We start from the raw sequence: 120,969 nt of genomic DNA, 5'->3' as shown, positions 1-120,969 counted from the left end.
GCAAATCCTCTGGAGCCAGGCTGCCTGGGTTTGAACCCTGATTCTGCCACTTACTAGCTGGGTGATCTCAACCATACTCCTTCCTTAGGCTTTTGGTGCCTCTGTTTCATCATCTGTAAAATGGGGATAATCACAACACCTACCTGAGAGGGTTATTTAAATGCATTCAATATGAGGTAATAGTAAATGTGTAGTGTAATATATGAATATACATAAGGTCCTTAGATTAGTGTGTCTGGCATGGAGCAGGCATCATATAAGTGTTAGCCGTGATTTTTATTATTGGTTTGTAGGACTATATGAGATATGGAGGTGGCTCAGAGAAGGGCGCTTTGTGGGACAGGAGAAGTTTGCTCTTTGGGGAGAAGTGCCACCTGTGGGGAAGGATTCCCCACCCATCCTCATTCTCAAGAGTCCCTGTCCCCTACATCCTTCCTGCCACCTCAGCTGCCCAGTCCTCCCTGCCTGTGACCACACCTCACAACGGGGAATCTCATAGGTGACGTGTCTGAGTTTCTACCCATGTGCTCTCGACTTCACAGGCACCCCCAGGCCCCCCAACTATATCATCCTAGGAATTGCTGCCTGCTTTTTCACATAGGGAATGGACCCTCCTCCCCTGCCAGGGAGAGGTTGCCAGGGAAAGTGGGTTGAGTCTCCCAGACACATTGGCAGGCTGTTGCCCAGTAGAAAGATAAACATCGCTCTGCCAGCCACTGCCCCCAGGGCTCAACGGGTGGCAAACATTTCTCTCCCTCCACCTTGGACTTCGGCAAATGGGAAAACAGAAAAACGGAGCTCACAGTAGGCCTGCCAAGTCACCTGTCCTGGGGGGTCATCTGTGTGTCCAGAGAGCCACTTAGCCATGCCATGGAACAGGGTGACTGTGTGAGCAGCTCAGGACCAAAGGCCACGAGAGTCAGAGTCCACTCACTGTGCCAAAGCAGAAGGTGACTGTCCTCAGCGGCCAGCCTCACCCGCCACACTGTAAGGCACAGACCTCTGACACCTCCTCCCTTAGATTCCCCAAGCATGGGCAGTGGGACTAGCAGTCGGCAGGGGAGAGACCGCCCCGGCTGGGTGGGCATACAGTGGAAACAGGAACACTTTCCCCTGATATATGGGGACAGCAAGAGTCCCGTGAGGCTGAGGTCAGAAGTGTGGCTCAGAAGCAGCCAGTGGGGAGGAGGCAGTTCTGCAGCAGGGACCAAAGGACGTGAGACTCACAAGCCCATGTCAGCTCCAGGCACCCTCACCTGCAGAGTGATGGGCGTCCCTTCCCTCTTCTCCCTGAGTTGGTCCCCTATTCAGTCAGACACATCTTTCCTCCTTCAGGGAGACCAAGATGCTTTCCACCGAGATCCCAGTGTCTGTGCCTAGAGATGGATGGCTAGGGTGGGAGCCGGGCTAAGTGTGAGGGGGTGGGCAGGAGGGAAGGGGGAGACTCAGGGCCTCGGGGGAGTTTTTCCTGTGGGCTGGCTTCACTGCTAGCTCCCACACCCCGCAATATCAATAAAGTTGACGATAATAATTAAGACTATATAATCACCTTGCATATTTATTTATTCCCAAGAAAGAAGCTTCCTTTCCTTGGCCCCCATCATTACCTATTCCATCCTTTTGATAGGTGGTGGCTGTTAATTATGGCTCTAATAAAAATCAAAAATAATAAAAAGTAATAACTGTCCACAGCCCTGGGTGGCAGAGGGGAAGCTGTGCAGGGTGGGGAGGAACAAAAGCACTAAGCAAAGGATGTTACAAAGAACGAAACCCCACATGGTAAATGGTACAAACAGCAAAGTTTCTTTTTTAGAGCCTCCTCACTTCTTCTACAAAGTAGAAGAAGGCTTCCTTCCAGCAGAAGTTCTCCAAGTCTCTGTTTCCCTCTTAGGGCCACTCTCAGCTGGGCATCAGCTGGTCCCTCAGAAGACTGATCCAGCTAAGCCATCCCCTGAGCAAGAAATGCTACTGTACTAGGCTTCTAGTAACTGGGTGACTTTGGGCAAGTTGCTTTTCATCACTGAGCTGATTTCCTAAGTGGTAAAAAGGATTTTTGTAAAGTTTAAGGCCCTGTGAACTACTACTGTTCTTGACTCAGAGGAATAGGCAGCAGACAAGGGTTGGGAGGCTGGAGACCCTGCCCAGAATCCCTCAAATCCCCGTGGCCAGCCTGCCTGGGTGTGTGGGCTCTGGAACCGAATCCCAGAGGGAAGTGAAGCCCTGAAGCCAGGCTTGGGGTGAGTCGGGTGGGGGCGATGAGTGCCTCGGGTTCCCGCTGCCCCACTTCCTCTCCCATTTCCCTCTCGGCCAACTCAGCATCCTTGAGACTCTTTCAGGTCTCCGAGGCCCAGTGATGTAAGAATCAGATTGGCTGGGGTTAAGCCAAGCTTTTTTCCAGTAAGTGCCCGAGCCTAGAGGAAGGACCCCGCCCCTCTCATGCCCTTTCCCATTTTACAGTGGGGAAAAATAAGGCAAGGGGGAAGCACCTTGGGAGAAGCCAATGATTGAGCCGCGAAAACTCTGGAATCCAGATTCCCTTTGTTCTCACCCTTTCCCCGCAATGCCCCGCTTCCTAACCCCTCTCTTTCAGATTACGTGGGCTCATGGACTCGTGGACCCCATCCACGAGCCCGGCGGTGCATCGCCCCTTTAAAGGAGCAGGCCACTCGCCTCCCTGACCTCGCCCCGCCCTCCTTCCGGACTGTACTGCGCCTGCGCCCCGGGCGGGAGACCTGGGGTTGGGCAGAGTTTAGTTTCGTGCAACTTTCAAGTGAGTTGCAAACTCCGCCCCGGAGGCCGGTGCCGGAGGCCAAACGCACCGGGACGGTGAGGACCCGCACCAGCGGAGGCCGCGGCTCGCTACCCCCGGCCCGGGACCAGCAGCCGCGCTGCCCCGAGGGCCGAACGTCTGCTTCCCGGCGGCAGGAAGTGCCCGTCGGCGCCGTAACTGCCCGAGAGCCCGGCGGAGGAGCGCGCCCACCCGCACCCCGCTCCCAAATCGGCTTCCTTCCTGCCCGGGCCTCCTCAACCTGTCTGCTGCTCTCCTCGTTCCTCAAGTTCCCTGCGCTGCGGCGTTAGTGGGCGGCGGAGCCGAGAGCTCAGACTACGGGCTCCGCCCTCGCCACCGAACAGCCCGGACGCCCCTCTGGTTCCCTCCCTCCGCTGACCACCCCAGCCCAGCCCCCCCGCGTGAGCGTCCCCCTGGGCGTCTTCTTGGGGGTCTCCCCCACTCCCCTGAGGCTAGCAGGATGGTGTCCTGGATAATCTGTCGCCTGGTGGTGTGAGTATGGTCCCTCCCAGAACTCCCCTACCCCCGGTGCCAGCCCTGTCCCTGGGATGGAAGCCCAGAACATCTGATGGGACAGGGGACTTTTGGATCTCCATCACACCTGTCCCGCCTAACACTCACCGCAAGGGTTAACGGACCTGCAGGCTGTACCTGGCGTCTCTGGTACCACGTGCTTGCCCCCCCCCCACCAAGTCACCTTGGCTGATGGCGACCCCTCCCACAGCCCCTTGGCAAACACACGGTGTTGTGGCACGTTGTGGGTGAAGAACCCAGGTGTCAGCTGCTCATCGAAGCAGTCACATGACTCACCACCCTGGCCTCAGCCTCTCTACCCTGTCCTACTGGTCACCTGGCTGGAACATCCCTGACTGCAGCCTCACAGTGCCACATCTGGTGGCCCTGGGCCTGATTGCATGCCCATGGGAGGGGGCAGCCTGGTGCTCTCACCAGTCCAGGATCCTGCTTCCCACCCACTTCATTGAATGGCTGTGCACTCACTCCATCCTGCACTCATGGGCCACCGGCACAGGCCTGGACAGGCTTGCGATGTTTGTAAACAGCAGGGTGGGGAGATAGTCCCCAGGGCACTGACTCAGGCACAGGTTGTGCAAGCCAAGCAGGTAAAACAGGGCAGGCACTGCTACCTTGTACCCCAGGTAGCAGGGGGAAGCAGCCACCTGGCAGGATGGGAGTGGAGCACAGTACCCCTTACACACTTCCTCTCCTTTCCGGGATGCTCTTCCAGGCTGGCGTTTGGGATGCTGTATCCAGCTTATGCGTCTTACAAGGCTGTGAAGACCAAGAACATTCGTGAATATGTGAGTGCAGGGGTGGGGAGGAGGGCTTGGCTGAGTCTTAGGGGTGGCAGTACCGTAGATCTTGGCCCCCACAGGACTTGGTAAAGTGGGGAGTGTGTGAGTTGGCCTCCCCCTCCTTCAGGGGCATACTCATGTGGCACATCCACAGTGGTGTGGGGAGGGAGGGAATAGGCCTCCCTGTTCAAGTGGGGGTGATGGAGAGACGGATGTTAGTCTGGGCTCTTGGGATGACTGTGGAGGATCCTGTGGGTGAAACCCCTTGGGGGTGGGCTCAGGAATGAGCAACAGTTCCTCAGAGGCTCCCCTCTAGGACCAGCCAGGCTGCTGGGGGAACACAGCAGGGCAGACTTTCTGGCTTCTCTGGGCTGGACCAGCCAAGGACAGAGGAGAAGGCTTGTCAGGCTCGGCCACTGACCTCTGACCTCCCTGTCCCCCCCAGGTCCGGTGGATGATGTACTGGATTGTCTTTGCGCTCTTCCTGTCGCTGGAAACCTTCACAGACATCTTTATCTCCTGGTATGGGCTTGGGGGTCAGCAGACTGGGGGAATGAGGGGAGGGCCCACCCTCGGCCTGGCTCCCTGCCTCACCCTGCTCCCCCTGCTCTGACAGGTTCCCTTTCTACTATGAGATCAAGATGGCCTTTGTGCTGTGGCTGCTCTCACCCTATACCAAGGGAGCCAGCCTGCTTTACCGCAAGTTTGTGCATCCATCCCTGTCCCGCCATGAGAAGGTACCCCGGAGGGAGGCGGGAAGGAGGCACCGGGGTGGGTGTGAGGGTGTGCACCTGGACACTGGGGCACTGTGGGAGGAGTGTGGCAACCAGTGGCTTTTCTGGAGTCCACAGGGGAGGAGTGATGCTGGCTGTCCCGTCTCAACTCTCCTCCTGCTCTGGGTTCACAGGAGATCGACACGTACATTGTGCAGGCCAAAGAGCGCAGCTACGAGACGGTGCTCAGCTTTGGGAAGCGGGGCCTCAACATGGCCGCCTCGGCCGCTGTGCAGGCTGCCACCAAGGTGCTTTAGACCCCTGGCCCCTTGGCAGCACCCCCCTACCTCCAGTATCTTCTGGGCAATTCCACCTGCCAGGTTGCTGAGGGATAACAGCTGTGCGTGGCAGGGGAGTGGGGGGTGGGAAGACGACAGATGGGCTGTTGGCAGGGGTTGGAGCCGGAAGTCTAGACTTTCCTGGCTCTGACCCTGACTGAGCAGTTCACTCCTCTTCTCTGGGCCTTCGTCACCTGTTGGTGCTGCAACAACAGAGGACCAGGAAGTTGCTGAGTTGCTTTCAGTTCTGAGTCTGGTCCCCCAGCGATTACCCTCAGCTTGGCCCCTGATTTCCCTGGCTGAAGCTCCTCCCTCCCAGGTCATGCAGCGTCTCCCATTCCCTCTCAGAGTCAGGGTGCACTGGCCGGCAGGCTGCGGAGCTTCTCCATGCAGGACCTGCGCGCCATCCCCGACACCTCTGCCACCACCTATCAGGACCCCCTCTACCTGGAGGACCAGGTGCCCCAGCGGAGGCCACCCATCGGTGAGTGGGCACGGGGACCCCGAGCCGGCCTGAGAGCACGGCTTCACCTGAGGCTGGAGGGAGGCCTGGCTCGGCCCTGGGCCTTCAGACTGCATAAATGTCCAGCTTTGCCTCAGCCTGGCCTCTCCACACAGGGTACCGGGCAGGGGGCCTGCAAGACAGTGACACAGAGGATGAGTGTTGGTCAGATACTGAGGTGGCCCCCCAGCCACCAGCCCGGCCCCGAGAGAAGCCTCTGAGCCGCAGCCAGAGCCTGCGTGTCGCCAAGAGGAAGCCACTGGTGCGGGAGGTCAGTGGCAGGGAAGGCGTGAGGGGGGTGGGCTGCCTCGGTGCTTCCAGCCCAGACTTCACACGGTACACCTGCTCTCTCTCCCCCAGGGCACCTCACGCTCCCTGAAGGTCCGGGCGAGGAAGAAGGTCGTGCCCTCGGACATGGACAGCTAGACTCCGCAGACTCTGGCCCAGCCTTACCTTGTGCCCTGCAGGGGACCAGGGGCCGTTTTGAGGGAACCTTTAGCTGTGCGTCTGGCCTGCCTGCCTCAGTGCCTGGCTCTGCCCCTCCCGGCCCCTGCTGCTGGTTAAGAACCAGGGTAGATGGTGCCAGGGGCCACACCCAGGGATGCACCCACCATGTGCCAAAGCATTCTGGGCCCGGGGTCTTATTTATTGCCTTTCTCATCACCTTCACTAGGTGTGGGACCAGAGCTCTCACCTCCCCTGCACATGGACCCAAAAGCCCTTTCCTTCATTCCTGTCCTTCCAAGTACTTGACGGGCCTTTTCCCAGGCCTCGTGTGCGTGTCCTGGTTGTCTGTTTTGTGTTGGTGAATGAGGTCGGGTTTGTGAAAGTTTTGATAAATAAATACATGAAAGTGTTCTGTTTCCGCTGATTTGTATTTCCCCTCCTCACTGTCACTGGGTTTAGGGGACAGGGCTGAAATGATGGACTCCCAGCCAAGCCCCCAGTCTTCTGGGGGAGACAGTGAGGCAAGTGCCATAATGGAAGAGCTCTTAGGGAGCTCTGAGAACACAGACAGGAGGTGGGGGGGAGTTGTCCTGAGTAGGGGTCAGAGTGTGAGAGGACTTCAGTTAGGAGGAGGTGGGGACTGGGCCTTGAAGGGAAGTATGATTGACAGGTGGAGAAGCCAGCAGGAGCCAAGGTGTGGAGGGGATTGGAGAAGCACGTTAGTCCGGTGGAGGAGCAGTTAGAGCTGCACACAGATTAGGCATGGGGAGGCCACCTTCCTACCTGAGCCTGGGGGTGTGAGGTGCAGGAAGCCCCTGGGCACTGACTTGCCTGTAAACACTCAGGTAACCTTGGGGGAGCAGTGCACCTCTGAGGAGCCGCCACGAGAGGGCAGCAGCCGCGAGGGCCTGGGCTGCCCCCAGCCTCCAGGTCAGAGAGGGCGGGGCTTGGGGGCGGCCTGAGCCTTGCCCCACAGGGCCGGCGGCCACGGGCTGGAGGGACCATGCAGAAATCGGGCAGGGCCTCCTCCACCGGCCCTCCCTGCTGCTCGCGGCCACTGGTCCTCGGTCTGCCTCATCCCCGGTGCCTCCTCAGCTGCTCTCCCGAGGCCCACGCTTGGCCAGGGCTGGCCCACCCCCATCCCTGACTCCCCTGGGGCAGCTGCCCGTAGTGCTGTGCCCGCTCCTGCCCCTGGCAGTGGTCGGGCCGCGGTGTCCTGGCATAGCTCCCCTCTCCCACACCACACCTGCTCTTCCTTCCCACTTCTAATGAAGCAAAGAGGGGGTGAGAAGAAGGGAAACAGGGTGGTAACCTTGAGTGGCCTGAGAGTGTGGATTAAGTCTTGGTGTGGGGATTATCCGGGTTTTATTTGGGGGAAGGCACTTAATCTGCCAGGGTGGTTTAGCTCCTCACATTTGATGCTTAAAGGCTTCCTATCATGACATTCTCTTAGATCAAGGGGTTTCCTTATCTTGTTGGATATTCATTCAAAAAAGCTTTTTTTTAACCCCTCCCAGGGGCCAGGGGTAGATGCCATAGGGATGCAGACACTGGCCGTGGCCGGGACCCGGAGAGGGACTGCAAGCAGCAGACTCCTCCAAGCCCCTGACGTATGGTAGTGGAATCCTCATAAAACTCTCATGAAGTAGGTACTGTTGTTAGACTCTCCATTTTGCAAATAAGAAAACAGGCACAGAGAGGGCAAGTCATTTGTCCAGGGTCACATAGCTAGTAAGTAGCAGAATTGGGCTTGGAACCAGGCGGTCTGGCCCCAGAGTCAGTGCACAAGGAAACGCTAGGCAACCCTAAAATAAATTAGCTGTTTCTTGTCTGGGAGGCAAGGAGGAGACTTAACCTGTATCAAACATTTGTTACATGCCTGGCCTGGTGCTGGGCCCTTTCCAAGAGATCATGTCCTGAATCCTTCCAACAATCTTGTGAGGTAAGAGTTAGACCCATTTTACAAACAAAAAACTAAGGCTCAAAGAAGTAAAGGAACTTGTCCAAGACTGTGCTGCTTGGGGGTTAGGGACCCTGTCTGCTGATAAGAGCCTGCTCAGCAGGGCCTTGTTGTAGGTGGGATGGCGGGATCCACACACCTGAACTGAGGGGACAAAATAGAAGAGCATGTGATTAATGAGCGAAATAAAATGAAAATTCTAGAGAAGGCACAGTTGAGGGGAGGCCTGAAGCTGCGGGCTGGTGATGTTTATTTCACTGGGGCTGGAACTTCGCTTGCCCTCATTTCTAGGACCAGTGCTGAGAGGGGGCCACAGGCACCCCTGGGTCCCTTTGCTGAATTAATGATACTTTCTCCAGTTCCATGATCTCCAGCTTAGCCTTCCCACTAACCCAGCTTCCCCATCAGCCTGACCTCGGGCCTCCTGAGCCTGTGGGCACTCGTTCTAGCCTCCACGCCTTTGCTCAGCTGTGCGAACCTCCTGCCCTCCAGTCTTTCTTCCTTGGCCTGTCATGGCCTGTCTTCACTATCTGTTTTCTCCAACCCCCCTGGACTCATCACCCCCTCCTCCAGCTGCTATTGCCCTCCCTGCCCCTCCCAACTGCCTTCCCTGCACCCTTAGTGTATTCCAACTCATCAATCAGATGCCTCACGTCTCTACGTGGCCTGTGCATATTGTCCCCTCTCATCACACTCTTCCTCCCCAACCCCAACTCTATGTCCTATTCCTATTTGCCCTTCAAAACCCTACTTGGATCTCACCTCCCCCAGGGAGCCCTCTGTACCCCACCCCCCACCAGGCCCCCAGCCCAGGAGTTCATTGCTCACCTCTGTTCTTGCACAGACTTCTGTTTTTGCCTCGAGTGCATTGTATTTTCTCTCCCACCGCATTGTGACTTCATGAAGAGTGGGCTTGCATCTTATTCACTTTTGTATCCCAGCCTGAAATAAATGGTGGTTTAAGCAAAGTGAAACGTTTTTGTAGGTGTGTGGCTCTGTGGTGAAGGCCTCCTCTCTCTAAGCCCTATTCTCCGAGTCTTCTGGGTTGAGCGTTACCTCCTCTTGGAAGCCCCAGGGTAGGACTGGGAGGGCCTGATAACCATTTGTTAACCCACACTGCCCAGCACAGGGCCTGACACCCAAGAGACCTCAAAGAACATTGCTTGAAAAAGAACAAATGCACTTAAATGACAATAAGCTCCTCAAGGGCTGGGGTGGCCTTGTGATTTCATCTCTGTGTCCTCATCCTCTTGGTGCTCACCACAGAGCCTTGAAAATGCCAGGGGCTCTATCATATGCCTTTGGTAACAGGCTGGCTGCAGCTCTGTGGGTTCCAAGGCTTTCTGGAGCCAGAGGGGAAGGGGTGAGGGGAATTCCCAGTTCTGGGGCATCTTGGGCCAAGCATCCATGTGATCCTGAGGCTTGGGGCATTGGGTGTTGGCTGGGCTTCCCTGAGAGCCTGCCCTGCCTCTGGGAAAATCACAGAGGGCCCATCCTCTGTCCAGCCCTGCTTCCCTGTGGATGGGGCATCTGGTCTACCCTTTGCCCCCCTGATCTGACCTCCAGATGAGGGCTAGGCTGTGCTCAGGCCTGCTCGGGGCCCTGACCTTCTACTGCTCTCCATCAGCACGCCCACTGCCTCCCCAGGCAGAATCAGAGCAGGGTCTTGGTTCCACCCACTTGCCCGGAACACAGACATGCTAGGCTCCATGCTGGGCCCTGGATAGGGAGGTGCAGTAGCCAAGGCCAGCTACTACTACCCTGAGAACCACACTCGGGTTGGTCCTGGTACCAGTCCGCACTCTGTCCTGGGCCCACTCTGCTGCCCCCCACCTACGCCCTGCCTGCTTCAGAGGGACTCCTCCATTTCTTCCAATTTCCCAGTGCTGATGTCCCCTTCATTCTCTGTCCTCCCCCTTCCCTCCCCCCCACCTTACCACCACCCCTTGGGCTGTCAAGATCGCTCCTCCCTCTCTCTCCTCAAGTCCCCATCATTGTCCCTCTAGGCCCATGGGCCCCCATGCCCTGGTCTCCCCTTCCCCGACTCTGGCACCCATGTGCACAGCACACACCTGGCCCCATCGCTGTGAATTTTTAGCTGTCACTCTGGGCAGTGTAATTAACCTGTTGTTTCAACACAGCCCTGAGTTGGGGAGACCTGGTTGACACTCCCCACCCTTGAGGGGGTTGAGGAGATGAACACTCAGGCTCTTATCCCCTGTCCCTCACCCAAGCTCTCGGTAGGGACAGAAACCGGGTCAGGAGGATGCTCCCTGCTGCTTGGGAAACCCCTGGGGCCAGAGGTGATGCTGGGCACAAAGGTGGTGAGCCTGGGGCAGAATGGAGGTAGCTTTCTCCACCGGGTGGTTAGACGTCAGTGGGGAGGCCGGGGCGGGGGGGTGGGAAGGAGGAAGGGAATTGGGGAGATGCCCACTGAGAAGAGGAATTAGGTCAGGGATGTGGGTGGGTGGGTAGGAGGGTGCATGAGAGGGGAGGGTGGCATCTGCCGGCAGAGCTTCCTCCTGGCTCCCAAAGGATCTCCAGACTTCCTCTCCTTGCCCCCTCCCCCCAGGTCCTGGGAGAATTCTCCCTGGTATTCCCCCTCCCCCCCTGCCCCGCCCCAGGCACTGCCACAAGGGTAGGGGGTGGGGGGGGGGAGGCCAGCCTCAGCTGTCTGAAGGATGGAGGGGCTGGGGAAGTAGGGCTAGGTGCCCAGACGGCCGCGTGTGTGGGAGGGGATGTCCTCAGATGCCCTCCACCCGGCAGTCCCCGCTCTGACGTGGGTGCCCCCCCTCTCCCCGCCTGGATTAGTGGCAGCTTGGCCTGACTCTCCGGGGCTCCTTCCCCCGCCCCCGCCTGCTGCCCTCCCCTGGGCAGGGGGCTGCTCCGCCTGAGGGGCACTGTGTTTGCCCAGGTAAGGGGCTCTGGGGACTGTGCGAGGGCAGCTGGCTGGTGAGTGCTGCTGTACTTGTCAGCATGAGTGTGTATATCAGCATGCGTGCGTGTGTCAGTGCGTGAGGGGTCGCGATGGGGCTGGGGCTGGGCCCACGCGCGTCCGGGGGTGCTAATCAGCTCGCCTTTGTCCACGGGTCTAGCGTATGTCCACGCTTTGTGTGGCTTTCCTTCTGTGTTTATGTCTTTTGTGTGTCTCCTCAGCTCTGCTCTGTCCTCAGGCACAGAAGAGCCGGTTACAAGGACTGTATGGGCCTGTGGCATTGGCTGTGGGAGCAGGATGGGGAGCTGAGGGAGGGTGGAAAGGGGCTCCTTGTCCCCAACTCCCACGATCCCCAGGGCATTTCCAGAGCCTGTCCTGAGAGCCCTGGTCTGGTCCAGGGACGGTGACCTGACAAAATGGACATGGCCGCTAGTTGGGGAGGGGGTGGGGGGCTGCCTGTCCTGCTCCCCTGGGACTTTCCCCATCCCCTTTGGGGATGACAGTGACAGGCCCTCAGGGCCCTGGACATCCCAGGCTCCCACCCTGCCCTGCCCTTCAGCCTCTCCCAGGCCCCAAGCCACAGGAATCTCCCCCAGGACTCTTCTACAAGCTGCTGACTGCTGAGGAGGGAAGCCAGAGGACAAGCTAGGGGGACCACAGGCACACCCCAGCCAACCGGCATCACTGATGAAGGCAGCCTGGGAGCAGGGGGCTGGGGAGCAGGGCCTTGGGAGTCTAGTCTTTGTCAGACCCTCCACAATCACTTCCCCTGGTCCGCTCAGGTCGGGGGAGCTGGGGAAGGAAGGGAGCGTTAGTACTCAGTCATGTAAACAACCCCTAACAGCCTGTCCTACCACAGAACTGGCCTCTGGGGGCAGGAAAAGGGGCCGGGAGAGTCTAAGCTGACACAGCCCAAGTCCTGCCCAGTGACAGTGTCTTCAGAACCCCTCTCCCTGGGACCCCTTCTCTCCTCAACCAGCGAAAGGCTCTCTGCCTTCTCTCTAGTCTCTTGGGAGGATGGCTCCCCAATCTTAGGGCTGTCCTCTCTGGGGTGCGGGTGTGACTGGGACCAGGTTGGAGGCATCCGGAACGCATCCCTTTCCTTCTAGTGGCCAGCTTGAGGGATAGGGGAACTGCCTCTGTCCCAGGCAGGGAGAAGGCAGCTGAGGATGGTCCACAGAGAGGCAGGGGAGTTGAGGGCTGGGAGGTGGGTGCCTGAGGGAAAGGGAAGCGCCCGTTGGGCGTGTGGGTTTCTGTGTGTGTCTGAATCTGTCTGTGTGTGTTTGAATCTGTCTGTTTGTGTCTGCTCTGGAACCACCCCCGCAGAGGAGCCGGGATGCTTCCTCGGGTGGAGGGTGCCCTGCTTTCCCATTTCCTCTCCTACTCTCCGCTCCCTCCCAGGAGCCACTCCCATGGGCTGCTCTCCAGCCCCAGCCTGGAAGCACCAGGAACCCTGGGATGGGACAGACCCCCGAACACCAAGTTGGGGTAGATGGCCAAGATCTTCCAGTCCCACCGCCTCTCTGACATTCGGTGAAACCAAGGACCTAGAATCTAGGTCCCCCCAGAACTGCTAACACAGGACACTTTCTGCCACTGGGCCCTGGGAAGGTGCTGGGGTGGGGGACAGTGAAGAACAGCTTGGCCAGGTGATGACGAGGCAGGGCAGATACAGGCCAGCAGGATGTGCCCATGTGCCAGAGTTGGAGAGGACAAGGCGTGAGTGGTCCAGCAGGCACAGGGCCGGGCTGGCATGGATCAGAAGTGCCCATCACTGACCCGTGAGAACCCCACTGCCCCTGCCAGCTCTGGCACTGCCCCCTCCCAGCCGGCCCCGCCCTAGCACCCCGGGGGGCACCCCGCCTCACCAGGGCCTGGTCTGGCCCCTCCCGCCCTTTGCTCCAATTCCCGGGCTTGGCACCTATGGTGGGGGTGCGCCCGCCTTCCAGGCTCCGGGGCCGGGCCCACGGGAGGGTGGGGCGGCTGGGAAGCTGGCACGCTGCCCCGGGGGAGCCTCTCTCGGCAGGCGCCCGGGTGCCGCGGGGGGGAAGGGGGGTAACAAAGAGCTCATTCTCCCCGTGCGCAGCCGGTGGCATCGCCGGGGCGTTGGCGGAAGCCCCCGGGGCCTGGGAGGGGGCAGGCCCAGGCGGGGCCGCGGAATCACGGGCTCCTGGTTCCCGCAGGGTGCTGGAGGAGGAAACCGGCGGAGCAGCTTCCCCACTCCTCAGTTGCGCGTCTGGCGATGGCGATCAGAGGTCCTGCTGCGCTCTCCGCCGCGCTCTCCCTCCATTAGCCGCGCTGTACTGTGCTGCGCCCTCGCTGGTGCCTCTCTCTTGGGTCCCAGGATCGGGCCCCCTTCCAGGCACGACCCCCTCCCCCGGCCCCTCGGCCTCTCCCCTCACTCTGTCATCTCCGACCCGGGGCGCGCGTTCCCCCCGGCCCGGCTCCCTCTCTCCCTTCGGGGACACCCGCTCCCTAGCCCCGGCCCGGCCCTCCCAGCGGCGCAGCACGGAGTCTCGGCGTCCCATGGCGCAACCTACGGCCTCGGCCCAGAAGCTGGTGCGGCCGATCCGCGCCGTGTGCCGCATCCTGCAGATCCCGGAGTCCGACCCCTCCAACCTGCGGCCCTAGAGCGCCCCCGCGGCCCAGGGGGAAAGAGAGAGCGCGCGCGCTGAACCGAGAGAGCGGGAGAACGGGTGTTCGCCCGCCGGCCGGGAGGCCCCGGAGCCGGCCCATGGGGAGCGAGCGCCCGGCGCCGGCCACGACGACCGCCGCCACCCGCGCTGCGCCCGGCCCGTGAAGCCCAGGTAAACGCCGAAGAGGGGCGCCAAGGGCGCGCCTTCTGGGGAGACTCGTAGAGATTTCTGAGAGTCGAGCCCGTGTCGCCGCACACGGGGAGTGGGTTCCCCGTGCCCCTCTAGACTGGGCCACACCTCTGAAAGTTAGGGTGCACGCGGGGGCTGGACTGTGTCAGAGCGGTGACCCCAGAAAACTGCGCCGTCTGCCACGGCTTTCTTGCTTCCCTCCTCCGGCTTTTGCCTGCCTCCTCCCGGCTTCGCAGGGCCGGCCAAGGGGTCCGTACGGTGAGAGCACGGCCGCCCCGGTGCCACCTGTCATCTTGTCCCTTTCACGCACGTTCAATTTTCCCTCCCTTGGCTCTCTCCGGGGCCCGACCTGCTTTCTCCGCCCCCCCCCCCCCCCCCCCCCCCCGCCCGGCCAGACTGCAGCCACCAGTGGTGGCTGGTGGCCCTGGCACTGCCCAGCCGGGGCAGCTTGGCCCATCCCAGCGGAAGCCCCTCAATCCCCCTCTCCTGAGCTGGCTCCCTCCTTCCTTGGGAGGGGCTGTGCAGACCCCAGCCCACCAGTTGCCCTGGGTCCCTGCCTCAGAAGCCAAAAACTGCAGAGCGCTAAGAAGAGGCAGATTCCGGGCCACCCAGGTGCAGGGAGAGAGCAGCCGGCAACCCTGGCCAGCAGCCCTCCCCAGGGGCTCCAGCCTCCCCAGCCTGTACTTCTGGTTCCTACAGGGCTGGAGTGTGGGGGTGGGCAAGGGGCACCCCCAGAACCACAGATCGCAGCATGGGAAGAGTCCTCTGCCAATTCCCAAGCCCTGTTTTACACAAGGGGACACAGAGGTCCAGAGGAGTGGCGTTACTCACCCAAGGTCACCCAGCCTTCTTGCTTCCTGGTGCCATGCTCTTCCATGGAGCTCAGCTTTGGGTTCCTGCTGTCTTTCCTTCCCCGTGGCTCGAGATTGGGCTCCTGGCTTAGCGAGGCTAGGGCATATCATCCTAGAAATGGCAGCCCCTGCTGAGGGGATCTGGCCCAGGTGGGCTAAGTCCGAGGAATGTGAGGGTCAGAGTAACCTCCCCACACCAGAGCATCTCACCCAGGAGGGATCCTTTGGGCCACCTGTGGGTAGGCAGCATGGTGCCCACCTTTGGGCTGGCCCTTGCCTTACTGGTTGGAGCTGCCTTGGAACTGCCAGGATGGTGCCCACTCTGTGCAGGGTTGTGGGGTTTTAGGGGTACGTGCTCAAGAGCTCAGGCATTGGTGGTTATGCTCCAGGAACCCCTCTGGGAGAGCCCCATGAGGGCAGGAGAGTGATGGAGAGTACGCCTAGCTTCCTGAAGGACACCACAGCCTGGGAGAAGACAGCCCCTGAGAATGGCGTCGTGGGACAGGAGCCAAGCACCCCGCCACAAGAAGGCCTGCACCATGGGGCACTGTGCCTGGGAGAGTCTGTGCCATTCTGGAGGGGTGTCCTGAGCACTCCAGACTCCTGGCTTACTCCCGGTTTCCCCCAGGGCCCCAAGAACACACTCCCTCTGGTAGAGGGTGAGGGCCCCCGGAATGGGGAGAGGAAGGCCAGCTGGCTGGACAGCAAGGAGGGGCTGTGCTGGAAGGAAGCGATGCTTGCCCATCCACTGGCATTCTGCAGGCCAGCGTGCCCACCTCGCTACAGACCCTTGATTCCTGAGCACGGTGGTAGCCATCCCAAGAGTGATCCCATGGCCTTCCAGCCCTTGCACTGCCCCTTCCTTCTGGAGACCAAGATCCTGGAGCGAGCTCCCTTCTGGGTGCCCACCTGCTTGCCACCCTGCCTAGTGTCCAGCCTGCCCCCAGAGCATCCGTATGACTGGCCCCTGGCCCCCCACCCCTGGATGTACACAGGGGCACAGCCCAAAGGGCCCTCTGCCTTCAGCTTAAGCAGCAAGGTGAGTGCTGGAGCCGAGTGGGTACCCAGGATGCAGGCCATGCAAAGTAGCTCAGTGGCCCTCAAGCTGCCCTCCCAGGGCAGCACCACTCTGCCCTTCCATTCTGATGAAAAGTTGAGGCAGCACCCAGGTAGGGGCCTGGACAAATGGCGCCTGTCTGCTCAGAGCTGTCCTAGGCTCCAAAGTGAACCCCAAGCGATTCCTCTCCTAAGCAGCTCCATCTCACAGGGACCCTCTGCCCTCAGGCCGTTCCAGGGATTGACTCACCCATTATCCCCAGGACAAGGCTCTGGGAACTGGGGCCTCATCTCGGAGTGGGGATGTGCAGGCAGCCCCATGGCCTGAGTGTAGGGGATCTCCCCCACCAGTGGTTCCCATCCCCAGGGAGATTTAAAGATATTTAAAACCCAATATGGTACGGGGCATCAAATGATCAGAACAGCCTGGAGGCCCTTTGGCTGTGCCAGGCTTTAACTCCTTAGTAGCTGGATTGAGGGAGATGTGAGAAGTCCTGGAGGAGGAGCTGGGAATAGTCAGAGCAGTGGGAGGAGGCACTCAGGGGACCCAGATTGGTGCCATTTATTGACCAGCATGTGAGTCCTTCAGTATTTTCACAACCCGTGAGGCCACACAGGGGCAAGCCTGCCAGAGTCCGTGCTGCCCATCCTTTGATGCACTGGGAACCAAAGCCACTGCTAGCTTAAACCCTGTCTCCTCCTTTTAGGGCTTTTACCACAAGGATCCAAGCCATCTCAGGCTGGCAAAGGAGCCACTGGCGAATGCAGAGCCTGGGTTGTTGGGCTTAGCCACCGGTGGGCATCTTGCAAGAGCTGTGGAGGTGGAACCTTCTTCACTCCACCAGAGGGACGGAGAGACGGGAGCTAGCAGGCACCAGAGTCTTTGCCCGCGTTTCCTGGGGCATCCAGACACTGTGGCTCAGTCTCCCTGGACCGCTCGTTCCCCAAGCCTGGTTCATACTCTTGGCAACATCTGGGCTGTACCAGGAAGTGGGAGCCTTGGGTACCAGCTGGGACCACCAGCCTCATCCAGGTGCCCCTCTCCCAGTCCCCCTACCACCCAGGTGGGCTGCTGCTCCTCTCACCCACCACCCAGAGACAGGGGCCATGGCCCTTGTGGGGAGTGCCAGGGGGGCCTGGAGGGGGGCACCAGTGGGGCAATTGAGTCCAGCGAGGAAGTGAACAAGCCGCCTGGTGGCATGGCCTGCCCTCCCAGCCACCATACCAAGCTGAAGAAGACGTGGCTCACACGACACTCTGAGCAGTTCGGGTGCCCAGACGACTGCCCTGGGGATGAAGAGAGCCCTACTGTCCAGCTCCGGGCCCTCAAGAGGGCAGGCAGCCCTGACGTCCAGGGAGCAGTGGGTGGCCCAGCCCCCAAGCGCCCACCCGACCCCTTCCCAGGCAGCGTGGGGCAGGGGGCCAGAGGGCGGCAGCAGGTGCCAGACTCATCCATAGGGAACAAGGCGGAGGCCGAGCAGCATGATGACCAGAGAGGTAAGGGGTTAGGCGGGGGGCTCAGGGGCCCTACTTGCAGGGCAGCAGCCAGGGTTGGGGCTTTGATGAGTGGGTCACACCCAGTTGTCAGGTTTCCCACCTGGATCCTGATGGCTCTCTGGGAGCTCCTCAGCAAGTGGCTTCTCTCTCCATTTGTGTAATGCCATGGTTAAGAGCACAGGCTCTGGAGTCAGATTGCCTGTTTCCTGATTTGGCTGATTGGTAGCTGTGTGACCTTGGGCAAGTTCCTTCACCTCTCTGGGCTTCGGTTTCATCATCTGTGAAATGGGGATAAAGATGACACCTGCCTCATAAAGACTGATGCAAAGATTAAATTAGATAAAGGGGTTTGGAGAATTCCTGGCACTCAGTAAGCACTTGATCAACGTTAGCTGTTATGATTATTTGTGCCATGATTCCCTGTTTGGGGAATCCCTCTCCTGCCTCTCCTAAAGGACCTCTTGGGAATGGCTGCTCTCTTGGCCAGCTGGATCCTGGAACCTCAGTTTGGACTCTCCCAGTGTTAGGGCTTTGGGCACATCCTGGTCCCCTCTGCCATGCTGTGCCCTTCATGGAGGGTTCCGGCACTGCCAGTCTCAGCCTCGGTTCTTCAGGATTCCTCAGTTTCTCAGCCTTCTGGACTGCTGGGCCTGGATAAGGATGCTTGATGGCCTCACCCAAGTATTTCTGCACCTGGTGTGGGTCTCTCCACGCCCCACACCCCAGCCCCTAGACCTCTTCCTGGGCAGGGAAGCTGTTGGCCCCTTTGCCTTCTTGAATTACTGCACCTGTGGCCTGTGTTGCAACTCTGCAGCCTTCTCACCTTCCGGCGCCCTCCATCCATGCTGGGATCATCTCCTCACACTGTCACTCAGCCAGGGGTGTCGCTAAGCCCTCGGGGGAGCTATCCAAACTCGGCACTGGCAGGATCTAACAACGGTTGTCCCAACTGTCCCCAAGCCTTGGGCCCGGCACACCTGACCCCTTCTCCTCAGCCTGTCAGTCCCCATCAGGACATTCTCAGGCTCCCTGCTCAGCTGTTTTTTTAAAACCTCCTAGCTGCCTGGTCCACTCTCGGTGGTTCTGAACCTGGCCACATGGGCCAGGGTCAAGGGCTGGGCTGGCTACTCTGTGTGGAGGGGTTAGGATCTCAGGCAGGGAGTGGAGTTTGCAGAAACCCAGAAAGCCCAGACTTCTGACAAGCTCCATTGTCCCTCCAGGACCCCGAGATGGCAGGGCCAGCGTCCAGGACCCAGAGCTTCAGGATATCCCTTGCACCGCTCTCCACACAGGCATCTGTCAGTGCCAAAGCTGTGCCCAGGCCGCTGGAGAGATGGGAAGGCTGGCCTGCTGCTCCCAGCAAGTGTGGAGGTTAGCCCATAGCCCCGGGGTGCCCCCAGCATCCTTCTCTACCGGGCTCCTTTGTCACCTTCTTCTGCCCTGTCTCTAGGTTGCCTCTGGGAGGGGAGCAGCAGCAGGAGGACGACTCGGCAGCCAGCTCCGAGGAGGGCAGAGGGTCTGGCCCTGAGGCCCCGCTCTCCATGGGCCTCGCCAAGCACCTGCTAGGTGGTTTGGGGGACCGGCTGTGCCGCCTGCTGCGGAGGGAGCGGGAGGCCCTGGCCTGGGCTCAGCGGGAAGGTGAGCAGGACCCATTGGGGTGTTCGGGACCCTGAGAGCATCCCATCGCACTGCTGCCATGTGTTTTCACATGGGGCCACGGGACCGGTGGAGGGTAGGGCCTCCTCTTGGCCTTGTTCCCCTTCCTCCCCCACTAATACTGCCATCTCATTTTCCCGCCAGTAGCTCCAGAGAGCTCCTGCCCTGCTTTGTCCTATTCCCGACTATGCTCTTAGTCAACGTGTATTATGCAGTTTCTGGCCTGGGTGAGGAATGTTGGGAAGGTGTAAAACCTGGCCAGCCCCACTCTCTAAGAGCTTTTAGCCTTGTTGGGAAAGTAAGACTGAGTGCCAAGAGTCTGCAAAGCCCTCGGAGGTGGGAGAGCCCCCTGGAAGGCTGTCTGGGGTGGTGCTAATCACTGGTCCTAGGAGACTGGTAGGACTGGTGGAGGGGCAGGGCCACCAAGGGCTCCTGTGGCCCCAGGCTCTTCCTCCTGCTTCCCTTTCACGGCCCCACGAGCGTGGTCTTTGTAAACACACATCTCTGGTCCCGTCACTCCCTGATGTGGGATCATTGGTGGCTCCCTCTGGCCCCAGACAGTTCAGCCCCTTAGCATTTCGTCAGCTGGCCCCCGTCTCCTCCTGGCACTCCTTCACACGCACCCTGGATTCCCGTCACATCATACCACCCATCCTTTCCGGATCATCCAAGCCTGGCCGTACCCTCAGGCCTTGGGACTCGCTGTTCCCTCTGTCTGGAATGGCCTCTCCTCCCTTTCTCCCTGGTGAATGCAACACTTACTCATCCTTTGGGGCTCGCTTGCAGAGCCTCCCCTACCATCTCTGCCCTCCTCCTTCCATCTCATTTTCAGACTCTAGCACCCACCATATAGTACTGATAGGTTTATGAGTCCCTCTCCCCACATAGCAGGTGAGCTCTGAGAGGGGAAGGACCGAGTCCTAATCTGCTCTGAATCCCCAGTACTCAGCACCAGACATGACAAGGGGGGGGTGTTTGTTGAATGAATAAACGAACGTATGCTCGATGACCTGTTGTCTATCTACCAATCAGGGTTGAGTATGAAACCACTTATTAAAAAAAAAAAAAAAAAGAAATCCGCTCCTTTGGGTGAGGGAATGAGTGGCCACCTAAGGGTTCCCTTTTAAAATACCAAGTTCTCTGGAGGAAACTGCACCTGAGTGGTTACCCTACATTTCCATTTCTGATAGCAGTTAGTGCTTGGGAGGGAGGGAAGTAGAAGAGGGAATGTGTCAGAAGTGGTTAGCTTAGTAATTCAGAACCAGGGGAGAAATCCCTGGGGTGTGGCTGGGGCTGCGGCTGCAATGGGAGAAGCTCAGGGCTCCACTGTCCCTGGAAAGAGTTTGCCGGAAGGGGGTGGCGCTGCGGCGTGGTTCTTGAAAGGGGCTGCTGAGTAAGTAGGTGTTGATCTGTCAGGGAGCCTGTCTCCCTGCCTTGGGTAGCCCCTCACTGGAAACTGCTCCCTGCTTCTCCCCATCCCTGCCTGGAGCACCACATGAGACCCTCAAAAGAGCTGGCCTGCTTGAGCCCTCTGACCTCATTCTCTCCCACGTTCAGCAGGCCAGGGGCCAGCCGCCCCGGAGGACAATCCAGGTGTCCCCCGCTGCTGCAGTCATTGCCAACATGGACTCTTCAACACCCACTGGAGATGCCCCCACTGCAGCCATCGGCTGTGTGTTGCCTGCGGCCGCATGGTGGGCACTAGGAAGACAAGGGAGAAAGCAGGTAGGAAAGGCGCTGTGGGCCCAGGGCTGGGAGGGCAGGGTTGGAGGCTTCCGTGGAGCTGCTGTAAGGTTTGTGGCCATTTTTTGGCTGCCTATCCCCAAGAAAGCCTCCCACCACCCCTTGGCCCCAGCCTCAGGCACCACTGTTCAATGCCCCATAGAGGATTTCCCTCTCCCCAAATCAGAGGGCCAAGGCTGTGTCCTTGCCCGCACTTAAAAGAAGTCCAGTGCCTACTTAATGCCTCCCATCTGCTCAGCTTTCACATCTTTAAACCTTACAACACTGTGAAGTCACTGTCATTGCCTCTAAGAGTGTTGCAGCCAGGAATTAGACTCTGGTCTTCTGATTCCAAGTCTTTTTCTTCTCATGATTCTCTGCTTTCTCACCCTTGGCTCAACTCAGCCACCTGAGGGCCTGAAATATCCCAATGTTCCTGTTCCAATAAATGTGGCCAAAAAGAGTTTCAAGGTCAAATAAGTGTCGGAACTCTGTTCTGTGTGACCACCTTGGAATCTTGTGGTACATATCAGCATATTAAGGACTCTGCATTCTTCAAGCAAAGAAATCCATTTCACTGTGTAGCCCACATCACCCAGAAAGCCCATGTTTTATGGATCTTTGAGCTCCCCTGATTTAGAGATCATGTCCTTGAGCTTCTTCCCTGCTGTTAACCTTTTGTTACCTTCCTGACCTGCAGCTTCTCCCACAGGCTCTCAGGAGGCTGGGCACAGTGCCTGCTCGCTGATGCTGACCCAGTTTGTCTCTAGCCAGGGTGAGCTGTCTTGGAGGGGTGGGGAGTGCAGCGGGTGGGGCCCAAGGGAGGCTGGCTTCCTGCCTGGACGTCCCTCTCCCTGATCCCATCCCCTCCTGGTTGGTGAGGCAAAGCTGCACAGGGGCAGCCACCCAGCCTCCACTTACCACCATCTCTCTTCTTCACCCCACAGCTTTCGCAGAGCTAAGCACTGCAATGCACCGGGTCTGGGTCAAGTTTGACATCCGGGGGCACTGCCCTTGCCAAGCTGATGCCCGGGTGTGGGCGCCCGGGAATGGGAGCCAGCAGGTAAGAACCAGGGTAAGAGACAGCGACCAGGAGTACCGGGTGGGCCCCGGGGTGGGGTAGTGTGTTGGCAAATTACTGACTTTGGCAAGGGCCTGGCACTTTTCTATTTATGGGGATGAGGAGGGGCATGGAGGCTGAGTGAAGCCAGGTCACTTCCCCGCCTTCCCTGCAGGGATTAGCATCTGCCCCACCTCCCTCCCCACCCAGCAGAAAGCCTCACTTCTCCCCAGCCCAGAGCTCTGTCCCACTTTGTGCATTTTCTAGCTTAGCACTTGTCACCTCATGCTGCTTGTTGGCATGGCCAACCGATCGCGGGCTCCTTCAGGCAGCGCTCTGGTCCATCTTCTCAGTAGTCCCCACACCTAGCACAGAGCAGGTGTACAATATGCACTTTAAAAAATTTTTATGAAGTTAGTGTTTTTATTGCAAGAGCCACTCATTGAAGAGATATTTTATTGAATGCATTTTATGTGCCAGACGCTGTGCTACATACCTACTGTGGAAAATTTGGAAAAATACAAGTATAGGAGGAAAAAACCCTGACCTTTAATGCCACCATTAACATTTTAACATGTCTGTTCCAGTCATTTTTCCATATATTTATTCATATCTATTTTAGTATACTTTAGGCCTTTTGGTACATAGAATTCCGTAAGCAACTTCTTTCCACCTAACATTATATCATATAACATTTTGCTCTTTGTAAGCATAATTTTAGGACCATACAAGAGTCCATTGTTAATACTTGTGGGTTGAATTGAATTCAGTTGCATTTGCCATTTTTTAAATCTCTGGTTGGGCTGGGGGGTGGTGGATGGGTTTAGCAGAAGCAGCCAACAGAGAAAACTCTCCCAACTCTGCAACTTTCCTGCAACGGGGATTCCAACAGGACCAAGGGCGTCAAAGAGGGTGAGCAGCCCCCGTGCCCCCTCAGACTCTGGAGGAGGGTGGGCGGACGAGAGTTTAAGGCAGGAGGAGAACAGGCAGTGGCAGTTCCCAGGAGAGATTTAGCCATCCCTACTCCCCAGTAAGTTCTATCACTCCCTCAAGTCATTCCAGATAAAACAAAAATCGAAATAGAAATCGAAGACAAGCCTCTAACTCCCTCTGCAACCAGACTCCCTTTTCTGAGCTCCTCTGTTTTAGAGATTCTGGAGCTGCTGTCAGGAGAGGTGTTGGTAGGAGGTGAGTGTATCCAGAGCAGAGTCAGAGAGGGACGAGAGAGTGGATTTGGTCAAGAGATGAGGGAAGAGCACAGCAGTCATTGGAAACTAGAGAGAAAGGCGAGGGACAGAATGGGAAGCCCCTCGCCGTTTCCTTCCCAACAGAGACCCCAGACTCCACAGAGAGTCCGGCCGAGGACCGTGCCGGCCGAGGGCCCCTGCCCTGCCCCTCCCTCTGTGAGCTGCTGGCCTCCACTGCTGTCAAACTCTGCTTGGGGCACGAGCGGATACACATGGCCTTCGCCCCCGTCACCCCGGCTCTGCCCAGCGTGAGCAAGGGCATGGAGGGAGAATGGGGAGCTGGGGGCCCAGGGGCTGGGCCGGCCGGGCCTGCGGGCTTGGGCGCATCCTGAGCCCTCCCGCCCTCCGCCTGTCCCTCCCCACAGGATGACCGCATCACCAACATCTTGGACAGCATCATTGCCCAGGTGGTGGAGCGGAAGATCCAGGAGAAAGCCCTGGGGCCTGGGCTGCGGGCAGGGCCGGGCCTGCGCAAGGGCCTGAGCCTGCCCCTCCCGCCGCCGCCGCGGCCCAGGCCGCCGCTCCCCGGGGCTCTGCTGTGGCTTCGGGAGCCCAGGCCCCAGTGGGGCACCAGCCTCTTCCAGGAGCACTGGAGGCAGGGCCAGGTGAGGCTTGCTCGCCTCTCCCCTCCCTCCTCTTGCCACCTGGCCCACCCCCGAGGTTCCCCCAGCCTTAAGCCCACAGCCCTGGTTGTTTAGAGGGAGTCACAGGGCCTGGGCCCCCATGCTGTCCTGGTTCCCCACACTGACACACCCCAGCCTGGCCATGGTGGCACCCCACCCATTTTCCCTTCTGCCCTCCTCACTTTGCCTGCTCTCCCTCACAGCCTGTGCTGGTGTCAGGGATTCAGAGGATGTTGCAAGGCAACCTTTGGAGGATGGAAGCTCTTGGGGCGCTCGGGGGACAAGTGCAGGCACTGACCCCCCTCAGGCCTCCCCGGCCCACAGGCCTGGACAGCACAGCATTCTGGGAGGGATTCTCCCGGCCTGAGAGTAAGTGTCCTTGGGGTGGGTTTGCTGGGAGCTGGGAGCCTGAGGCCTAGGGTCAGGGTGGCAGTGGACTCCCAGAGTGACCCCGGGCAGGACCCAGGGCAAAAACTGGACTCATTTGTTGCTGCCCCTGGGGCAGGAGCCTCTGGGGCAAGGAATTCCCATCTGGGCCAATGGCCATTCTGTCTCTTCCCCTAGCGCGTCCAAAATCAGATGAAGCCTCTGTCCTCCTGCTGCACAGGGCTCTGGGGGAGGAGGATACCAGCAGGTATGTTACGTGCCAAGGGCCATACCCACCCCCCAGCCCCAGCCTGGCCCCACATCCATTCCTTTCCCTCCTCCCTTGGGCCCTCTCTCCCTGCTGATCCTCGGTGTTCCCATGCTCGCCCTCTGGGAGTTAGCCCAGTTGTGGGGGCACTTTGATGGGGTTTCTGGTGCCTGGGTGGGGCTGCTGGGCATGACCCCCTCCTCCTCTAGACTGGAGAACCTGGCTGCCATCCTGCCACTCCCAGAGTACTGTGCCCACCATGGGAAACTCAACCTGGCTTCCTACCTCCCACCGGGCCCTGCCCTGCATCCACTGGAGCCCCAGCTCTGGGCAGCCTATGGTGAGTGCCAGCCACCAAGCCCACATCACTCCAGTCCCTTCCCCCATACCCTGTCATCTCTGGCCATATATGTGTCTGTGCCAAGGTCCTGGGGCTTCTCTTATTTCATTCCCCAACTGTCCTTTATCCATACAGGTGTGAGTCCACACCATGGACACCTGGGGACCAAGAACCTATCTGTGGAGGTGACTGACCTGGTCAGCATCCTGGTACATGCTGAAGCACCCCAGCCTGCCTGGCACCGGGCACAGAAAGGTGGGTCCTCGGCCAGAGACAAGAGTGGGGACAAACTACAGGTACAAGGTGTGGCTGCCCACCTGGCCCCGCCTGAGCTTCCTTTCTCCCTCAGACTTCCTTTCAGGCCTGGAGGGGGAAGGGCTCTGGTCTCCAGGCAGCCAGGTCTGCACTGTATGGCATGTGTTCCGGGCACAGGACGCCCAGCGCATCCGCCGCTTTCTCCAGATGGTGAGGAGGGAGCCAGGGAGCCCTCCCCTTCCCTGTCTGCAGCCCTTATGCTTCTTGGGGAGGCAGGGAGAGGGCAGGGAGAGGGCGGGGAGGGATGGCTCCTCACCCCAGAAGCTCTTCCTGTCTGCCCAAGTGCCCCCTCTGAATGTGTGCTACCTGAATGCAGACTCGCTCTCCTCCCTGCTCCCCAGCCCACTCCCTCAGGTGAGCTGGGCAGACCTGGCTCACACAGACAGGTACCCAGAAGGCAGCCTGGGAGCCAGAGTTATGTAGTGAGACTCAGAGAAAGAAGTAGGAGAGTCTGACTTTAATGATGAAATGAAAGCAATCCTGTCATTGACTGACCTTCCACCACATGCTGGGCATTGTGTCAGGGGCCTGAGGTACATTATCCTGCTTAATTGTCAAAGCCGCCCCAGTGAGGCAGGTGCTGCTACTTTGCAGTTTTGAAGATGAGAAAACTGAGGCTCAATGGTAGAGCTGGGATCTGAGCCCAGGTCTGTTCTGAGCCCAGGGTCACCACACTGGGCTCCTCCTAGGGTGGGCAGCCTCTCCTTCATGGGCTCTAGGTGGGGGCTGGAAGAAAGGCCAAGGGCAGCGCCATCTGAGGTGCTGTCCTGCAGCTTCCCCTTTCCATTGTCTACACCCTATATGAAGAGACTCCCTGGGGGCGGTGCTCTTTAAGGTGCTGGCAAGGAAGGGGGCCAAGGGTGGGAGCATGATGGGGGAAGGTAGAGGCTGGGCCAGGAGAAGAAGGAAATGGGGGTGGGTAGGTGAGGGTCTGCAGGGGAGGCAACAGGCTCCAGAGGGGCAGGGGAGGTGGGAGATGAATGTTACAGCTAGGGCAGGCCCTGTAGACTTCCAGGGTCCAGCTGAACTCTGATTGTCCTGGAGAAAAGACTTCCACCAAGTGTCCACCCTTCTAAGGTACACACACCCACACACACATGCGCAGATGTCAACATGCTCTCCAACACCACCCTCCCACCCACAGACACACACATTGGTAGGAGCACATTGATGCTGGGACATGCAGAGGGGAGCAGACAGACATACACCTTCACACACAGATGGTCTAGTCCAGCCTGGGTGGGACTGGCCACAGCCTTAGGTGGCCCTGGGAAGTCCTGCGTGGCCCAACCAGGCTGGTTCACAGAGATTGGAGGGGCCCAACGTCACTGGATGGGCCTGGGGAACACTGCTCTGGACCCAGGATAGACTTGAACCTCAGGAGCAAAGGAAGCTTGGCACCTGTCTGGGGTTGCCCAAGGGTCCAACCTGGTTCACCAGCCTCCCCTTCTCCATCCAGTCCAGTCTTATAGCCCCAAGCCCAGGGACAGTGGCTAAGGTCCTAGCTGAAGGGGGTGGATCTGCTGGTGGCCAGTTGGAGCATAATGCTGGCACTCGGCTCTGCAGGTGTGCACTGAGCTCCTCCTTCGCTGGCCTCCACAAGTCCCTGCCTGCTCACGAGGCCCCCCCATACCTGTGCCCGCTCCAAAGGCCTCAGCCTGGACAGGAAAGCCTGTCCACCCACTGAGAAGAGAATTTCTATGTGGCCTTGCCTTTATTGGATCTGAGATCTAAGAAGAATCTGAGGAATGCTTTGGATTGTCTCCCCAGGGACATAGAGCTACCTACTCATCTACAATTTAGTACCCAATTCAGGAAAATTCACAAGGAACCCAGGTTAAGAACTCCTGGCATAGATGAGTTGGGACTATGCAGGGTGTCTTCCTGGGTTTTGGAGAAAGGGGTACCATGGAGAGAGGGAGCAGAAGAGCCAGGGCTGGAGCCACAAAGGCTATTAAAGGTGTCTAGCTCTAGGAAGAGCTGGGATTTAGACACCTCCCATCCAAGCCCTAAAATCCTCATCCTTTCCTCTAAGCTCTTTCCAGCCAAATCTCTATTCTGCCAACCTGAGCTGCTCCAGTCCCTCACCACCTCGGCCCCTTTCTCTTCCACCCCTATGTCCTCTCCTGCCTGTCCTTCAAGACTTGAGCCACTTCAGCTCTTTCCTGCACCCTAGTCCCTGGGAAGGCCATGCTCCCTGGCCTTCTGCTCTTCCTATCCTGCCCCCCTGCTCATGCACGCTTCTCTTCTTCTCTTCTTCTAGGTGGGCCCGGCTGGGGCAGGCACCCTGGAGCCTGGCATCCCAGGCAGCTGCTACCTGGATGCAGGGCTACGGCGGCGCCTGCGGGAGGAGTGGGGCGTGAGCTGCTGGACCGTGCTGCAGGCCCCTGGAGAAGCTGTGCTGGTGCCTGCAGGGGCCCCCCACCAGGTGCTTCCCCAGTGGGTCGGGGGCTCTGGAGAGATCAGATGGGAAGCAGCAAGAACAAACACTGCATCTATATAGCATCCCTGGGCCCCGTGATATCCTTCTTCCTCTCGGTACCCCAAGAGTCAGGGAGGACAGGAAGACATGTCCCCGACTTAGAGAAAAGACAGAGAAGCTCAGTGTCTTCTTGAAGTCATCAGTCAAACTAAGATTCCACTGAGACAGCTGAGTCTGGTCCCAGTCTCCTCAGTGTGCCGACGGGGGCGTGCTCCTTGTCCTCAGATGCCTCCTCTGCCGGTGCCCTCTCTGACATCTAACTGGCCTAGTTTGGGCCAAGCCCTCTGGGGCACTTGGTGCTGTGGTTATCAGGATCTGTGATCCTGAGCCTCTCCTGACCCTCATGCCCATGTCCTCCCTGGCACAGGTGCAGGGCCTGGTAAGCACAGTCAGTGTCACGCAGCGCTTCCTGTCCCCCGAGACCTCTGCCCTTTCTGCTCAGCTCTGCCACCAAGGACCCAATCTGCCCCCTGACCACTGCCTGCTCTATGCCCAGGTGAGTGCAGCACTGGCCAGGATGCTGAGAGTGCCAAGTCCCCCGCGACCTGTTGTCACAGGGCACAGCTCTGTGCAAAGGAGTCAGTCAGCCTGGGCCGAGGAACGGCATTCTTCTTGAGCAGAGAGAGTTCAGATACACTGCCTCTTGTACCCCACGGTGGTGTATCTGAAAACTCCTTGTCCTCTCTCTTTCTCCTAGATGGACTGGGCTGTGTTCCAAGCAGTGAAGGCGGCTGTGGGAACATTACAAGAGGCGAAATAGGGGTTTCCCAGGTGACAGGGAGGTAGGGTTAGGGGTCAGGTAGACCAGATCCTCAGCCTAGGCACAGCATCAGCAGGGAGAGATGTTGGGTGATTGGGGACTTTTGGTCAACCTCACAAGTACCACTCTGAGGGTACCCCGTTTCATGCCCTTACCCCAGGCACTAAAGCCAGCAACCACATGCCACCAAAGCTCACAAATGCCATTCACCTGCTCTGCCCTTCTCATGGTATTGGGCCCACATTGGGGGTGATTGGCTCCCTCCAACCCCACCATCACCCCCCAGCCCAGGAGAAACTCAGCCCTTCCTTGGGGGAACTTGGGAATCACTCTGGCTTAAGTAACACCTCCTTCCTCTGCATCATCACCTACTGCTCCCAATCCCAGAACTCTGCCTGCAGCATCCACATCCTCTGGGCTCCCAGGCAGCCCTTTGCACAGCAGACATTGCTCGCCAAGGAACCACCAAAATTCAGCCTCTTGCCACAAGAGCTGTGAAGCAGCGGGAAGGGACAGTATCAGGGAACTGCCCAGCCTTGGCCGGAGGAAACGTCTGGGGCCATGCCATCCTGCCCGTGCTCCCCCTCCCTCCTCCCCCCTCCTCCCTCCTCGTTCTTTCCATTAAAGTCTGTTGTTCAGTGAATGCTGCCAGTGCACGCTGCTAACGCAGGCCACGTGGTAAGGGGAGGGAGGGGAGCCATGGAGATCTGCTCTGGAGCAGGAACAAGTGAAGTGGGGTAGGCAGTACTGGGGTGACAGGGACCTCAAACCCTCCTGCCTGCTCTTCTTCCTGGGGCCTGGATCCCTGGCACCCACTGAGGACAAGATGGAGCCTTTGGCCCAAAGATGGCTCTTGGTAGCAATAGAAGGCAAAGCAGAGCCCTGGAGCACAACAGCGTCGGCCAGCGGAGATCCTGGTGCCACCACACTCCCACCAACTCCAGGTCTGCCGTGTAGTCTGACTTGGAGACAGGCGTGTGGCCCAGGAGAGCCCTTGCCCAGCCCTTCTGCCTTGGTGCCCTAGACCACAGGCCCAGCTGCCCCAGGACTGAGACTCCCAGCTGAAACAGCTGACTGCCTGTCCCCCCACCTGTCCCCCATGGCCCTGCTGGTGTTACTCTCCCCTGCCACCCCTTCCCTCATATATCTCAAAATGTTCCCACTGTTGTTATACCTAATTGTTTCTGTGGTGGTTCAGGGAATTTTTTTTATTATTAAATAAAATTTTTTATTATAAGTGTAATATACTTTCAGAAAATTTGAAAATAAGAAATAGTCACCTGTAAACCTATCTCCAGCATGTCCAACATGGTCACTGTTAGCATTTTGGGTGTAGTTCCTTCTGGTATTTTCCCCAAGGATCTGTTTTACACATGGTTGAATTGGGGTGTTTTCCTTTTGGTTTCTTTCTTTTAACATTGTAATCGTTTTCTTTGTTGCTACCTAAGCTTCTTATAGTCCATTAAGAGGCTTTGCCACCATTTATATAACAAGCCCATATATATATATATATATATATATATATATATATATATATATATATACAAGCCCATGTATATATATATACACACACACACATACATATTTTTAATTTAGGTTTCTTCATTGTTTGGCAAGTTAGGTTAATTTAATTTTTTTCATGGGATTAAAGAGACAAAGACAAAATAAAGAAAAAAGTAGGGAACGCCTACACTTTGCCAGGCACTGTACTCTTTTGATTTAAATATTATCTCATTTAATCCTTGGTCAATATTTTGAAGTAGATATTATTTATTTCCATGTTAAAGAAAAGGAAACAGGCAGGCTGGGGTTAAGTAAATTACCCCAGAACATGCAGCAATTTAGGGGCAGAACTGGGATTTGAACCAAACCTTCTGACTCATGATACCTCGTTTACATGTTAGTCTCGGCTCTTACTGCAGTTTGAAGATGAGCTCGCCCTCCTCTCTGTCCTTCCAACATTATGCACCTTCCATCTGATCTTCTTCCAGGTAGCACTGAATGACCCCTTCCTACTTATCCTCCACCCTGTTTGGTCATGTCCTGAAGTCACCTCAGAATCCAAGAAGATGTTCTCTGAATTTTTCCCATTCGGGATGGGGCCCGCTGAGTCACTGGGCCTCTTTCCTCACACAGACCTCCCACCCCCCCTTTTCATGGCGGTCACAGCACCCTTGAGGGCATAACTGGTCTGCTTCTTGGAGACAGCAGACGGATCAGTGTTCATTTGTTCTGGAACCGACCTGGGAATGAAGCCAGTCCAGGTGGGGACTGTCCCCGAGCCTCAGCCTGTGGGCACTCGGTGGCACTGTCCCTCATGGAGGCTCGGCTGGCTCAACCCAGGTCCAGACTGCCCTTTGGGCCTCTGCTTATCACAGGCCTCTCTTCACTGTCCACCTTCTGTTTCCAGGCCCCCTTGGTTACCCAAATACCACAGGCATACAACCTTCAAAGCTGGCAGGGAGCTCAGAGGATGTAGATCCAATACCTTCTTTTTCTTCTTATAAAGTAAATTTTTTGAGGCTTTTTATTTTGAAATAATTTTAGATTTACATTAGAGTTGCTGAGATGACATAAAGTTCCTGGTTACCCTTCACCCAGCTTCCCCTAAAGTTAACATCTTACATAACCATGACGCACTGGACAAAAGACGTTAACACGGATACAACATTATTAACTGAGCAAGAGAGTTTCTTGGGATTTCACCAGTTTTCCCACTAACGTCCTTTTCCTACTCCAGGATCCAACGGTGCCTTCTTTTTGCAGCTGGGCTAGAGGGTACAAGTCATTTCTCCAAGGTCACTCAGCAAGCTAGGGGCAGAGGCCAGCCGGAAGGCAGCTGTCCTAGACAGGATGGCCTGGGAGCTCAGCTTGCGGTGCTCCTCCCCTTCCCCTGTGGCTAAGGGACAGGAAGGCGCGGGCCTTGGTAGGCGGCTCAGCCTCGCCCCGCCCCTTCCGCTAGCCGAGGTAGCCTGCCACAGGCCTTTGCGCATGCGCGCCCCCATGCACGTGTCTGTGCGCATGCCTCGGAATGGCTGGCTTGAACTGCTGGCTGCTCCTGTATGGCCAGGCCGACCAGTTCAGGCCATTCTTAACTGTTCCTGCGGCCACCCACACCAGGCAGTTTCCTTCTTCCTGGGAAAGGAGGCCACAGAGCAAACTTTGATGGAGGCCTTTCTTTGTCTCTGGTTTTGCAGGCTCATCCTCACTGGCTGGGTGTCTCTCAGAGACCAGCTGCCTCGGTGTCCGGGTCTTCCTAACCCCCAGCCCCACCCCCAGCGTTCCCCGTTCTCTGCCTCAGTGTCTCCCTTGTCTCAGTCTGACTGTGTGCGCTCTTCCTCCCAGCGCCTGGACAAAAGTCTATTTCATTGTCTCCCTCCAAGGGCTGGGTACAGCTCCTCAACAGGCCTCCCACTTGTGCAGCTCTTCACGGTTCACAAGGGGCTTCTGCGCGTTCCCTTGCCTCACGTACTCCTCACTACAGGAGTAATTAGGCCCTCTGGAGAGAAGAGGAACGCTTTTCCGGGGCGGCGATAATGTGGGGAGCCGCCATTTGTTGCCGTCCTCGCTCCTCCTCCAGGCGGTTAGGCCGTCTGGTATTTATCTCAGGCTGCTCCTGAGGCTTCAGGTCCTTGCCCAGACATGACCTCATTCTCGCTCAGATCATCCCTGGGAGGCAGGACAGCGCCTGGGAGCAACGCTGTCCCTACTTTACAGATGGGAAAACTGAGAGAGAGACACAGCAAATTCGATGACAAGTTGCTCTGCAGTCTTGGGGTCCTGAATCTCAGCTCTGTAAAGTCAGGAGTCTGGTTGGTGAGGATCTTGGATAGGGTTGAGGCTACAGCATTCACCAAATAGCCGGCAGCCTAACACAGGGCCCTGTCTCCTGGGAACTTGCAGTCAGTGTAGGATGTGGGAAGGGCCTCAGGAGGCAGACAGGTGTGGATGGAGTTCCTGAGAGTAAAGTCTAGTCCTTTGGTAGCCCTTGAGGCACATTTCATGAGTTTGGGTCTTAGTTTGGTAGCACAAGGGCCCAGCCTGGTGACCGTACCTCTTTCTGCCTGACGCTCCACAGTCCACAGAGCTCCTCCCATGATATCTCATCTCACCTCCCCATAACCCTGTGAAGCGGCTATGACCTTACTCTACAGAGGAGGAAACAGAGGCCCGTAACAAGCGAGGACGCAGAACAAGCTAGCAAGCAGTGGCCCAGCCTTCTAGCTTCAAGGCCAGTGCTTTGTCCTCTCCACCACAGCCACTCTCACCAAAAAAACAGGAGGGACACAAAGCCAGCAGGAGGGAAAATAGAAAAGGGGGGGCCCTACACTGGGCCGGGCACCTAGACTTTGCTTGCTTCCCAGTTTCATTCCAGCTGGCCCTGCCTTCCTGTCCTGAGAGGAGGTTAAGGGAAGTTCTGCGGAGGAGAGGTCAGGCTGGGAGAGAAGCAGGAGCTTGCCAAAACAGCCCACACCCTGCTCTCAATGTGCCAGCCCCTGCGTGCTCCATGGGAGGGCAACAAACACGAAGGAGCAAGACACCCTGTGGCCTGGCAGGGCCTCAGTCCACAGGGGAGAGGGGTCCAGGACCTAGTAGGAAATATACAGTGGGCAGGGGGCTGAGGACACTGATGAGGGCTTGGCTGGTAGATTCGAGGCCTTCTCTGAGCCCATCTCTGAAATCCCCTCCTTCCATCCTCAGCCCTGCCCCACCTTGTCCCGTCCCAGCGGTGCCTCCTCCCTGCTCTGAGCTCTGTCACACCTCCTGCCCACACCATTCATTTAGCACTTGGCCTATACCCCTGGGATGACTTTTTTTAATGTATATGCCCATCTCTCCAACTAAATTGGAATTTCCTCTAAGGTAGGGGCTTACGCTCCCGTGCCACATTACATTCAATACGGTTTAGTGAAGAAAGTAATCTAGAAAGTGATCTTCTGGGGCAAAGGCATGGTATTTTTAAGGCAATCTGGAAGGTGGGTCCAAGCCGCGGGTCTCCGTGACGTCATCGGGCTTGTGACATCACCGTCGGTGGCTACTGTGGCCTCTCGCCGCCCTGCAGGCAGGATGACGTCGCCCTCAGAACCCGGGCAGACAGGCGCGCACTAAAGGATTTAGCGAGGTCGGCGGCAGGAAACGGCCGCAAACGGAGAGGAGAGCTGCTGGAGAAGCAGCGGCGGCCGCGTGGGGGTTTGTCGCGGCCCCCGCGGGGGCGCCCCGTCCCCTTCCAGGCTGTGCCCGCCGCGGGCCAGCCAATCTGGGCAGGCCGCGGTGACGCGCAGCCTATCAGCGGAGAGGGCTCGCCGGGCTCTTCCGCGTTCGCGAGCGCGCGCGGACCGATGCCTCAGGGGGAGGGGGAGGGGGAGACGCAACCCCACCTGGCTCGGCGCTCCCCCGGCCCACCCCGCCCGGCTCAGCGCGCTCTGCGGGTGGCGGGCGCACAGCCCTCCGGGGACTCGATGGCCTCGGAAAGCCTGGCGGGGGCGCTGGCGGCCGTCCTGGGGGGCCGGGGGCTGCACGTGCAGGGCTGGGACTCGGTGCCGGCCGAGGAGCCGCCGGCGCCGGTGCGGCTGCGGAAGAACGTCTGCTACATCGTGCTTGCGGTGTTCCTCAACGAGCAGGTGAGCGTCCGCGCCGGCCTGTGGGGTCTGGGCCTGCCAGCCCCAGCGCCCGGGCCTCGGAAGCGCGCCTGTCGGCCCAGGTGGGGACAGGAGAGCTTACAGCAACACCCACCGCTGACGTGTGCGGGGCGCTTTCCAGTTTTGCAAAGCACTTTCACTTACACTCGCCTCTGAGCCTGTGCGGTCCCGCCCTGCGATTATCCCTACATACAAAGGAAGAAACTGAGGCCCAGGAGCTTCGTAGAACTTGTTCCTGGTGTGTCAGGCCCTTGAGCGGAGGGCTGTCTTGTTTTTCTCTCTTTGCCAGGAGGCTAGCGCAGTGTCCAGTGGGTACTGGGCTCTCTTAAAAGTCTGTTGAGTGCGTCCAAGAACTCCCCTGGGTTCCCAGGATAGGAATGGCGGAGCCCACGCCCACACTCAGACCTTCTGACCCCTTGTCCAGTGTTCTTTTTGGTGCTGATTCCTGCTCAAGTTCCTGTAATAACAGCTAAAGAAGCTAGAGCCATGGACTGGGTGGGGTTGGTTGGGGGTGGGGGCATGTTTCAAAATGTAGAGGTCAGGGTAAGGACTGGTCATGAGCAGTTTGTAAGCCACATGGGGAGGCGACAGATACACAGTGACAAATACACAGACACGATGACCCTCACTCTGGGGCCTAATCCCCAGCCCCTGGAAACAGCCCTTCCTGAAATGGAAGTCTCTGGATCCAAAAAGGGGCAGATTGCAGACAGGAAACGGCCACACACAAAGCCCAGTCCCCTGGAGAGCTCAACCATTTGAGGGTGTCCCTCATGAAGGGAGAATTGGGGGACGGTGTTTGAGATCTGGTGAGGGAAGGCCTCTGCTTGGGCTGCTGCTTTGTGGTGGGTGGTGAGGATCCTCTCTCCCCCTCAGGATGAGGTGCTCCTGATCCAGGAGGCCAAGAGAGAGTGCCGTGGGTCGTGGTACCTGCCCGCGGGAAGGATGGAGCCAGGGGAGACCATCATAGAGGCGCTGCAGCGGGAGGTGAAGGAGGAGGCCGGGCTGCAGTGTGAGCCTCTGACACTGCTGTCTGTGGAGGAACGAGGCCCCTCCTGGATCCGCTTTGCCTTCCTTGCTCGCCCCACAGGTACGTCCCACCTGGTGCAGTGTGCGTGGGAAGCCACCGTCCACCCCACTCCACCCTGCTTATCCTCCTGTGAGATGAGCCCTCCACAGCCAGCCCTACTCTGGCTGGCACAAGCCTGGCATTGCCAGATTCCAGCCTGAGACCTTGGGGCCTCCTCCCTACCAGAACTGGCACTTCTCTCAACACAGACCCTTTCTTCTACCCTGTCCCCTCAAATCTCCCCTTAGGCGGAACTCTCAAGACTTCTAAGGAGGCAGATGCAGAGTCCCTGCAGGCTGGCTGGTATCCACGAACATCCCTGCCCTCTCCGCTGCGAGCCCATGACATTTTGCACCTGGTGGAGCTAGCCGCCCAGTATGGGCAGCATGCCAGGCACCCTCTTATTCTGCCCCAAGAGCTTCCCTGCAGTCTGGTCTGCCAACGGCTCGTGGTCACCTTTACCAGCGACCAGGCAGTGTGGGTGCTGATGGGTACGGTGGGGGTACCTCACTTGCCCATCACTGCCTGTGGCTTCACGCCCGTGGAGCAGAGGGGTGGCATCAAGATGGCCATCCTGCGGCTGCTGCAGGAGTGTCTGACCCTGCACCATTTGGCAGTGGAGACCAAGGGGCTGCTTGGAGTGCAGCATCTAGGCAAAGACCATACCGATGGCGTTTGCCTAAATGTGCTGGTGACAGTGGCCTTTCGGAACCCAGGTGTCCAAACTGAGCCCCCGAAGGTTCAGGGCGAGAACTTCTTTTGGTGGAAGGTGATGGAGGAAGAGCTACAAAGTCAGCTCTTACAGAGGCTTCAGGAGTCATCTGTCGTCCCAGTCAACAGATAGGAAGGTGCCAAGAGTGGGCAGGAAGCTGGGCATCCCTGTTCTCCAGTTTTGCTGCTCCTCCAACAGAGGCAATAGGTTGGAAATCTGAGATCTTGTTGCACTGGGGTTCTCCTGTATTCCGGGGATTTCCATCTCTCCCTTGCTATGAACAGGACGGTGCCTTTCACCAAGCAAGGAGTCCAGAGCCCACCGGCCTGAGTGCCCTGAGTGCGCTGAAGCTACTCCATCAGGGAGGTGGGAACTTTCTGGCCCAGCGATGGCACAGCCTCATCATTTTCTGTGCCCACCTCAGAAAAGGCCTGCATCCGAATGCTTTCAGGCACTGAGAACATGGATGGGGAACCGGGGGAGGTCCCCCTAGCAAGCGGGTACCTTGCTGAGTAAACAGGTGTTGCTCACCTTCCCTTTGCTGTCTGAATGTCTCCCTGGGCAGGAAGTGAGCAGGAAGGTGGGACTGCAGTTAAGAGAAAGAAGCCACCCAGGCCTTCCCCGGACAGTGTGCAGACGCTATGGGGCCAGCTGGCTGGGTGGCAGGGGGCTGGGACAGGAAGGCCCATGAGAAGGCCTGGGTGAGCCCACGGGGGGCACACTTCCTCTCATGGATGGGAGGGGATGTGAGGGGCGGGGACACCTCCCTTATTAAATGCAACTCTAACCCGGCACAGCGTGAACACAGAACCACCAGAAGCTTCAGGTGGGAGACAACTGGGAAGGCTGTCCCTGCCTCTTTGCTTCCTCCTGGAGCTTCTCGGCCCCGATTCCTTCCCAGTCTCTGGCCAGCCCCCCGCTTGTGCCTCTCCCTTTTTACAACTTCAGCCCAAGCCGGATCAAAACCCTTTCTTCATCTTCTCTTAGCCCAGCTGAATCATAGTAGGATTTTTTGTTTGTTTTTCAAAAGAGCTTCACTAAAATTTAAGGGAAAACCAAAGGGGAAATTAACAAAGAAAATACATTGTGTGCTAGTCATTGTCAACATTATAGATTTCTGATTTTAAGCAGGGAAACCCTTGAAAAGACTTCCCTTCTAGCCCCGAGGGATCAGGATAACCTCAAAGTCCCTTTCCCAGCCCCCTTCCTTGCATCTCTTGGCTGGAGGCCTCCATCTTGTCTTCCTGGTCTCTGGAGCTGTGGCGAGAATCCTGTCTCCTCAGAGGTCAAACATCTTCTAATCTCTTATTCTGTTCCACTTCTCTGAGTCTACACTGAGACCGGTACATGTGCACTTCGAAGGGCAGTAGTAATATTTGCCCCTGTAATTTAGCCTTGTTTTTCAACCCTTGGTACATGTTTGAATCCCTGGGGAGCTTTTAAGAACACCTTGGGCCCCATCCCCAGGGACACTGATTTAACTGTGGAAGGTGGGGCCTGGGCATTGATATTTCCAAAAGCAACCCAGGTGATTCTAACATGCACGTGGTGTAGGGAGCCAGTGAACAGCCCTTTCTCCAAGTTTTCAGCTTTGCCCTACCCTGAGGCCTCCTGTGACCCTCTCAGAGGGTCCTCACCACCCTTACATTTAGGGACAAGGTTTTGAAAATGTCAGGCCCACTACTTACGACTAAAAAAGTCATATGATACACAACATAAACACAGAAAATGAAAATTACACAGATGCTAACAGATGGCTCATTCCCTCCTGCTGTCTTTAACGCTAGCCGGCTCTTCGTTGTAGGTAAGCTGAGTACAAACGGTGTTGCTTGGCCAAGAAAGAGTCTGATTCCTGGCAAGAGCGGAGGAACACCAGATTTGCACTGCCAGAGCCAGTCTCTGTTTACCACCCCACCGCACACTACCCCCCTCCACTCCGATGCTGGAAAAGGATCTTAATTTGTCTTCCTTGGGGAGGAAGATGTGCCCAAATTAGCAGTGGATCCCTGGGTTGGAGAAGACACAAAGGCTGGAGAAGAACAGGTCCGCTGTCCATGCAACCACACCATTTATTGCTGTGCTGTCTCGGGAGACACCAGGCAAATGCCACAGCGCACTGAGGAGGGGGGGGTGGTCTATGACTCCCAGACCCTCCAACATTTTCTGAACCTGAGTCCGGACCCAGTTCACCCACTGAGATCCACTCCCCTGGTCCCATACCAGCACAGACGTGCACAGATGCTCATGTGTGCACACGCATGCACGCTGTTCTTCAGAGCAGCAGCTAAGTCCTCCCCAGCTTGGAGGAATGCGGGAGAGGTAGAGGTCACTGAGTTTCCTCTGCTTTCATGTCACCTCTTGGCAACCTGTGCCTGCCTTCTAGAAGCGGCATGGGAAGGAAAAGGAAGCGAAAGGGGCTCTGGCCTGCTCCTCCTTGCCCAGGAGCAAAGCCAGCAGCTGCAGTCCTGCTGTGAGGTAATGCCTGGCGCCGCCTGTGTGTTCCTGCAGGTCGAGACAGATTCGGGGTGGGTGGGGTGGCAGCCCCAGCCATGGAGGGCAGGCAGGGAGAAAACAACAGAAGTGGCTTCTGGGCCTTGGCCCCTCCCCGCCCGGCCTTGGGGGGCCTGTGGTCAGCTGGACAGAGTGCCCTCATCTGTACGCTGAGCACCCTGGCTCCCCCAGAAGAGTGTTCCGTGGGGAATGCTGGGGGCTGAGCAGACTGCTGAGGACAAGGCCTGGCCTCCCTGGTCTTGGAGCCTCTGCCCAGGTGTGGTGGACCTGCTGAGACGGGTTCAGAAGGCACCAGGGAGAAACCAGCTGGAGCTGGAGCCTGGCACCCAGCTCTTCATCTCCCCAGGTCTCCCCCCGCCCTGGCTGCAGTTGCATCAAGGCTCTCATTAGCAGCTGCCCCCGCCTGGGTGCGGAGCAGTCTTTGGGCATTTGCCACGAGGTGGCTGGGAATTTTGCAACAGTCTCCAGGACAGAGCAGGAAGAGGGGGCTTCACTTGCTCTCCCCTTCACACCCCTTCTCCATGGGTCAGGCCAAGAAGGCAGGGGAAAAAGGCCAAGTCTCAGCAGCTTCCATGATAACCTAATGTGAAAAGAGATGGGATCCCTATATCCCCATCTCTCTGGCCTCGGTTCCTGAACAGCCTCTGGAGCCATCTGCATACTCCCCCTCTTGCCCATGGGATTGAGGAGTCACAGGTCTTGGCTCTGGCCAGTAACGGTCGGTATGGAAGGATGACAGGCACAGAAAACAGGCGAGCCTGGGGTCCAGGTGCTCACCCAGCCCCTCCAAGAAGGCCCCGAGGACGCTGTGCTCCTGGGAAGCCATCTCTTTCCCTGCCTGTGGCATCTGATACCTCTGAGGGCCACTCCCTGAAACCCAGTCTGGTCTGGTCAACAAGCCAAGGTGGCCTTGAGTTCATCTGGGAGCCAAAGCCCAGGTCCCTGCAGAGGCAGAGGTCCCTGGGACATAGACAAGACAGAGCCAAGCCGCTGCCCCCCGGAGAGGACAGTGGTGGCAGAAATGCCAGGCAGGAGACAGCTCTTGGAAAGAGGTGCAGACAGGAGTCTCCCCACCCGTCCTCCTGGCTCAGACATGCCCTTCCGGGGGCGGGGAGAGGCTCAGGTGAGGACCACGTGGGGGAAACTTGACAAAAGCAATGGCAGCCAGTTCCTTGCAGAATTCCTCAAGCACTATCACGCCCTGGAGGAGGGTCTGATGGTCCAGCCTGAGGGTAGACAGCATGGGGTCATGGCTGGGAGGTGAGACTGTGCCCAAATTGACATCCCAATGGCAATCCAGCCAGAGGCCCTCATCTGCTCTCCAGGCCTGGCACCCCCACCCCCCGCCACCCCAGGCATTTCCTTGTACACCCACTTCCGTTGGCTACTTACTGTTCCCCAGGGAGCTGACCCATCAGCTGCTTTCGTACGAGGAGCAGTTTGCCTGGGAACTGGGGTACCCTCTGAATTCTCTGCATCAAGTCCCCAATAACCTAGAGTGGGAACCAGAAAAGACTGAGACGGGGGAGCTGGGGCCACTGAGGCCTTTTGCAGGGTGCCAGGTGCCAGTGACACTCTAGCAAGGTCCCCAGCTTTGTTGTGCCATGGGGGGTGATGTGGGCACTGGTGCTCACTCCTCCAGTCCCCCAACTAGCTGCCTTCTGCCTTTTGGACTCGTCTCCTTTCTTCTAACCTCCACCACCGAGCCCAGGCATCCTTACCCTGACAAGCACAGAGAACAGGCTCCTACAGCCAGGGGCCAGGTTGATGTAGGGATCCAGGAGGTACTCGTGGATATGGGGGTGGGGGAAGAGGGCGAGCCGGGATAGGACTGAGGTCACTTGCAGGTTCAGGCTGTATGGCTGGAGGGAAAACGGTGGACAAAGCCGAAGGTTGGCAGGGGGTGGTGAGCATTTTTGCACTCCCCCAGCAAGGCGCCTGGCCAGTGTGAACGTGTGCGGGGGTGGGAATCTCCCGTGGTGTGTGTGTGTCATGGATTCCCTGGGGCCGAGAGCCAGACATGTTAGGACGAGTGGAGCAGAAGCAAGATGGGGCTTCCTGCCTGGGGAGAGTTGTGGTGGTGGAGGGGCTCTTCAGGAGCCTGAGAACCCCAGAGGAGTTGACCCCCACCATCAGCCCCTGCTCTCCAGGACACTGGTCTGGCATTCTGCTGTGGGCCCTTCCCTGTGGTTGGGGTCCAGTCCTGTTGGCTACCTGATCCAGAATCCGGGACATGCGTTCAAAGAGCATTTGCAGGAAGCGACCCTCAAAGAAGGGCCGTTCGGGCTCGTGGGGATCCAGGGGCGTGGGGCCTGGGGGCCAGCCCCAGGGGGCGACTCGGGAGCTGCACTCTTGGAACTGAAACGGGAGAGAGGGAGAGTTGAGGGACACAGGCTGGAGTCAGGAGGAGCCAGGAGACAAGGAGACAGAGAACATGAGGAAGGCTGGGCTGGGGGCTCCTGGCCAGGCCTGGGAGCCTCTCGGGCAGGAAATGGCAACCAAAGAGGGAGCACATGGAGTTTATCAAAGCAACAGTTCCAAAGGACGAGACCCTCACCAGGCCGTAAGCGTCATGGACGTAGGTGTCATATCCCGTCTCCTCCAGGAAAGCTGATGTCTTGGCTTCTTCAGGAACCAGGCAGAGGAAACTGAGAGACAGAACCCTAGGTGTGGAGTGCTTCCCCGGGCTCATCTTGCTCCCCACTTCTCGAGCTGCCAGGGTAGGTGGGGTCCAGCCCGGAGGGGACATGCCCTGCCGTGTGGCTCCTGAAGGCATGCTCTCTCCCAGGCTGGACCCCATCCAGGCTGTGGCCAATGTCAGAACAAAACTCAAGGGACTCAGATTAGGAAACCCACACCCCACCTGTTGACAATCTCCGTCACTGCCGTTCTGCCGTCGGAGCTGGTGGTGGGAACCGGGGGAGGCTTCGAGGAGGGCTGAAATCCCGAATCGAAGCCATCGGGGAAGTAGGGGTCTTCCTCCAGATCTCTGGGGTGGGGCAGACAAGCGCGGCACCAGTGAAGGACTGAAGGCACGTGAGCCTGCCGAGGGCTGGGGTGGGCTCCTGGCAGCCCCGGGGCCTCCCAGAGGGGCCTGCGTTCACTTACAGGGTGTCCTCATAGCTCTCGGGCTCAGGCGCGCCCCGGGTCACATAAAGGCGGCCCTCGAGGTGGCACAGGACCAGGCTGTGGACAATCTGCTCGTGCGGCTTCTGGAGCAGCTCCTCAAACAGCCGCAGTGTGGCGATGCTGATCTGCAGCCAGCCGGGGGTCAGAGAATGGCCCCTTCCCCACCAGGGCAACGGACGGGCCCGACGCCACCCCAGCTGCTAGGGGTGCCTTGCAAGTCCTCACCCAGACAAGAAAAGTCCTCTAGGGAGGAGTCACCCCACCTGGCCAGAGCTTAGGCAGCAAGTTTTAGGGGAGTGGGTGGGTACTGACCTAGGAACCAGGAAGTCTGGGTGGTCCTGGTTCTGTTCTTAATGTGATATGTGATATTAGCAAGCCACTTGTGTCTCAGTGTCTCAGTTTCCACATATGTAAAATGGGAACATCGCCTCACCTACCTCACAAGAGTGGCTAAGTGTCAAGCAAGTCAAATAAACATAAAAGCAGTTTGCAAAATATAAAATGCCATAATAAGTATACTATCACAAAAAACTACTGTGACAAAAGCAGTTTGGCAGCCAGCCAGTGCAGCTTTTTTGGGGGGGTGGGGTGGGGGGTGGGGCCCATAAAATTCCCTGGGAAAGCTAATGAGAATGGGAAGAAGCTCTCAGAAACTCCTTATGGCGGGGGTGGGAGGGGGCGAGGGGGCAGGTTCTGGAAGGAAAGGAGCGAGTAGAGATGAGGCCCCCCCTCCACCTTACCTCATCAGAAAGGTGGTCGCAGTGCCCAATGAGGAGGGCGCACAGAGGGCGGGATTTGTCCCCGGGGGTTTCGGGCTGCCCATCGGTGCCCAGGAGGAAAGCCACAGCCTCCCGCAGCAGAGCTGGGGAGCGGAGCTGGCGCAGCATGGCCGTCAGCAGGGCGGTGGAGGTCAGCAGGCTCTGCTCAGACCTACGGGGAGAGAGCACTGTAGCCAGGCCTGGGTGCCGGGAGCAGGTGGGGTGGCAGGGGAGGGGCAGGGGGTGAAGGTGTGTAAGTGGCAGAGGTCTCTTCTCTGTCTTCCTTACATCTTCAGCTAATATTTCTGCTCACTTCCCAACCCCAGAGAGGTCCTTAAGTCCAAGCGGGGGGTGGGGGGCTTTGTGAAGCCCAGGTGGCTCCAAGCTCTATGTCCATCATGGGGGCAGGCCCGGCAGGCATTAACCGATGGAGTCTGGAGATGTGACTCTGGCCAAGGAGGCCCTGGCTTCAAGGATAGGAAAGGGCTTGGGAGGACGGGCAGTTTGATCCATGCCATGGCCACGCCCAGGGAACTGGACCTACACTTACACTTGCAGGAGCTGGGGCTGCAGAATCTCCACAAATAATTTCTCAGCCACGGCCTTTGCCAAGGCATCTGCAACAACCTGGACGTCAGAGAGCATGTCTTAAACACGTTTTACATCCATTGATAATTATCTGCTGCAAAATAACTCTGTCCTTACACAGCATCTAATACGATGGGCAAATGCAGGGCTGTGCTAGGCTGCTGAGATCCCACGTTCCCAGGTGTCTACTCTACTTGGTCCTCGAGATGGAGACAGTGCCGTGAGTAACATGGAGCTGGGGACAGCACCTGCCATACAGAGACCCCACCTGTGCCCGCCCCCCCTCACCGTGTGTGCCTCCATGATGAGGTGGTCGCAGTAATCAAACCAGCCTAAGAAGGCAGCCAGGGCCTCCTTGCCAGGGAAGGAAGCCGCATCAGAGGGGGCACTGGGCAGCCTGCAGGGAGAGGAGGGGGGAAAGTCTGGGGAGTGAGAGAGAAGCTGCTAGATATTCAAATATGTCCAGGAAGCAGGGCCCTTTCCCCCTCTCCCTTTCCACCTCTGTAGCTGGGAGTCAGTTCTACGGGGTGTTTTGTGGTCAGAGGCAGCAAAAGTGTTGCCTCCCTTTGAGGCTAAGCAGGCCCTTGGGGATTGGCCAGAATGTGGGGAAGAGGGTGGCCAGCAGGGGCCCCCGTGCCACTAGGGAGTACCCGAGGAACCAGCTACCAGAGAGCGAGGCAGGGCTTCTAGCCAGGGAAGAGGTCTGCCAGGCTTCCCTGGCCAAGGACCTACCTCCAGCTGATGCCCTCTAAAGTGGCGATGTCTGCAGGGTCGAGGAAGGTGGGCAGGGACTGGTACTGCTGGCACAGGTGCTCGGCGAGTGCAAGGCAACAGGGGCTGCTCTGTACCAGGCAGGTGGCAGCCACCTGGGAAGCCATGCTTACCAGGAGCAGCAGGTTCTCCTGGGCCTTCAGGGCCACCCGGCTTTTCTGGGGGATGGAGGTACCACTTCAAGGGCATGCACCTGAACCCCCCCTTAATCACCTCCAAACAAACCACCTGGCTCTGGCCTGTCCCTGTCCCCCACCCACTCCCATCTCTGCAGCTCTCACCTTGCTCTTGCACAGCCCGATCAGGGTGGTGATCAGGTTGCTCTCTCCGCTCCCACCATCGGTCTCAGCAGGCAGCTGGGGGTTCAAGGCTTTGGCCCCACAGGGCTCCCCCTCACATGTGGGAGGACCGACCGAAGCCTTCCTGTGGGAATGGTCCTTGTCCTTGTGGCCGGCTGCCTCTTCAGGAGAGGTGGTGGGTTCTCTGGATGCCTTTTTCCTGCCTATGATCTTTTTACCCTGCAAAGGTTGGATGAGCCAGGCCGTGGTGGAGCCCATGACACGTGACCTCCCACCTTGAGAATGCAGGACATGCTGCTTCCAAGGCCTCGGCATCAAGCTGGAGGGGAAGCTACCTGGGTGCCTCCTGGGTACCTGCTCCCTCCTTCTGCTTCCTCAGAAGGGCCAAAGGGACTTGTCCTTGGGTCCTGGGCCCCCCACTCCCGTTCCCCCTGGAGATGCTCACTTCCAGGATGTAGGTGAGCAGGGCTGGGTCCTGCTGGATCTTGGCACAGAGGACGCTGGTGAACTGCACCTCCTCCTTTTCTGTGAGGGAGCCGGGAACTGTCCCACCAAGTCGGAGAAGTTTCTGGAAGGGAAGCAGGGTAGAAACAGAGGGGAGTAGGCTAGCAGGAAGGAGAGGGGCCCATTTGCCCCAGACCCCCACCTCCAGGCCCCTCTTGGCTTCTTGGCCCCTCACCTGCACAGGCCTGTGGACATTGAGGTAATGCAAGAGGGGGTGTTGCACCTGGGCCAGGACTTTGCTGAAGAACTGGAGCACCTGCTGCCGCATGCCCGGGGGGTACTGGGGGTCGGGGAGCAGAGCGCCTTGTCAGAGAGGGAACTTGCCATTCTGCTGCCTGGAACACGCTTCCCCAGGGAGTCCTGTGGCTCAGGCCCTCCCTTCAGGTCGCTGCTCAGAGGGCAACTTATTCCCAATGCCTTCTTCCCTTCTACAGTATCTGACCTCCCCAGGGCTCCCAATCCCTCTTTCCCACTTAGTTTTCCTCCAAGGCTTTGGTCGTTATTGAACATACTACATGTGGGGTCATTCGATTATTCTGCTTCTCTCCCACTAGGACATAAGCTCCCTGGGAGGAGGAATTTTCGTCTGCTTAATCACTGCTGTGTCCCCAGCATCTGGAACACGGGCTGGCACACACTGGTGTCAGTGCATCTTTGTTGAAGGGATGCTAACTGAGCGGAAGGGGACGTTTCCTCGACCCTGATGACAGTGAGATACACCGAAGAAAATAAACAAGGGCCAGAAGCCTCTGGAAGGTGGTGGGGTGTCCCCTGTGAGACAGCCCCGCTCAGGGTCGGGACTGGGAGGACCATAGGTGACAGAGGCTGGGATCCAGGGCTTTTGTTCCAGGCCCCTGCCAGCAGTGGCCAGGTGCCTCCGGGGCTCCGTCTCTGGCTAGAGGTCCCAGAGGCACTTGGGCCTGGGCTGCGGGCCCTGCCCACCTCGGCCTTGCCCAGCGTGCACAGTGTCTCAAGAATCTTGTGCTGCAGCAGGTACTCCAGGCAGGGCCCAGCTGCGTCGGGGGCCGCCTGCTGCTTCTCCTCGTACACCAGGATGTCCAGCATCTGCTTCAGCCGCCAGGGAATGTCCGTTTTCTTGGCCGGGGTGTTTTCATCTAAACCAAAATCCAGGGAAGGAGGCTGAGTGGGCTGAGGTGGGGCACTCCTGCTTAGGAGCATCACTGTCCCCTACCAGAGCCCATTGGGGAGAAGTTGTGTCTGGGAGACGGAGTCAAGCCTTGGGGGCTCAAGGGGTGGAGGGCGACCAAGAGTCAGGTCCAAACTTAGGGGAAACCAAGTTTGCTTCAAAGGCCGGAGAAAGTGGCTGCTGCTGTATTTAAAAAGAGCTTTTGGACATGGTCCAGGATACAGCCCTTAGGCCGAGAATGTGTGCCTGCCTCTGACACTTTACCAGGGGGATAAGGCAGCACCATTTTCCTCTCCACTTTGGGGCAGGGATGCCTTGTGCCCCTGCAGAAGGATATGTGGGTCACCCCTGCTCCAACAGCTGTTGCTAGGCAGCCTGTCAGCTTTGGGCCTGAGTGAGAAGCCAGGGGCTCAGGAATCTCTATCATATAAATTTGAAGCTGTATTCTAGCAGCTTCCTGAGAGATAATCTCCTGGGACCCATTTATGTCTCTTTTATACCCAAGGAAGGCAATACACTTGTTTTTTACAAGGCAGAAAAATAAAATTTGTGCACCTGCTCCACCCATGCCAATGCCCTAATTATGGGGCCTTCTTTGTCATCCCAAACCAAGAGTCTCAGGAGATACTGTCATGGAGGTGGTTTGATTTTTGCTTTGGCTTTTTGGAATTGGTCTTTGAGCACCCCCTAGCTTTTCTTTAAGGCATAGGATTTTGAGCAAGGCAGCCTGCCTCAGCCACTTCTGCTTGCAGGGATCATTCTGGAAGATAAAGGACTGGATCCAGGCAAAGCCCCAGGAGGCATCTGAGTCGGTTCTAAATTTCTTCCTATTCTGGTGGATCGGGGCTCTCTGTCAAGAGAGGGTTCTTCAGTCTAAAGCAGTGGTTCTCAGTGAGGAGGCATTTTGCTCAACCCCACCCAAGGTGGGGGCAGATTTGGCAATGTCTGGAGACATTTAGGGTTGTCACATCTGGGGAGGAGGGTGTTATTATTGGCATCTAGTGAATAGAGGCCGGGGACACTGCTAAACATCCTACAAACCACAAGACAGTTCCCCACGACAAAGAAATATCTGACTCCAAATGTCAACAGTGGCAAGGTTGAGAACCTCTGGTCTGCAGGAACTCTCAGAGGGCCTCTTGGAGTGTCCACTTTTTAAATTTTGGGGGCTGGCTCAGGGTGGAAATAAAGCCTTTAGGAAAGGTGTAGGCTGGACCCAAACCTATCTGAACTTAGGAGGTAGGGAAGCTAGGAATGCAGGATCAGGTTACTTGGCAACAATCTATATGAATTTCCCCATACCAGCATGTTGACCACAAAGCAATCATGAGTGGTCCCTGGGGCCCAGATGCCCCAAGGCTTTGACCCTTGGGGGTGTCAACTTGGGTAGAAAGACCCAGGCATGTTAAATGCCTTGGTTTTTATTCTTCTGCTACCTCAGTCTCTACCATGGAAATGCCCTCTACATTGGCTCAAGGAAAAGGGGTGTTTGTTGCTCTTCTTTTCATCAGTAAACCTTGGGCACAAGCCCTTGGGGACTGAAGCCTGGACCCTCTACCGAGCTGGAAGCTGGGGGTGAAAGGAGCTCAACCTCTTCAGCTGCCGTGCAGAGCAAGGCCAGCAACTAAACACGGGGCTTCCGGGTGCCGATGGTCTCTTTCCCTGTCTCCATTAGCTCCGCCCCAGCTCTGAACTCCTGGGCAGTGGATGTCACCTTCCCCGGGACACCTGCATCTCTGAGCTGGGTGGAGAAACCCTGCTCACACCTTCCTCCCCACTCCCGCCAGGGGGCTCCAGGCTGGGGAGGACCAGGCCCCACCTGTGCTCTCCAGGTAGTAGTGGGTGATGCCCTTCCAGTGCTCCACAAAGGCCTCCAGCAGGTCGATGGTGGGCTCCCGCTGCAGAGAGAGCAGAGACAGAAGCCGTGGCCATGCGGCCTCTGGGACTCACCAACCAGGAACAGACTGTCCATCTGTAAGTCTGCTGGGCTTCAAGCTCGGGGCTGGGGAGGCAGCACGCTGTTCCACGGTCCTCAAGGGGAAGACAGCACGTTTTCTCCAGGTCACATGCGTGTTATCTCCATATCTGGCCAACAATCTCCTGGCACCTCTCCCCAGATACCCCTTCCTCCTAGAAATGCTGTAGTCTTGCTAAGCATCTTGGTTCAACAGTCCCTGATCTGGAGGAGTAAAGAACTATGGTGGGGAAACAGACACAGCAACAGATCCTTTCAATTCAACAGGGTTATGCTACCACAGAAGTACATGGAGGAATACAGGGGAGTCCCCAAAAGACAAAAACAAAATTAAAATCAGAGAGAAAATATGACAAAGACAAAGCTTTCAGGTCCCTCTCGGTCTGAGAGTCTATGAAAATCTGAGGGTCTATGAAAATAAATACAAGGATGACTAAGACCTAGTCTTCTTCATCAAGAAACTTAGCAGCAAGAAGGAGGAACATGAAATCTTACAGAATAACTAAACTCCAAGAGTGCACTGTGATACCACAGGTGAGGTAGAAAGTGACCTCTTGGAAAAGAGGGGTCACTTCTAACAAGCTGGAGCAGCCTGACTGAGGAGGTGATGCCTGAACTCGAAGAAACTGGGTCAGATTTCAACAATGAGAAGTGAAGAGAAGATAATTCCCGCAGATGGTCTGAGGCAAAGTGTATCTGGGGAAAGGGTGGATTGTTGAGGGTCCGGAGCCTTGAACACCAGGCGGAGAAACCTGGGTTGTGTTTGCAGCCCGTGGGGAGCAGGTTAATCACATCTTCTGAGCCATTTGCTGGGACCAGCCTCTGACAGCTTTCTGTCTGTAGGAGCCAAAGGACAGGGAGAGCTCGGAGAAGGCCGTTCTAGCAGGGAAGAGAGCAATGGCACAGAGTCAGACCTTGAAACACTCCCCTCTTGGCAAGCTGGGCTCTTTTCAAGCTAGGTTTTTGGGGCCCTGACTCCTTCTGAAGTGGCACCTCCCACAGTCATTCCAAAGATTCTCTTCCTAGGGCATCTTATCACGTTCCCTCCCATTCCAGGGGATTCTCCGATTATGTGGTTGAGCAGTGTCTCCCCTACTCCATGAGGACACAGGCTCTGTGTTTTCTATCTCTGCCTGCCCCCGAAGGGTCCTGCACAGAGTAAGTCCTCACTCATATTTACCAAATACCTCAACAAACTCCTCCAGACACTCTTTCCACATTTCTTTGTCTCTTAGAAAGTCCTCTGACCCTTGGCCAGCACTATAATTATAGTTATCTCACAGTTTCTGTCCTGGGGTCTCCTCTAGCCTCAAAAAATCATTTAGTCTCCTAAAGTCTTGAGCTGGGCTTAACCCCCAGAGAATAGTCCAGTAAAAATAGGAGAAACAGCTGAACCCAGTTTAGCCAACACAGGCTGTTAGAGAAAAGAAAGGAAGGAGGACCATCTCTACCTGAATCTGTTACTTGCTATTATAATATTATAACTCCAACCAAAGAAACTGTACCAATCTTTTTTTTTATTTAAGTGTATTTTTAAGAGCCAAAATCAGTGTTACTCTGGTCAGAAGAGGGCAGAAGGGAGCAACTCTTCCTCCGTAATGAAGTCAAGCCACTTGCTGGGGTGGTCCCTTAACCAGGACCTAGCCCCAGGGTAAGACCTAGACCTGAAATGTGGGAGGCAGAGAGGAAAAGAGGGGTTCCTGTCTCTCCCGACGGTCATGCTGCCACACTTCTAAGATATCGTCTAGTGCTGTATTCTGAGGGGCCCCCTATCACCTGCCTAAAAATATCTCCCTTGACCCAGCCAGGATGCCTGAAATTCCTGCACTGGATACTCACTCCTTGGGATCTTTCCTGTCTAGCCCTCCCATGGCGAAACCTTCCCTGAGAGACACAAGTTAGTTTAGCAGATCACTTCCTAAGATGACATCCAGGGGAGCTGTTCTGACTGGGGACAAGGGAGGAGAGGAAGGGAAGATCATTTTGGAAGCTCTCCTGGGTGGGCAGCCCCAAGGCCCTGGACACACGGGAAGGGAAGGGCTGGGCGAAGGCGGAGGAGAGGTGAAGGAGGGGGAGTTGCCCACTTCTCAGGCTGTCCGTTCTCATTCATGATGAACTCTGAGTTTGGAAAGGGGAAGGGGAAACCAGGGAAGAGGAGGTGGAACCCTAGGTTGTTTCTCCTGAGAACATTTGATACACTAATCAGTTAGGGGAAGGGTTATTTATACTGTGAGATAAAAGAATTGTTAACTTTGCAGACAGCTTCTTGGCAGGGTTACCTTAAATAGAGGGCATTCCCCATCCCCACCCCACCCCCACCCCAAACTAATGGGCTTTGATTTTTACAAGCAGCTTTCTACAGTGGCACTTTCATTGTGCTGAAAATGAAGCCAACTGTAGGCCCTCTCCCATCAGCCTTCAGCCACAACAGGAAATGGCAAAAACACAAACTCTGATGGAATGTGAAAAATCAATGTATAAATTGATATATATGCACACACACACTCATATATTCGTCTCCACATGGCCTTCCCAGGCCCCACCATAGGCTCGATTCTCCCTGACTCAGAGTCAGTTGCACCGGTGCAGGGTGAGATGATGATACTGGAAACTGCGTCTGTTCGCGGCAGAGCCCTGTCCCTGGGATGGGCGCCCACCCACCGCTATTTGGCGGACTGTGTATTGACCCCGCCTGGGGTCGGTCAGGGGCTCGCACTTCCCAAGTAGCGGGGAGGAGGCCGGGGAGAGGAAGTCAGGGTCAGGCGCACTCCATCTAGATGAGGCCCTGGAGTTTTCTGGGCGCTCAGAACCGGGGGCAGGGGGGTTTAATTTTTAAGCCCAGGTAACCGGGAAGGGAGGGGCGGGGGAGAAGAAAGGCTTAGAGGCTGGGGGACGGGACTTGGGAGAATTTTGGAAAGAAGCTACTGAGTGACATGGGAGGTCTCTAGAAGAGAAGAGTTTGGAAGTGGGAGACTCGGGGAGCAGGAAGAATAAACAGGAAGCAGTATGGGGAGGATTAGGAACTGGGAGCGATCTGGAGAGGATCCGGGAATAAGGTGCGATTGGGAAAGACGCAACTGGAAGCAGGGAGCGAAGTGCGGGAGGGGCGCGACAGGGGCGAGAGGAGGACGGCGAAGGGGCGCTGCGGCCTGGGTTGGGGGTCCCTGCTCCGAGGCGCGCCCTGCGCCCTGCGCCCGCCGGCTCCTCCCCCGGCTCCGCGCCCGCCCTTCCGGCCTAGGCCCCGGCGCGCCCCGGCCGCCCCGGCCTCACCGCCCCCACGGCCTCCTGCAGCAGCGCCCCGAGCCGGCTCAGCATGATGGCGGCCCGGCCCGGCTCCCGGGCGGCGGCGGCGGCGGGACTCCCGGGTGGAGGGACTCCGGGGTGGAGGACGCGGCCCGCGGCGCGGCGACAGGGAGGCGGGGCCCGGGCCGCCCCGCCCCAGCCGGGCTGGGGGCGTCCGCCTCGCTCCGCGCCTCGCTCCGGTAGCCCGGGGAGGAGGCCGCGCGCCGACGTGGCCGGGCCCGCGGGGAGGGACGGGGGACCCTGGAGCCAGAGGCGCCGGGAAGACCGAGAGGGCGTCCCTGGGGAAGGAGGGTCCAGTCCCGCCGGGCGGGACACGGGCACCTTTGGGAGCCCGGTGGCGGCGAGTGAACGATCCTTGAGAAGGGCGAGTGGGACCGGGGAGGAGATTGTTGTGTTTTTTTTTCTTTGTTTGTTTGTTTATGAGAGTCTAATTCCTCTGTGAATTGTGGGTTTGTGGGTTCTGGCCACCTAAGGCCACTGAGCACTTGAAATGTGCTACTCGGAGTTGCCACAGCAGTAAGTGTAAAATACACGCCAGGTTTTGAAGATTTAGGACAACAACAAGAAAAAAATCTCACCAATAATGTTTCATATTTGATTACGTGTTGAAATGATAATATGTTACATTTCTTGGGTTAGAAACATATCTTGTTGAAATTGATTTCACTTGTTGCTTTTTGCCCTTTCTAAGGGGCTGCTAGAACATTTTAAACTTCCCCTGTGGCTCACATTATGTTTCTACTGGACAGCAGAGAAAATCACAGCTCACCCCCCTTGGCCCTTCCAGCCACACCAAGGAAAGAAAAGGAAAGAAGGTGGGTCTTCTGTGTGGGGACACATCGTGGAAAACTGTGCTCAAGAATTATGCAGGCAGGACTCTCAACAAGAGCAGGAGTTTACTGGACTGTCCAAACTAAAGCAACGACCTTGACCAAGTCTTCTAGCGGCCACTCTTCCAGTTTAAATTTAATTCCACCACTACCCTCTCCACCATCCCAGGAACGGAAAGAGAATCTGAGCACAGGGCTGGTGCCCGCATAAAATGTACTTCTGCTAATCACTGACCACATGCACACCCGAGGGTAAGTCTCTAAGAGTCCCACTAGGGAAGGGGGAGTAGCCCTGTCACAGAACTGTGGGTCCTCGAGCTGCAAGTCTCAGTGGGGCTGAGGCCCAGGAGACAGTGACTTGGCTGGAGTTGGTTGTGTGCTGTGGAGTGGAGCCGAGCTGGGAGGCCAGGGTTCAGCAGAGCCCAGGCTGAACTAGGGTTTGGATCCCAGTTCTCTGCCAGCTGCTTGGGAAAAATAGATGTTTTCAAACAATTCAGCTGCAAAAGGCCCCGGGGTGAGGAGGCCCATGGGAAATGAGAGGAAGCTTTTAAGCCAAAAATATATAAGAATAAAGGGAAGAAATAATCCTGTTTTTGTAGCGGGAAGAATCCTATCTGGAGAGTCAGGAGAACAGAATTCCAGTCCAGCTACATTAATTCAGGAAAGCCACTGGACATCTCTGGGTCTACTTTCTCACAGATAAAGGAAGCAGGCTGGATGGATTCCCCAGCATGTTTCAAGGAACTCTAGGATATAGTGGAAGTGCATCAGGAGTCCATAACCTTTTATTTGACTTAAGTTTTTACAATTTTATTTTAAAAGCTCTTTAAAAGTCCGTGTGCACACTTATTTGTGCTGTGTGCTAGAAGTGTTAAAGATCGCTGATGTATTATTAAATTCTCTGTCCTGTTAGCTCATTTTGGGGACTTTTGAATAAAACCTCTATTCCTGTTAGCTTAAATGAAGAGTATGTCGCTATTGCAGGGTGAGCTGTTTTAAATGAGCAAGCCACTAAGCCTGGCTTCAAGGACAGGGAACTGCCTCCCAACAGGATGAATGTGAAAGAATTCGCACACAGGTTTTTAAACTACTTATCTGTGTGAATCAGGATTTTCTCAATACTGTGCAAGCAAATACAATTATAAATTAGATCCTGTGCCCGATATAAGCACAGAACTATCATATATAACCCCAAATTAAAATTTTTATCAAACAGCTGCTTTGTTCTCAGTGGTCGATTTACATATATATATATAGATAGATAGATATATATGTCTACTAAAAAATCACTGAGCTAAATACTCTCCAAGGTTGTATGTGTTTGTGTGTGTGTGTGCGTGTGTGTTGTGGGGAGGAGGTACTGGGAGACTCGGTAAGGTTTTGTTGTATGGGCAGAGAGCTCCACTTTGTCACTAAATTCTCAACAATTTTAAAACCTTTAAAATTTAGCACCAAATCTGCTCCTGATGGCAAACATTCCCCAATTAACTCTGATCAAACATTGCCTTCGGTATCCCAGGGTGTCCATTGACCTTGACGTTCTCCCCAACAGCCTGGGGGCTCCTAGTGAGCAGGTTGTATGTTGGCCTTGTCACTGCTCTACCCCTAACGCTGGAAACAGGGTAAGCCCTCCAAAATTAGTGAACCCTGACACCGGGTGTGTGTGCAGAGATCCCTCCTCTCTCTTGGTGCCTTCTAATTTGCCCTCTTCCAATTCCCCTTGAGAGGCAACTGTACAAATTGGAAAAATGCTGAGTTGGAAATCAGGAATCTTGAGTATTTGTTTCCATTCTCCACTCATTAGTTGGATGTAACTTCAGGCTTCAGATGATATTTAGCTATTCCACAACTTTCTCCTTTGCAAAAATAATTAAAACGACCTGTCCTGTTAACCTCACCGGGCTTGTTGAACGGCTAAAACTGTTGAAAGAGAATTTCTAAATTTTAACATAACTGTTCACGCTTCAGTGATTCGTATCGACTTTGCTTTTGTTTCAGCCAAAGCAGATAGAAACTCATCCTGGAGACAGGAGACTTACAGCAGGTACCAACTCCAGTCTTGGTGTCACAGTTTGAGCACCCTCCAACTCCCCTGCTTCCTCTAGCCACACTTCTCCTCGTTTGTCCCACATATGTGGTCTGTTCCGCCCCGTAAGGCCGGCCCCCCACACTCACCCACCCCCTCAGTCCTCCTGATCCTCCAGTCAGATCTCAGCCCTCGGCTCCCTTCACCAGGCAGCCATGCCTGCTCCCTCCGGAAGCCTTGCCAAGGCGCCCAAACTCCCACCCTCCTTCCTCGGCCACCACTTGACCTCGCGCCTGCTGTCTGACAACCTGCTCACTGCACGCTCACATGCCTGTTGACCTCTTCGGTGTGTCTGGCCACCCCATGGGACAGTGAGCACCTTGGACCCTGGAGAGTGTGTGAAATCATGTCATACGTTGATGAGCTTGGTGGCCAAGTGAGCACTGAGGCCCTTGGGTGAGGACAGAAGCAGCCTCTCCCCTAGCTGGCTCTCGTACCAGGCTCCTTTCTCAGAGTGGAAGCTCCCCAAGACCCCAGACACGAAGGCGTCCCTCCCCTCTTCTCTCCTGCTTCACGTTGCTGCTGAGAGGGGGTGCACAGGCACTGCCTGGACCAGCCCCTGCTTCTGCGGTGTTCTCTACCCACCCCTGCACCCTTTGTGCTGCCCCCCACTTGACCCTGACTCCCTCGGCTCCCCTCAGCCTGGTATTTCCTGTCCCCCTTCACCCAGGGCTGGGGCTTCATAAAGAACAAATAGATTCGGGGACCCAACACAACCTTTAATTCCAAGCATGTCCCCCTCCCCCAGCATTAGCACACACAGAGTGGAAAGGGATGCCAGGGTCTGGGCAGGACAAAACCCAGGCCTGGGCAAAATAGATATATATATATTTATATAATTATATACACATATGTATTTGTAGAGAAGAAAAGCTCGGAGTGGGACTAAGGTAGGGCAGAGAGTTAGGTGAGGAAAGCAGCTGGGGGGTACCCCAATAAATTACATTCTTCAGAGAGGGTGGTATGGGATGCATGGGTATGGGTGGGGCCTGGTAGCCAGGACACTCAGAAATGTTCCTGTGGCCTGGCCTCCTGGGTTCTCTCCAGTGCCTGGGTTGGTGCTGGAAGACAGAATTCTAGCTGACTTTGCCTGGAGGCTGGTGGTGGGCTGGGGACCTGGTATAGGTAACATCTCCACTCTAAGCCAAGGCTCCTGGGAAAGCCATGGGGCTGGAGCAAGAGGCTTCAGAGCTTGGGGGTCACAAGTAGAGCACAGGGCAAGCTAGAGGGAAGGGCGACTTCCCTGCTGGAGGTCAGAACTCTAGCCTGCTCCTGCTCCAGCCAGGAAAACAGAAGTCCTGGGTACAGGGGAAGCTGTCAAAAGTGAGGCGCAGAGTAGTGCTTGGGCATACACAGGGTTCTGGAGTTCTCCCTGCTTGGCTGCTTCCCACGCCCATCCTCCTACCACCAGGGCAACGGCTTCTATTCATGGTTTAAGACAGTTGACAGGCCTGACTACCAAGTCCCCGCTTTCATGTCTCCTCATCCTCTTCTGGGACTTTATGTGGGGGTGAGGGGCAGGAAGAGGGTACAAACATTGACTCTGTGTGTGTTGGAGTACAGGCTGGGTTTGCCCTGTACAGCAAGAACCACGGAAGAGAGAGGGCGGCCCCCTGGCTATTATGGGGAAGAAAGTCCAGCCCCACAGCCCCCAGTGGCAGTGGACTTGGCCTCCCACTCTACTTGGGGAATGGAGCCAGCCCCCCCACCCCCCACCCCCAAGAGATGACCGCTCCCAGCCCCCAGGGTAAGAGGATGTTTGGGGATCTTGCGACCCCAGCTCCAGAGCCCCAAAGCAGCAGGGTGAGGGGTCAGTCAGAGGGCAGCGGTGATCAGAAGAGAGAGGCCTTTTTCTTGAGTTCATTCCGCTTCCACAGAGCCAGCTTGCTAAACTCTTCAGGAGACATGGAAAAGACTCTTGAGAAGTCCTCGGCTGACAGATGTCTCTGTAAGGGGGTACACAGAGGCCAGCTCAGGGGAAAGAGGCACTGGCGGCTGTGCTGAGTGGCTAAGGGGACACTCAAACAAAGAGGCCCTGGGTCTCTCCCCACCCGGCAGGGGAGCACGCCCCTTCACTAGCCTCCTGGCGCCAGGCCCGGCCTTTCCCTGCATACCTCAAGCCGCATCCGATCCACGCCAGGGGGCAGCTTGGTTCGCCCCTTATTGGTCACCACCAGCATTTCATAGGGATATATCTGGGGGGTTAGGGGAGGGAGGCAATCTTAGGCTCCTGGACTCCCCTTGTCAACGTCACGCCCTCAACTCCCTAGGCCCTCTTATCAACCTGCAGGGACCATTTGGGGCTCATGCCATTTTGCCCTCCGCACTCCCCAGCTAACCTGCTGTTCCTCCCAACATCAACTCCAGCTGGTCCTCTCCGTGCATTCAAGTTCCTTGGCTTCTCCCCCAGCCCCCGCCCACTGTGGATGCTTAGAGCCGTTATTCTACCCCCAGCTTCTTCCCGGCCCACCTCCCCCTGGCTCTGCCCCCTGCCCCTCACCTTCTGCTCCAGCACACAGGGCAGGGAGTTCCCCCGGTCCATCCTCCCCCTCTGGCCCTCTCCGTTCTGGGGAGACCAAAGCCGCAGTGAGCCAGAGCGGGGCAGGGAGACCTTCCCAGCCTTACCCTGGGCTTCTCAGGTCTTCACCAGGCAGCTCCGTGGCCCCACACCACACCCCCTCCCCCAACACTGCCAGTTGTGTGTCCCTGGCTGCTGGTGCTCCATACGATCCCCTCCAGAAGACACTCACCTGGAGGCCTGCAGAGGAGAAGAGTCATTCAGAGGCAGCGCCCAGGTCAGCAAGCCCCCAAACCTTCTACTCGCTTGGCCTCCCAGACCACCAGCTACACAACCCTGCCCACCGCCCGGCCCCAGCCGCCCCAGGAGCCTGCACAAGCCTCTGTCCCCGCTCCCCTGGCATCAGCTCAGTCTGCTTCTCACCTGGGCTTCCAGTCTCACTTCCTGATGGGCTGAAATCCGTGGACTGTAGCTAGAAAGGACATGAAGGGATGTATTCCTCATTGTTCCCCTTCTCTTTGAGGGTCTCTCCATGCCCCCAGGATGCCCAAGAGGCTCAGGCACTCACAGGCACCCCACATGCACACTCCTCCCACACAGTCTGCAATTTCTGGTCCTGGGACCTTACCCGGCTCAGAGTGGTTCTGCCATAGGCAGGGAGAGAAGACGACTTCGATGTTCCTGGGTGCAAGGCTGGAAGAGAGCAAGAGCCCTGGGTTCAGGCCCTTCGGCCCTGGTTGTCACTCTTGAAAGGGCTCCCTCCTGGGCTTTCCCCTGCCAGAGTGGAGTTGGGGGAACCTGTGGGCCCCTGTTGGCTTCCAGCTCCTACCCAGTACCTTCCGCAAGTGACACGGGGCTGGTGGTCTGCATTGCCTATACTGCCTTCCCTCTCCTCTGTAACTAGAAGTGCACCAAATGGACGTGAGTGTTAAACTCTATATGCAGCCAAAGCCAAGGCTGAAGCCAAACATCACCATCATAGAATGAACCTCTGGGATACAAAAATAAACCTAAAATTTAATCAAAATAATTTAGTTACTACAATTTTATTAACAATGATAGTAGTCAAATTTAAATATTTGACATTATAATACAGAAACAATTTTTTCAGCCTTGTCAGCTGCTGGATTGCATCTGCAGTAATACTGTACATTTCATTATTAGACATCACTTTCAGCTTGTACATTTAATCAACTTACTAAACTTTTAAACACTGCAGATTATATATAATTCAAGGAAATTTATTTTCAGTAACATGTTTTCCTAGAAAGAATTTTATACCTAAGGTTTTTAGCTTGGGCAGCTCTCAAAAATCCTTCATCTCCAATTACTAGACATGGCTGGCATTCTATAGCAATCATTTAGACAAATATTTTTGTTTAAATGTTTAGCCTCCGTAGATTCAAAACTATAAGGAACAGTATTAAAACATGTTTACAAAATGTTGCTTGGAGGTTTGACTGGTGAGAACAAAATGTGTTTGGGGACCTCATTTTTTTTCTTAATACTTCTTGTTTTTGTATAGAAAATTATCAGCATTCACAGTCACCATTCATTATTGAAGCACTTCACACTTGTGGTAATAAATACATACACTTTTACTGACTGATACAATTTTACCTACAAAGTATACAAGATGTTCCTTTCACATTACTTCTAGAATGTTTCCTTATGTTTGAAAGTGACTATTCTATCATTACTATTAAATAGAATGACAGCAATGGTGTTTGGTTTATAATTCTGTGATTGCTAAGGCTGATGAGATACAATAGTAACCTATACCATCTCATGATCACTGATCATGAACAAGTTCAGAGAAGCCAGAAAAGATGCTGAGGTAGCCATTTGGCTCTTCAATTTTACAAGGCCAAAAGGAAGTTAAATAGCAGATTCTGGTGGGATACTGAAACTGAATCCAGCCTTCAGAGTGTCTCTATATCTAACTCATCTCCAGACCTTAACTATTTATTCAATTGTCTCTAAAAAGCCTTTTGTAACTATCATTCTGGGAGTTTTTGGTGACCATGTGGGTGGCCTGGCCACGTGTTAACTCAGTTAATACACATTTAATATTAATTCCCAGTTCTTTGAATTCCCCAAATCCAGTGGTCTTCCCCTCCACTCTGCATCAGGCAACCCTTTCAAATAGCCACACTCTGGGGCCTGTCATCCACAACTCTTCACCCCTGAAATTTTAAGCCTGGTAGCCCACTCTGTGAGCAAGCCTCCTCTGTTTGCAGCTTTCCCTCAGCCTCAGGCCCACCATACCTGCTCCCAACCTCGCGGAGAACTCCAGTCTCTTGATCCCACCATTTCCCCCACTATCTTTCTTCCAGACCTACTCAGCTTCCACCCTGTGGCTGGTTATATTAGCCACTTTCACTAGCATCTCAGCAGCTCTGCCTGGCCCCCCGGTCCCTCAGCACCTTCCTTACAAAATCCCAGCTCTGGATCAATTTAGCATCTTCCTTCTGCCCTCAGGCTGCTGAGTAGCAATGGAGATAAAACCCCAAAACCATGTAGATCAGCGTCACCACGACTGTAAGGCTGGGCCCTTTTGTCTTGCACCATAGTCATTGCCATTTCCCTTCAGTAGCTATTCTAGACCTTCGCCAATCTCACCAAGCATCCCCCCATTGATCTCAGCAGACAACCTTAAATTCTAATCTGGCCTGCTCCCAGATCTGACATGGTTTCCCCCATCTCAGAAGGCCAGCCCCCCACACCCCAACGTGCCATCTTTTTCCCCAGCTCCTCTCAACCAACCCTCCAGCTGATCTTTAATGTGAGTGTTCTCCAGAGGACAGCCCTTGGGGCCCCTCCTTTCCCTTCCCTTCCCTTCTCTTTCTGCACCATCTCATTTTTTTCCTCGCAGTTTTACTACTACATTTAAGCTGAAGACTCCATTTGAGCCCTGACTCTCCCCTCGAGCTTCTGACTCAGCCAAATTCAGCTCCCACCCACATGTCCTGTGTGGTACACTTCAAACCCAACGCATCTGAAACTCATCTCTTCATCTGCCCCCAAACCTCCCTCTTCTATTACCCCAGTTCTAGGACTGTCATCACCCAGTCACCCAAGACCAAACCCCAACTCCCCTCTCCTTCACTTCCCACTAAGTCCAATCACTAAGTCCAGTGAATTCTATCGCCTATATATTTCTCAAACCCATTCCTTCTTCTCTGGACCTATGGACATATTTAGCCCTTATTGAGACTATTGTGAAGTGTGGGAGACTGTTTCCAAGGATGGCCCGCAACATTATCTCCCATCCTGCATGCCTTCTGCAATGAGACTGTGCTGTTCCTCTCATCAGAAGTGGAGCTTATTTCCCTTCCCCTTGCATCTGGCTGGCCCGGTGACTTGCCTTGACTAACACAATGTAGTAGCAGGAACACTGTATGGTTTCCGAGGTTGGCCTTTAAGAGGCTGGAGCTTCCATGTTTGAGTCCTTGGATCACTCCCTCTTAGAGCCACCATGCTCTAAGGAAGCACAGGCTAGCACCCCGAACCGTGAGAGGCCCAGCATCAAAGCCCTGGCCCCTTGTCTCTGGCCTCTTGTCCTACACTCCATGGTACACACTCTGCGCTCCCTAATTCCAGGCTCCCGGTGGCTCTCCAGGCTGGCTGAGATGATTTATGTTCTCTGCCTTTGCTCCCACTCGGATCCCAGTGTCCAGATGACCTTCTCCTCACTTCTTTACCTGGCTCATTTTGTCTCATACTCTTCCAGACTTAGTTTAGCCTCCCTTGACCCTGACCCCAGGCCTTGTCACTGTGCTCTCAAAACACCCACTGTGCACCTCTACCACAACACTTGCTACAGTGTCCTTTTTCCCCACTGACTGTAAGCCCCTTGAGGACAAAAACTATATATTTTTGCTCCCTACAGTCCCAGTGTCTAACAGATGCCTAGTGCATGGTAGACAATAATATTTGGTAAATTAAACCATATTTGCTAATTCTGCTTTAGTGGATGCTCTCTCTCACCATTTAATGCTTTTACTTGACTGATGTTCTTGCCCTGTGGAAAGTGTGTGTGCCTCGAGCCAGGGGCCACATCTCACGTGTTTCGTAAGCCCACAGTAACACAGTGCCGGGCTATGATGGACGCACGCTACTGGTGCACAGGTTCTGGCCTGAAGGTCTGGCCAGGTGATGCCAAACCCCTCCATGGCACTCACGGGTTTGGAAGGGTGTCCGGTCAGGCAGGGAGCGGGTTTTCCTCCGGATAGGCAATGACTTTTCCATCTCTTCTTTCAAGATCATCTTTCCCAAGTTGGAAGTAACCTGGGGAGAGAGGAAGAAGGATGGATTAAGACTCATCTCATCTCCTAAAAGTTCATGGTTGGGCATTTTGCAGGCTGCACCCAAGCTTCTAGAGACAGATTTTCCCAACTGACAGATTTTCATGTCGAAAGCCTCTCATTCTTGTCTGCTGCACTACCATGCTGGGCTTGCACACCCTTGAAAGCAAGAGTCAGAGCTTCTCAGTGTAACTCTACCCAGTGGCTTCCACATTGCAGGCCATGATGCCTGAGCACAAGCTGATGCACTGTAAACAGCCTTTCTGTGACTCTAAACACTCTCCTCCCCTTGAAACCAGTAAGCCACTCTCTCCTCCTTCCCATGAACTCCTCAGCCTGCTGAAGCCTGGTCCTGATGGGACCACCCTTTGCTGTGCTTTTGACCCTGATGTCAAATTGTTTCAAGCAGCAGCCTGAAATCCTGGGAAGGAAGGGAGATTTCTCACACATTCCAACAATGATGCTTTTCTGGCATGAACCCATCCAGATTAGCTATGAAACCAGAACTTTTGTCCCCAAGAGGACCCAGGTTGGATAAGGGGTAGTGAGATGCTACCTTACTGAGTTCCTCTTTCTGACGCTCCCTGAGAGCCTTCATCTCCTCTCCGGAGTCATCTTCTTCCTCTTCCTCCTCTTCCTCAGCCCCTCTCCTAGATGCCTTCCGCTTCCTCCATTCTGTCTCTAGCAAACATAGGCAAAAGCACGCATATCAGTCAATCAGTTAGTCGCTCAGCAAGCATTTGTCAAGTGCAGACTTTGTGCACAACACTGGGCTGGACCTTAAAGAAGACACTACAAATTATAAAAGCAAATAAATAAAAGTAATATTTCCTAGCTTTGCAGTGAAGCTGGGTTAGGCAACACATACATATGACTTGAACCCATTGCCAACTGAGGCCTTATCTCATTTATCTTTCTCTTTCCCAGTGCTCCTGTCACAAAGACTGCTATGCAGTTGGAGTTGGATAAATGTCTGTTGAGTGATCAAATAAATGAATAGAAAGTGAATGCCTGCCTAACAAAAAAGGATCCTTATACCATTGGCTTTAAGAATGCAGGGAGGGAAAGATCTCTAGGAGCTGGGTAAGCAATGAAACTGGAGGGTTTCATGAAGACTAAAAAAGAATAAAAGGACACCACAGGGTGAGGGTGGGTTCACAGGGGATTCAACAGGGACCAGGAGGGCAGTCAGTGAGTAAGTATCCTAGAGCCTCCACTTTGCCCCACCTCCCCATAATTCCTCTTACCTACGACAGCCAGTGATGGGGGGCATGGCCAGTAGTCGGTTTCGATCTTGGCCGGCTGGTTGGGGTCAGGAGGTTGAGCCGCCGGGAACTTGGAGGACTCAATGATGAAGTCCTCAATGAGGTGCTTGCTCTGAGGGCTGCCCCCCACAGATTCTGCAAATGGAAGGAGGGCAGAGTCAGTGCACAGGCACCCTGAGGCCAACTATTCTGCCCACCCTCAGCCCCTAAGTCCCTCGCTTCCACTGCCTTCACACCGGTGAGACAGTTGACAGAAAAGCAATGCACAACCAAGAGCACTGGGTAGATATTACATATTGCTATTAATAGTCATTCTCCCATCACCCTCCCAACCCTCCAGCACCCATGGCCACAAGCCCCCCAGCATGTGGTGGGAAGGGGGCTCAGGTAAATCAGGGAAACCCTCACCTTTCTGCTTATAGATGGGTGGCTTCTTGTAAATATTGGAATCTGGGCGAGTGGTCTCTGTGGAAGCAAGAGGGGATGAGAAGGAGGATATGTGGATAGCAGGGGTGGAGGCTGGGAGCTGGGTCCATGAACAGAACGGAGACAAATGGGAGAAAGAAGGAAATCCACTGGCTCCTGCCAAGAGCCAAGATGGAACAGAGGTTCCTGGAATGTCCCTTAAGGGTTGGGACTTTCTGCACTTTTCCGGTTGGGTGAGAATGAAGAAGCAACAGGGTCCACGTCTCTGGGAGCTCTGCTGGGGAAGCTCATGATGGGGTCTAGCCAATTCTGTGAGCACATGCCCCAAAGAGTAGGGGACTGCGAGTAGGGGCTTTGGGTTCCTGAAGGCAAAGATGTGCCCATGCTAACAGGAAAACCTACCAGGATGGTGGAAATGGGGCAGGCTGGTCCGGGGGGTCCCAGTGGTTCTTGGGGTTGAAGCCTGAGAGATGATTCCGGGGGATCGGCTCTCTGCCCACACCTGCAGAGCAAAGGTCTAGTTCACTGCAGCTCCCAGGCCCCCCACCCTACCTCCTCGCCAATCCACGTTTGGACTGCCTCACTTTACTCCACCAATCTCTGTCCTCGCTCTCTAGTAGCCCACATCCCCCAACCCCAGGGCAACATTATGGCAGAGGAAGGGTATCCAGAGACTCAACGTACTGATGGTGCCCAGGGAGAACGGGTTAAATAAGTTCCTGAGTCAGACAGACAGATGGACACAGAGCTGGCCATTGACAGGATGAGTTCTGACCCACATCTTGACCCAGAGAAGTCCTCAGGCCACTGACTCTGCCACCCCATAGACTCTGCTATGTGAGTTCTGTCTGGATGTGTGGGGGGGAGGGGGCTTGGGGCCCCATCAGAGCAGGGCTGGGCAAGTTCCAGTCACGGGGCAGACTCACCTCTGGGGATGGTGGGGGGGATGTGGATTTGGGTGACAGTGAGCGCTGTGAATGGAGAGGAGGCACAAGAGTAGGGTTAAACCCTCATTCCTAGAGCCCCAGAGCGGCTACTTCATCCCCCACCCAACTTCCAACTTCGACACCCTTTCCTGGCCCATTTCTGGGCCATCTCTTCTTCCTCAGATCCTTGACAACTCTCAGTGCTGAACTTCCCTCCTTCCTCCTAGTGCTGTCCTGGACAAAGTCCTGTCTTTCTATAGGAAGCACGAAGAACACACAGATCTTGCAGTAGAGGACCAAAGGCCATGTCCTCAGGGCCTAACAAGCAATGGCAGGGAAAGACCACCAAACACCCAAGGATGAAGTGTGAGCTCCTTGGCCAGGTATTGTCTCCCCACAGTCTGGCCGTGACACTGACCCCTTTCTTGAATACTGTTCATGAAGTACCTGCACATGCATTATCTCAAGCACCCTCACGACCTTGTGAGGTGGGCAGGCAGACCACAAGCTCACCCAGGTCATGCAGCTAGGACTACAGCCTCCAAGTTCAGTGCTCCTGGGCTCTTTCCACAAATTTTCTCTTTCTGCCCACTCCCATTCTGTTCCCTAAGGACCCCTCTCTGTGCTGCCATTCAGACATGGCCTTCTCTTCTCTCCATATCAGAGCTATATTCCAGCCCTGAGCCCATCTCTGCCCCACTCTCCACAAACACTTGGTGGTTGACTGGCACCTAGGTGGTTCTGTGCACAGTTCCTTTACTTGCTTTACTGTGCCTGGCCTCCAGGAAAGAATGCATGAGTGGGATTCAGTCTACCACCCAACGTGGCTGGGGGCGTCCTGGCCAAGGGACCCTCCCGCCCCCTCCTCACCTCTCGGCTTCTGGGCAGTTCCATGTGTTCCAGCAGGGAGTAGGTAAAGTGTGGCTCATAGATCATGAGGTCAGGCCGCTCGATGTCCAGGATGGCCTTGTCCTTGGGGATGGCAGCCAGGTCCTTGTAGCCCAGCACCTGATTGTCCATCTTGGCCTAAAGGGAAATGGCACTAATGGAACGGAAGTGCCAAGGGCCTCACAGAGAAACCTGGCCCTAGGAGGAGACTTAAGATTCATGAAGAAAATGGGCAGCTCTTACAAGTTAATAATCCTATGATTTCAACTTTAAGGGTTTAGATTGTCACCTTAAAAAAATGATAGTCCTTTGCCTGGTACTTGGGTACAAAGAGACAAGGCCCTACCAGTAGATGAGGAACGTGGGGTGCCTTCTCTGGATTTGTGGGTTCTCTCTCCCTTCCAGCAATGTCAGGACCATCAGCCGGGAGGCTCTGAGGGAAGCTGCCCTGAGCCTGGGCGACCCCCACCCGCCCCCTCCTCGCGGACTGAGGGCGCTGGCGGCAGAGAGGGTTACTCACCGCGATGCTGGAGGGGGAGCCAGGAACACTGGAGTCTCGGGAGGAGCTCACGCTCCCAGGGGAGGTAAGTGGTTGCTGGGGAGAGTGAGAAGGCGGGCGAGTGGGTACGTACGTGTGTGCGGGGGTGGGGCGGGGGCTCTTCCGAGGCCTGGAGAGAGGGCGACTGGGGCTGGGGCAGGGGCTGCGGCTGCGGCAGACTTTCCCTCGGCTCGGGGGACCCGGGTTGCTGCGCTGCGCACAACCGCCAGGTGGCACCATCGACGCCCCAGCTGACGCCTCCGCGGGGCATCCGGCCCCCTCACCCCCGGCCCCGAGCGTCCCACCTGCCCCGCGAGGGGGTGCAGCCCCCCGCACCTTCTGCAGCCGTTCCATGCGGCAGGGAGCCCGCTGGTCGGATCACTTGCGAGCCCTGTGCGGAAGGGGAGAGGGCAGGGTCTCAGGCTGTCCTCGGGGCGCTCGGGGCGGCGAAAGCAGACAGGGCGTTACCACCGCGCTGTGGCGTCCTCATGCCTCGGTCGCTCTCCCCGCTGCTGACCGAGTGGGAGTCTGCAGGAGAAAGGGAGAGGAAAGGCCAGAGAGTGCTGTGAGGATCCCGGAGGGCGGGCGCGGGGCAGCCCCTCACCCCCCGAGGGCAGGGCAGAAGGGAACTAGGACAACTAGGACCTTCTTCGGCTCAGGCTTTCCATTCGCTCAGTCCCGGAGAAAGTGTGTGTGTGTGAGTGTGTGTGTGTGCGCGCGCGCGTGTGGCCAGGGAGGCGGGAAAGTGGAGGGGCTGCACTTGTTTTTGAGCCATTGTTTTCTGGCTCAAAAGGAAATGACGGCAGGGACAGCCGGCTTCCCGGGCAGCCCCCACATCCCTGCTTTGTCGCACCTGCCCTGCCCCGGAGGCTGCAGTCCCTGGCGTTGCGCTGGCCCCTCCAGCTCCTCCTCAACCCACTGTCCCTTCCACCACCTCTCCCTGCCACTCGCTTTAACCCAGAGTTAACACGATGTGGAGGACACACAGCGGGAGAAGGCAGGAGGGACCGCTGAAAGGAGCAGCCCTGGAGGGGAGCGGCTGGGAGCTGCTGGCCATCTGCCCCATCTCAGATTCGCCCACAGTTAGTTGGGAAGGGAGAGGAAGGAGGGAGGCCACCTCTCCCTTGTCTATTCCCTGCGGAGCAGCCGTCTCACTTGCAGCCATTTGATCAAACATTCTTTGGGGCTTGGGCCACACCCCAGCTCCCCACAGTCTTCTCTGAATGCCCATGCTGAGCCGGCCCTGTCTGAAGTGCCACTACAACGCACGTCAGCGCCACCTGCTCCAGCGTGCAGCCAGCCGCACGGTGCTCTCCTCTTACTACTAGGGAGTCAGTCTGTTGGCCAGTTAGACTGTGAGTTCCCTGGGGACACAGTCCATGTCTTCTTCCTCTATAACTCCCTTAGCAATGCTCCCATCATCCCTCCACACACACACTCTTCTAACCCACACTCTTCTCATACCCACACTGGACACACAATCATTCAGTGGCGGTGACAGCAGGGCTGCTTTTCCATCTGCTGTCAATAAGTCAGAGGGAAGAGAGCTGACTGCTGGCTTCAGAAGGCACAGGTGGTGGTTAAGAGCATGGGTTTGGGCCCAGTGTGCCTGGGCATGAGACTGACTCTGCTACTCATAAGCTGTGTGACCTTGGGTAAGTTACTTACCTTCTCTGTGCCTCATCTGTAAAATGGAGGATAATAATACCTGTGTCATAGGGTTGCTCTGAGTATTATAAAAGTTATCATATGTAAAGTGCTTAAAAACTATAAATTCTCTGTAAAGAGTTAGCTATTTTTATTTCTAGCTCCCAAAGTTCTAAAGCTAAGCTGGCTTTTCTGCAGCCATTCCTTGCTACAGAGGATCATGAAAGACCAAGGTCACTGGAGTTTCCGATCTTATCACCTCTTGCTGTGTATCAGGCCATTCTCCTGCTTGCTGTCACTTCATTTCTGCCCACTAAACCCTCCCACTCCCTGCACAAGCCGCCCTCACTCCCCTTCCTTGCTTTGGCACCTGCTGTTCCACTATGCTCTGTCCACCTCTCCATCTCTCAGAGCCACCTGCCCTTCAAGGTCCATCTTAAACCCCTCCTCTGGAGGCCTCCCTCCGAGTCTAGTCCTCTCTGATAAATCCCTCTTTGAATTCCAATGGGATTTAAAAGGAGAACTATGTAACGTAGCACTTGATTATATACTGCCTGACACAGGAACATGTTTTTCCCTAACTAGTCTGACTGCTAACTTCTGGAGGGAAAAAAACCACAATAATAATAGATGTGTTTTGAATGCTCATTACATGCTAGGTACTTCGATGCGCTCTTCACAAGGATTATTTTTATTTCATCCCCACAACAACCCTGTAAGTTAGGCCCACTTTACAAATGAGGAAACTGAGGCTCAGAGAAATTAAATACCTTGTCTAGAGTTGTGGAGCTGACAATGCCTGTGTCTTCAGCTCTGGTCTGATTCACAGTGCCTACCCAGTACCAGGCCAAGTGCATAGTGGGCAGGCTAGAATCTGCCAGATTTCTCCAGCCTTTGTTGGAATTATAGAATCTTGGCCTCTCCAAGACAAGACTCTCACCAGCAGAATCACACTGGGTATTTGGTGACCATGGGAAGACCCTATTCCAGAGCATCAGTCTTCTCCTGTCCTCTGCTTAGTGCTCACTTTGTGATGCTTCTAACTAGGATTCTGAGGACCAGAATAAATTCTAGCACATATTCAGAGCTGTTAGCTCCCTCTCACTCCTCTCTGATCCTTACTTTGTTAATAGCCAATGTCAAACTAGGTATATACTTAACTTAGTCCTAAAGGCAAATGCTTATCCATTTATCCATCCATCCATCCATCCATCCATCCATCCATCCATCCAGTCATGCATTGCTTTCTCCATCAATTCAGCAAATACCTTCTGAGCACTTATTGTGCAAGGAATGCAGAGCAATGCTCTGTGAAAAACCCTATGGAGAACAGAAAGATGAGTCAAAGCAGCGGAGCTGTCCCTCCAGAAATAAGGCACACATATAGATAACTCCAATGCAAAGTCCCAGATAAGATAATAGAAGGGGCTATGAGAGGTCACAGGAGAGAGGGATTATGCCCCTTGAGTGCCAGGACTGGAAAACAAAGGTTTCTTGGAGGAGAGAAGGTATTTGAGGTAGGCCCTGAAGGACGCCCAGTTTGAGGACACGTGAATTTTGACAAAGGGGTTCTTGAAAGAGAAAGTACCATGAGTGAAGGTGAGGAAATGAGGAAGCACTGGGTTGCCAGGGAAACAGAAATATGGCTGAACAGTAAAGCTCTTGAGGTTGAGATGTGTTGGGGTAGGAGATTGGGGACAGATTGTGGAGCCAATGAACCCAGACTAGGGGAATTAGATTGTGTTTTGTGGACAACACAGGGGCATAGAAGGCTTAAAAAAATTGTTTTAAGCAAAGAAGTGACCCAATCCAAACAATGCTTCAGGAAAATTCATCTGGCTGTGGCCCGGGGAATGGACTGGACAGGAAGAGGCAGTCCACAGGGAGACCAGCCAGGAAGCTGCAGCAAAAGTTCAGGCAGGGGATTATGACGGTCTAGACTTGGGCAGTGGTGGTGAGGACAGGAAGGGGGCAAGTAGGAGAAGTCTTAGAGGCAGAATGAGCAAAGCAGAACTTGATCTGGAGAACCACCAGAGGAAAGGTCAGGATGCAAGCCCAAGAGACTGGGAGGAGGAGAGTAAACAATGAATTCGTTTTGACAGGTTGAGGTTGAGGTGGGCACAGTGGGTGAGCAGGTGGAGATGTCCAGAAAGAGCTGAAAAAGGAGCTTGGATCAGGACTGGAAGTGGAGATTTGGGAGCCATTTGCCTGGAGGTGATAGGTAGGACACCAGATTGCCAAGGGGAGAAGACGGTCCAAAAGAGAAGCTTGAGAGACACTCAGGGGACTGGAAGAAAGAAGTAGCCAGAGAGAACTCAGTCAGAAAAGAAGAAAAACTGGATGGTCCTGATGGTGGGGTGGGGGTGGGGTGGGACAACAGGGAGTGTATCTAGGGATTCTTTGTATTGTCAGCAAAGTGACTGATACACAGTAAGTGTTTAATAAATATTGGGAGACAGGGAGGGAGGGCGGAAGGGAAGGAAGGACTAAGAAAGTAGATGTCATGGAAGCCAAGAGTCCATTGCCGTAGAGAAGAGAAGTGCCAAAAGAAGTGGAGTCCCTCCAGTTTGGATTTCAGGACATGGTGGCCTCTGAGAGCATTTTCAGAGAAATGGTGATGCCTCATTGGCGGGGATTACAGAGAACAAGGGCATGGCCGGGATGCACGGCAGAGGGAACAGCACCTTCAGGAAGTATGCTGGGAAGAAGAAAGAGGGAGAATAACATTGGAGGAAACAAGACTGAGGGAAGGTTTTTAAGCAAAGGAGAGATGAACATGTTTGTAGGTGGCAGTGAGAGAACAGTAGAGAGGAAGAGTTGAGGCTGCAGGAGTGGGTGGGGTGGGGGAATTTGATGGAGTAAGATCTCAGCAGGGAGAATTGGAGGATTCGCTTTGGAAAGAAAACACATGCTTCCCGGAAGGGAGAGGAAAGGGAAAGAAGTCGGGAAATGTATGGGGGCATTTAGAGGGCCAGTTGGAACAGGGAGCATGGAGTGGTCTAGAGCCTCGGGCTGCGCCTGGGGTACCGTGGGACCCTTCCCCTTGAACACCGGTTGGGGGGGCGGTTATACGGTGGGGCAGTGGCTGTCTCCCAGTGTGGGAACTGCCCAGCCAGGGAAGGAGTTGGAGGTCCAGGGTGGTGAGGGTCTTTGTGAGCCATGTTTCAGGTGCACGTGGTCAGACACTGAGACCCATACTCGTAAAACTGTTCCACAGAAACATGGTCCAAAATAATGGTGCTCATTATAACATCGATAGTGACTTTATAGAATTTCTACCCCACAGCTGGCACCGTGCTAGGCAGTTTACATCTTGTTTCCATTTAATCCTTAAATCCCAACCCCGCAAATTAGCTATTATCTCAATTTTGTAGATGAAGGAACTGAGACTTAAAGCAGGTTAAATGATTTGTGGAGGACTCACTACTATGTTGAATTCCAACCTGGGTCTGTCTGGCTTCCAAATCCATGTTCTTAACCATGATGCCACCCTGGGCAAAACTGTGGTCTGCGTCACTGAGCCCCTGGCCTCCAGTCCCTGCTCTGTCCTCCAGCACCTCCGGACCCACAACCGTCCACACCCCCCGCCAGCCCTGGTGCCGGATCTTGCCCATCACCTCCATCTTTTCCCTCGGCCTGGCACCACGTTCCTCCAGGGGCCTGTTCACAGCCCCCCACCCACCCACCCACACATCTGGGGTGTTAGAGAGCACACTGATAAATTACTTCCATAGAAGTGAGAATGACTGGAATTATGATAATGTGTTGCCCCTCAGGGGGCATTTGCATGTTAATTTGGGGCTAGCCTTAAGGAATGAAGTTTTTACTGCTGACAGTTTTAGGTGAGCAGGAAAAAATTTGGGGGAAGAGGAATGTGTGTGTGTGTGTGTGTGTGTGTGTGTGTATGAGAGAGGGAGGAGCGGGGGGGGGGGGAGGCTTCTTGACTTCTCACATCCCACCGTGCAGGCAACTGCTACTCCACCCACATGCACACACACACACACACACACACACACACACACCCCACGAGCTCATTTCCTCACCTGTCAACACATGCGCTCACTCGGCCTCCTCCAGGGCCGACCCCACTTCCACCCGTGCATGCCCCTCGCCTATGCACGTGCACTCCCTAACTCCCAGCAACCACCGTGCACATGGAGACCAAAAGGGCAGGCTGCAGGCAGGAAGGGAGGGAGGAATGGAAGGAAAGGGAAAGAAGCGCAGAGGAAGGCGAGTCCAGATGGCGGAAGGGACATCTCAGAGGCCCGGGTTCTGGTCCGGTGCCAGCAGGTTCTCATCCTTCCATCTCAGCCCCACCCTCCCCAGCGGGCTCCCCTCACCTTATCTCAGCTGCCAGCCCAGCCCCACCGCACCCCACCGCACCCCACCCACCCTCTCAGCTCCGCAGCAACTAGAGCCTCTCAGCCCCCAGGATGGAGGTGATAAGAGCCGCCCACGGAGAACTCCCCAGTCTGCGCCGCCCATCCCAGCAGGCTCTAGGTCCAGGTAGGGGCTGACCCAGACCACAGCTCCCCAAAGACTTTTAGAAAGGAAGGCTCAGGTGACAGGATCACAACCTCAGACCCTCTAGTCCAGCTTCTATCCTAAGACAACCACGCCTTGCTCGGTGTCATCACTGTGCTAGAGGCTTTTCATACATTCTCCCTAAACTTTGCACAAACCAGCAAGGTGGCAAGGTGGCTGTTATGGTCCTCATTTTAGAGATGAGGAAAACAAGGCTGGGAGGTGGGCTTGCCAGGGCCACCCAAAAGGTTAGGCGCCAAGCTGGAATTCCTACCCGGGCCTGTCCAACATGAAAGACAGTCAATGCTCTTCTCCATGAGCCCCCGAAGATCCCACCCCAATTTGAACTCCCAATTGGAGTCCCCTGTGCTAATCTTATACTGTGGAGCCCCCGGAACCCTGCCTGCTGGGAGCCCAGGGGACTCTGGCTTGCCTTGCGGGCAGGGTCAGGCCAGGCTGGCTGCCAGCTGGTGCAGGCAGTAACAGAATCATGAAATGAGGTGGGCTGGCCAAGTGGGCTGGGGTCAGGGTGGGCAGGGAACCTTGCCCTTCTCATTTTTCTCCAGTGGCATTCACAGTGTGCCTGTTGTGGCCCCTCCCCTTTCTTTCTCCTCTCTTTCTGCTTTCCATTCCCTTTTTCTTTTTTTCATCCTCTTTTCTTCCTCCATCTCTGTTTCCCTTTCACCCTCTCCCCCTCCCGGCCCCAGCCTCGCAGTTTCTGTGGCAACAACTCTGTACCCGAAATAAAGGCAGGATCCAGCTAGGTCACCAGTTCCCAAAACAGCATCCCAGGGTGGGGAGGGGAAGCGCGGGCAGCGCCAGGCCAGCCACAGCAGGGAGGCCTGTGTGTGTGTGTGTGTGTGTGTGTGTGTGTGTGTGTGCAAGTAGTGGGGCAGGGTGGGATGGGTGCCCACGTTGGCCCAAATAAGACATGGGGAGGGCAGGGGAGGGCCCACCAGAAGTGTCCCCCACCCAGGACAGGCCTGAGTTCTAGACATTCACCCCCAGCCTCTTCTAAGGATGGCAAAGCCTGGCTGCTTCCCCTTTTCTCCCTTTCCCCTTCTCCCCACCCCAATTTTTTTTAACCCCTGTTCTATCTGCTAGGGGCAGGGTTGGGGCTCCTCTGATGCCAAGAATAAACGATGCCCTCCCACACCCTGGTAAAGGATCAGGCAGGGGGGTAGGCATCCTTGAGCCCCAGAATTGGGGTCCCAAACTGAGGCTCCACCTGCTCGAGGCTCTGCCCCCACCTGTTCTCTTGATGACAACAGGATTGGGACCACACAAAGAAGCATATACTCATCCTTCATTGCCTTAGGTCTCTCTTTTACACTCGCTTGGACCTCCATCCACTCTCTCTTTACACTCTGAAGAGGCCCCTCTCTATATAGTCCCCCAGCCCCTCACCTTGTCCCTGCCTCTATTTATAGCTGGTCCTGTTGGCAGGTTGTCGTGTTAGTTGGACAAGCTGGACTGATTGTGCTGGGGGAGAGGAAAGGGTCTTACCCCTAAGTTCAGCTTCTGAGGACATCCCCATTCTGGCCTTTGCACACACATGCATGAACTCCAAAAGAGAAATTCCTGCAGACACCCATGGACAGTCACCCACAGGTGGCCTGCCAGACCCAGGTTCCACACCTGCCCACGGAGAGGCCCGGGACTCGGGGAAAAGATTCACGTGTGGCCTCAGGCGCTTCACTCATGTGGGCAGAAAAGCCCCATGCTGAAACACGGTTGCAAAACTCTTGCACACGGATGTGCACGGGGAGACTCTGAAGCCCTGCTTGCAAGATCACACCCCCACTCTCCCAGAGAGGCCCCCCTACAATGACACACAGTCCTTGCAGACACCTACTTGCACCCACCCACCAGTCCTTCCCTTGGCACCCGTTCCCTACGCTCACAGCCACCCTCACCACGTGCTGCACCCCCTCCCCTGGCTGTGCACGTGGATGGCAACACATGGAGAACTCCTGCATTTTCCCATCCCCATCGGGGCCTCCCTGTGTCCCCCATTCCCATAGCTCCACTCCCCTCCTTCTCCTAGACCTGCTCCTGCTCCCCTGACTCTCACACCCTGGCAACACATTCCCCGGGGGAGGGAAACAGCAGATGATGTCTGCCCAGGAAAGGCTGAGGGGGGCACAGCTAGGAAGGGGGAGCCCCAGGACCCGTGGAGGCCTGCATGTCTGCTCAGCCCTTGCCAGCCACCTCAAGCACATAGGTGGGCACTGGGAGAGCGCTGGGTTAGGGCCTGCTGCCGTGCCCTGCCAGCTAGCCTCCTTTCTCACTTGGCCCTCACCCCAGCCTGGCCAGCCACCAGCTGGGAGAGAGTCCCTCAGACCCTTGCCCCTAAGGAGCGAGCTCCAAACCCACCGCATTGGCCTCTAGATGAAGCGTCCAACCTCCAGGGGTATATATGGGGTGGTGGGAGGGGACAGACAAGAGCTTCATTTTCCCATTATTCAGCAAAGTGGGAACAGCTCCCCTTGCTCACCCCGGCCTCCCTGTGGGTGATCCCATCATTTTAATTTAGGGTCGACACAGCTGGGTGGGCAGGGCAGTGTAGCCAGGGAAGGGGACACTGGGGTGGTGCCATAAACCCCTAGGGATCAGGAAACCCTAACCCCTCTTCCCCAAATCAGGAGCTTTGATCTGATCAAACCAGCTAATCCCAGGGTCTAGCCACCCAGCCCATTCTCCCACGGAACAAGGGACCATAACTGACCCCTCTCTAGGGGATCCCTGCTACCACCCGGCCTTACTCCCAGGCAGGTGTTGGGGCCCAAACTGCCCACAAAAGAGAAGAAAAGCAGGGGACCCTGGCACCTACCTCCTCCCAGACAGTGTGGCCCAGACGTTCTGAGGTCCCCAGGCCGGGTGGGGAGAGGCGTCGGCCCGGCTCCCCGGGCTTGTGGCTTTTTCGGCTTTTTCGGGCGAGTCTGGGTAACAGACTCCTCCAGGAGCCCAGCCGTGCTTTCCCAGAGCACAAATAACAGGGGAAAAGCTGGCTTGGGTGGGTGGCTGGGTGGGTGGGAGCTGGTGAAGGAGGGGAGCTGGTCTCCGCTCAACAGTCTGGCCTCCCCTCTGGGCCCCCACCCCCCTCACCCCCACCCTGTTCCTCCCAGAGCCACAGCCGCCGGAGCCCCTGGTGCTGGGGAGTCCGCGTCTGGTGGGCGGGCCGCCGGCTCCCCCCACACCCACTCCCGGCACCCTCCCCACCTCGGGCTGATAGCGTGGCCGGCCAGAGCGGGGTGTGTGTCTGTGCGTGCTCTCCCAGCTCGGCTCTGCAGCAGCTCAATCCATTTCAGACAAGAGGAGCATTAGCCGGCATCATGACGAAGCAGAATCGTCTCGCCCTTTCCCACACACCCCACCCCACCCTGCAACACTCACTGGCGCTCGCACATCCAGCCCCTCAAGCCACCTCTTGCACAGTCAGAGTTCGTTTGGGGTGGTGGGATGGGGGGTTCTACTGATGACCAAGGGGGTGACAATGCCTGGTTTCTCCAAGCACCTGTACCTCTACCCCATTCTGTGCCAACCCCATCACCTAAAACAGGCCTCCAGGGGCCCAGCTGGGCCTGCAGGTCTAAGGGCCTCCCCCAGGTGAGGGTGGGGGCAGAGGGGATAGAATTGGTCATCCCCAGAGTAACCCTCTCCTGGGGAGGGACGCATGGGAGGCTTTGAGAAAGCAGGTCTTCAGGACAAGAGCCTCAGTCTGGCCAGTTCAATAACCTGAATCCCCCAGGAACTGCATTAGGGCACAGCAATGTGAGCCAAAAGAACCCCATTTCTCACAGGGGCGGCTTCATAAAAAGGGAACTTCCAGCCAGGTGATCCCCTTCCAGCACAGAATTTACAGGAATGTGCCTTCCCTATTCCTGGAAAACCTCAACCACCCCAAGACCTTGTCATTAGCCCTTGGGTTCCCTCTGGGCTCGGAGCAGAGCTCCGGCTTCATTTGTGCCCACCTGGGGCTGGCTTAACACGCCTCGACAGCTGACCCGGACCCGGCCCCAGCTGCCTCTCCACCTCGTTCTGCAGACTTGCCTACCTAGGCAGACTCGCCGTTGCCCTGGTAACCGCTGCCCGCAGCAGGTCAGCTGACGTATCAGCTGCTATGGGGAAATCTAGAATCTGGGGAGGGGGCTCAGGTATCTGAATGGAAAATCACAAGGGGGTGTCCTGAGCGGGGGCAGGAGAGAGTGTGCCCCCAGGATCTCCTCCTCAAAGAAGAAGACAGGAGGTGACAGGTAGGGACGGGAAGGGAAGGACAGATCTAGGTTAGTGGAAGACAGAGAAGAGAATACTGTCATCCTGAAGTGTGGGCTCCAGAAGGAAAGGAGAAATGGAGGAAAGCAGGTAGCACTGGGGGCTGGGAAAGGGTAGACAGAATCCAGGTACCACTGGTGGGGGTGGGGTGGGGAGGCGGGAGCTGCGGAAAGGTAGGGAGAAAACCGAAAATCGGGGGGGTGGGGGAAGAAACAGCCATTTCTCTAACCACCAAAGAAAGGCCCCGAGGGCAGTGTGGGAAGGGTGTACCTGTGATGTGACAGGAGGGGGCTACAGCCTTGGAGAGGAGCTAACCTTTTAGGGCCCTGGCTCTTGATCCTTGACGGCCAACCCCGGGCTCAGCGCAGCCTCTCTGCTTTCTGTCCCTTCATCCCCACTCTGATCGCCCTCGAATCAGGGCCGGCCAGAGTGGGAGAGAGGTGAGGCCCCGGCCCCACATCAGCCTGGAACCATCTCCCCACATCCAAGGACCGGCTGATTTTACACCTCTGCAGTTTAGGACACCTGTTTTTTCCCTACTACCTCGTTTCCTCCTCTGCTTCTTACTCCCCCTGCCCCCCAGACCCCACCCAGGAGATTTGTCTTCTGGTGCAAGTGTCCCCAGAGGTAGGGCTGGAACGAGCTGATGCCGGGAAGGGCAGGGGCTGTGGACAGGGGCCCGAATGAGGTGGATCACGAGAAATGGGTAGGAGGGGAGCATCCTCCCGAGGGAAACAGGCATGGAGGAAAGCGGGAGGGGGGATATCAAGGGGAAAGGACCAGGGGCAGGAGGGAAGGTTCTCCGGTACCTTCAAGGGCCTGGGGCGTGGGGCAGGAGCACGGCAGCCTCCTCGGTGACATATACCTCCATCCCTCGGCGCATCTCCTCTCCGCCTCCCGTTGCCAAGACAACCTGCAGCCCGGGCGGCTCAGCCTCAGCGTGGCGGAGGGGAGGGGAGGAGGAGGCAGCAGCCGCTCCTACTACCTCTTGCTCAGTGATGGAGGGAGGAGGCCCGGGTTGGCTTTAGCTTCTCCGTGCTGGGGCGGGGGGTTTGGAGAAAGCTTCAGGAGCTGGGGCTCCCACTGAGCGCCCACCAAGGCTCCCTTTCCCTGCTGCTCCCTCCTTAGGACTCTAGGATTGGCTGCGGGGGTGGCCTCAGGAGAACCCTAATTCAGGACCAGATAGCAGGCTGGCCTTGGAAGGGAAGTTGCCCCATTCCAGAAAAATCCAGGATGGAGTTGGGGAAGGGCGACAGAGAAAACAGGGAAAGGATAAGGAAGTTGGGCAAAAGTAGGCCTTGTGCTGGAGGCCCTGAGGGGTGGTTTTTAGCAGGAAGAGGAGCCACTGGGCACTGTCTGACCCCACTTGACCTCTGCTATGTGCATCCAAGTACCTCCTCCAAGTCCCAAACACTCGCTCATTCCCCTCGACCCAGAGAAGTCAGAGCATAGGGGAGCTTTCCTCTAATCCCATGGGGCCCCACTCCTCCCACACGCAGCCCTCCACTCCATAGGGATCTCCCTCTGCTGGGGTGAGCCACCTGGGCAGGAGCTGTCTTCTGCCCACCCCCGGAACCGGGGGCCCTGCACAGTTAGGGCTCCCTCTGTCGACCCGAGGAGTGGTAGCTGCTAAGGTCATTCCTTGCCCACAGGGATCTCGCTGTGTGTACACATGGGCGGGGGATTCACAGCCAGGCCAAGAGACCCCTCTCTCCCTTGCCACACTCCCACCTCCACCTCATTTCTGTCCGCAACCTGCTGTGCCTCCAGCCTCCCTCCTGGAAAGGCCCCCCACACTTCACCAGCTGAATGGTCCTCCCCCATGGCTCGCCTGCCCTCCCTGCTCAGGCTGGGATGAAAGGGGAGGCAAAATCTTCTACCCAGGACAGGCAGCACAGTGCCAGGCGTCTCTTGGTTCAGGCCCCAGGGAGGGCTGCCTGGGAGACTGCTCCAGGCCACAGCCTGCAGGTAGGAGGCTGCCCGTGGGACTCACATACCTTTCAGCCCAGGAGTCTCCTGAGGCCTTGAGGACTGCACCTGCGTCCAAACCAGGGGGCTTGGGCTCCTGCTCCTCTCAGGCGGGAGGTCCCAGGCCCCAGACACCTGCTTCTTGGCTCCTTTCCCCAGCAAGGTCACTCGTGCCTGGTGTCCTGACTGGACTCTGGCCTTGCCGCCTGCCCCCTCCCCTGGGCAGGTGCAATCGGCTCCTCTGTCCACGTCTCTGTCTCGCTCCAGTGCCCTCCTGGCCCGACCCACGCATCACCCTGCTGGGGAGGGGCACCAGGGACGCTCCCTCGTGCTGTCTAAATATTAACTACTGGAGAGGCCGAGCCAGGGCACCCAGGGAAAGGGAAAGACGACGGGGAGCTGGGCCAGGGGAACTAAAAAGAAGAGTGAGGGCCTCACAGTGAGCCCTCTTCCTGTGAGACTGGGGAGGCCCTCCCACCCCCACCTCTGAGCACTGGACTCTGTATCTCCAGAGCCTCCCCTCCTCCCACCCACCCAGCACACTGCCACCAGACCAACCTGCTCCCCTGTGCGAACCCTTCAGTTAATAAAAAAGATGGACAAGATATTTTTCCATCCCCTCAAATTGGCGATTGCGTTTGGGCACTCCCTTTCTCAAAGTCCTCTCTGTCACGGCACAAAGACCAAATTTTTCATAATTTGACTCCATTCATATCCTACCACTTCTCTAAGCATGTTCTAGTTCTAGCCAAACCAATATACTGCTCACCTTCCACTGAATGCACCTCACATTTTCCTGTCTTTAGGACTTTCTGCTCATGGTCCCCCCCCTCAGTATTTCCCCCTGTGCATCTTCTCTCCCCACTGAAATCCTGCCCATTTTTAAAAATAAAACTTTAATTTTGAAATAGTTTTATGTTTGCTGAAAGGTTGCAAAGATAGTACAGAATTCCCATAGCCCCTTCACCTGTCTTTCATTAATGGTAGCAGAAATCCTGCTCATTGTTAAAGATCATGCAAACCTCAGTCCTTCCCTGAGCCTTCCCCAAGTGCCCAGCCCCCAGCGTCCTCTCTGGCCCCAGAACCCACCAGGCCTCAGCAGAGGAGTGGAGGACATGCCACTGGGGGAGTTGTAGAGGGGAGAGAATTAAACTCGAGTGTTCTCTAGCTGTGTGACCACGGGCTGCTCCACAGCTCTGAGCTCGAGCTTTCCCACATGCCCTGGGAATAATAAGGTGTGACATGAGCATGCCTCGCGGGCTGCCTGGCCCATCTTCAGAACTCAGTACATATTAATTCCCCTATTTCCAATAGCTGTGTCCATCTTTTTTATTAACTGAAGGGTTAGCACAGTGTTTGAACATCGTAGAGAATAAATAAATATTTGTGTTAACTGCTGAGGCCCCCTCCCCACCCAAGTTCATGACAATTACCCCTGATGTTTGCTGACACCTAAGGATGGAGACTGGAGGCAGGACTCTGGCTTTTCATCTGGCACCACTTTGAGGGACTGTAGGGTGTTGTCTTCCTGGTTCTTTACTTCGTTTATTCCCTCAATAAATATTTGCTCTGTGCAATGTACAGCGCTGGGTAGGGGGTGGGGGTGGGGGGCAAAGACAGACCATTTCTAATTCGGAGGCACTTGCTGTCTAGCAGAACTATGACTAAGCTGTGATATGTGCCATGAGGCAAGGACAAGGAAAGGCAGCGCAAGAGCAGTGGCAGTGGCTGCCTCTTACCCTGGGAGAGTGAGTGAACTACAGAGCAGAGGAGAAGGAGATGGCTGGGGTTCTAGATAAGGAAGGGCCTGCCAGGCAGTGGGCTCTTCATGAGCAAAGAAGGGACAGTGTGTTTGTTGGAGGGTGAAGATCCCAGTTTTGCCAGAGGCCTTGAAGGGAAGCTGTAGGGATAGGGCTGGAAAAGGCCCCGGACAGGACTGTATAGTCGCCTGGAAAACCCACACTGAAGAATCTGTCCGTGACAGCAGGACATGGTCAGAGCTGTGGTTTACGGTCGGGTGAGGTAAGCCGAGCAACTGTAAGGTGAGCATGAGGGGGCTGGGGGTCAGGAGGCAGGGAGACTGTTTAGGAGGCTACTGCAGTAATTCAGACATTTCACGTGCGTTCTGGCAAGGGTGCCGAGTTTCAGTTTGTGAGAAAAAGGAGTCACGCGCAAGGAGGTGAGCGGTGAGATGCTGAGACTGCTTAGAGAGCGCCAGCATGAAGAACAAGAAGGGAAGAGAGTGGAAGAATTCTTAGGGGACGTTTCTATGAAGGGATTACAGGGGAGTAGGAGCCAGTGAAGAGGTGAGAGAACAAGGAAAGGACAGCCTCCTCATGTGTAGTAAGGAAAGCATTTCGAGAAGGGAGGTGTCCACAGTGTCAGGTGACGTGAGGCTGAGGAGGCTGATGGCTGAGGTTTTGGTTTGGCAACTGTGAGGTCACCGGCCATTGGTATTGGAGGGACAGGGCTGCCAGTGACATTACGTTGACGTCATTGTGTGGACTAAAAAGTGGGTGGATTTCTCCTCTGGTTCTCCTCTGCCTTATATGGCTGTTTGGAGGGCAGAATGGAGAAGAGGGAGATCAATATGTAGGCTATTCTTATCTTGGTAATCATAACAGGCACAGGAATTGAGCCTTGCTCCTCCTCCACCTTATAACTTCCCCCTGAGGGATTATTAGCAGTGAGCCCCTTGTCTCCACCCCCCATCCTTAGTCTTCTGCACACAGAAGCAACCAGGGTTGCCGGCTGTGGGGCTTCTGAGGAACCTGGGAAAGCCTCTTTCCCACCATATACATATACACGTTAAATCCTTTCCGAAGTTCCACTATTAGAGACTCATTCCTTTGGCTTCTCCTAAGTCACCAGCAGCTCAGAGTGAATGAGATGAACAGCTTTCTCCAGAGTATGAAGAGTGACCCAGAGTGGATGCTGGGTGGAGAGGCACTAAAAGGAGAGTGAGTAGAAGGTTCAGAGAGCCGAGCCCAAGCCCAGAAGCAGGCATCAGACACTCCACAGGCTCAGGGTAGGGTGAGGGCACTCCCTGAGATGGCACAGGCCTTTGAAACCGCTCTCCTCCCTTGCCCTTCCCCATTCGCTGTCCCTCCCTGCCAGGTCTCACCTCAAAAAGCAAGAAAGGAAACAGTGAGGGCTTTCTGGAGCCGGCCCCCAGAGGCCTGTCTGTGCTGGGGAGGTCAGAGAGAGGGAGGGAGGGGCCAGAGAAAGGCAGAGAAGAAAGCGGAGGCAGGACAAAGGGCCCCATCCACCTTTGAAGCTGTCTCTAACCCAAGGGGGGAGAGGTGGGGGTGGGTCAGAGAGCCCGTCTGGGGGGGGGGGCTGGGGGAGGCAGGCTAGAGTTTTAAAGAATGTCTCAAATTCCTGAGGAAATCAGAGAGATTTTAAGAACTCCCCCTCTCCAACACACCTCCTTCCCGTTCTCCTCCCCCAGCTCCCCCAAAGTCCAGTCCTCCACACCTGGGGGGCCCCCAACCTTTTGTCCACAAGTAATTGCTGGGTGTTGCCCCTGCTTTTAAAGTCCCATTGAACTCGCCAGTTATCAGCTGTGGCTCCAGACCACCCTCCCTACACACACCCCAGAAAACTACCCCCAACCAATGCGTCCCACGCTCTTCCCCGGAGATTAAGACTCTCTGAGATGGGGGAGAGTAGAAAAAAAAAAAAAAAAGCAACCTGGTGAATAGCAATTATGACGAGCTGGAAGGAGGGAGAATGTCTGTGCTGGGGCCCGGGGGTCCTCCCTCTTGGCACTATCCCCACCTTCTAAATTGCCCAGGCTTGAGGATGTCAGACCCGGCTCTGGTCCTCACCCAACCCCCACCAACTTGGGCACGGAAAGCTGGCTCGACCCACATCCCATTTTGACTCAACCAGCCCCCTCCACAACATCCCATTCTTATTTTTAGGTCATTCTTGGGAGAAGTGGGGAGAAGGAATGCCTTTCATTCTTTTTCTTCTTTCTCCATAACCCTCCTCCTCAGCGTTCTCTTAAACAAAAGGGAGGAAAGGGGAAACTGAGGCTGGAGGTCCATCGGCAGAAGTGAGGGCCCAGTGAAGGCGTTTCTCTTGAAGAGCAGACTGAGGGTGCTGCTAGGAAGGGCCTCCCACTTAACAAGATTAAATAAGAAGGAAAAAGGCAGTTTTTATGGCCTCTTGGTTCCGCTCCCCAAAAACACACCTGGAAGCTGGTGGGCAAGCCCACCCAGAGCTTCTCGGGGTGGGGGCACCCGCGCCCCCTTCTTCCTTTCCCAGCCCGGCCCCGCCCCCCGGGCGACCCTGGCTAAACCCCCGCGGCCGCCTCCCCTAATTGAGGGGTGCCCTCGGGTGCTGCCCCCCTCCGCCCGCAGCGGGGACCTGAGAGAACAAGAGGACGGGGGCTCGCCCCCCCATCCCCCCTTCCGCTCGTCCGGAGCCCCCTCCCCTCCCCCTCCGACCCTCCTCACCGGAAAAAAGCAATCTGGCGCCCGGCGAGGAGGCTTCCGGCGTCCACAGGCCGCCCGGGCCCCGCTCAGCGCCGAGCCGGGGCCCCTCGCCCGCGCCCCCGGGCCTGGTGCCCCCGGGCTGGGCCGCCCCGCTCCGGCCCCGGCCCCGGCGGTTCGGGCCGGTCGAAGGGTTTTGGTTTTCTGCGCACCAACAGGCAGTACGGGACGCGCGCTGGAAGCCGAGGAAACCGGAGCCCGAGCGCAGGGAGGGGCGCGCCCGCCAGTCCTGGGGGCCTGGGCCCGCCCCGGACCGCCAGGCTCCCTCGGGGCGGAGGTGCGGGGCCTCCCCGGAGCGCCGGGTTCCCCCTGCCACCCCATCCCCTTCCTGCCCTCGAGTTGGGCACTGTCCACCCGCCCCCCTGCGGGAACGTGCGGCTCTGGCAGAGGCTGCCCCCTGCGCCCGGCCCCTCCATCCACCTGCCGGGGCCGCGCCCCGGCCTAGGACGCGCTTATCTTCTAGACTAGCACAAGCGCTTCTCTGTGCCTCTTGGAGAAGCGAGTTTGTTACTAGTTGAGATTTGTGGTTGAACCAACCGCCCCATCCCACCCCCCTTCAGATAACCTGTTTGCAGGAAAATGGTTTTATTCTGGGGCTGGGAGTTGGGGGTGGGGGTGCAGGCCTGGGTAGTGGAATGTGAAGAATGGCAACCCTCTTTTCCCCACCTCTTTCTTTTTTCCTGAAACAGAAACAAAGTTCCTTCCTACAGTCTGGCCAGGAGCAATTTGGGGTCTGGGGGCAGACTGAGGGACATGGGGAGCAGAATCTGAGGCGAGCCAACTCCAGACTGCATCTGCAAGGCCTTGAATTCACTGAGGTTTCCACTTGCTCCTGGGACCCGGGGCTGGGAGGCTGGTGTTTTATCCAGGGTAACACTACAGTTCCTCTCTGGGGGTCTGCCCCACCCCGGGAAGGGTCATGGGTAACTACCCTATGGAGCCAGCCCCTAGATTGTGGCAGTCCTGCCCCTTTCCAGCAGGAGGCTTGGGGACTCGGTGGTCCTCCTCGGAGGATCTGGTTCCCCTCCCTCCACCCCAGCCCCGTCTTTGGATTAGGAAGGGAAAAGGATGGGAAGGCTGGAGAGGGCAGCTGCCCTCTGCCTCCCCGACTACGTGAGGGGCTGGGGCCGCCGAGTGCGCTTCGTCCGGCGGGTTGGGGCTGAGCCCACAAACTCAAACTGCTTCTGCCTCTCGGCGTGGTTGGGGAAGGGCAGCTGGCCCTGGTAGAGGCGCTTGATGAAGTGAGCCTCTCGCTGGTTCTGGCGGCTCCGGGAGGCCTGGCGGGGCCGCCCCTGCCGTGTGAAGGCCATGAACCAGCCCTCGTGCCGGGCGTTCTGGAAGGCCGTGTAGTTGTTCTCCAGCACAATCTCCGTGAACACACAGTCTTTGCTCTTCCCGCTGGGCTGCGAGAGAGAAGGAAGGAGAGGAGAGGAGATTGCCCACCCACCTGCCTGGGTCATCTGCCTCTTTGGCCTAGTTTGTAGGAAGGAGGAGCGAGCAGCAGGAGCTGTGAGCCCAAGGGACCCTACCTGGTGGATGCACCCCCTTGTTACAGACGCAACAGTGGGCAAAGGGGACATGTTTTGCTTGGAACCAGATCTGGAGCTATGCACAGGCTTGTCATTTGAAATTGTGTACCTTGAACAAACTATTTAACCGCTCTGAGCCTCAGTTTCCTGAGAAGTAGCATAAAGACCAGAGGCAGTGATGCTGCCCAGCAGGCACACAGAACATGAGGATGCTCATGCAGCCTGGGCCAGTGGTGCTGCTGGGTGGAGGGAGAGGAGGCAGCAAACAGTCTCTGACAGAAAAAAGGGGGCATATGTTTGCAGAGTGCCAACTACTCGTCAAGAACCTCGCAGCCACGCATTTGATTCTTATAGATGGCCTGGGGGCTCTGCCCATTTTTGCTGATGAGAAGCCTGAGGCTTGCCCAGAATAAGCAAACCAGAGGTTATTTGGTGAGCAAAAGTCAGAATTGGAAGCCAAGATTGACTGATTCCAAAGGAAATGGGATTCTCCCTCCACACAGAGCTGGGCCCACCATTGCAGAATGGTTACACTAGCAGGTGGTCAGCAGGGACCTCACGGGACTGAGGTGGGTGCATGGGGCTTCTTGTCTTGTTTCAGTGCCCAGACTCTCAACCCTGATCAGCCCTTAGGAATGAACACAGGGGCTGCAACATCATGTAGGGGCTGAAGTTTTTACTAATTGATGCTGGGACAATGTCCACTAAGTCAGAGCCAAGGACCCCAGGGAATGTGCCATTTCCCTTGGAGGGAAGGACTCCTTTAAATAGAGAAGTCAGAGAGTGGCTGAGGGGTGGGGTGGGAGTAGAATAAGGGAGAGTCCTGCCTTAGGTTCCTGCCTTCACCCAGATGTGTCAGACTCAGCAGAAGGGAGTGGGGTGCTGTGGGGCCCTGCATGCTCCCACCCTAGTAAGATTTATGCAGTCGTCTATTTTCCTGTCTCCCAGACCTCACCTTCCCGATGAGCTTGCCCCTCTTGTTCATACAGATGTATTTCTTGCTCTCTGCCCCCTTGATGCGCACCCGGCTGCCAAACGTGTCGGTCTCCACTATGAGCTTGGCTGTGATCAGGGGGAGGGGGAGAAAGACTGCCGTCCATCGGGGCTGCCGGCCCACGGGTGTGCCAGGGCTCCCCCGACCAGCTGGACCTCCAAACTTGGGTACGTGGGATGGGGAACGGTCCAGCCCTCAGCCCTCATGCCCAAGGGGACCTCCTCCCCGACACAGGGTTTGTGGATAGACCAGGAGGTCAGGCGGGGCAGGGCCAGGGGCCGGCTCTCACCGAACTTGTTGCCGTCCTCAGCAGTGGCGGAGACGCGGCGCCCGGTGACCTGCACGTGCTTGCCGCTGGTCCGGCTGTAGAGCTGGTACTCTCGGATCTGCCGCCTGCTCAGCTGGTCGGTCATGGCGCCCTGGTCCCTCACGTACTGGTTAAAATTAGGAGACGGGTGATTCTCCCCCTTTGCGGTTACCAAGGGAAAAATAGTGTCAATTTGCTTTGGGTGATGCCACCACTGGTCCAGCCAGGGGAGAAGGGTGAGGAGGCGTGTGGTGGGGGCAGAATGCTTGTCCTGCTGCAGTACAGTGTGCAGGGTGAGGTGGACATGTGGCCAAGGACTGGAGCAGAGGATGGCCATGACCTTTCCAAGCCCCTGGGGAGCCAGTCATGACCCCTTGGCTACATGTCCTGCCCTGGAGCCCAGGCTCAGGGGATGCCTATTGGTAGAGAACAGCCCTGGAGTCAGGACTCTGGGGGCTGGGAGGGACCCTTGAGATTATGGTGTCTAATTCCATGGTCCCTGGAGCAGGCCCACAGGGCCACACAGCTATCTGATGACAGAACCCCGGGCCCTGCCTCTCAGCTCAGTGTTTGTCCCCTTCCCAGGACTCCAGGGCTTTGGCTCCATTAGCGAGGACAGCCAGACTTCTCCTTGCTCCTCCCTACTGGCCTTGAAGGACCCCCTCCTCCCCAGCATGTATGCGCACACACACATTTACACACACACGCACACACACACACACTCCTCAGCAGCTAGTCTGTTAGTGCTTTGAGATAGGGTTGGGGAGAAATCCACTGGGGAGCATTATGGAAGCCTTCTCCCCAGGCTCCTGCAGGGCCCCCATCAGCATTTCTTTCCAGCACTAACGTGGAATCCTGAGCCTCCTGCCCATACTCCTGCTGCCTCTCCCGCTGGGTGCTCAGGGCCCTCAGAGAAGCCAGCCCTCTTCCTCCCTGCTCCAGGGGCCCGGCGGTCGTAGGTGGAGGCAGCGGCCGGGGGTGTTATCAGCAGGGCTGGCAGCGGGAGGCCAGGCTGCCTGCCTGTGCCACAATGTAACAGGGGAGGCTGGCGGCCGTGGGTGGCTTGGCAGGGAGGGGAGAAGAGCTGTTTCCACCCACTTGCTCTACAAAGCCAGGGTAAGTGCCTTCTCCAAGTTGCATCTCTTCTTACCCTCACCCCCACCCCCCAAACTCTTAAGGTGAGTGGGAGAGAAACAGCGTTTGTCTTCGCTCTCAGGGCAGAAACCAGATGACATTGCCCCAGCTGCTTGTGGGCAGTTCTAGAACATAAAATGCCCCTCGTTTTTATTTCTCTCTCCCCCTGGATCCCTTTCCTTGCCCCTGCCCCAAATCCCTAGTTTCAACTTTATCCCAGGCCCCATCCAAATCAGCTAGACCCTTTCAGCATCTGTCAGGGCCCCTTTGCCCTAGAGAGGGGGTGGGAAATGTCACCTTGGAGGAGGGTCGGTGAGGGAGCAGCTCCCTGAGGTTGAACGTGTAACCTGCTCAGGATTAACCCTTCCTACTTGTCACTGTTCATGTCCACCTCGGGCTCCCCCGGAGGCCAGGAGCGTGGCAGGAGACCAGCCTAAGACAGCAGTGTCTGCGGGACTCAGGGCAGCGGTGCCCGCTCGGCATCCCACCCGGGAAACGACCGAGGAGGGCATGTGGGATGGGGGAGCTGCCCGGCCTGCTCCTCACTGGCCTCCCTGCCAGCAGGTGGGGCCTGGCTGGCCCAGGACCCTCGGTGGGCTCTGGCCAGATTCCCCAGCCCCGAGCCTCCTGGCCCAGGTTCAGGCCCTCCGCCCTTCTTGGCCAGCAGCCTCTTTCTGGCTGCCTGTTCCAGGTCAGGAGCAGAGGGGGCCCCCCAAAGCCCCCTCCTCTCCTCGTCCCCCTTCAAGCCCTGCACAAAAGCCGCCCCACGCCCCCCCACAGCCCACAGCCCACAAGTCGCTCTCCCCGCGGGACCTTGCCTGTCCCTTTCATGTTCCCGCTGTGGGGGGACCTCCCCTTCCACCGCCGCAGACAGCTGCTTGTCAGACGGCCCCTCAAGCATGGCTGTGGTCCGGCCTGCCCGCCCCCCCTCGGAGGGGGTGAGGGGGCACTTCAAGGGGGGAAAGGACAGCTTTGCCACCTTCCCCAAGTCTTGAATGGGGCCTCAGCTGGGCCATAAACGCCCCAGCCAGCGGCACCATTGTGCTAATTCCCCTTCCAGAACAGGTTGGGCCCACCCCCAGCCCCCTCCCGGCCAGGCTGGGGGCTTTCTTCTTGCTCTCCCTGGATGTGTGAAGCAAAAGGCCTGGAACGGGGCTAGAGCAAAAGGGGGAAGGAAAAGGGGTGGGGGGAGTTGCCTCTCTCTCTCTCTCCCACCCCCCCACTGCTTCAAAGGCAGCCCCTTTCCCTCTCCCAGAGAAAAGGCATTTACCTTCAAAAAAAGTCCCCACTGGATGTGAAGAGAAACGGGCCTCTGGCCTGGGAAAGCCGAGCAATCTCTCCCCAGCGCGGTTCTGGACCAGTGCATTTTAATAGCTGCACTTTTATGGAGGATCACAAAAAAGGGACCGAGCCTTGCATAGGGGGTGAGGCTTGGGGTGGGAGGTGTGTGTGGGGGGCGGGGGGAGCAGAGAAGGACTGGCTTGGGGTGGGGGGAGTGTAGAGAAACAAACCCTAAATCCTGCCCCAGACAAACATTTTTGGGCTTGACCTCTTTGCCCTGTAGGTAGGGAGTCATCCTACCTTGGCTTGGCATTCTGAACGTGCCTGCCCAATGCACCCCCTCACCCAAAGTCCCCCCGGGGATGTCCATATTGGTGGGAGTGGGATGGTGAGTGGAATGGACAACTTTGTGGAGTTGGTGAGTGGGATGTTGAGTGGAAAGACAAGCCTCACCTGAGCAGTCACCACTACCCTCCTCCAAACATGCCCGGGCTCCGGTCCTCAAACCTGGGCTACCCCATGCCCTAAGCTTTCTGGGGGCACCCGCAGCAGAGGGATGGAGAAGCAGAAACCCCAGGGGAAGTAGAGAGGGAGGACTGCTCAACTGTCTGAGGTAAAAATCTCAGTCCACCCCACACTTGCCACAGCCCCTTTCCCTACTCCCCTTCGGCCCCACTGTCCACTTCACCCCAAAGGCTGACCCCTCTAAACCTCAGAGCCTCCCAGATGTGAGCAGAGGCCAGAACCTGCCTCTGTCTACTCCAAAAGCAGACTGCTCCCCGCCCCCCACTGGGTGGAGTGGGAGAGAAGGGGGAAAGCAAGTGGGGGAGCGCCTGCCTACCTGAGTTTGACAGCAGAGAATCAATAGCTGCAAGCACCTGTGGGGGGGCGGGGGGGAAGCAGACACAGGTGAGTGTGCCCGCTGCCAGCACCGGGTGCGCGCACGCCCACGCCCACACTCCCTGCCCGCCCAGCAGCCCTTGTGGGCAGCCCAGTCCCAGCGAGATTAGGTCTGTCCCAAGGCTGGAAATGGCAACAAAACTCAAGTCAGCAATGCAACACACTTACAGAGTGAGGTTTGGCAGCAGGCGGGTGGCTCCCATCGCTGGAGAGATCTCCCCCCTGCCCCCAAACTCAGGAGCAGATGTGGGCAGTCCCCAGGGGTAGAGTCCCAGAGAAGCCAAGGTCTCTTCTAGCCACAGGTTTTCAGGGGGGAGAGGAGGAGAGAGAGGGGAGGAGGAGAAGGAGAAATGAAAGGGGGGAGGAGGGGGAAAAGGAGGGGAGGAGGGAGTAATTGGGAGAGCTGAGGTGTGAGGTGTCCACCTTCCCATCCAGTGAGACAGCGGCGGGGACGCCGGCGGGGGCTTGCGTGCACTCTTGCCCTCTGGCCGGGCTACCCGAGCCCAGAGGATGGAGCCGCGGGGGCTGTCTGGACACAGAGGCTGGTCCTCGCGGGCTCTCGCATTATTCCTGGCCCTCAGGGACCTGCACTCGGGGGGCCTGGCAGGCAGGAGGAAGAGAGGGCCCTTCCTCCCCTCTGAGGGGCAGCTTCACCCGCCCTCCAGGCTTGGCGCCCCATCTTTCTCCCCAAGAGTGAGCCGCAGGCAGGGATGGAGTCGTGGCTTATGGCTCTGGGGGTGGAAATTCCCAGAAGCAGCCTTAAAAGGAGGAGCCTCCCTCTGGGGGGGCAGGGGTGGGCTTGGCTAGGAGCTGGTGGCCTCCACTGTCTCCCTTGCCCCCCTCTCCTCTGTCTGGCCACCGGGAAAGAGGGGTTAACCTGACCTAACCTGCAGCAAATAGTGGGCGCTACAGATTGGGGGCAAGACGTGGGGAGGAAGGTGAAGCTGGGTGTTGGGGAAGGACCCCCACGGAGACTCAGAGAAGAGTTGGGTGTGCTGGCGCGAGCCATGTTTCCCTGGGGCTCGGCAGTCTCCTCTGAGAAATGGAGACAGCGGTGCCCTCAGAGTGGCTGATGCCCGAAGGAGACAACCACACTCAGCAGACGTCGAAAGGTGTAATATATTCGTGGGCTGAGATCCCGGCCCGCCCGCCAGCGCCCAGGCAGCCGGCTGTCCTGAGAGCTTCTCAGAGCTGGGGGTAGCTCAGGATCTCTCTCCCCTTGTCCCCCAACAGCTGCCTCAGATGAAATGTCCCCCAGGCTCTCCCCATGACCCCCGATTCCCACACTTCTCTGTGCCATGAGGGTTACTACCCTGCTGGGCAGATGAGGAAACTGAGGCACATTGGTAGGTAATCTGCTCACAATCATCTGGCTAGTAAATGGAGTGACCAGGGTTCCAAAATCCATGCTCTGTTTACTCCCCATGAGTGCCTTGGATTGGGTGTCGAGCTTTCCACCATGTCCATGTCCTCCCGGGCCCCGGAACAGCCTTGCAGGGGCTGAAGAAGCTTTACTGGAGTTGCTGGAATAAAGGCCGGAGCCAAGGTCCTGGAAATGGGTGGCCAAGGGGCTTGAAGCTGTTAGCTCCCTATAGGAAGGTGGAGAGTGGTGACCCGAGAAAGGGGCTAGAACTTAGGGGGTGTCTCCATGGGCAGCCCCTGGGTCTGAGGAAGTGGAGTTCACACCTCTGCTCTGGGCACCCCCAGGATGGGAAGGAAAGGGGAAATGCTGGATGTGGGTTTATTTACCTAAAAAGATGACTGGCAGGGTGGAATTCTCACCTCTAGGGCTCCTTCTCACCTTCCTGAGCTAGATCAATCCACAAAGTTGTCTGTCACCCCCCACCCCCTCCCCACCCCCAGTACAGACAAACAGGCACAGGCACCTCCAGGCCCTGTCCAGCCCAGGCACTGGGGTGCTTCCCAGCTCTGCCCTCCCCAAGTGCAAAGGGCCAGGCAGATACCGATGACCAGACTGAGTTGGTTGGGGGGGGGGGTGTGTGTGCGGTGATAGCCTAGGCCCTGGAAAACTGGGGGAGTTCATGGGAATTAAACTCAAGAAATGTCAAAACTGGAACGGATCTTAGAGACTCATCATTGAGTTCAACCTCCTTATTCCACTGGTGAGACCCAGAGAAAACAAATGACTTGTCACTGCAAGGCTAGGACCAGCTATCGGGTGTTCAGACTCCCAGCCCAGTGCTCGCTGTTCTCCAAACCCATTCGGTCCCTCCCACCTCTCTGCTTCTGCTCACCATGCTCCCTCTGCTTCGGCTTCCAGTCCCCAGGTTCTTCCCATCATTTCAAGCCCATTTTAAACTTTGCCTCTTCCAAAGAGACTTCTGTGAATCCACCTCCACCTCTTTGATGTGATTGGTTCTGGCTCTGGCTTTATCATCTGGGAAACCTCGGACCTCATGCCCACATCCGCACTAGCTCTCAGCCACCAGGTAGGGTATTAAAAACTACCTTTCCTGACCTCAATCCTAGGGGGTTAGGGGACCACCAAAGAAGTGAGCAGAGCAGAGACACATGGAGGAGATAGCTCAGGCCTTAGGGTTCCTGGGTGGTGTCGACTGGGAGGTAGGAAAGCAACAGGGAGAGCAGGTAAGGGGAGTCCACCTAGAGCTGCCTGGGCTCGCTGACTGGTGGGCTGGTGGAGTCTCTAAGGCCTCTGAGCCCGAGGACCTTGTTCCCTCCAGTGGGGGAAGAGCCTGCTGTCACTGCCAGCCCCCAGCCCAGCCTGGATCTCCGTGGTAGCAGGTGCCATAGCCCAGCTCCACCTTGGGGCTCGGGCAGGCGCTGGGGCCAGGGGGCTCTGCGGCATGGTTGGGTGGCCTGTTTTATGGGTGACATATCTCCTGCCCCTAGTCTCTCCCCATGCTGTACCTGCAGGCTTTCTGACTCATTTTGCAATTTTGCTCCCAGGGGAGGCCAGCAGTGGCTCCCAGGTGGGAAACAGCATGGAGAGTGTTTGAGGTCTGCACTCTGGATTTTATCCTTCTCCTCGTGCTGGCCCTGGTACTTGGAGGAGGTTTGACTCAGGGCAAGTCCCTTCACTTCTCTGGTCTCAGCTTCCCAATTTATGAAAAGGAAATGATGTCACCACTGATGCTGTCAAAACTACCACAAGTGCCAGCTGAGGTAAGGGACACTCATTGAAAAGTATCAAGTGGCACAAGAATGGGGGAAGGGGTCAGAGACCCTATTATGTGGTTTGTCTTCAGTTTACCTAACCCTTGAATTTCTCCCTTTTCTGGAGGGGTGTGTGTGTGGGAGAGAGAAGGGTAGAGTTCATTAACATTTATCGAGGGGTGGCAGGAGGTGATAAGGCCAGTGAGAAGTGGTCTGGGCTGCTGTGGTTACTCTTCACGGCCTTAGTGCCAAGTTCAACACCCCTCAGCTGGGACTGCTTCACACCTGCTCCTCCTAACAGCCCAGCTGGAACCAAAACAGAGCCCACCTGCAGACCTGCCACTTGTCACCACCTGCTTTGGCCCTCCCCACCCCAGCCCAGCCTTTTCATGTTGAAAAACAGAAGGGCTGGGGGAAGGGCAAAGGGCCATCCTAGCAGTGGGGGCAGACCCCCGTTTCTGGGGTTTATCCCTACTGCCTGCCTTCAGATCAAAATGGAATTATCAATGGTTTTTCTGTCGGTTGCAGATCTGTGGCCGAATCAAAGACCTGAGTCCCTTGGTTGTATGGCTGGAACCATGTTTTGTAAATACCACCTGCCCAACTGAAGACAGACCTGGGCTTAAGTCCTTTGTCACTCTCTGGGTGACCTGAGGTCAGTGGCTTGCTCTCATTTATTAGCAAGCCGGGACCATGCCCACATCTGTCTCCCAAGGTGTAGAAAATGAACAGCAAGAACACTATCCCTGCCTTTCTCTACCTCCTCTGTCTATGGCATCAAGAGAAGCTAAAGATGAATGGGAAGCCCAAAGCTTGGTTGCAACCTTCCCATGCAGGTGCTCAAAGGCCTCCTGCCTCCTGAGACCCATACCTGGGGGACATAGGGTTTATGGAAAGAGGACCAGCCCCCCATTAGCCCACTCCAGGCCTGGCCAGTGGGGATGCTGGGGCGGGGCGGGGGAAAGCCAGCAAGTATAACCCCGGGCAACCCTGGTTCCAGAGCTGCCTCTGCAGGCCTGGGAGAGGGCAGGAGGCCAGAGTTATGCATGGGTTTTGGCTCAACCCCAACACTTGACTAAGTTCAACTCCTACTCCTGTTCAATGGGCATGTGGGGCTGAGCTCCTCTGTAAAGCCTGTTTTGTCTATTCCACCTGGAAGGGCTTCCTTGAAGGTTTAGGCCTCTGGCCTCCTGCCTAACACTGATCTCTCTGCAAATGTGAATGTCTGTCGAGCAAGAGCTCATCCCTAAGAATGTAAGCCTGGGAGCGCAGGCGCTAGTGCTGTGCCTCCGAAGGTTCAAAAGATCCTCTGTGCATCTTCCGTGACCAGGACGAGGGGAGATGTCCTTCAGGCTGGCTCCCTAGGGCTCAGGCCTTCCTGGTAGGGCAGCACCTGTGTCCACACACTCTGTACCTGTAAAGCTGGGTCCCGCCAGAAGGGGTGGGTCAGGAGGACCCAGCATCCTTAGTTCCCTCCCTCAGGCCAGGTCCTGCTACATAGCTCAGCAGAGGGTAGAAAGCTGAAGATGGGCACGGGGCTAAGATGCTTGGTTCCTCCTTCAAAGCTGTGGGCTGGGGGTGCCAGGAGAAGAGAGGAAGATAAAAGGGCAGAGCAGGACACACTTGGGGGCTGGTTGGGACCCAGCAGCTTCGGGTTGGGGTTGGGTGGGGGATGGGCTTGGGGTTGGGGGCAGATCCAGGGAGTGCTGGTGCACAGCTGCCCTCTGCTGGGCAGATGGGCTCACTGCATCTGGCAAGGAGGGCAGCTCCAGGGACAAGGAGGAGAAAACAAGGTCCTGATACAGCAAACTTTATTGTGCCCTTGAAGTCTGGGCTCTTCTCCTGCTAAAACTGGAGAGTCAGGGGTGACAGGCTCTTCCTGTAGACTCAGAGATGGAGGAGGACCGGGGTGGGGGCACCCTGCACCCACAGCACCCCCCAAGAGGGCCCATCTTGCATGGTGGTCTACTGGCCCACCCCCTCCGTTGCCGCTGCCAGTCCACTCCTCATTTCTTGGATTTCAGTTTTTTAGATCTGATTGTGGGTCTGGCCTACGGAGAGAAGGAAGGGCTTGAATTTCCCACTCCCTGCCCCATGCTGGGCCCCCTCACCAAAGACCTCCGTGGTTCCCCCAGCAGGACAAAGGAGGACAAGCCCCTTCTTAACGTTTCCTTCCCAGTACTCACCTTTAGCCCAGGGCTCTTGTCTTTAAGACTGGATCTGGAATGGGGGGGGCAGGGGTGTCATGGGATAGGGGTGGGAGGGAGAGAGCTCAGCTGGGTGCCCAGGAGCCCTGGCCTGCCCTGGACAGCTCTGGGAAGCAGCTCTGGGTACCAGAGAGGGATGGCAGCCACCGATCTCCTGCTACACCAGATACCCCCTGGGGCCACCCTGCCTCACTTTTTAAACAAGGTGTTTTTTTGTTCTTCGGTTTCCTCTTGTTTTCTTTTATTTATCCCAAATATGTCATATTTATTATAAAAGTAATGACTGTGCAAATCTAGTAAAAAGACAAGAGAATAAGTTACTTATAATTTTTTTTACTTGCCACCAAAATTAACATTTTGGTGTATATCCTGTCAGAGTTTTGTTTTGTTTTAAGGTCAAACTTCTGAAAACATGTGAAACTAAATGTAAACGATTTGATAGCTTATTCTTTGAACTCTACAAACCCTTCCCAGATTGCTGTAGCCTCCCTAAACATTATATGGCATTCCATTGAGAAGATACGGCGTAATCAACTATTATACTGGACATGTAGATTGCTTCCATGTTTACTATGATTTGAATAATGCAGTGAAACTTCCTAGTGCACATACCACCGCCCTCCGTATTTTAGATGGGAATCTTCGGAGGATATTGCCAGAAGTGGAATTAGGTCAGAAGATAAGAACACTTTAATGTTTTTCAAAAATGGTGTGCCAACCCACAGTGCATCATATCCATATGCCTGTGTGTACCTACACGTCCACACACATATGTGCATACTTGTACACACGCCAGCTGCACCACACCCTTTCTAGCATTATATACCTCAGCTAAAAGGTTTGGGCTAATTTAATAGATGGAAAGAGATACCTCACCGCCTCTTCTTCTTTTTCCAGCTTTTTTTTCTAGGAACCAAAAACAAGAGTTACTAGGAGAGTCAGGGTGAGGTCCCCGGGCCAGGACAGACCGCAGGGCCCACGGTTTCCTCAACCGGGCCCCCAGGAGGACGGGGGCCAGCCTGCGGCCTTGGTGCATCCTGCACACTCTACTTGGGAGGCCTGGCCCCGGCTTCTGGTGCCCAGTTCCTCTGAGGCACCTCTGGAGGGTCGCATGCCACGCAGCCAGCCGCATCCCTCTCCCCACCTTGGCAACGCTTGTCCGCTTCTGGGGTGCCAGTCTCTTTACTTGCTTAACAGGAGACTCCTCCTCCAGGGACACCTCTTCCTCATCATCGTCATCTTCCTCCTCCTCCTCCTCTACTTCCTCCTCCTCCTCCTCCTCCCAGGGCAGGTCTGCAGCATCTATGGTGACAGGGGAAAGCCGGGGGGCAGGGGCAGAGCATCAGAGCTCCAGGGTCTGTGCCCACTTCTGCTTCACCGCTGTTCTGCTCCAAGTGTTACCCTAGTGGAATCTTATGTGTGAGTTGAACACGTTCACCCACCCACCTCCCGTAAGAGGCCCTGGTGGCACTCCTGACAGAGTGCAGGCTAGGGCGGAGGGGGGCTTGGGGTGGTAGGAAGGGCAGGGGAAATTGCTCGCGCGATGGGGAAGGGGTCAGCGACTGCTCTGGCTGGGTAGGGGGAGCATTCAGACTGGGATGCAGCAGAAGACAAAGCTGAAGGAGGGAGGATTGTGGGGGGCTGGGAGTGGAGGGAGATGGTAGGGGAGAGCCTAGAACAGGCAGCTAGAGCACTTCTACCTTATCCTGAGAGTACCACAGGATTTGGGCAGGAGAGTACCCTGATGAAAGAGGCACAACTGTACAGAGAAGAAGGCCAGTTAAAGGGCACCTCAATGTCACACCAATTGGCTATGGTCCACTTCACTACTACAGCTGTGTACTTAGCAGCAGCTAACATTATAAGTGTTCACTGGCACTAGGCATTATGCTGAGTGCTTTTCCTGCATGGTGCATTTATTCCTCCCAAAAAGTTTGAAGATGAAACCAGGTATCCCCACCTCCGTTGTTACAGATGAGGCAGCCAAGGCCCAGGGAGAGGACGTGCAGAGAGGTACAGGACAACGGGGGCTACGGCCCTTGCCCACAGCCTTCCAGTCCAGACGACTGGCAGTTATGGTGCCTTTGGGGATTTTCTCCAATAATTCAGGAATTCCTCAAGTGTTTGAATACTTGTCATGCCCTCAGCCCCGTGCAAGTCACTGTGCCCTTGGACTTTTCCGCACCTCAAAGCTCAGACTTACCATAGCATTCCTGGCCGCTGAGGAACACGGGTCCAGAGCCAGCCCGGAGCTGGAAGGTGATGGGAGGAGAAAGCTCCAGCCCCGTTATGGCCACCTGCACAGGGAGGGGGTGTGGGGGCGGGAACGGAGGGAAGGCAGGTCTCAGGCCTGGCACTGGCTGGAGGTGGCCTCCAGCAGGTATGTCCCGAGTGTATGTCCCCCAAGCACACACACTTGGCATGTCCTCTGGACACTCCTAGCCTTCTCGGCCACCCTGAGCCCTCCTGCTGAGGTGGGTGCTATAGAAGAATGAGATTTGATGATCTCATGCTAAGATGAGAATGGGCTCCTAAGCCTGCGCAGCTGCTGAACAGAGGCGTCTAGTCAAATGAGAGAAGCAGTTACAAAGTTGTATGTATCCGGCATACAATATATGCCAAACAATATGTAAATATACATATGAATAAGGGTTATAAATGTGATAAAGCACTAACCATAAATGTCAGTGGATAGCATGGTATTTATTTTCTCTAAACCTTTCCAAACTTTCCAATTTCCCAGGAAAAGGACAATGTACTTTATATATGTTGAGCTCCTACCATATCTCAGGCTAAGTGTTTACCTGCCATATCTCATTTAAATCCTCACACCAAGTCCAGGAAGCAGGAACTACTACTTTACAGAGGAGGAACATGAAGCTTAGAGAGATTAACGCAGTGCTTCTGGTCCAGCCATGAAGCAGATAAGTGAAAACTGAAATTCGGCAGCTATAAAGACCTATAGATGTTGGATAAAATGTAATTCAATGTTTTTACTGCACAAATGAACTAGGGATATAGAAAGAGGAGCTCCTGGGTGTCAGAAACGAAGAATAGCACGTGTAAGAGCTGATGTGGTAGCACTCCAAAGGGAAAATGGACTGAAAACAACAAGGGGTTTGGGTTTTAATACTCATGCAAGGACTCAAGAGAAGGGAAGAATTGTAACTGGGCCTACTGAATAAAGGCTAGAACCTTCTAAGGGTTGTACCCTCAGTAAAAACCCCAGGGTATGTGTTGAGAAGGGACTAAAAAACAAAGCCAAAACTAACCAACTAACCAACCAACCAAAGAAACAAACAAAACTACCCACCATCCAAGGAAGATTAGAAGAGATCATAAGTGGAAATAAAATAAATCTCCTGTTAGAAATTAAAAACCCATGCCTCATAAAAAAACAAAAACCAAAACCAAAACCATGTTACCTTTCACTTTTATGAAATCTAAATTTACTTGGTAGGTACTGCCAAGTCAAGAAGTTTGCATAAAATTAATACCAGTCTTGTGTTTTTCCCGGGGCAAGCAGCAGAAGGAAACACAAAATCACTTTGTTGGGACACTCCCCAAACCCAGGCCATATAGGATTCTTTCAGAAAAACTCATTGAAGATGAGTTCATCATCAAAAAATCACAGAGCACACAACAAACAATCCTGCTAGAGTCAGCAAAACAAACAAAATGACGGTAGACAAGCACAACCAAGAATTCCAGATAAGAGAATAGAATAAAAATCTAAAAAAATGAAATGTTTCATTAAAACCAAACAAATACAAAAGTAGGAATCAGAACCATAAGAACAAGACCTATGAGAAAACAGATTTTCAAAAGAATCCAATGCAGCTTCTGGTAATGAAAAATAAAGCAGGGAGATAAAAGGAACAAATGGTTAAAAAGCAGAATAAACCAGAATGAAGACACTGGAATAGTGATGTGAAGAGATTACCTAGTATGCAGCACAGAGGAAGATAAAAAATATGGAAAAAAGGCCAAGACATGGATAGAATGAGAAGATCCAACATGTCTCTAATCAAGGTAATGACAGGAGAGAACGGAAGAAAGTCAGTAGTCAAAATGATAACAACCAAAAGTTTTCCATCAACGATCAAAGATACAATTCAGGAAACTTAAGTACTGAACAGATAAGTAAAAATAAATCCACAACTGAATATATTGTGGCGAAACTGTAGATAACAAAAACAAAGAGAATATCTTAACATAAACCAGAGAGTAAGGAGATTTCTAAATAAAGAATAGTCAAAAAGACTGAGATTTCAATAGCAACATCAGAAACCAGAAAAAAAGAATAATATCTTCAAAGTTTTGAAGGAAACTGTCTTAGCAGAATTTGTATATACAGCCAAACTATCATGAAGGAATGAGGGTAAAATAAAGACATTTCCAGGCAAAACCTAAGTAAATTTACTACTTCTAGCCCTATTAAAGGATGTTTCAAAAAGACGGAAATTGAGAAGGAAAAAGTTGGATTCAAGAAGAAGTGGTGAGAACCTAAGATGGCGGCTAGGTGAGACAGGGCAAAAAAACACCTCCATGAAAAATACTAGATAAAAACCAGAAAGTGACCCAGAACACCACTGCCAGCAATGCACCAGCTGGACAAGGTCTGCTAAATCCACAGGGAACGTGCAGTTGGTGAAACCAGGAACCTGCATTCTGAAATGAGTGAGTGAGTCGGCTGAAAGTCCCACGGCCGTGCTGTGGTGTGGGGAAACAGTGGGCTGGCATTTGGAGAAGGACTAGTTCTTTAAAAAAGAAAAGCCTGGGAGTGGCTGCAGATATGACAGGGAGAGTCGCACAGTGAAGCATGGCGGGAGCAGGCTGGACTAACGCCTCGATGTCTGGCATGGAGGATACCCCTTTCCACACCTACTGCTGATTGTCTCGAGACCAGAGGAGCAGAGGGGAGCCAAAAGGAAAAAAAAAACTGCATTGCTTGCAGCCATCTCCCCGGCGGGCAGAAGATGCTCCTGCCCGGGGCCAGACCCACAGCCCAGAGCCGCACCAAGAAACCCAGTGTGATAGGGAATCTTTCCCGCAGCACTACACACAAGCCACAATATCAGCTGTGGACAGTGGCCTTTAATACACCCACAGCTGATTGTCCCGGAGCTGGGAGGGCAGAGCTGTTCAAAAAGGGGGAAGTTAATGTGTCCCATTCAACCATCTTTGAAGAGGGCTGGGAGCGCCCCTGCATGGCCCGGCGGCCCAGGGCTTCCCTGGTGGGCCGGCGCGCACTAGTGACGTGGCACAGCCCTCCCTCAGCAGAGCACAGCTGGGAAGGGGGAACCACTTGGAAATCCCAGGAACCCTAAGCGAATACCAAAGACTTGTGGGTCAGCGGCAGAGACAATCGGTGGAAAGACTGAAATGAAGGCTTGGGCTCTGGCAACAGCCTTAAATCTCTGGGAACACCTGGGAGGTTTGATTATTAAAGCTGCCCTGCCTGCCTAACCACCCAGACACACGCCCCACATTCAGGGCGGACAGCACCAGCTACACACCCAAACTTGGTGAACCAATTGGACTACACAAGAATCAGACCCCCACACACCACAAAGACAAAGTTGGGGAGAACTGACTTGAGGGGAATAGGTGACTCACGGACGCCATCTGCTGGTTAGTTTGAGAAAGTGTACGCCACCAAGCTGCAGTTCTGTCAAATTAGGGAGCAAGTAAAGCAAATGCCAAGAGGCCAAACACAACAGAAAATCTTAAAGCATATGATAAAACCAGACAATATGGAGAACCCAAACCAAAACACCCAAATCAAAATATCAGAAGACACACAGTACTTGGCACAATTAATCAAAGAATTACAGACAGGCAACAAGAGCATGGCTCAGGATATAAAGGACATGAAGAAGAGCATGGCACAGGATAAAAAGGACATAAAGAAGACCCTAGAAGAGCATAAAGAAGAAAATGCAAGAGTAAATAAAAAAATAGAAGATCTTATGGAAATAAAAGAAACTGTTGGCCAAATTAAAAAGACTCTGGATACTCATAATACAAGATTAAAGGGGGGGGGGGGCGGGGCAAGATGGCAGACTGGTGAGCTGTATGTTTTAGTTACTCCTCCAGGAAAGTAGGTAAAAAGCCAGGAACTGCGTGGACTGGACACCACAGAGCAATCTGTCTTTGGGCATACTTCATACAACACTCATGAAAACGTGGAACTGCTGAGATCAGCGAAATCTGTAAGTTTTTGCGGCCAGGGGACCCGCGCCCCTCCCTGCCAGGCTCAGTCCCGGGGGAGGAGGGGCTGTCAGCTCCGGGAAGGAGAAGGGAGAATTGCAGTGGCTGCTCTTACCGGAAACTCATTCTACTGATTCAAACTCCAACCATAGATAGACTGAGGCCAGACACCAGAGACTCTGAGAGCAGCCAGCCCAGCAGAGAGGAGACAGGCATAGAAAAAAAACAACACGAAAAACTCCAAAATAAAAGCAGAGGATTTTTGGAGTTCTGGTGAACACAGAAAGGGGAAGGGCGGAGATCAGGCCTTGAGGCGCATATGCAAATCCCGAAGCAAGGCTGATCTCTCTGCCCTGGGCACCTTTCCTTAATGGCCCTGGTTGCTTTGTCTATTAGCATTTCAATAACCCATTAGATCTCTGAGGAGGGCCGTTTTTTTTTTGTTTTTTTTTTTTAAATCCTTTTTGCTTTTTCTAAAACAATTACTCTAAGAAGCTCAATACAGAAAGCTTCAAAGAATTGAAATTTGGGCACGTCAAGTCAAGAGCAGAACTAAGAGAGCTCTGAGACAAAAGGCAATAATCCAGTGGCTGAGAAAATTCACAAAACAACACAACTTCCCAAGAAAAGGGGGGTGTCCGCTCACAGCCACCATCCTGGTGGACAGGAAACACTCCTGCCCATCGCCAGCCCCATAGCCCAGAGCTGCCCCAGACAACCCAGTGTGACGGAAGTGCTTCAAATAACAGGCACACACCACAAAACTGGGCGTGGACATTAGCCTTCCCTGCAACCTCAGCTGAATGTCCCAGAGCTGGGAAGGGGGAGCAGTGTGAATTAACAGAGCCCCATTCAGCCATCATTTGAGCAGACTGGGAGCCTCCCAACACAGCCCAGCAGCCCAGAACTGCCCTGGGGGGACGGCACTCACCTGCGACATAGCACAGTCATCCCTCAACAGAGGACCCGGGGTGCACAGCCTGGAAGAGGGGCCCACTTGCAAGTCTCAGGAGCCATACGCCAATACCAAAGACTTGTGGGTCAGTGGCAGAGACAAACTGTGGCAGGACTGAACTGAAGGATTAGACTATTGCAGTAGCTTTAAAACTCTAGGATCATCAGGGAGATTTGATTGTTAGGGCCACCCCCCCTCCCCGACTGCCCAGAAACACGCCCCACATACAGGGCAGGCAACACCAACTACACACGCAAGCTTGGGACACCAATTGGGCCCCACAAGACTCACTCCCCCACTCACCAAAAAGGCTAAGCAGGGGAGATCTGGCTTGTGGAGAACAGGTGGCTCGTGGACGCCACCTGCTGGTTAGTTAGAGAAAGTGTACTCCACGAAGCTGTAGATCTGATAAATTAGAGATAAGGACTTCAACTGGTCTACAAACCCTAAAAGAACCCTATCAAGGTCAGCAAATGCCACGAGGCCAAAAACAACAGAAAATTATAAGCATATGAAAAAACCAGACGATATGGATAACCCAAGCCCAAGCACCCAAATCAAAAGACCAGAAGAGACACACCTAGAGCAGCTACTCAAAGAACTAAAGATGAACAATGAGACCCTAGTACGGGATATGAAGGAAATCAAGAAGACCCTAGAAGAGCATAAAGAAGACATTGCAAGACTAAATAAAAAAATGGATGATCTTATGGAAATTAAAGAAACTGTTGACCAAATTAAAAAGATTCTGGACACTCATAGTACAAGACTAGAGGAAGTTGAACAACGAATCAGTGACCTGGAAGATGACAGAATGGAAAATGAAAACATAAAAGAAAGAATGGGGAAAAAAATTGAAAAACTCGAAATGGACCTCAGGGATATGATAGATAATATGAAACGTCCGAATATAAGACTCATTGGTGTCCCAGAAGGGGAAGAAAAGGGTAAAGGTCTAGGAAGAGTATTCAAAGAAATTGTTGGGGAAAACTTCCCAAATCTTCTAAACAACATAAATACACAAATCATAAATGCTCAGCGAACTCCAAATAGAATAAATCCAAAAAAACCCACTCCGAGACATATACTGATCACACTGTCAAACATAGAAGAGAAGGAGCAAGTTCTGAAAGCAGCAAGAGAAAAGCAATTCACCACATACAAAGGAAACAGCATAAGACTAAGTAGTGACTACTCAGCAGCCACCATGGAGGTGAGAAGGCAGTGGCACGATATATTTAAAACTCTGAGTGAGAGGAATTTCCAGCCAAGAATACTTTATCCAGCAAAGCTCTCCTTCAAATTTGAGGGAGAGCTTAAATTTTTCACAGACAAAGAAATGCTGAGAGAATTTGCTAACAAGAGACCTGCCCTACTGGAGATACTAAAGGGAGCCCTACAGACAGAGAAACAAAGACAGGACAGAGAAACTTGGAGAAAGGTTCAGTACTAAAGAGATTCGGTATGGGTACAATAAAGGATATTAATAGAGAGAGGGAAAAATATGGCAAACATAATCCAAAGGATAAGATGGCCGATTCAAGAAATGCCTTCACAGTTTTAACGTTGAATGTAAATGGATTAAACTCCCCAATTAAAAGATATAGATTTGCAGAATGGATCAAAAAAAATGAACCATCAATATGTTGCATACAAGAGACTCATCTTAGACACAGGGACACAAAGAAACTGAAAGTGAAAGGATGGAAAAAAATATTTCATGCAAGCTACAGCCAAAAGAAAGCAGGTGTAGCAATATTAATCTCAGATAAAATAGACTTCAAATGCAGGGATGTTTTGAGAGACAAAGAAGGCCACTACATACTAATAAAAGGGGCAATTCAGCAAGAAGAAATAACAATCGTAAATGTCTATGCACCCAATCAAGGTGCCACAAAATACATGAGAGAAACATTGGCAAAACTAAAGGAAGCAATTGATGTTTCCACAATAATTGTGGGAGACTTCAACACATCACTCTCTCCTATAGATAGATCAACCAGACAGAAGACCAATAAGGAAATTGAAAACCTAAACAATCTGATAAATGAATTAGATTTAACAGACATCTACAGGACATTACATCCCAAATCACCAGGATACACATACTTTTCTAGTGCTCACGGAACTTTCTCCAGAATAGATCATATGCTGGGACATAAAACAAGCCTCAATAAATTTAAAAAGATTGAAATTATTCAAAGCACATTCTCTGACCACAATGGAATACAATTAGAAGTCAATAACCATCAGAGACTTAGAAAATTCACAAATACCTGGAGGTTAAACAACACACTCCTAAACAATCAGTGGGTTAAAGAAGAAATAGCAAGAGAAATTGCTAAATATATAGAGACGAATGAAAATGAGAACACAACATACCAAAACCTATGGGATGCAGCAAAAGCAGTGCTAAGGCGGAAATTTATAGCACTAAACGCATATATTAAAAAGGAAGAAAGAGCCAAAATCAAAGAACTAATGGATCAACTGAAGAAGCTAGAAAATGAACAGCAAACCAATCCTAAACCAAGTACAAGAAAAGAAATAACAAGGATTAAAGCAGAAATAAATGACATAGAGAACAAAAAAACAATAGAAAGGATAAATATCACCAAAAGTTGGTTCTTTGAGAAGATCAACAAGATTGACAAGCCCCTAGCTAGACTGACAAAATCAAAAAGAGAGAAGACCCATATAAACAAAATAATGAATGAAAAAGGTGACATAACTGCAGATCCTGAAGAAATTAAAAAAATTATAAGAGGATATTATGAACAACTGTATGGCAACAAACTGGATAATGTAGAAGAAATGGACAATTTCCTGGAAACATATGAACAACCTAGACTGACCAGAGAAGAAATAGAAGACCTCAACCAACCCATCACAAGCAAAGAGATCCAATCAGTCATCAAAAATCTTCCCACAAATAAATGCCCAGGGCCAGATGGCTTCACAGGGGAATTCTACCAAACTTTCCAGAAAGAACTGACACCAATCTTACTCAAACTCTTTCAAAACATTGAAAAAAATGGAACACTACCTAACTCATTTTATGAAGCTAACATCAATCTAATACCAAAACCAGGCAAAGATGCTACAAAAAAGGAAAACTACCGGCCAATCTCCCTAATGAATATAGATGCAAAAATCCTCAACAAAATACTTGCAAATCGAATCCAAAGACACATTAAAAAAATCATACACCATGACCAAGTGGGATTCATTCCAGGCATGCAAGGATGGTTCAGCATAAGAAAAACAATCAATGTATTACAACACATTAAAAACTCGAAAGGGAAAAATCAATTGATCATCTCAATAGATGCTGAAAAAGCATTTGACAAAATCCAACATCCGTTTTTGATAAAAACACTTCAAAAGGTAGGAATTGAAGGAAACTTCCTCAACATGATAAAGAGCATATATGAAAAACCCACAGCCAGCATAGTACTCAATGGTGAGAGACTGAAAGCCTTCCCTCTAAGATCAGGAACAAGACAAGGATGCCCGCTGTCACCACTGTTATTCAACATTGTGCTGGAAGTGCTAGCCAGGGCAATCCGGCAAGACAAAGAAATAAAAGGCATCCAAATTGGAAAAGAAGAAGTAAAACTGTCATTGTTTGCAGATGATATGATCTTATATCTAGAAAACCCTGAGAAATCAACGATACACCTACTAGAGCTAATAAACAAATTTAGCAAAGTAGCGGGATACAAGATTAATGCACATAAGTCAGTAATGTTTCTATATGCTAGAAATGAACAAACTGAAGAGACACTCAAGAAAAAGATACCATTTTCAATAGCAACTAAAAAAATCAAGTACCTAGGAATAAACTTAACCAAAGATGTAAAAGACCTATACAAAGAAAACTACATAACTCTACTAAAAGAAATAGAAGGGGACCTTAAAAGATGGAAAAATATTCCATGTTCATGGATAGGAAGGCTAAATGTCATTAAGATGTCAATTCTACCCAAACTCATCTACAGATTCAATGCAATCCCAATCAAAATTCCAACAACCTACTTTGCAGACTTGGAAAAGCTAGTTATCAAATTTATTTGGAAAGGGAAGATGCCTCGAATTGCTAAAGACACTTTAAAAAAGAAAAACGAAGTGGGAGGACTTACACTCCCTGACTTTGAAGCTTATTATAAAGCCACAGTTGCCAAAACAGCATGGTACTGGCACAAAGATAGACATATAGATCAATGGAATCGAATTGAGAATTCAGAGATAGACCCTCAGATCTATGGCCGACTGATCTTTGATAAGGCCCCAAAGTCACCGAACTGAGCCATAATGGTCTTTTCAACAAATGGGGCTGGGAGAGTTGGATATCCATATCCAAAAGAATGAAAGAGGACCCCTACCTCACCCCCTACACAAAAATTAACTCAAAATGGACCAAAGATCTCAATATAAAAGAAAGTACCATTAAACTCCTAGAAGATAATGTAGGAAAACATCTTCAAGACCTTGTATTAGGAGGCCACTTCCTAGACTTTACACCCAAAGCACAAGCAACAAAAGAGAAAATAGATAAATGGGAACTCCTCAAGCTTAGAAGTTTCTGCACCTCAAAGGAATTTCTCAAAAAGGTAAAGAGGCAGCCAACTCAATGGGAAAAAATTTTTGGAAACCATGTATCTGACAAAAGACTGATATCTTGCATATACAAAGAAATCCTACAACTCAATGACAATAGTACAGACAGCCCAATTATAAAATGGGCAAAAGATATGAAAAGACAGTTCTCTGAAGAGGAAATACAAATGGCCAAGAAACACATGAAAAAATGTTCAGCTTCACTAGCTATTAGAGAGATGCAAATTAAGACCACAATGAGATACCATCTAACACCGGTTAGAATGGCTGCCATTAAACAAACAGGAAACTACAAATGCTGGAGGGGATGTGGAGAAATTGGAACTCTTATTCATTGTTGGTGGGACTGTATAATGGTTCAGCCACTCTGGAAGTCAGTCTGGCAGTTCCTTAGAAAACTAGAGATAGAGCTACCATTCGATCCAGCGATTGCACTTCTCGGGATATACCCGGAAGATCGGAAAGCAGTGACACGAACAGATATCTGCACGCCAATGTTCATAGCAGCATTATTCACAATTGCCAAGAGATGGAAACAACCAAATGTCCATCAACAGATGAGTGGATAAATAAAATGTGGTATATACACACGATGGAATACTACGCGGCAGTAAGAAGGAACGATCTGGTGAAACATATGACAACATGGATGAACCTTGAAGACATAATGCTGAGTGAAATAAGCCAGGCACAAAAGAGAAATATTATATGCTACCACTAATGTGAACTTTGAAAAATGTAAAACAAATGGTTTATAATGTAGAATGTAGGGGAACTAGCAGTAGAGAGCAATTAAGGAAGGGGGAACAATAATCCAAGAAGAACAGATAAGCTATTTAACGTTCTGGGGATGCCCAGAAATGACTATGGTCTGTTAATTTCTGATGGATGTAGTAGGAACAAGTTCACTGAAATGTTGCTATAGTATGTAACTTTCTTGGGGTAAAGTAGGAACATGTTGGAAGTTAAGCAGTTATCTTAGGTTAGTTGTCTTTTTCTTACTCCCTTGCTATGGTCTCTTTGAAATGTTCTTTTATTGTATGTTTGTTTTCTTTTTAGCTTTATTTTTCATACAGTTGATTTGAAAAAAGAAGGGAAAGTTAAAAAAAAAAAAAAAAAAAAAAGAAAAAAGACAAACAAGGAAAAAAAAAAACAAAAAAAAACGATGTAGTGCCCCCTTGAGGAGCCTGTGGAGAATGCAGGGGTATTCGCCTACCCCACCTCCATGGTTGCTAACATGACCACAGACATAGGGGACTGGTGGTTTGATGGGTTGAGCCCTCTACCATAAGTTTTACCCTTGGGAAGACGGTTGCTGCAAAGGAGAGGCTAGGCCTCCCTGTATTTGTGCCTAAGAGTCTCCTCCTGAATGCCTCTTTGTTGCTCAGATGTGGCCCTCTCTCTCTGGCTAAGCCAACTTGAAAGGTGAAATCACTGCCCTCCCCCCTACGTGGGATCAGACACCCAGGGAAGTGAATCTCCCTGGCAACGTGGAATATGACTCCCGGGGAGGAATGTAGACCCGGCATCGTGGGATGGAGAACATCTTCTTGACCAAAAGGGGGATGTGAAAGGAAATGAAATAAGCTTCAGTGGCAGAGAGATTCCAAAACGAGCCGAGAGATCACTCTGGTGGGCACTCTTACGCACACTTTAGACAACCTTTTTTAGGTTCTAAAGAATTGGGGTAGCTGGTGGATACCTGAAACTATTAAACTACAACCCAGAACCCATGAATCTCGAAGACAGTTGTATAAAAATGTAGCTTATGAGGGGTGACAGTGGGATTGGGAATGCCATAAGGACCAAACTCCACTTTGTCTAGTTTATGGATCGATGTGTAGAAAAGTAGGGGAAGCAAACAAACAGACAAAGGTACCTAGTGTTCTTTTTTACTTCAATTGCTCTTTTTCACTCTAATTATTATTCTTGTTATTTTTGTGTGTGTGCTAATGAAGGTGTCAGGGATTGATTTAGGTGATGAATGTACAACTATGTAATGGTACTGTAAACAATCGAAAGTACAATTTGTTTTGTATGACTGCGTGGTATGTGAATATATCTCAATAAAATGATGATTAAAAAAAAAAAAAAAAAAGATTAAAGGAAGTTGAACAACTCAGCCTCCTTGAGGACCACAGAACAGAAAATGAAAGAACAAAAGAAAGAATGGGGAAAAAATCGAAAAAATCAAAATGGATTTCAGGGATATGATAGATCAAATAAAATGTCCAAATTTAAGACTCAGTGGTGTCCCAGAAGGGGAAGAGAGGGGTAAAGGTCTAGAAAGAGTATTCAAAGAAATTGTTGGGGTAAACTTCCCAAACCTTCTACACAATGTAAATATACAAAGCATAAATGCCCAGCAAACTCCAAATAGAATCAATCCAAATAAACCCACTCCAAGACATATTCTGATCAGACTGTCAAATACTGAAGAAAAGGAGCAAGTTCTGAAAGCAGCAAGAGAAAAGCAATTCACCACATACAAAGGAAACAATATAAGACTAAGTAGTGACTACTCAGCGGCCACCATGGAGGTGACACGGCAGTGGCATGACATATTTAAAACTCTGAGAGAGAAAAATTTCCAACCAAGAATACTTTATCCACAAAACTCTCCTTCAAATTTGAGGAAGAGCTTAAATTTTTCACAGACAAACAAATGCTGAGAGAGTTTGCTAATAAAAGACCTGCCCTACTTCAGATACTAAAGGGAGCCCTACCAACAGCGAAAAAAGCTGAGGGACTTCACCACCAGTAGATCAATCCTATAAGAAATGCTAAAGGGAGTTGAGCAGACTGAAAGGAAGGGACACTAAACAATTGACTGAAACTACATGAAGAAATAAAGGGCACCACTAAAGATCACATGGTAAATATAAATACCAATACTACTGTATTTTTGATTTGTAACTCGACTATTTACTTCCTACAGGATCTAAAATACATAAACTGTAATGATAAATCAGTGGTTTTGGACTCAATGTAAAATATGTAATTTTTGACAAGAACTACATAAAAGTAGGGGAATGAGGGAGTATAGGAACATAGTTTATTTGTCACATTGAAGTTAAGATGGTATCAAAAAAACACAAGATTGTTATAGATTTAAGATGTTAAATTTAAGCCCCATGGTAAACACAAAGAAAGTATCAGAGAATATGACCATAGAGATGAAAAGTAGAGTAGGGGTTCCGAGAAGTGAGGTAAGGGGCAATGGGGAGTTAAGAAATGAGTGTAGGGTTTCTGTTTGGGGTGAAGAGAACTTCTAGAAAGGGATGGTGGGAAGGTGATAGCATTACAACATTCTAAATGTGATTAATCCCACTAATGGAATGTGAGGGAGGGGGTGGAATGGGAAGATTTAGGCTGTATATATATTTCCACAATTGAAAAAAAAAAAAAGACAGTCTAAATAGATGACAATTAAATGCCAAGGATGATCCTGGATGGGGTCTGAGGATGGAGGAGAGTAGGCTCAAAGGGACACAGATGGGACATAAGGAAAAAAAAAAAAAAGGAAATATAGAATGTAAGCTTTGTATCAAGGTTGAATTTCTTGAACTTCTTAGCTGGGTTTAATGGGATTGCATAAAAGAATGTTCTTGTTCATGGGAAATGTATATGTGAATTATATTATTTTTTCAAGGATGTGTGCAGCTTGCTGTCATATGTTCAGAAGACAGAGCAATAGATGATGGATGATAGGGAGGGAGAGAGGGGGGAGGGAGGGAGGGAGGGAAAGAAAGAAAGAAATGGTGGTGTGACAGGATGTTAAAAATGGTGGATAGGGGTATCGGGGAGGGGGGTCGGGGTATGCTGGAGTTCTATGTATGGGGTTTGTATGGTTTTTGCAACTGTTCCTGTAAGTTTGAATTTATCTCAAAATAAAATTTCTTATTAAAAAAAAAAAGAAGCAGTGGTTAGCAAGTAAATTGGTAAACAAAGAAAAATCTGAATAAGCTTTAATTGTAAGATAAAATATTTCTAGTAATGACTAGTTATGGAAGATTTAAAACAAGTTGGAGCTAAAACACTAGATGATAACAATGTGAAGTTAAGAAGAGGATAATTGGAAAAGCTCCTTGGATTGTCTGAGAGGAAAAAAAATGAATTTGTTGAGCCATGCATGGCTGTTAAAAAATTAAGGTTAACCAATAAAAATAAGAATTAGAATCTATAGCTTTCAAACCAGTAGGAGAGAAAAGAGGAAAGAAATCTGAATCGATAGAATAAAAGACAGGAAAAGAAGAAAAAAGAACAAAAACAAAAATAATAAGGAAAATAGAAAGCACAAAGTACATAGTAGAAATAAATCCAAGTAATATCAGTAATTGCAATAAATATAAGTAGATTATCCTGGGCAGAATAAATTAAAACAAAATTTAGATGCATAGTGTTTACTAGATACATACCTAAAACATAAGGACATAGAGATGGAAACATACATACTAGGTGTGACAGAGGCTTCCAGTTGCTTATCCAATATTCATTTTTCCTTCTTCTATAATAACAGCACTCTGATATTATTCCAGGAGTGTACCCAGCCAAAATACTGCATTCTCCAGTCTCCTCTACAGTTTGCTATGACCATGTGACCAAGTTTTGGATGAATGAGTTATTAGCAGAATTTGGTGGGTGGAACTTGTGGGAAGACTCCTGAAAAGATAGACAGAGAGCTGAGAAAAGCCCTTTTGCCCTTTTCTAGCTTTCTCTTTCCTATTACCTTAAATGCAGATGTAAGGGCTGGGATCTCCAGCAGTATTTCTGGACTGTAAGGTGATGCTGAGGATGGCAGAGAAAACAGGTAAGAGGAGACTTGGCCCTTGGTGACCACAGAGCTACCGCATCAACCCTGGACTGCCCACCTCTGTAATTCTATGCAAGACAGAAATAAATCTCTCTTTGTTTAAACCTCTGTAGTTGGGTCTCTGTTACTGCAGCCAATACAATTAAGAACAAAATAAAGCTAGTTGTATTTTTTTAGGATTAGGTTAGGTAATGAGTGATAGAAAACCCAAAATAACAGTGGCTTAAACAAGCTAGAAGTTTATTTCTCTCCCCCATAAACTAATTCCAGATATAAACAGCCACTCCTAAATCATGAAGGACCCAGGCTCTTTATACCTTGTTGCTACACCTGAATACATGTTTTCCACTTAATGGCTCAGGATGGCTGCTCAGGCTCTAGCCATCACATCTACATTCCAGCCCGCAAGAAGGAAAAAGGGACAAAAAAAAAAAAAAAAAAAGGCTATGTGCTCTCTCTTTAAGGAAACTATGCAGACATTGCAAGTACCACTTCTGTTTATCTCCTGTTGGCCAGAACTTCATGGTCGTGTCTAACACAGAGAGAATATAGTCTTTAGTCTCAGTAGCCTTATGGCCAGCTAAAAATCATGAATTTCATTACTAATGAATAAAGGAAGAAAGGATAGTGAGGGACAACTGGGAAATTAATATCAGATGAAATAGACTTTAATTCCATCAATAGGCATTATTAGGAATAGAGAAGGGCACTACATAATGATAAGAAACAAGGAAAATACGATTACAGGGAAGATAATTCTGTAATTGTATGAACAAACAGCATAGTTTAAACACATAAAAAAGCTATAGCAACAGTAATCAAAACATTGTGGTATTGATGGAGGGATAGATATAAAGATCAATGAAACAGAACCCAGAACCCAAAAGCAGACCCACACAAGTATGCCCAACTGATTTTTGACAAATGTCCTAAACCAATTCAACGGAGGAAGGAGAGTCTTTTCAAGAAATGGTGCTGCAGCAAGTGAAGATTCCTAGGCAAAAAAGAGAGGAAAAAAAGAACATTTACCTAAACCTCATACCTTATATAAAGATTACCTCAAAATGGATCATAGACTTAAATCTAAGACATAAAACTATAAAACTTTTAGACAAACAAAAGAAAACAAAGCAAAATGAATGCCCCCCCCCAAAAAAAAAAAAGAGCACAGAAAATCTTTAGGATCCAGGGCTTACCAAGGAGTTTGTAGACTAGACATTAAAAATATCAATTATAAAAAGAAAGATTGATAAAATGGACCTCATCAAATTTAAGAACTTTTGCTCTGTGACAAACTCCAGAGTGGGGTTTACAACAATTACATTAAATGTTAATGGTCTAAATACCCCACCTAAAAGGCGGAGGTGATCAGATTGGATAAAAAAGTAAGACCCAACTATGTGCTGTGTACAAGAAATCCACTTTATATATTAAGATAAGGAGGTTAAAAGTAAAATGAAAAAAAGTTAAAGGATAGAAACAACACATCATGCTGACACTAATCAAAGAAAGCTAGACTGACTATATTAATATCAAACCTAATAAATTTAAGAACATGGAATATTACCATATATAAGAGGGACATTTCACAATGATAAAGGGGTCAATCAAGAGGATATAGCAATCCTTACAGTGTGTGCACTTAATAAAATACATGAAGCAAAAACAGATAATTCAAATGATAAATACACAAATCCACAATTATTGTTGGAACATAAGAAATTCCTCTCTCAGTAACTGATAGATCAAGTAGACAGAAAATGAACACTAATATAGAAAACTTAAAACTAACAACTAACCTGATATAACAGACCTTTAGTGAGCATTATACTCAACAACAGAAGAATACACAATTCTTTAAGTGTAAATGAAACATTCACCAAGATAGAACATATACTAAGCTATAGAACAAGTCACAACATATTTTAGATGGAAATTATATTATAGAGTATGTTCTCAGCCCACAATGGAATTAAACTAGAAATCAAAAGAAATATACCCAGAAAATCTTTAAATAGTTGACACACATACACATACACACACTTCTAAATACTTCAGGGGCTGAAGAAGGAAACTAGAAAATAATTTGAATTGAATAAAAATGAAAACAGTACTTATCAAAATTTATGGAATGAAGCTAGAACAGTGCTTAGAAGGAAAACTATGCTATGAAATGCCTTTATCAGAAAAAGAAAAGTCTAAAAAAATCCAAACAATGATCTAAGCTTCTGTTTTAAGAATCAAGAAAAAGAGCAAATTAAAATAAAAATAAGAAGAAAGGAAATGAAAAGAGCAGAGCTCAATAAAATACAAAAGTGGATAAATAACAGAGAAATTGATGAAACCAAAAAGAGCGATGAAACCAAAAGATTTATCCTCTTTAAAAAGATTGATAAAATTATTAAATCTCAAGCCAGACTGAACAAGGAAAAAAAATAAAGAAGATGCAAATTACCAATATCAGGAAGAAAAGAGCAGACTGCATGGCAGATTATACAGAAAAGGATAAGGGAATATTATGAATAACTTTATGCCAATAAATATGATAACTTAGATGAACTGGAAAAATTCCTTGAGAGATGCAAATAAAGCTCTCTCAAGAAGAAAGAGATGACACAAATAGCCCTATATCAAAGAAATTGAATTTGTAGTTAATCAATTGGCTTCACTGATGAATTCCACCAAACATTTAAGAAAGAAATAATACCAAATTTACATAAACTCTTCCAGAAAATACAAAAGGAGAGAATACCTACCTTCCTTCTCATCTTATGACCCCAGCATTACTCTGATCCTAAAGCCAAAGTCATTACAAGAAAACTACAGACCAATGTTGATCATAAACATAGATTCAAATATCCTTAATAAAATAATAGCAAATGGAATCCATTGATATATAAAAGGATAATACACTATGACCAAATGGGAGCTTATCCCAAGAATGCACAGTGGGCTTAAACTTTGAAAATCAGTAAAAGTAATTCACCACATAAAAGAATAGGGAAGGAAAAAATCATTTAAATAGATGCAGGAAAAAAATCGATAAAACTCAACACTTATTCGTGATAAAATCTCTCAGCAAACAAGAATAGAAGAGAATCTCCTCAGTCTGATAGAGGACATCTATGAAAAGCCTTCCTCTTATTTAATGATGAAAACCAGAATACTTTCCCCCTAACATCTGGGACAAAGGATGCCCACTCTTAACACTTCTATTTCACATTGTACATGAGGCCCTAGTCAGCAGAGTAAGGTATGAAAAAGAAATGCAAGGCATATATATTGAAAAGGAAGAAGCAAAACTTTTTATTTACAGATAACATGTACATATATGTAGCAAATTCTAAGAACGTGACAAAAATAGCTAGTAGGACCAATATGCAAATTTAATGTCAGGTTGGGTGATATAAGGTTTATATATATATATATATATATATATATATATATATATATATATATATATATATACACATATATATACACAAGTGTATATTAAGTTTATTTTCCAGAAACTTAAAACCTTCAGATTGTTCCTATGCCAGACAAGCCCTGAAACTTAGAGGAACCAGTATCTCCCAGAATCATCAATCAGTTGCATTCCCCTACCCCATAATGTTGACACCCCTTTTCAACATGAAGAAGTTAGAATGGTCATTGCCCAAATTGTTGAGACATGCCATAATGTGAATAAACTTTGAAAACATTATGCTAAGTGAAAGAAGCCAGCCACAAAAGATCACATATTTTATGATTCCATTTATGTGGAATTAAATCTATAGAGACAGAAAGTAGATTAGCAGTTCCTGGCTGGGGTTGATGAGTGTGGGAAACGAGGAGTGACTGCTAATGAATATAGGTTTCTTTTTGGGGTGATGAAAATGTTATAAACTTAGATTATGGTGATGATTGCACAACTCTGAAAATACTAAAAGCCACTGAATTGTACACTTTAAATGGGTGAATTTCATGGTATGTGAATTATATCTCAATAAAGATGTTTTTAAAATATCATTTCCAATAGCACCCCACACCATGAAATATGCAGCAATTTGGACAAAATATGTACATGATCAACACATTTAAAACTACAAAAATTTGCTATGACAAACTAAAGAAGACCTGAACAACTGGTAAAATATATCATGTCTATGGATTGGATGACAAATTGTTAAGGTGTCAATTCTCCCCAAAGTAATTCTATAGGTTCAATACAATTTCAATACAAATTCCAGCAGGCTTTTTTTTTTTTTTTTAAGGCAAGGTGACTCTGTAATTTAAATGGAAGTGCCAAGTAACTAGAATAACCAAAATAATTTTGAAAAAGAATGATGCTGTTGGACTCATACTACCCATTTTCAAAACCAACTATAAAACTACAATAATCAAATCTGTGGGGTACTGGCATAAAAGTAGACATATAGATTAATGGAGTAGAGTCTAGAAATATACCCACACATATGATTTTTAGGAAAGATGTCAAGGTAATTCTAGAAGGAAAGGACAGCCTTTTCAAATAATGGTGCTGGAGCAAATGGATATCAATTTGGAAAAAAGTGTCCATCTATCCTTACCTCATGCCATACACAAAAAAGTAGATCATATGTGTATATATAGGAGCTATAACAATAGCACTTCCAGAATAAGACTTAGAAGAATATATTTGTGACTTTTGTTTAGGCAATGATTTCTTAGGATACCAAAAAGACAAATCATAAGAGAAAACAAAAACTAAACTGGACTTCAAGGCTTAAGGTGTGTTTTCTTTAAAAAACACTGTTAAAAAAATAATAAAAAGACAAGCCACACCCTTGGAGAAAATATTTGAAATATACATTTCTGATAAAGGACTTGTATCCAGAATATATAAAGAACTCCTATAACTCAATAATAAGGAAAACCTACTTTAAAAATGGACAAAATATTTGAACAGGCATTTTTTTCAAAAGATACGCATATAATCACCACATGAAAAAATGTTCAATATCACTAGTCATCAAGGAAATACAACTAAAAACCATGATAAGAAGCTACTATACATCCACCAGAATGAGAAATTAAGAAGACTGACAATACCAAAAGTTCACGAGGACATGGAATGACAGGAATTTCCACACAAAGCTAGCAGGAATGCAAAATGGTACAGCAATTTGGAAAACAGTTTTGCAGTTTCACATAAAGTTTAACATATGCTCACCATGTGATTGAGCAATTCCACTCCCAGGTATTTACCCCAGAGAAATTGACATATATGTTCACACAATGACCTGCACTCAAATGTTTATAGCAGCTTTATTCATAACAGCCTAAAGGTGGACACAATCCAAAAGTGCATTAACAGGTGACTGGATAAACAAATCATGATATGTCTCTACAATGGAATGTTACTCAGTCATCAAAAGGAGCACATTACTGTTTCATCAACAACATGGATACGTCTCAAGAGCCTTATGCTAAATGAAAGAAACTGGGCACAAGAATTACACGTTGCATGATTCCATTTATATGAAATTCTAGAAAAGGCAAAACCAGAGTGACAGAAAGTAGATTCACGGTTGCCAGAGGTGGTGGTAAGTGGAAGGGATTTCCCCATGCAAAGCAGCAAAGGGAAATTTTTGGGCATGAAAATTTTCTCTACCTTGATTGTGGTGGTAGTTACACAATTACATATATTTGTCAAAACTTGTCAAGTTGCAAACTTAACACTGGTGAATTTTGTTATATATAAATTACATCTAAATAAAACTGATAAAAGTATGGATTCAAAGAAATAAAAAAATCTGAGTAGATCTATAGTCATTAGATAAATCACAATAGTTTAAAGTCATACCAGTCCCAGATAGTTCGTTCATTCAAGACATATGGAGTTCCTAGAACACACCAGGTGGTATTATACAGGAACAACAGATAATGCAGCAAACAAAACAAAGTCCTTGCTCTCTTGGAGTTTATATTCCGGTTGGGGAGAAAGACAATAGAGAAATACAAAATGATGTTAGTTATGGGTCCCGCGTTGGGGAGGAGGAAGCGATTATGGCCTGGGCATAAAGAAAGGAAGACCTCTTGGATGAGATGCTGTTTGAACAAAGACTGGATTGAAGTGGGGGCACACGCCATGGGAGCATGCACTGGTAACAGTAACTGGAAAGACCACGAAGAGGGGGTGTTTGGAGTTTTCAGGGCACCGTCAAGGAAGTCAGTGTGGTTTGAGCAGAGTTAGGGTGGGCAAGTAGCAAAGGCTGAGGTCAGAGACGTCGCTGAGGGCTGGGACACGAAGGGCCCCAAGGCTGCAGTAAGGACTTTGAACCATATTCTGGATAAAACCGGAAGCCATCGACCAAAGCGTTCAAGCGGAGAAGCAACATGACCTGACTGGTGTTTAAAAGGATCTTTCTGGCAACTGTGTATAGACTAGACTAGGGATCAGCAAATTTTTGTGTAAAGGGTCAGGTAGCAAGTATTTTAGGCTCACGAGCCATATAGTCTCTTGAAGACGACTCAACTCCGAAAGCTGCTATGAATAACATGTAAACAGAGGAATGTAGCCATGTTCCAGTGAAACTGTGTTTACAAAAGCAGACAGAGGGCTGGATTTAGCCCTGTAGTTTTCCACCCCCCTGGGAGAGACTACAGAGGGCCAAGGGTGAAGGCAGGCAGACCAGTTAGGACACCCTGCAATGAAACGGAGCAGGAGGCGAAGGCCACCTGGAACAGGGGTAGCAGGGCAGGTGGCGGGACGTGGTCAGATTCCGCGTGTCGTGAAAGTAGTGCCTACAGGATTTGCTGGTAGATCAGATACCGGGTTTGAGAGAAAGAGGTGATTGTCCTGACTGATTGGAAGAACAGAACTGCTATTTACTGAGATCAGGTTTGGGGGAGATTATAGATAAAAGCCAAGAATGTAGATTGAGACATGTTAAGTCTGGGATATCTATTAGATATCCATTAGATATATTGAGTAGGTAGTTGGATATAGGACCTGGAGCTCAAGAAAGAAGTAGGGTTTAGAGATCTAGGTTTCAGAGTTCTCATTTTATAGAGGGTCTCTAAAACCATGGGAAGCATGAGATCTCCTAAGGAGTGTGTACAGACAGAAAACAAAATAGGTCTGAAGACAGTTTTACAGGTGGCTTCTCCGAGACCCTCAAGAACAGGTAATCTTAACCTTATATTCACTGTTCCAGACAATAGAAAGGAGATAAAAGAAATTTACAGGCCAAACTCACTTATGAGTATATAAGTTTTTTAAAAAAGTCTTACATTTATAATCCCATTAATAAACAATCATCACTCCTATCCATTCCCATACCTTTAAATTCACCCTCATTAGCATATCTGAACATATTAAGTTATCATATAAGTATCAGAGCTACATTGAAGGCAAACAGAATTGAAAGGGATTGTTTAAAGGCATGTATCCCACAGATCAGCACTACAAATAAAGATAGGCGCTTGCATGATATACTTCTAAGTATATCATGGTACAGAGCGTTGACAACAGAGTAGTATATGGGAAAAATCTACCTATTGCATACTAGGGACTATAATTAGTAGGAATACCTCACAAGTACCACACAAATACTAGGGACAAATAATTAAGGGCTGAAAAGAGCTATGGGGTGTTTTGGGTCATGGGAATTGTTTAAAATGGAGAGTGATGAGGATTATACAACTAAGTGATGATAATGTGAGATACTGATTGATTATAGTGGACAGAACATATGCTATGTGAAATTAGGAACCCCCTATTTTATAAGTCTAGACCTTGATCTTGAGGCTTGCTTTTGTGAAACTTATGGTTGTAAAGGGGAGGTTAAGTCCACCTATAATGATGCCTAGGAGTCACCTCCAGAGAACCTCTTCTGTTGCTTAAATATGGACTCTCTCTCTAAGCACAATTCTGCAAATAAATTCATCACCCTCCCCCCGATGTGGGACAGGACCCCCCAGGTAAGTGAGTCTCCCTGGTGACATGTGACATGGATTCTGGAAATGAGCCTGACCCTGGCATCGCAGGGTTGAGAATGCCTTTTTGACTAAAAGAGGGAAAAGAAAATAAGGTTTCAGTGGCTAAGAGATTTCAAATAGAGTCAAGATGTTGCCCTGGAGGTTACTCTTATGCAAGCTTCAGCTAGATATCCCAAATGGCCACAGTATGATAACCCCAAGTCAATAGTAGTCCTGACCTCTAAAGAATACCCAGGTTCCTATCTGAGACTCTATAAAAGTTTCACTCACTAAGTTTATTCTTCAGAAACTTAAATCCTCCAGAGAGCTCCTATGCCAGCTAAGTCCCCAAACCCAGAGGCAACAGCCTCTTCAAGAACATCAACCAGTTGCATCCCCTTTTCCCATGATGTTGACACCCCTTTTCAACATGGACAAGTTGAGGTGGTCACTGCCTAGAAATCCCTGAAGATCAGGAAAGTGATTAAACTAGAGGAAGGGGTAGAACAACAAGATGGAATTTAACAAAGGTTTATGAATACTGAATCTCTATATAATTTGCTTTTTCTTAGTTGCTAGGGTGTTAGAATAGCTAGAAGGAGAGAATTGAAATGGTGGAACTGTAACCCATAACATTCTTTGAAATTTGCTCTATAGCTACTTGTTAAATCATAATTTGAAATTTTTCACCTTTTTGTATATATGTTACATTTCACAATAAAGAAATAACTGAAACTATGGAACTGTAACCCATAACATTCTTTGAGGTTTGCTCTCTAACTACTTGTTAAATTGCTTTGGAAAGTTATCACTTCTAAGTAAATATGTTATATTCCACAATTAAAAAAGTCTTATTAGCAGAGCAAATTTAGTGGTATATAATACAATTAGTATTTATCTCAGAAATGCAAAGATGGTTGAATATTATTCTATTCATATATTTCACCACATTAACAGATTAAAGAAAGCACCCATAATCAGATCAATAGAAAATCATTTGCTAAAACTTAACCTCCATTCATAATTAAAGAGAAATAAAAAACACATTTAAAAAAATTAGAGTCGGTCTGGATGGGGACTTCCATAACTCGATGTAACTGTGAAATATCTGGTAGGTTTAGAAGCATTCCCTTTCAAATCAGGAATGAGACAAGGACATCCACGATTATCATTTCAATCCAATATTATACTGGAAATCCCAGCCAGTGGAGTAGGACAAAAAAATAAAAAGATGCAAAAACTGCCATTATTCACAAACAATGGTTATTTACATAGAAAACCAACATAAATTATTAGAATTAATAAGAGAATTTCTGGATACACGATCAATATGTAAACCAGTGCTCCTGTCACCAGCAATAAGCTATATTTGCCTTTTTGGAGAAGTGGTTCTCTAACTGGGCCAAGGTCACCCAGCTAGTAACAGGTGGGGCTGGGGTGGGGGGAGGACGGGGGCTCACTGCCTCTCCAGCCGGGGGCTGCAGCGCAGCAGATTCCCACCTGGAGGGCAATGCCGGAGCAGGGGAGCAAGGGCCCGGGCCGGGATTCCAAGCCTGCGGGGAGGCTCACCATGGGCAGGATGGAGGCCTGGAGCGAGGCGATGGTGACTGGCAGCTGCTGCTTGTCTGCCTCTTTCGCTGGGGGCAGGATCTCCACGAGGTTCATCTCCTCTTTGGCTTTCTCCCCCAAGCAAATCTGAGAGGGGTTGGAAACAGACAGAGGCACCTCCTCACCCTGAGGGCAGGTGGGGAGACCCTGCTCTCACCCGTTGGGCTCGAGCAGTCTCACCTCCTCCTCTGAAGGTGGCCAAGTCCCTCCCTGCTCCATCCTTCTCACCTCCTTTGGGGGACACCCACCGTACTAAGCATCAGCTTACAGTCCAGCTTCCCCTCCACCTGGGGCTGGAAGGTCCAGGTCCGCTTCTCCTGGTTGAGCTCACAGCCTGGGAAGGGGGTGAGAGAGGGCAGTGGGGGACAAGAGGCTTGCCCTCTCTCCCTCCAGCCCTAACCTCTCCAGGTGACCTGGCGCCAGCATATCCCCAGGTGCTGGCTCCTGCTCTGGCCAGAAGGTGGGGAGCTGCCGGCACTGCTATGTGGAATGAGCCTGGGTCCTAACTCACCCCAGAGCACGGTGGTTACTGGCTTTTCATCTCTGCTGCTGGTGCTGCTGCTGCGGTTCATGACGCTGGATGGAGCTGCGGAGAGTGGGACAGCTGTGAAGATGGGGAACCCGAGGAGGGGAGGGCGCTGGACATGGTCAGTTGGCTCATTAAACTCCTGGAGGACGAGTACTAACTGAACCCCCGGCAGAGCAGCCCCGATCTGAGCTGGAGACCCACAAAACAGAAGTATGGATCCAATGAATGAAAGCCAGCTCAGCCCCAAGCTGGAAAGGCTCCTATGGGATTTTCTGGCTACACCCTTGGGGAGAGCAAGAAAGGTGGGGGCCCGTGGGTCCCAGTTACCCAGGCCCTGGTCCTGTCTTGGCCCCCCTCAACCTTTCTGCCTCTCGTCCTTGCAGCCAATCATGCCATCAGCTCTCTGTCCTTAGGCGCTTGCTCTGGCCAAGCCTCCTCCCCGCTCCACCTGGACCCGGGAGCCCACAGCAGGCTGTTATGAAGCCTGGGAGGGGGCAGGCGGGGAGGCTTCTGCTCAGCCTTAAAGAAGAGGCCCTTCTTTCCTCTCTCCGTTCTTCCATTCTTTCCTCCTCTTTGAGCCCCAGAAGCACCTGCAGGGCTTGTTAAAACACTGATTGCTGGGCCCCGCCCGCAGAGTTTCTGATTGGGCAGGTCTAGGTGGGGCCGAGAGAAGTGGCTCTTCTAACAAGTTGCCAGGTGAGGGAGATGATGCCGGTCCCGAGATTGCACCCTGAGAACCGCTTGGCCAAGAGGAGCTACCGAGGCCGCCGCCGCCTCTTCAGCGCGCGCAGGAGGGAGACTGTCCCACCCAGCCTCGAGGGGCTTTGCAGCCCAGGGAAGCAGCGGCACTGAGTGCTCCTTCCTATCTGCTTATTGCCTTTCTTCCTTTCCCACGCCCTAGAGTGGGCCTTTTCCAAGGGCCAGAGAGCCTGTTCCCCAGGACTGAGATCTCCAGACAGGGAGCCCAGAATGATTATTTTTTCCCACAGAGAACCATGGCCAGGGGGGGTGGGGTAGGGGTGGGGTGGGTGTGGGGAGGGGAATGGAGAGGCAGTGGCAGCAGCTGGTGAGGGAGACCCTGGAGGACAGCAAGTGAGTTTACAAGTAAGAGCAGTTCACAGGGTGCAGTGATAGGCTTCCAAGCTTATTTGGGTGGGGTGTGGTAAAGAGGAGTGGGAGTTTCAGTTAGCACACCCCTCTCTGTCCTACTCACAAGACACCTCTGTTTCCAAGTCAGAAATGACCAGGGATACCTCCCACTGCATTCCTATCCTTCACTCCCACCCAGGAGACTTTTCACCAGGATCCTTTCTGCAACCCTGATTGCAGCTTCTGCTGTGCAAGAATCAGCTTTTTTTTTTTTTAACCAACTTTATTAAGAAATAATTTACAAACAACAAAATGCACCCATGGCGTACATTAAGTGTATAGTCTGATGAATTTTGACAAATGTATACAGCCACATAATCACCATCACAGTCAAGATATAATTTCCCTTGCTCCCCAAAGAATCCTTGTTTCCTTTTGTAGTCAATCCTTTCCTCTACTCCTACCATTAGGCAAATGCTGATCTACTTTCTGACATTACAGATTAGTATTGCCTGTTCTAGAACTTTATATAAGTAGAATAATAC

At 52.8% G+C, this 120,969-nt stretch overlaps 7 protein-coding genes across 32 annotated transcripts; 3 read left to right on the top strand and 4 right to left on the bottom strand.

Moving 5' to 3' along the window:
• Nucleotides 1–2,724: 2,724 nt before the first annotated feature.
• REEP4 (receptor accessory protein 4) lies at nucleotides 2,725–6,510 on the top strand. Of its 3 annotated transcripts, XM_037812873.1 has the most exons (8): nucleotides 2,732–3,280; nucleotides 4,035–4,107; nucleotides 4,547–4,623; nucleotides 4,718–4,838; nucleotides 5,009–5,122; nucleotides 5,501–5,636; nucleotides 5,771–5,925; nucleotides 6,015–6,218. In XM_037812873.1, exons 1-8 carry the CDS (start codon nucleotides 3,249–3,251, stop codon nucleotides 6,078–6,080), a joined length of 774 nt encoding a protein of 257 aa, XP_037668801.1. In that variant the 5' UTR covers nucleotides 2,732–3,248; the 3' UTR covers nucleotides 6,081–6,218. The 3 variants fall into 3 exon arrangements, with proteins under 3 accessions (XP_037668802.1, XP_037668801.1, XP_037668800.1); XM_037812874.1 differs by lacking the exon at nucleotides 5,771–5,925 and having other exon boundaries at nucleotides 2,725–3,280; nucleotides 6,015–6,510; XM_037812872.1 differs by having other exon boundaries at nucleotides 2,732–4,107.
• Nucleotides 6,511–13,673: 7,163 nt separating this feature from the next.
• Nucleotides 13,674–29,286, top strand: HR (HR lysine demethylase and nuclear receptor corepressor). 8 transcript variants are annotated; one of them, XM_037813358.1, is made up of 19 exons: nucleotides 13,674–13,803; nucleotides 15,062–15,711; nucleotides 16,436–17,225; nucleotides 18,518–18,596; nucleotides 18,676–18,863; nucleotides 20,439–20,606; nucleotides 21,304–21,378; nucleotides 21,551–21,678; nucleotides 22,494–22,575; nucleotides 22,995–23,158; nucleotides 23,276–23,515; nucleotides 23,737–23,902; nucleotides 24,098–24,167; nucleotides 24,377–24,507; nucleotides 24,643–24,762; nucleotides 24,857–24,972; nucleotides 27,086–27,250; nucleotides 27,672–27,800; nucleotides 28,002–29,286. In XM_037813358.1, exons 2-19 carry the CDS (start codon nucleotides 15,100–15,102, stop codon nucleotides 28,062–28,064), a joined length of 3,486 nt encoding a protein of 1,161 aa, XP_037669286.1. In that variant the 5' UTR covers nucleotides 13,674–13,803; nucleotides 15,062–15,099; the 3' UTR covers nucleotides 28,065–29,286. The 8 variants fall into 8 exon arrangements, with proteins under 8 accessions (XP_037669286.1, XP_037669282.1, XP_037669285.1 ...); XM_037813354.1 differs by having other exon boundaries at nucleotides 18,446–18,596; nucleotides 20,442–20,606; XM_037813357.1 differs by having other exon boundaries at nucleotides 18,446–18,596; nucleotides 21,316–21,378.
• Nucleotides 29,287–33,409: 4,123 nt separating this feature from the next.
• NUDT18 (nudix hydrolase 18) lies at nucleotides 33,410–36,020 on the top strand. The gene is made up of 3 exons (XM_037812897.1): nucleotides 33,410–33,685; nucleotides 34,580–34,793; nucleotides 35,021–36,020. The coding sequence occupies exons 1-3, from the start codon at nucleotides 33,524–33,526 to the stop codon at nucleotides 35,614–35,616; spliced, it is 972 nt and encodes a 323-aa protein (XP_037668825.1). The 5' UTR covers nucleotides 33,410–33,523; the 3' UTR covers nucleotides 35,617–36,020.
• A 1,508-nt stretch (nucleotides 36,021–37,528) lies between these two features.
• Nucleotides 37,529–50,562, bottom strand: FAM160B2 (family with sequence similarity 160 member B2). Of its 4 annotated transcripts, none has more exons than XM_037813018.1 (17): nucleotides 50,437–50,562; nucleotides 47,011–47,089; nucleotides 44,987–45,159; nucleotides 44,220–44,324; nucleotides 43,986–44,108; nucleotides 43,523–43,759; nucleotides 43,203–43,399; nucleotides 42,759–42,867; nucleotides 42,433–42,509; nucleotides 41,865–42,054; nucleotides 41,104–41,249; nucleotides 40,859–40,984; nucleotides 40,553–40,643; nucleotides 40,210–40,353; nucleotides 39,717–39,857; nucleotides 39,388–39,488; nucleotides 37,529–37,986 (listed from the first exon to the last, which is right to left on the bottom strand). In XM_037813018.1, the coding sequence occupies exons 1-17, from the start codon at nucleotides 50,479–50,481 to the stop codon at nucleotides 37,836–37,838; spliced, it is 2,235 nt and encodes a 744-aa protein (XP_037668946.1). In that variant the 5' UTR covers nucleotides 50,482–50,562; the 3' UTR covers nucleotides 37,529–37,835. The 4 variants fall into 4 exon arrangements, with proteins under 4 accessions (XP_037668946.1, XP_037668948.1, XP_037668947.1 ...); XM_037813019.1 differs by lacking the exon at nucleotides 37,529–37,986 and adding an exon at nucleotides 38,944–39,221; XM_037813020.1 differs by lacking the exon at nucleotides 39,717–39,857.
• A 3,521-nt stretch (nucleotides 50,563–54,083) lies between these two features.
• Nucleotides 54,084–81,280, bottom strand: DMTN (dematin actin binding protein). Of its 8 annotated transcripts, none has more exons than XM_037813080.1 (17): nucleotides 76,697–76,887; nucleotides 75,509–75,737; nucleotides 64,590–64,781; nucleotides 64,236–64,310; nucleotides 63,698–63,853; nucleotides 62,828–62,872; nucleotides 62,304–62,403; nucleotides 61,884–61,940; nucleotides 61,458–61,610; nucleotides 60,767–60,891; nucleotides 60,088–60,193; nucleotides 56,532–56,596; nucleotides 56,327–56,375; nucleotides 56,136–56,143; nucleotides 55,886–55,951; nucleotides 55,500–55,580; nucleotides 54,084–55,331 (listed from the first exon to the last, which is right to left on the bottom strand). In XM_037813080.1, exons 3-17 carry the CDS (start codon nucleotides 64,605–64,607, stop codon nucleotides 55,218–55,220), a joined length of 1,218 nt encoding a protein of 405 aa, XP_037669008.1. In that variant the 5' UTR covers nucleotides 64,608–64,781; nucleotides 75,509–75,737; nucleotides 76,697–76,887; the 3' UTR covers nucleotides 54,084–55,217. The 8 variants fall into 8 exon arrangements, with proteins under 8 accessions (XP_037669008.1, XP_037669009.1, XP_037669011.1 ...); XM_037813081.1 differs by having other exon boundaries at nucleotides 75,509–75,612; XM_037813083.1 differs by lacking the exons at nucleotides 75,509–75,737; nucleotides 76,697–76,887 and adding an exon at nucleotides 81,131–81,280.
• Nucleotides 81,281–81,744: 464 nt separating this feature from the next.
• FGF17 (fibroblast growth factor 17) lies at nucleotides 81,745–87,971 on the bottom strand. 2 transcript variants are annotated; one of them, XM_037813125.1, is made up of 5 exons: nucleotides 87,480–87,971; nucleotides 87,253–87,289; nucleotides 83,979–84,156; nucleotides 83,651–83,757; nucleotides 81,745–82,569 (listed from the first exon to the last, which is right to left on the bottom strand). In XM_037813125.1, exons 1-5 carry the CDS (start codon nucleotides 87,740–87,742, stop codon nucleotides 82,276–82,278), a joined length of 879 nt encoding a protein of 292 aa, XP_037669053.1. In that variant the 5' UTR covers nucleotides 87,743–87,971; the 3' UTR covers nucleotides 81,745–82,275. The 2 variants fall into 2 exon arrangements, with proteins under 2 accessions (XP_037669053.1, XP_037669054.1); XM_037813126.1 differs by having other exon boundaries at nucleotides 83,979–84,123.
• Nucleotides 87,972–92,254: 4,283 nt separating this feature from the next.
• On the bottom strand, nucleotides 92,255–120,310 carry NPM2 (nucleophosmin/nucleoplasmin 2). Of its 6 annotated transcripts, XM_037813106.1 has the most exons (8): nucleotides 119,318–120,310; nucleotides 119,055–119,140; nucleotides 118,768–118,893; nucleotides 94,857–94,950; nucleotides 93,798–93,955; nucleotides 93,525–93,559; nucleotides 92,633–92,666; nucleotides 92,255–92,497 (listed from the first exon to the last, which is right to left on the bottom strand). In XM_037813106.1, the coding sequence occupies exons 1-8, from the start codon at nucleotides 119,376–119,378 to the stop codon at nucleotides 92,453–92,455; spliced, it is 639 nt and encodes a 212-aa protein (XP_037669034.1). In that variant the 5' UTR covers nucleotides 119,379–120,310; the 3' UTR covers nucleotides 92,255–92,452. The 6 variants fall into 6 exon arrangements, 5 of the variants coding, with proteins under 5 accessions (XP_037669034.1, XP_037669032.1, XP_037669033.1 ...); XM_037813104.1 differs by having other exon boundaries at nucleotides 93,525–93,955; XM_037813105.1 differs by having other exon boundaries at nucleotides 92,255–92,666.
• Between the last annotated feature and the right edge of the window lie 659 nt (nucleotides 120,311–120,969).

This window comes from Choloepus didactylus, chromosome 20 (assembly GCF_015220235.1).
Source record: "Choloepus didactylus isolate mChoDid1 chromosome 20, mChoDid1.pri, whole genome shotgun sequence".
NCBI lineage: Eukaryota > Metazoa > Chordata > Mammalia > Pilosa > Megalonychidae > Choloepus > Choloepus didactylus.
The sequence above is the reverse complement of the archived record's forward strand: the minus strand, read 5'-3'. Positions and strand labels throughout refer to the sequence as shown.

Bases quoted from the DNA above. Each gene is read 5' to 3' on its own strand.
- REEP4 (XM_037812872.1), top strand. From the start codon at position 3,772: ATGGCTGTGCACTCACTCCATCCTGCACTCATGGGCCACCGGCACAGG. The intron at 4,624-4,717 runs GTATGGGCTTGG...CTGCTCTGACAG, and splicing joins ACAGACATCTTTATCTCCTG to GTTCCCTTTCTACTATGAGA. The intron at 5,637-5,770 runs GTGAGTGGGCAC...CTCTCCACACAG, and splicing joins CCAGCGGAGGCCACCCATCG to GGTACCGGGCAGGGGGCCTG.
- HR (XM_037813352.1), top strand. From the start codon at position 15,100: ATGGAGAGTACGCCTAGCTTCCTGAAGGACACCACAGCCTGGGAGAAG. The intron at 18,597-18,675 runs GTTAGCCCATAG...CCCTGTCTCTAG, and splicing joins TGCTCCCAGCAAGTGTGGAG to GTTGCCTCTGGGAGGGGAGC. The intron at 20,607-21,303 runs GTAGGAAAGGCG...CCTGACCTGCAG, and splicing joins GAAGACAAGGGAGAAAGCAG to CTTCTCCCACAGGCTCTCAG.
- NUDT18 (XM_037812897.1), top strand. From the start codon at position 33,524: ATGGCCTCGGAAAGCCTGGCGGGGGCGCTGGCGGCCGTCCTGGGGGGC. The intron at 33,686-34,579 runs GTGAGCGTCCGC...TCTCCCCCTCAG, and splicing joins CGGTGTTCCTCAACGAGCAG to GATGAGGTGCTCCTGATCCA. The intron at 34,794-35,020 runs GTACGTCCCACC...ATCTCCCCTTAG, and splicing joins CTTCCTTGCTCGCCCCACAG to GCGGAACTCTCAAGACTTCT.
- FAM160B2 (XM_037813018.1), bottom strand. From the start codon at position 50,481: ATGCTGAGCCGGCTCGGGGCGCTGCTGCAGGAGGCCGTGGGGGCG. The intron at 47,090-50,436 runs GTGAGGCCGGGG...CTCTCTCTGCAG, and splicing joins TGCAGGAGGCCGTGGGGGCG to CGGGAGCCCACCATCGACCT. The intron at 42,055-42,432 runs GTAAGTGTAGGT...CTCTCCCCGTAG, and splicing joins CAGCCCCAGCTCCTGCAAGT to GTCTGAGCAGAGCCTGCTGA.
- DMTN (XM_037813083.1), bottom strand. The intron at 62,873-63,697 runs GTGAGGAGGGGG...CTCCATTCACAG, and splicing joins AACTGCCCAGAAGCCGAGAG to CGCTCACTGTCACCCAAATC. The intron at 60,194-60,766 runs GTAGCATCTCAC...CTCTCTCCCCAG, and splicing joins AGAAAGAGGAACTCAGTAAG to GTTACTTCCAACTTGGGAAA.
- FGF17 (XM_037813125.1), bottom strand. From the start codon at position 87,742: ATGGGAAGGTGGACACCTCACACCTCAGCTCTCCCAATTACTCCCTCC. The intron at 87,290-87,479 runs GTAAGTGTGTTG...GCCCCCCCACAG, and splicing joins CTGCTGCCAAACCTCACTCT to GTGCTTGCAGCTATTGATTC. The intron at 83,758-83,978 runs GTGAGAGCCGGC...CCCTGATCACAG, and splicing joins TGAGGACGGCAACAAGTTCG to CCAAGCTCATAGTGGAGACC.
- NPM2 (XM_037813102.1), bottom strand. From the start codon at position 119,378: ATGAACCGCAGCAGCAGCACCAGCAGCAGAGATGAAAAGCCAGTAACC. The intron at 119,141-119,317 runs GTGAGTTAGGAC...CCCCCTTCCCAG, and splicing joins AGTAACCACCGTGCTCTGGG to GCTGTGAGCTCAACCAGGAG. The intron at 94,951-118,767 runs GTGAGCCTCCCC...CTCCCTGTGCAG, and splicing joins AGGCCTCCATCCTGCCCATG to GTGGCCATAACGGGGCTGGA.